Source organism: Phyllobates terribilis, unplaced genomic scaffold (assembly GCF_046119375.1).
Source record: "Phyllobates terribilis strain yellow unplaced genomic scaffold, ASM4611937v1 Scaffold_3__8_contigs__length_932513732, whole genome shotgun sequence".
NCBI lineage: Eukaryota > Metazoa > Chordata > Amphibia > Anura > Dendrobatidae > Phyllobates > Phyllobates terribilis.
The window spans coordinates 714,346,510-714,490,688 of NW_027362763.1; the positions used below are offsets into that span (position 1 = coordinate 714,346,510).

Genomic DNA, 144,179 nt, shown 5'->3' on the forward strand with positions numbered 1-144,179 from the left:
TCTGGCGTAGCACCCCATCACTCTCCTTCTTGGTCAAATAGCCCTTACTCAGCCATGAGGTGTGTTTGGGGTCATTGTCCTGTTGAAAAATAAATGATGGTCCAACTAAACGCAAACTGGATGGAATAGCATGTGGTAGCCATCCTGGTTCAGTATGCCTTCAATTTTGAATAAATCCCCAACAGTGTCACCAGCAAAGCACCCCCACACCATCACACCTCCTCCTCCAAGCTTCACGGTGGGAACCAGGCATGTAGAGTCCATCCGTTCACCTTTTCTGCGTCGCACAAAGACACGGTGGTTGGAACCAAAGATCTCAAATTTGGACTCATGAGACCAAAGCACAGATTTCCACTGGTCTAATGTCCATTCCTTGTGTTCTTTAGCCCAAACAAGTCTCTTCTGCTTGTTGCCTGTCCTTAGCAGTGGTTTCCTAGCAGCTATTTTACCATGAAGACCTGCTGCACAAAGTCTCCTCTTAACAGTTGTTGTAGAGATGTGTCTGCTGCTAGAACTCTGTGTGGCATTGACCTGGTCTCTAATCTGTCCTGCTGTTAACCTGCAATTTCTGAGGCTGGTGACTTGGATAAACTTATCCACAGAAGCAGAGGTGACTCTTGGTCTTCCTTTCCTGGGGCGGTCCTCATGTGAGCCAGTTTCTTTGTAGTGCTTGATGGTTTTTGCAACTGGACTTGGGGACACTTTCAAAGTTTTCCTAATTTTTCGGACTGACTGACCTTCATTTCTTAAAGTAATGATGGCCACTCGTTTTTCTTTACTTAGAATTTGTATTATGGCAAGAAAAAAGCAGCTAACAGTCTATTCAGTAGGACTATTAGCTGTGTATCCACCTGACTTCTGCACAATACAACTGATGGTCCCAACCCCATTTATAAGGCAAGAAATCCCACTTATTAAACCTGACAGGGCACACCTGTGAAGTGAAAACCATTTCTGGTGACTACCTTTTGAAGCTCATCAAGAGAATGCCAAGAGTGTGCAAAGCAGTCATCAAAGCAGAAGGTGGCTACTTTGAAGAACCTAGAATATAAGACATATTTTCAGTTGTTTCACACTTTTTTGTTAAGTGTATAATTCCACATGTGTTAATTCATAGTTTTGATCCCTTCAGTGTGAATGTACAATTTTCAAAGTCATGAAAATACAGAAAAATCATTAAATGAGAAGGTGTGTCCAAACTTTTGGTCTGTACTGTATATATATTATATATAATATATATATATTACTGGGATATGAAATATTGTGATGAATACTTGATACCGTCTTCTGGTGGGATTAGTCATATATCCTAAGTATTTGGTGGTTTCATGTGTTATTCTGATTGATTATATCCACTGTGTGAACAGGCTGTCGTCCACCTTATGTTAGACCTTGATTTGAAGGGGGAAGACATTGTAAACATTTTTTGAGTGATTTCTATAAACTTCTATGGGAGAGAAGAGGTAGCTATTTAGCTGATATATGATTTACCTCCCCCAACCAATCTGTTAGTGCACGAATGTTGCTTGTATATTCACCTTTTATTCCATTTTTAATATATGTATGTGTATGTGTATATTCATTTGTTGAAATAAAAATTTTCTCTACATTTTGGCATATTGCTCCAGTGTTTCTTGTAGGATTTATATGTTTTGGTGGAGTGCCTTTTGATTTCCCTTTATTTAGTTGCTAATGTACAGGTGGTATCTGCTCCATTTTAACTTTCTGGTATTAGATGTGAGACATTGGTTCTGTATACACAGATTGGTCAGGTTCTTTAAATCATGATTACTTGCATAGTTGATCTGTGTTTTTTTTACCAACATTAGAGCCATATAAATGCTTGCAAAGCAAACATAGCCCTTTATAAGATTATAAACTGGAATTCATTACCAAAAAAATCTAATTAATGTGCAATGCAAAGATGTACAATGATGATGCAAGCCTCTGCTTAAAAACTCTTCCGCAAAGTAGATCTCATTGCTGTTGGGGATGGAGGTTATGTAAGGTGAAAATGCCCCCCTATGCACTGGCCATACACAATAATGTTGGTCAAATTTGTTGAGTTTGGAGGTACCTACTGATCATCTAATATATATGGGGGCCTCATGACTCTCCTCCCAATTGCAAGATCTTGGGGAAAAGAATTGGGGAAAAGAATTATTAAAAAGGACTGCTCTTTATTTAGAGTTGGTGTCAATGACTGGCCTCCTGACCAAAATGAAAAGCCTCATATATGGTAGTTTAGGACAGGAGACCCGTGATCTCCGCCTATATGTGCACAGAGGCAGAGACCTGTCAATCGAGGGCAGTGGACTGGGATAAGCCCCCAGAGACCTGCCTGTCCCACTAATCTCCAGGGTGGCTCTGTCCCCGGTGGCTTTTAAAGTATGTTACAGCATTCCAAGGAGAAACATACCTGGCTGAGATCCTACAACCACTGTTTGATACTTGCTGCCCGTGGATTGGGTGGTATCAGCTGTCAGGTTCACTTTAAAGGGGTTGTCCACTACTTGGACAACCCCTTCTTGATCAAAATGTTTTGCCCCGATAAAATAATAAAGCTTATACTCACCTCCCATGCCGGCGCTGTTCCAGTGGTGTCAGCACTCGCGGTGCGGGGCTCCAATGCGGTTGTTGTGACACGTGACGTCAGCGCTCAATCAGCTCTGGGTCACTGTCTCCGCCTTTGGACAAATCGAACATGAAGAGGAAGTCCGGGCTGCAGCTGATCCCTGACTTCCTTTTCATGTTCAATTTGACAGGAGGCCGGGACAGTGATGCCAGCGCTGATTGGGCACCGGGGTCATGTGTCACAACAACAGCACTGGAGCCCCGGCGAGAGCAAGTGCCGACATCGCTGGAATGGCGCCAGCACAGGAGGTGAGTGTAAGCTTTATTATTTTATTGGGGGCCAAACATTGGGTATGAGAAGAAGTTGTCCAAGTAGTGGACAACTTCTTTGAGAGAAAAACTGTTAATTCATGTACCAAAAAGTCCAACTCTCTACCAGATAATGGGGTTGCTTCATTCAAGGCAACTGTGATGGCCTTAGTTATTCGACTGCCACAGAAAATTAAAAATACCTAAGTGATTTAATATTCTCCAAAATTAAAAAATTCAAATTGGTGCTTCAAAAAAAAATGATAGACAACTATGTGTCAGTATATGTACTGTATGCAAGAAATACGAGTTTGATGGAAGGGTTAGGGTCAGTATGACTGCACAAGGCTTGTTTGTAGTGTAGCACCCCGAGGGCTCAGTTGCTACAGAAGTATTGCATCTCACTCAGAGGTGCGATACCTCACTTCCAGGTAAGGATGGAGTGTGGATCAGGACCCCGACAGCTGCATGCACTACACCACATTTCCGGGGGACAGGGCGACCGATATGCTCCTGAGATGAGCACGACAGTCCCTGTCCCTGGCTGGAGTGGGAAAGAGGGAACACCCAGGAAGGGGGAACCCAGTAGTGCAGGGGCAGAGAGGAAGCAGTTCCTGGATGCACAAGAGAGAGCTATAAAAGGTGGAGGCCATCTTAGTGAGTGAGTTCTGTGAGAGGAGAAGTCAGGGAGCAGAGCTGCTGCATGGCTCTGCTCCCCAGGCAGGCCCTGTCAGGAGGCCTAAGCCTGGAGAAACAGAAAGAGAGGAAGGAGAGGGGAGCGGAAGAGGCTCCAGGAACACAGGAACGAAGGGATCCCAGGGGTGCAGACCGGCCAGTCGCCACTGCACGCCCGTATCTACCTGCGTAGAGGGGTCAGGCCAAGAGAGGGTACCGGATCCCTTACTAGTGGAGGCGCGAAACTACCCTCAGCTAGGAACAGGAGGCTGCGACATTTCAAGTGGCGCAGCCCCTCGCTACACCCGCTAGGAAGGCACCACATAGGGTCCAGGGAAACGGAACGCACGTTTGCCCGCCAAGGCCCGAGGCAGCTGGACAGAAGCGTGGTCACTGGTGGGGTATGACAGGCCAGAGGAAGGACACACAAAGGGGGTCCTGTGAAGCACTTCAGAGATACCTGGGAGTCGGTCGAGCCCCTCACCTGGTGAGCACAGTGCGACATGGGCAGCCGGTACCTGTAGAAGTGGTCAGGAGTATAAGATCTGTGAGTAAAGGCCCTGGACTGCATCACTGACTCTGTGTCGTCACTGCTACTCCTGCACCATCACCCCCATCCTCCCTACACACTGCCCTGAGGCTATACTCCTCCAGTGGGGAGTTATACCACACTCTGATGCACCCACAACACCAGCTTCAGCGGTCTGCCCTGCAGCGGCGGTTCGCCCTGACCGCAATCCACGGGTGGCGTAGTCGGACAATACCAGTAAATCCTCCACTGGTCTGACCACCCTGAGCCACGGGACCGGGTCATCGCCACGCAAGGACTACAACCTCCAGCATTCATCCTAAAAGGCCCGGTTCCGGGTTCCCCATGGCCCAGGGGGAGCGTCAGCTTTGGCGTAGTCGGCAGGATCGTGACCAACCCGCCGCCAACGGGTACTGCGTGCCTGGAAAAAGACTGTGTACTTACCTTGGCAAAGTTTCCCGCCATCCGCAGGCGTTTCCCGCCATCTGCGGCCATTTTCCCGCCATCGGGCGCCATCTTACGGACGCCGTGCGGGAAGAAGAGGGGCGTAACCGCCGAAAGCGCGCGAGAGCCGAAGCCCCGCCCTATGCACAGACGCTGCGCAAGGTCCTGAAAGGAGCCGAGCGGACGCTGACGTCACAAGGACGAGACGCAAGGTCCTCGACCCCGACGATCGCCTGCGGAGCCGCGGCCTACGGAAGAGGATCATCGGAAGGTAGGCAACGGTTAACCAGGGGGGAGGAAGATGTCAGATGCGGAGGGAACTGCCACCACCAGCGCGGCCGCTGCCGCAGTGGTGCCGTATGCCGTGCCTTGCACCCCGGGAGCGGCCTGTTTGCCCCAGTGCTCGGGGGAGTCGCATATCCTAAGCGACTTTAACGTGAAGCACACTCCAGCCTGCTACTATGACGACCCGGACGGGTCTGAAGATGAAGAGTACCAGCAGGAATCACAAGGGGGACACCGTTAGTAAAGAGCACAGCAGAACTGTAAATAGTTACCCATCAGGGTATGAAAAGTTTAAAGTTTTTGCCCCGGTTGGGACTGTTACCCGTTTGGGGTTGCCCTTAAGTTACCTGGCTGAGGACTGAGAGCAGCCATTCCCCTTTCCAACTTGGCTGAGGACTGAGAGTAGCCATTCCCCTTTCCAACCTGGCTGAGGACTGAGAGCAGCCATTCCCCTTTCCAACCTGGCTGAGGACTGGGAGCAGCCAACCCCTGTATATAGCTGCACTTCTTAAAGTGCCCCCCTATTGGTTTACCTCAACAGCTTGCACCTTGAAGGGTGATATGGACACCCGGTCACCGCAGAGACTGTGACCAGTTAAAGAGACTTCGCCGAATGAGTTGCTGCTGATGGTGTTTGCAGGTTTATATTTTTTTTTTTGAAAAGAGAGTTTTAAATTTGATTGCTGAAAATTGCCTCCCATAAAGGGATGAGTTACTGTGTTGATAATATTATATGTTGATGCATTCGAAAATTTGCATGTCTTTGAACAAAAATGCTTTTTACTTTATTCCAGCCCGCGGACGTGCTGTGATTTACCAGGGGGGAATGTAGCACCCCGAGGGCTCGGTTGCTACAGAGGTATTGCATCTCACTCAGAGGTGCGATACCTCAGTTCCAGGTAAGGATGGAGTGTGGATCAGGACCCCGACAGCTGCATGCATTACACCACATTTCCGGGGGACAGGGCGACTGATATGCTCCTGAGATGAGCACGACAGTCTCTGTGCCTGGCTGGAGTGGGAGGGAGGGAACACCCAGGAAGGGGGAACCCAGTAGTGCAGGGGCAGAGAGGAAGCAGTTCCTGGATGCACAAGAGAGAGATATAAAAGGTGGGGGCCATCTTAGTGAGTGAGTTCTGTGAGAGGAGAAGTCAGGGAGCAGAGCTGCTGCATGGCTCTGCTCCCCAGGCAGGCCCTGTCAGGAGGCCTAAGCCCGGAGAAAGAGAAAGAGAGGAAGGAGAGGGGAGCGGAGGAGGCTCCAGGAACAGAGGAAAGAAGGGATCCCAGGGGTGCAGACCGGCCAGTCGCCACTGCATACCCGTATCTACCTGCGTAGAGGGGTCAGGCCAAGAGAGGGTACCGGATCCCTTACTAGTGGAGGCGCGAAACTACCCTCAGCTAGGAACCGGAGGCTGCGACATTTCAAGTGGCGCAGCCCCTCGCTACACCCGCTAGGAAGGCACCACATAGGGTCCAAGGAAACGGAACGCACGTTTGCCCGCCAGTGGTCTGGAGTATAAGAACTGTGAGTAAAGGCCCTGGACTGCATCACTGACTCTGTGTCGTCACTGCTACTCCTGCACCATCACCCCCATCCTCCCTACACACTGCCCTGAGGCTATACTCCTCCTATTCCACACTCTGCTGCACCCACAACACCAGCCTCAGCGGTCTGCCTGCAGCGGCGGTTCGCCCTGACCACAATCCACGGGTGGCATAGTCGGACAATACCAGTAAATCCGCCACTGGTCTGACCACCCTGAGCCACGGGACCGGGTCATCGCCACGTAAGGACTACAACCCCCAGCATTCATCCTAAAAGGCCCGGCTCTGGGTTCTCCACGGCCCAGGGGGCGCGTCAGTAGTCTGTAGTGATAGAGACACATCTCCGAGAAGAAGCTGTAGACATAAAACAGTCGTAAAGTTTTTGACTATTTGCAAATTTGCTTCTTTTTATATATGCATAGGAGCAAAAATGAATAAGTAAGTGAACCCTGTCTGTAAAATGCAGTTTAGTTTGTAAACCTATTTTAGTTATTTTACTACTTTATGTCGTTTTTTTATATGATAAATAGGCATTGCAGAGTCATGGAATGAAAATCTGCGCTTTATTTCACAAGTTTGACTTTCATCCAAACAATGTAATAATTTGTGGCTGAGAGGAGCCTATTTCAGCCTATGAATCTTCTCATATATTTGGTAAAATTCCCATTTCTTTAGGGTGCAGTAAGAGGCACAGAACATATATCCTTATTGCAAATGAAATACATAGGAAGTCACTAAACAATGTTCTCCAGATAACAAAGTCATATTTTCCAAAGCCGGGAATGTCACAATGACAGATGTTTTACTTCACCAAAAGAGTAAGAGACGACTTCAGTATGAAGAAATTACTCCATATCTTAGTTAAAACAGCTATAGGAGAGGTAAGTGTCTTATTACCAGTCATAGAGGGAACAAAGCTATTCACTTTGTTTGCCAAGTTTTCCCATCTTAAAGGGAACCAGTCATGTTGATAATGATTAGAAAAATAGCCCAAGTACTACAAGTTGAGTGTGGGCAAGGGAACAGAATCCCCCCCGACACCCTCAAATACCGACTCCAAGGCAACATTTTTTTACTAAGAGAAAAACAGAGTCATCATGGTTTAAAAAAAGACACATATTTTATTAACAATCAATTAAGACAAGTGTTATAATCAAAAAATAAAAAGGGGAAATTAATAAAGAGCAAGTGAAAAGCAAGGTGGACAATGAAATATCCAAATAAGCCCAAACAGACCTGCCTCAATATTGGATGCTCGAAAAAATAGACACAACTCTTATATCTGGAAAAAAGGTTTTTCCATAAAAGTAGAAAAACCGCTGCACCTAAGATTCTCAACCAATACAGTAAAAATGGTATAAATAATAAGCCTATAATTTATCTCAATGGAATATCAAGATTGATGAGCTGTCGTTAAACTGAGCACCTAGTGGCGCACTATAGTATACTGAAAAAAGAGAACGAGCATCAAAGACGGGCCCATCAATTAAAGTGCAGCGTGCATGTTAATATAAAATATAGAGTTGGACAGATAGAAGAGCATCTCCACACATTCCCTCCCTTCCCCCCAATCTCCCACTCCTACAAAATAAAAGGAGGGGAAAGTGACCTCTTAAGCATGTTAAGATAAAGTGCCAGAAAGGGCATGTCACTCAAGATAGCAGTGAGGGAGATGTTGTTCTTACCAGGGATGGTGGTGGGCAGTCGGTGGGCTTACAGGCAAACCACGTGCGTCCCCGACGCGCGTTTCGCGGCGACTGAGGCCGCTTTCTCAAGGGGCGGTCACCTCCTTTTATTTTGTAGGAGTGGGAGATTGGGGGGAAGGGAGGGAATGTGTGGAGATGCTCTTCTATCTGTCCAACTCTATATTTTATATTAACATGGGCCCGTCTTTGCTCAGTTTAACGACAGCTCATCAATCTTGATATTCCATTGAGATAAATTATAGGCTTATTATTTATACAATTTTTACTGTATTGGTTGAGAATCTTAGGTGCAGCGGTTTTTCTACTTTTATGGAAAAACCTTTTTTCCAGATATAAGAGTTGTGTCTATTTTTTCGAGCATCCAATATTGAGGCAGGTCTGTTTGGGCTTATTTGGATATTTCATTGTCCACCTTGCTTTTCACTTGCTCTTTATTAATTTCCCCTTTTTATTTTTTGATTATAACACTTGTCTTAATTGATTGTTAATAAAATATGTGTCTTTTTTTAAACCATGATGACTCTGTTTTTCTCTTAGTAAAAAAATGTTGATAATGATATCTGATCTGCAGGCAGGATGTTATACAGCAGGAGACATTGATCAGATCAATGTATATTTTTTGGGGAAAAGTTTCAGTAATCCTAGCATTATATCAATTAAAATCCCTGGCATCAGTATGCATAGGAGTCCAGTGGGCGGTCCTACTACTAGGACTGCCCTCTGGACTCATCTACATAATAAACACCAGGGATTTCAATGAATAACATATAAGATATTCTGAATCTTTCCCAACAAGCCCATATATCATTCTGCTCAGCTTCCCCTTCCCTATTCATTGCTGTGCACAGATCAGACTGCTTGTATAATATGACAGGTCCCTTTAATTAAACTCCAGTCCACAAGCCAATGTGTAATATTCCACTCTCTAAGGACTTACATAGTCTATCTGTTTTACTTGGAGCATTCCTTTAAAGAGGAGATCATTAAGTCTGTGTTTTGGTTGGTCACCTAAAATAACTGAAAACTGCAGCCGGCTTGGCACAGGCTACACTGAGGTTTGCAGTATCAGGGATTTCCTGGTCTTTCTCCCACAAAGAAGGTTAGATTTCTCCATAGAAGAATCCACAGACCATGGTCCCCTAAATAATTGCTGACTGGTGGTGGATAAATTACTTAACAATGGGAGAGTCAGTGCAATCGCTAGAAGTGACCTACAAGTTCCCGAAAACAAGGATCCAAGGAATAGGATAAGGAGATGATGAAGTGCAAATCCAAGTGTGTTATCCAAAGGGTTAAGGCATTGTAAATTTAGGAGGCCAGGGGTACTGAACCAGGGGTAGGACTACAGCTACCAGGCAGGGGACAAGGCAGGTCAGGAACAGAGGCAAGGTGAAAAACCAAAATGTTTGCATTCAGTACATTTGTAGGTGGTGACTGCCTCCACAGTCGGCTGAGCTTTCCTCTCCCCTTTAGTCTCAGGCTGTTAAGAATTAGCATTGGATCCTACCTGCCTTTTACAATTTTAGGATATGGACCAGGAGATTTTGGGTCTCATCAAAGAATGATATTCCTTTTCAAAGGCATTCCATTTGGGTCTCATCAAAGAATTTGGGTCTCATCAAAAAATGGTATGCCTTTTCGAATCAAATGCATCCTCGAAAAATTTGTTTTGGAGGGTGAGGTGGAGGTAACACAGCACGCTCCAGGAACAGAAGACTTGGGGTCTGAATTAGTCAATGTGAACCACATCCTATTTGGTGTATCCACTGGTCATGTCTTTTGTTGTTCTTTATTTTTGCCTTGTGTGACCTGCATTTAATAAATACTTTAAGTGCTGTCCATTTGAGTGTTATTTTATATTGCACAAATCAATCATCATTCCGTATACCTGGACGTTCTCTGGCTTACTTTTGCAATGTACTTTTTATATTGATTTATCATGGTGTCTATTTATGATTAGTGATGAGCGAGCACTAAAATGCTCGGGTACTCGTTACTCAGGTTGAGCACATTGGAATACTCGGGTGCTCGGTCTGCAGAGGGCCTAAAAATTGCCCAAATCGATGGGAACAGTGCTTAAATGACATGGGAACAGCATGAGGAAGACCCCTGGAAGCATCTCTGACTCTCAGGTCACTGCTGTCAACAACGTTGTCAGAGTATTACGCCACTTTTACGGACTCACAATAAAACATGCAAAAATGAAACCAAAATGGATTTTCCTGGGAAATATATTAAGGAACATCCTTTCCAGGGTAATGACTTGTATATAAGGCAAAATAAATAACCAAAACCAAAAAAACTCCTCCACACATTGTGCTATGTTCACACATAGCGTTTTTGATCCATTTTTGCATTTTTGCATTGCTTTCAACCAAGACAATTGCATTCACCAGGAAATGTCATTTTAACATTTTACAACCTTATCTGGCCATGTGGTGTGTGACACATCATCAGACACATGCACACAGTGCTGAAAAGACATGGGAACAGCATGGGGAAGACCTCTGGAAGCATCTCTGACTCCCAGGTCACTGCTTAAAAGTGTGCCCATCATAAGTGATCCTTGGCGCATGCGAAGATGCCTCCCGCCATGCACCTGTCGTTGCTGACTTGCAACAATTACCGTCCACGTCCTTGTCCCAGTGCAGCATTCAGTTGTCCCTACCCCATTCCTTGTAATACAAGTGCAAGTATGCAGCCAGCCACCCACCAACCCACAGGCTGCAATACTATACTGCCAAATTTTTGACAACTGGAATGTACAGAGCCAATCCACAGCTTTTTTTGCTGAGTTGTATTTTACCACAGCCATATTCTTTAGCTTGGTGAAAGGACTTGGGAAACCGTATCTACCCAGCTGTCATTTCTCCCAGGAAGTCCTCTAAAGATGCTTTCACTTGAAATGTGGCCTTTTAGGTTCGTGGAGGCGGAAGCTTTTCATAACCTCATGCCGCCGGCGGCCGGGTGTCCATACTCGGTCCCCAGCCGCCACTGTTTCTCCCGGTGTCGTCTCCACCTTCCACAAGCACGGGTCGCACAACATTACCCGTGCCCTCCCCCATATCTACTCTGGGTGTCATTTCTCTCAGGAAGTCCTCTAAAGCAGCTTTTGCAGAAGCAATGGCAACCCGTCCAACATCAACTCGCACTTCTCGGTGGTGCTTTGACACACAAACATCTTTCTTTGCGCATTTAATTTCATGACTACAGAGTTGGGCAATTGCCTGATCTGCAATCCGGTTTGAGAAAAAACATGCTTAAGCACGTCCGATCCACATTAAAAAAACAGTCATAGAGTGTCCGGGAACCTTCCCCCACACTTTTCTTAGCCAGGGCTGCTTCTCCGCAGGGTTGGACGGACCCACAAGAAAACCGGAGACTCCTCCGGTGGGCCCTGGCTTCTCCTTCAGGAGAGTTCATAGTGCCGAGGTGAGGCTATGATGATGATACAGGCCACCATATGCTTAGTTTTCTGTTACTTGGAATGCAAGCGCAAGTATGCAGCCAGCCACCCACCCACAGGCTGCAATACTATACTGCCAGATTTCTGGGCAGCTGCTTGCACTTGAAATGGGGCCTTTTAGGCTCGTGGAGGCGGAAGCTTTTCACAGCCTCATGCCGGAGGCGGCCGGGTGTCAATACTCGGTCCCCAGCCACCACTATTCCTCCCGGTATCGTCTCTGCCTTCCACAAGCACGGGTCCCACAATATTACCCGTGCCCTCCCCAGTAAACTTACTGGGAAGGACCGCCTACCCACAAACACAGGTGGACAGATGAAAGTGGCCAGGGACGGTATGGAGCCAGTCCACAACTTTTTTTGCTGAGTTGTATTTCACCACAGCCATATTCTTTAGCTGGGTGAAAGGACTTGGGAAACCATATCTACTCCAGCTGTCATTTCTCCCAGGAAGTCCTCTAAAGCTGCTTTCACTTGAAATGTGGCCTTTTAGGCTCGTGGAGGCGGAAGCTTTTCACAACCTCATGCCTCGTGTCCATACTCGGTCCCCAGCCTCCATTATTTCTCCCGGTGTTGTCTCCACTTTCTACAAGTGCGGGTCCCTGAACATTACTGCTGGTACTTTTCTGTGGGAATCTGTTTGCCACCTACCAGCCTGGAATATTTCCAGTAAACTATGGTACGACGCCATGGTATTAGCACTGCCCCCAGTACCAGTAGTGAAGCCTTCCCCAATTTCCTTCTCAGGAATTTTATTTGGTAGACTAAGTGGCTTCCCAAATGCATTAGTTTATCACAAAGGAGCTGAAGATAGAGTGGCAGTAGGTGCAAGTTTCTCCAGCCTGTTAGATATTAGAGGGTGAACGGCAGCACATTGGATCAGTGGTTAGCACTGAAGCCTTGCAGCGCTGGGATCCTGGGTTCAAATCCCAGCAAGGACAACATCTGCAAGGATTTTGTATGTTCTCCCCATGTTTGCGTGGATTTCCACCTCAGTAAAAAAGCAACCATAGAGTGTACAGGAAACTTCCTACACACTTTTCTTAGCCAGGACTGCTTCTCGGCAGGGTTGGACGGTCCCACCAGAGAATCCTCTGGTGTGCCCTGGCTTCTACATCAGGAAAGTTCATGATAGCGCTAACTTTGCAGCTGCTATTGGGCTCTTGAGTGGGGGAGAAAGGTGAGCCCTCAGAATCAAATCCTTTGGTGGGCCCAATGTTTTTCAATCTGAAACAGCTTCTCAGTGGAAGTTGTATTTCACCTCAGCCATATTCTTTAACTCGGTGAAAAGACTGGCATAGAGGGAAACCGTAACTACTTCAGCTGTCATTTCTCCGTCAACAGGTTCCACCCATTGTCACACACGACCATGCCTGGCTGTATGTTCAGCGGTGAGAGCAACAGATCAAGCAGCTGTGTTACAGCTTTCAACAACTCTGCAACGCTGGGCTGTTTGTCAACTAAGCATTAAACATGTTATCTTCAGCACAGCCTGTTGCCGCTTGGCCAAGGCAGTGCTGCAGTGCTTTTAGCTTGTGACTGATGTGGTCATTTCAGAGATGGAGGAGGAGGTGCAGAAGCTGAACAATGTGATTACATTGAGGTTACATTGGTGACTCTGTTTTTATAGCAAAGAAAGATCCTACTGTTTTTTTTTTTTTTACATTCTTTTTTAAGGCAAATGCATTCACCGGGAAATGTCATTTTAACATTTTACAACCTTATCTGCCAATGTGGTATATGACACATCATCTGACACATCCTGTTTCATTGATGATGGAGGGACTCTGAAAAACACATAGAGCAGGGCCACAGTAACGAGTACGACATGTTCCCATTAGAAAGGAGAGAGTCTGCTATACAGTTATAGGGTATGCAGTGAGTCCAACGGCTGACCAAATTTAGGAAAAACCCCACTAAAAAATTAAAGACATATAGAGCAGGGCCACAGTAACGACAAATTCCCATTAGAAAGGAGAGAGTCTGCTATACAGTTATAGGGTATGCAGTGAGTCTAACGGCTGACCAAATTTAGGAAAAACCCAACTAACAAATTAAAGACACATAGAGCAGGGCCACTGTAACGACAAATTCCCATTAGAAAGGAGAGAGTCTGCTATACAGTTATAGGGTATGCAGTGAGTCTAACGGCTGACCAATTTTAGGAAAAACCCCACTAAGAATTTAAAGACACATAGAGCAGGGCCACACTAACAAGTACGACATGTTCACATTAGAAAGGAGAGGGTCTGCTATACAGTTATAGGGTATTGAGTGAGTCCAACGGCTGACCAAATTTAGGAAAAACCCCACTAAGAAATTAAAGACACATAGAGCAGGGCCACAGTAACGACAAATTCCTATTAGAAAGGAGAGAGTCTGCTATACAGTTATAGGGTATGCAGTGAGTCTAACGGCTCACCAAATTTAGGAAAAACCCCACGAAGAATTTAAAGACACAAAGAGCAGGGCCATAGTAACAAGTACGACATGTTCCCATTAGAAAGGAGAGGGTCTGCTATACAGTTATAGGGTATGCAGTGAGTCCAACGGCTGACCAAATTTAGGAAAAACCCCACTAAGAAATTAAAGACACATAGAGCAGGGCCACAGTAACAAGTACGACATGTTCCCATTAGAAAGGAGAGGGTCTGCTATACAGTTATAGGGTATGCAGTGAGTCCAACGGCTGACCAAATTTGGGAAAAACCCCATTAAGAAATTAAAGAGACATAGAGCAGGACAAGAGCAAATAGCCAAAATCAGGAAGCGTATACCCATGTGTGGGTGTGAAAAGGTGCATGGGAATACACCTCCCAAGAAAAGACACTGGATTTGAGTTTATGTTACGCTGCTATCATTCGCTGGTGTTGAGAAGTCTGGCCAAATCCAGCCCTTGTTCATTTTTATAAGAGTCAGCCTGTCAGCATTTTCAGTTGACAGGCGGATGCGCTTATCAGTTATAATTCCACCAGCGGCACTAAAAACCTGCTCGATAAAACGCTGGCGGCAGGGCAGGCCAGGACCTCCAAGGCATAGAGAGCCAGTTCATTCCACGTATCCAGCTTGGATACCCAATAATTATAAGGCACAGAGGAATCACGTAGGACGGTGGTACGGTCCGCAAGGTACTCCCTCAGCATCTTTCCAAACTTTGCACTCCTTGTGAGAGTACCCCGTGATCAGGGCCTGTGCGAAGGGAGGGGCTGAGAAACCTCTCCCAGAACTTTGACAGTGTTCCCCTGCCTCTGCTGGATTGAAGTTGTGTCTCTCTCGCCTGTGCTCCTTGGTTGTCCAACAAAGTGTGCCCTCTGCTTCCAGCATTTTCAGATGGGAATTTTTTTAATAGTTCCACAACAAGGGCCTTCTGGTACAGCCCCATTTTTGTAGAACTGTCTGCCTCAGGAATAAGAGATATAAAGTTCTCCTTTTAGCGTGGGTCTAGAACTGTCACCTCACCAATCAGTAATGACTGTCATCCAAAATTTCGAGAACGCGAGGGTCATGGCGTAACATAAACTCAGCCATGCGTGCTAGACTACTAACAGGCAAGACTTCCGTGTCCTCACCAAGAGAATGACTGACCATGCTCTCCTCCTCTCTGTCCTCTGGCCATCCACGCTGAACAGACGGTATGACAGCTGTGCAGATAGTACCGTCTATAGTGCATGAAACTAGCTCCTGTCCTTCCTCCTCCTCCTCTTCCTCATTGTCACCCAATCCACACTGGGATGAGATGAGGCTTGGCTGTGTGTAATCACCCTGTATGGTTCCTTGCTCCATCTCATCGTGCTCCGCCTGCAATGCATCCTCTTTGATTGTGAGCAGAGAGCATTTCAGAAGACAGAGAAGCGGGATGGTGACACTAATTATAGCGTCATCGCCGCTCACCATCTTGGTGGAGTCCTCAAAGTTTTGGAGGATGGTACATATGTCTGACATCCATGTCCACTCCTGACGTCTTATGTGTGGAGTCTGAACTGAATACCGACGGCCTTGTTGATGCTGGTAATCAACAACTGCCCTCTTCTGCTTACAAATCCTTCCCAACATCTGCAGTGTAGAGTTCCAACGGGTGGGGACATCACACACCAGTCTGTGAGCCGGAAGCTGCAAATGCTGCTGAAACACGGCATGGATAGCGGAAGCTGTAGCTTACTTTCTAAAATGGGCACACAGGCGGCGTACTTTAACAAGCAGATCCGGCAGCTCCGGGTAGGATTTGAGAAACTGCTGAACTAGGAGGTTAAGCACATGGGCCAGGCATGTGTGAACTCGCCTCGCCTCAGAGCCGCCACCAGGTTCCGGCCATTGTCACACACGACCATGCCAGGCTGTAGTTCAGCGGTGTGAGCCACAGATCTGCCAGCTCTTTCAGAGCTGTCCACAACTCTTCAGCATTGTGCGGTTTGTCACCTAAGCATGTTAGCTTCAGCACAGCCTGTTGCCGCTTGGCCGAGGCAGTGCTGCAGTGCTTCCAGCTTGTGACTGATGTGGTCATTTCGGAGATGGAGGCTGAAGAGGAGGAGGAGGCTGAGGAGGATTAGGTGCAGGAGCTGTTGACCATGGAGCAACCCTGATTGACCTAGGGCCCGCAATCCTTGGCGTCGGGAGGACTTGTTCTGTCCCAAGGTCCGACTGGGTCCTGGCTTCCACTATGTTAACCCAGTGTGCCATCAGCGAGATGTACCGTCCCTGCCCACAAGCACTTGTCCACGTGTCCGTGGTTAGGTGGACTTTCCCTGGTAACTGCGTTGTTGAGGGCACAGCTAATGTTTTGGGACACGTGCTTGTGTAATGCGGGGACGGCACACCGGGAGAAATAGTGGCGGCTGGGGACCGAGTACCGAGGAACGGCTGCCACCATCAGGTTGCAGAATGCTCCCGTCTCCACAAGCCTAAAAGGCAACATTTTGAGCTCAAGCAGTCGTGAAATGTGAGAATTTAGTAGTGTGGCCTGTGGGGCGTTGGCTGCATATTTGCGCTTGCGTTCCAAGGACTGGGGCATGGACAACTGAACGCTGTGCTGGGACAAGGACATGGACGTGCTTCCTGATGCTGCTACCTGAGAGTGCGCAACGCCAGGTGCAGGGTAGGAGGCATCTTCGCATGCACCATGGATAGGGGATTGGATTGCATGCACAACAGCGGAAGAAGCAATGGTGCCACCTGCAGACACTGTTTCTGGACCCTGGGGTTCGGCCCACAAAGTCGGGTGCTTTGCTGCCATGTGCCTGATCATGCTGGTGGTGGTCAGGCTGGTCGTTTTGCCACCCCTGCTGATGATGGCCTGGCAGGTGGTGCAAATGGCCTTTTTGGGGATATCGGCAGAGTCTTTAAAAAACAACCAGACTCGGGAAGACCTAACAGTTGTACTGGCAACTTCCTTCATGTTGGTGTTACGGGGAATGGTTGCCTGCCTTCTGTCTGAGGCCACCTCAGTGCTTCTTCCTGCCTGTTGTGGTGCTCTGCCTCCCTCCCCCCGTGTGCTGCTGTCCTCGCTCTGCATGTCCTCCTGCCAGGTTGGGTCTGTTACTATATCATCCACCACCTCGTCTTCCACTTCCGCACCCTGGTCCTCCTCCTGACTTTCTGGCAATTGTGTCTCATCATCGTCCACCTCTTGTGACACTTTCCCACCGTTGCCTTCGTGTGACCGTGGCTGCTCAAATATTTGGGCATCGCTACATGCGATCTCCTCTTGCCCCGCTTCAAGTGGACCGGGCGAGAGGCCCGAATCTATAAATGGAAAAGTGAACAGCTCTTCAGAGTGTCCAAGTGTGGGATCAGTTGTCTCTAGGCACTCGGCATGGTGGGAGGAAGGAGGATCAGGGTGAGGAATATGCAGTCCAGACTCACGGCTACTGAGACTTGACCGTGTGGAAGACAGGGTGGTGGTGGTGGCTAAGTGACTGGAAGCATTATCTGCTATCCAACCAACAACCTTTTGACACTGCTCTGGGTTCAATAGTGGTGTGCTGCGGTCCCCTAGAAATTGGGACAGGAAGGTCGGGCGAGAAGATGTGGGTGTTTGGTGTGGCACAATTTCAGCTTGCCCACGGCCTTGTCCTCGGCCTTAGCATGCACCATCACCATCACGACCAGTTCCCCGCCCCTTGCTACGTGCCTTGTCCATTTTTAATGGAGGACAGTATCTTCCACGCTCACTACAAATGACTGAGTTTGGAGCGAACTTATATGTGATCCGTGTGACGGAGAAAACAGTTTTAAATAGCTGGATTTTTAGCTCTGTAATATGGAAAGGACCTGGCTGTATTCTGCAGTGCCAACAAGCAAATGGCGCAGAAAAATGGTGTTTTCTGGATTGCTTTTTAAGCAAATCATGAGGATTAAGATCCAAAAAAAAGTATGCCTGGCCCCTGAGACCTGGGTCTTTGTATAGAAATATCTAACAGCAGCAGAAGACAGAACTGGAATGGAGCCTCTTGTGCTATATGCACTGCAGTCTGCTATATACCGTGCCTGCCTGCCTATATACACTGCCTGCCTGATATCTCTGCAGATGGATTAGTTAGTCCTCAAAATGACTGATTATTAAGATGGATATGTGTAATGTACAGTTTTTCTCCCTACACTACCTAATACGCAAGCAAATCTCTCCCTAACGCAGTAGCACCTCTCCCTACTCTGCCTAATTCCGGAGTAACTGTGACGAGCACAGCGGTGCCAGATCTGATATAGACCTGATGATGCTGTGCGGCCAGCCAATCACTGTAATGCCACAACCACCATGGCTGCAGCATTACAATGAGTGGCAGGCAAACCCTGAATGTTGATTGGCGCTCTAAAGAGCGCCAAACATGCAGGGAGGGGACTCGAGCTCCCGCCGAGCAACCCCAGAAATACTCGGCGAGCGCCGAGCATCTTGAGCAGTGAAGTGCTCGGGCGAGCACCGAGCAGTAGCGAGCATGCTTGCTCATCACTATTTATGATCCAATCATGGTTTCATTTGCATGTCCAGAAATTATGCTAAACATTGAATGTGCTGTGGGCCTCCACCTCCCATGGTTTGTAATGTCATTGTCATTCTATTTTTCATTTTTTATTTTGTCTGTGTCTGCCCATATTTGTGTTTCCATAAACATATACTTTTGTACTTTATACATAATTGCTCTCCACTGGCCTCTTTATATGACGTTTTCAGGTTTTCTTTCGTCCAGTGGGCCTTTTAGTATTAAAAATTATTGCTTGCAGTATATCCCTCTGATCCTAGTTGTTTTGAACAAACCCTTAGGGCTCGTGCACAGATGAATGAAAATGGGTCATTTCTGATCTGATTTCCCAAGCAACTGAACATTCTGATTGGTTGGCCGATTACCTTGAATTGAGTTTCCGTGCGACTTGACATTTACCTTAATGGCTGGCCGAGGAAGAGGAGAATACCAAGGAGAAAATGTTCTAGAAAGTAATCTAAAATTACAAATGACTTATCAGTATGTGGTGTAAAAATTCTGCCTTTGGTTTTCATAATACGATATCGGTGACATTCCGTTTTTGTAAGTTGACATCTCCAAGTGATAGTCAACGGTGTCCTGACTGCTATTTGATGCTGGGATGAATTCCTTTATGCCATTGTCAGTCCTTATACTGGGGGAGTGGACGCTAGGCTCCTCCTGGTGGAGGACTATGCATGGTCTCATGTGGCAGTTCCTTTATGACAATGACATTGATGTTATTGAAGCCGTCATAAAAATTTACGCAAATTGGCTCCACCTATGATTCCAGGTTTTTTCTTTCATTTTCGGGGTAATTTCCATCCATTGGTTGATGATTTTGATTCCTATTGACCATTGATACGTTTCTTCTCAACAACTTACACAATTTTTTATCAGTTAAGATTTTCAACTTGATTTTTTTATTCCTTGAGATCCGATGTGTTATGTGTTTCCTTAATTTTGGGCAGTGTATAATGATCGTTCAATTCCCAGCTAAAAAAAAATACTATAAATTTTAAGTTTGATTTTAGTAATGAAATATTATACAATTTATATTACAAATCCAAATTTTCAATATTCTTGTGATTTAGCTCAAACCAGATGCCCCCCTCCGAACCACCAATAACTACGACATGGTAAATTGTATCGATCATCTCTGCTTATGAACTATGAATCGTGGATCTTCACCTCCTGAGATGAAGAATAAGTAGAAACGATTCTTGGGAAATGTGATAAATAAAACACTTTTTGCTTTCCCCTCCAGGCAAAATACCGGAGAGTTCTGTGCTGGTAATTACACAGCACCATACTGGGATGTGTTATTAATCTGATGCTAGGGCGATCCTTGTGTATACGCAATTACTACTTCATCCATGATTTGTTGTATCGACTGCCTGAATTGCCTTAACGAGATTATAATGCCATGAAGTGCACTTAGATGTAACATGTATGATATTACACAATATACGCCAGCGCTGTAATAGAAAGGTCAGTGAGGGGCTCATGTCCTCTTAGTGGACGTAATACTGAAAAATGACCTTTTAGGAGAAGATCTCTAATATGGTTATCTGTGTCTATGACATAAAGGCTTATTATTTTAGGCCATATAAGTATTTTTCAGTCTTTGGGTGCCTTTCTACAGAGACTTTAATTGCGAAGAGTCTATTTTATTAATATGACATCTGCGTTTTCTAAACTCTTTTAAGGCCAAATAATTTTTCAGTAATGTCTTTATTTAATTTTTTACTTTTATTTTTCATTTTTGTTTTTGGCTTGTTTTTTCTTACTTTTTACTTCATTTTATATTTACATTAAATTTTTTACTATTCATAGGGATACCTATTCCATTGCAATATAGCCTTCTGCAACTGCACAAACTTTTACAGTCGCTCTTATTCATTCTCATCTGGACTACGGAAACTCTCTACTGGTCGGTCTCCCTCTTACCAAACTCGCCTCTCAAATCTGCCTTGAATGAGGCAGCCAGGATTGAATTTCTGTCCAGTCGCTACACTGATGCCTCCACCTTGTGCTAGTCATTGCACTGGTTATTAGTGTTGAACCACCCCTGTAGTGTTCGGGTTCGGTTCGGTTCGTCGAACACCGGGATGTTCGTGGAACTGTTCGTCGAACACCTTAGAACACCGTCGAACACCGTTAAAACAATGGCAGGCAAACAAAAACACATAGAAACACATAGAAAACACCTTCAAAAGTGTCTAAAAGCTGACAAACTGCTCAGAAGACACTCTCTTTAAAAAAAGCCTGCCGGCAATTCAGCAGCAGCATACACCGGTACCCGACAATTTAGACAAGAAGGAATAGAGCATCACACGTAGATTAGGTAGATAGAAACATGTCAGTCACATATATAAGAAGTACAGTGATAGTGTTGATTACTGTACTTGTCATTTGGTGTTAAAATAAAGGATTTATTAAAAAAAAAAATTGGCGTGGGGTTCCCCGTAATTTTAGTCTCTAGCGGAGGTTAAGCAGATGGCTGGGGCAGATGTTTGAAGCCTGGGAAGGGGGTAATACCCACGGAGCTTCCCAGGCTACTAATATCAGCCCCCATGCTGAATACCTAGCCTTTACTAGCTATTAAAATGGGGGACCCCAAAAAAAATGACGTGGGGTCCCCCCTATTTTAATAGCTAGCAAAGGCTAGGCAGACAGCTGGGGGCTGATATTAATAGCCCAGGAAGGGTGCCATGAATATTGGCCCCCTCCCAAGCTAGAAACACCAGCCGTCAGCCGCCCCAGAAATGGCACATCCATAGCCTCGCTCTTCTCACATGTAATTTGTTCATGTGGAATTTGGAGTAGAATCTGTTCTAAAATCCACATCAAAAGTCAATTCAACTATTCCCTATTGATTTCAATGGAAAAACCAAAGCAGGTTTTCTTTTTTTTTTTTGACAAGTCTATACCAAACATTCCGTTAAAGTAAAAAGACTGCAAAAAAAAAAAAAAAATCTTTAAAAATGTGTCACTGGCAAACTCATGTATTTCTGATGTGGATTTCTCTTTAAAAAAAAAACACTTTAGCATTTCCACCTGAAAAAGTGTTAGTATTTTAATGTGATGTGTTTTTGCATTTTTTTTTGTACATATCTAACTTTAGAGAAGAAGGAACCATTAATAATGAGTCCAAATACAGAATAAATCTATTATTTTATTAAAATCAGAAAACGTTAACATGTTCAACATCAACAAAAACATTTGATCGCAGATCCAGTATGACATAAAATCGAAGGCGAATATCTCACACCCTAAATTATTTTGATTTCAGCAGATGATTTCTGTTCTGTTCATGGAGCACATACTGTTACCCACATCTCTACACTGCTGGTTTTGCCCTTTCAACACAGGCTTGTGGAATGGGAAATTTGGTAATATGGCCTTTGAAAACATGTTATCTATATGTGGTACTGTCTCTTCATAGAAACAATTGTGAAATTATTGGAAATTCAGCAATAATTATGGCTTTATCTAGATGCTATCTACACCATACCATAATATCAAATCACTTACAAAATATCTTTGGCGCTGTTGGTGTACAACCAATGAAGGAATTAGAATCAAGCGAACGTATTGACAGTGAGGTTTATTCTCAATGTGTTTCGCAGTATTACAACTTCTTCAGGAGACCACAAAGATTCCAAGTGGAAGTCACCCAAAGAATGTACCTGCTGCTTCTCTTAACTCTCTTAAGCACTTCCCGGCTTTCGAAGCCTGAATTAGTTAAAAAAAGGGTGATGTGCAGTGTTAGTTTTCTGCCACACATAGCGTTTTGCATTCATCCCCAAAAGTTCTACTTTGGTCTCATCTAGCCAGAGTACCTTCTTCCACATGCCAAGTAGGGGACACAGCGAGCATGTAGAAGAAAGTGCTCTTGTGAGATGAGACCAATGTAAAACTTTTTGGGCTAAAAGCAAAACACTATGTGTGGCGGAAAACTAACATTGCACATCAACCTGAAAAAAACATCCCCACGGTCAAACATGGTGGTGGCAGCAAATATATATACACACATACACATAATTAAAAATACCCCAATAGTCTCCATCATTTGATATGCAGACAAATCATACTGGCTTCCCATCATTAGGTTTAGAGACTTAGGTCAGAGAGTTGGATGATGGGTTAACATGAATAAAGTTTTCAAATGTATAGAGAATTTCCATTTGCTTTACCAATCAATTGAAATGTGTTATTTTAATTTTTTTTTTAAATATATGCAGATGTGTTAAATTGCAGACTATGTATATTAGTATGATCTTCCTACCACTAACACCCTCACTGGAGATAATCTAAATGTAAGATAGTTCTGTTACGTCCAATACTTGTGATCAAGCAAAAAATGCAATGATTGCCAGAAAAGTATAATCTTATTATTAAAATAGTAAGATTATATGAAGATGGATGGAATAAAGGAAAGATAAATTATGAGTTTAATAGTCATAAATTTGGTTGGCTGTCTTATTGTGAAGACCATTCCTAATGGATAGAGTTTTCATTTTTGTGCATATTTTCTGAATGCTGTTGAATGACGTTCACATATTATTTATTATATTTGCTTTTTAAAAATGAATTTCTCAATAAATTTCATTAAAAAATCACAAATGATTATTATCTGTACATGTAAAACATCATCAGTTCAACCTGAGGATTATCAACAATACTAGTGCCAACTTGCCGAGGGTTCACGCGGCACATTCATTACACAGACTGCTAATTCGCTGTTAACGAGGCACTTTATCATAGAACTAATTACACTGCACACATTTTTACATTCACGTAAGTTAAAATGTGGATGAAATGTATGGATCAGCATGGTTCATTGGTTCATGGTGTGAACAAGGGTCATAACTTATCTGAATAAAATCTAGAAAGGTATTATATGTCAATTATTAAAGTCATTTGTGTGCACGAAATACATGTGGACACCATTGTAACCATGTACAGATCAGCCTGATTGGTCTGGGCCAATCCGGGTGCCAACCGGCTGAAGTTTAACCGGCAAATTTAGAGCAGAAATTTTAGGGTTATTCTGGGATTTCTGCAATAGATTTCCCTGCTAATTAAAGTTTTATACAGGGTAAATGTGTGAATGTACTCTTAAAGTGAACCTGACAGCTGATAAAGGCTGCCAGACCCACGGGCAGCATGTATCAGGCACTGGCTATGTGATCTCAGCCAGGTATGTTTGACTCTGAAATGTCGCGTGTTTCAGAGAAAACCATATCTGAAAAGCCAGTGGGGACCGATCCATGCTGAAACTAGTAGGACAGGCATGTCCCCAACAGCTTCTCCCAGCCCGCTACCCTTGAGTGACAGGTCTCTTCCTACATGCGCGTATGGGATCTGAATCTGAAGGGTTCCACTCATATTTTTCACATTGGGTTTCTTCCTTTTTTATGAAATTCTTGTTCATATGGGACAGAAACTCCACTTTTTCGATCCGAGAGACAACTCCAAATGTCTCAAGAGTTTTGAGGGTTCTTTAAGTGTAAAAAATACCTGTTTGACCGTACATACAAAAACATCTCCTTTGTCAAAATTTTCTTGAATTTTTTTCTTCACCTCAAGCAAGACAAGCTAAACAGAAGGGCTCCCATGGCTGACAGCACTCATTTTTATTGGGGGGAGGAACATTATCAGGTTATCATAGTAAAATAATCAACGAGCAACTGGTGGTCCTCCATTTCCAATAGACGGATGTTGATATTGGCTTTGGTTAACAGAGAAGGTCCTCAATGAGGGTTTATTAAAAAAAAGCATGAGCTATAGGCTTTTTATTTTATTTAAAAGTCAACTGTTTAAAGAAGCCCCCATATGAACTTTTTTTTTTTAATGTTCATGGGAGGCTTCTTAAAGGGGTTGTCCACTGCTTGGACAACCTCTTCTTGATCTAAATGTTTAGCCCTGATAAAATAAAAAAGTTTATACTCACCTCCCGTTCCGGCGTCGTTCCAGTGGTGTCAGCACTCGTGATCCCGAGGCTCTCGTGCGGTTGATGTGACACGTGACCCCGGCGTCCAATCAGCGCAGTCCCCGTCTTTAGACAAATCAAACATGCTGCTGTTGTGACACGTAACGTTGGCGCTCAATCAGTTCTGGGTCACTGTCCGCGCCTTCGGACAAATCGAACATGAAGAGGAAGTCCGGGCTGCATTTGATCCCTGACTTCCTCTTCATATTCAATTCGACAGGAGGCCAGTGCTGATTGGGCACTGGGGTCATGTGTCACAACAACAGCACTGGAGCCCCGACGGAGTGCGAGTGCTGACACCATGGGAACGGCGCCAGTACGGGAGGTGAGTATAAGCTTTATTATATTACTGGGGGTCAAACATAGGGTATGAGAAGGAATTGTCCAAATATTGGGCAACATCTTTAAGCTCATGGTCAGTATGACCAGTATTGGAATACACTTCATATTATTTCCCAGTTTTTAATGTTTCTAGGCACTAACCTAATAAATACCATAAATCCTACTTGCTTCACACCTTTAGTATACATTAACTTACAAAAATCTTTTCAAAATCTATAATTCTTCAGCAATTTGAGCAGAACTATAAATATATATATATATATATATACGGTATATATTAGCACAACTTTTTAGGAAAAGGTTTCTTTAGCAAAAATCTATGTATCGAAATAGTAAGAGATTTTTATTTCTAGGTACACCACAGTTGAAAACAGAATTATACAATAAACTCACTTTAATCCGTATCATTAGTCCAAGAAGTCTGCTAATCGTTTTATAACACTAGACAGAGTTACCTTATTTTGAGTCAAAGTGACTGTATCTTATCTAAGATTACATTTTGGGTGACTTAGAAATTTTTCGTCCATTACAACCACCGTTCAATAAGTCAGAATATTTGATCATCGGAAAATTTATAATTTCTAAAAAAATTTAACTGTTTTCTTTTTTTATTTTGCTTGTACAGTTAGCAAATCACAGCTTGAAAAAAAATAATCTGTACGTACAGAGCATCAAGTATAGTGAAATATGCTGTTAGTGAATTGTCTGAAAAATTAGAAAAATTGACTCTTTTTTTTTTTTTCTGGACAGCTTTTAAAAAAATCACGGACAGACAATATTTTTTACGGACACATTGGAAAACCAAAAAACCAAAATGAATCACTATGATTATAAGTAATACATGTCTACAACCCATAGTTCTGTATTCGTTGTAAACTGTAAAATGATGATAGTCAAAATAACTGATAGAAGTTTCTTCAGCTTCAAAAAAAAAATCACTGATGCCTTCAATTTTTTTTACAAATAGGGTAAAAAAGTGCCCTATTTTTATGGGCTGTCCTGGAATTTTTGGATGGTTGTCAACCCTGCTGATGATTTGTATATTAAAACCAAATTGAATGCATGCAACAAAAAAAAAATACCCGAAATTTGTAAAACTTTTCTTTTGTTTCACATTGTGCGTGCATGGAAATACTCTATGCTTACTGCATGTTAATCCAACTCTCTTTAGGTTCCCATAATGTCAGATTAAATTAATTTTCCTGTTTCCTTTGTTGACCCTTTTTCAAAATATTCACAGTGCAAAATACTTCCCACTTGATTGACATTGCTAAGAAGTTGGGGTGATCGATTGTACGTTGATCCAGGGAACTAATGTGAAGTTAGGAAGACATTTTTCCCTAAAATTGGCCAATTAGCATCTGCTTCGTGGGTTTGTTGCCTTCTTCTGGATCAACATGTTGGGGTATAGATTGAACTCAATGTACTTGTGTCTTTTTTCAACCACAAAACTATGAAACCCAAAAGTTTAGTATTCTTTTGAAGTTACGATCAACACATTAAAGTATACATTTTAGAATAAGTATTTCGGGGGATCTCTCTATAGTCAAGATTTAGGTGAACGCATCCTTTTAATATCAAAACATTTACTGCAGAGAAGAGTATGCACATAATCAGTAGATACGGAACACCTTGTGAGGACCCCTGAACAGAAAAAAAGAGTGGTGACCCAGACAAGTCACGCTGTGGTTTTATCCGGTGAAGACAAATCTACTTTGAAGAGATCCTGAATTTAATTGCTTTCCCGCAGTCACCTTGTGGACAGTGCAGAACCTATAATGAGGCATGCTGAGGACGCTGCTGCTTTAGGAAGCAGGAATTTTGGAAAACAAAATAAATGGAATTTACATAGAAATATACATTAATGTTGGCACAGGAAAAGTATTGTCAGGCTCTGACTTGTATACAAGCGTCCATCGGAGATTCATGGAGAACATTGGTGAAATTGGAGTCAAAATAGGATTTTAATATTTATAGAGTGAATTAAGAGGATTTTCCCTAAACCATATTTAGAGGAACTTATAATAGGACATAAGCGCTGACAGTACCAGTGACCTCAGAATCCTGCAAAGACGAGGAGGTGTAGAATTAGACATTTTCAGTAAGATTTCAATTGATAGGTGATAAGAGTTTGATCAGCAGACGGTTAGGATCTCCACCGATCAAGAGAACATGGGTCCCTAGTCCCTCGTTCTGTTGGAGCGGGAGATGTACATGCTCAGTGGAGCTCCATTCAAAGTCTATGGGACTGACAATGCAACCTGAGTACAGGGCTCATCTATCTCTATCAGATAGAACTGCAAGTGTGCTTGCTTGACTGCGACTCCCTTCAAACAGGAGACTTGGGACTCCAATTTACATGATCCATGGAGGTCCCAGCGTTCCGACCCAACATGATCACACATTCATCACCTATCCTGTGGATAGGTAATAAGTTGTTATATTGGTACAACCCCTATAAAGAGGTATTTCATCTCATAAAGTAATGGCTGCAATATGCCATGACTTTATGATGATGATTGTCCATCATTTGGGACCCCCAATTTTTTTTTGAGAGAAGGGTTTGCAATGCTTAGAATAATTGCATCCCTTTCTACTTTTTTTCCGGCGCATACCTGGCTGTACAGGGAGTTGCAGCCCGTCCTATTTACTTGAATTAGGCTGACTTGCAGTTCTCTGAATATACGGGTAGCAGAGTAGAAATAATAAATGTGACGCAACTTGACCCCTTCTCAGTATCGGAGGGAATTCCAATGGTCAAACTTTCACTGACTATAAAGTAATGGCATATCCTAGCTCCCATCAGAGCACTACAAGTGTTTCTGCTAATAGAGGTTTAGGATAAGTGTCCCAAAATGGCAAGTTATTCCCTATCAATAGGATAGGAGATAACTTGCTGATTACTGGTGGCCTGACCCTTGGAATCTCCAGCGATTCCAAAAAAAGGGCTTCAGAATCCTGAGAATGAGGATCTGCAGAGCTCCATCTTGAATGAAGCAATGATGTTCATGTTCGGCCTCTGATCTATTCATTATCTATGGGACTACGAGAGAAAGCCAAGTGCAGTACTCAGTTATTTCCACCAGTCCCATTGACAATTAATCCAGCAAAGGCCTAGCATTTTCACCTACGTTGAATTCAAGATATGGAGGTCCTCAGGGTTCTGGAGCCCTATTTTCAGGATTGATGGGCATCTCATAGGTAGGACCTCCTATAAATAGGGTACAACTTGTGATTTTAGAGAAAATCCTTTAATAAAGGGCTCAACTGCATTGTATAGAGCCCACTAAATATATTAACCCATTATGGCTTTTGATAGAGGTCCGCATATTACAATCCCCTTTAAAGTTGCAAGATAAAGGATGGGTGATGAGTGACGGGATTTAGTTAGCTACTGGCCAATTGATAGGATAGTGCCCTACATATACCAACTAAATCACAGGTCTAGTGCTTGGGAGAAAAATTAAAAAACTATTTAAAAGAGTAACCGTTGTTTTAATTTTTATTTCATTTTATTTTTTTTATGAAATAAAAACTAAAATGACATCTACTCTTTAAATTAAATCCCACCACCTTTGTGCTTCTTGGACCAAACATGAATATGTATCACTAGGAGAATGTGGTGCTTCTTTCTTGATATCCCATGGAAAGTATTGATGAAAGGGCCAGCCTCTATGTTAACGTAACTTTCTATTGGGCGCAGTACAAAAAAAAAGCAACAAAAATGAGTAATATATGAAACAAGACAGGTGCCATGTTGTGTATGCTTTAGGCGGCACAAAGGCATGGATTATCACGTTATATTCTTACACAATTTCATGTAGCCCTGGATACTATTAAATAACAAAATAAATATATATATATATCACAAAGCTCTGGTATGTTTTAGTTTAAGTACTCATTGGATAAGGTTCTGCTGTACCTGGCATTCTTAAACTTCAGTTCATGATAACACTGTACAAAACTGTGGTAAATGAATGTTATCGGCAATGCGAGGAGGACAATCCCGCTGACCACACACACCCCTCCAAGTATTCTGCCCGGAACGGATATAGGATACATGTCTCCGTAGCCTACGGTGGTCATAGAAATAATCACCCACCAGCAGGCTGCCGGTATGCTTGAGTAGTCCTCGTTTTTTGACTCAAGGTCCAAGCCATGCTCGAGCAGTTGTGCGAGTGCTCCAAAAATCGCCATTGCAACGCAAATAAACACCAGCAACATGACCATCTCCCGGTAGCAACGTTTCAAAGTAAGGCCGAGAGTCTGAAGGCCGATAAAGTGTCTTGCAAGTTTTATCACCCAAAATATTCTCATCATCCTCAAGACTCGAAGGGTCATCCCGGCTCTCTGCAACTGAGGGTTCTCACCCGTGAAGAGAGTCATGAGAACTGAGACGTAATACGGACTAATAGCCAGCAGGTCGATGATATTTAAGGGCCTTTTCACAAAATCGCACTTATTCTTGGAGACAATGAACCTGACGATGCACTCTGCCGTGAACCAGCCAATGCAGATAGCTTCAATTATCCTGTGGAAAGAAAACATGTTGAATAATTCATTGTCATAATGATATTTGAATGGGCGTCCTTCATCGCCATAAAGACGGCTCCGCTTTTAAACCCACAATGTAAGTAAATCAGAGGTCGCAATATGTAATTATACACCCCTCAACAATGAAAATGCAACACCAAGAAGGAAAGTTGTGTAATTATGGAAATCACAGGATGAATAGACATGTTGCTGATCTGCAAATGATGAAAAAATGGAAACAAGATTTTCAAAATATCTCGATTTATTCAGTATCGACTATAAGCACCAAATGCAGAAATCCCCACACTTACAGCCTCGTCTGCTATCAGTGAGATAATTCATGGTCGTCTGAGGAATATTCTTCCATGCTGAATGTACTTGGGCAAATCATCAAGATCCTCTACTGGCAGCTCCTTTTGCAATTGGCAAACAATCACATTCAGATCTGCTCTTCTGTGCAGGGCTACACACAAAAGTCACCATCTAGAGATCTGCTCTTAATAGCTGTTTGCTACACCTGATGCTAATGCACCAAGCTGGCAGACAGCCGTGAGCCACACATCACAGGCTCACGAGCCACATGTGGCTCTCGAGCTACAGGTTGGGGACCTCTGGTCTAAGGCATCAGTGTCAACACAAACCATCAGCAGGCAATTGCACGACATTGGACTACAAGGCAGATGTCCAACTACAGGTGCTCCATTGACCTCATGCCATCTCTCCCAAAGACTTTTATGGTGCAGAGCAAGACAGCAATGGAGGTTGGAGTGAAAGTCTGTCTTCAGTGATTTGTCCTGCTTTTGTATTGGGAGCAATGATGGTCAGAGTTTCATTTGGAGAACACATGGGCAATGTCATGAAGAGGCCTTCAAGAGGGAATTTAAAAATGTCCCAGGACCCATGGTCTCAGGACTCATGACAGCAGAAGGTCATATGTTGTTGGTGCTACTGTCAGCAGCCTATGTGCCACTAAAGTGCTACGATGGCTTGCAGTGTCTCCAGACTTGTCTCCCATAGAGCACATCTGGGACGTCACTGATTTGGAATTCCACAGAAGCTGCCAGCAGCGGCTCTTGATGATTTCCCCAAGTGCATTCAGCGCATCAGAACATTCCTCAGATGACCATTAATAACCTCACTGATAGCAGAAGGGACAGTAAGTGCGGGGACTTCTGCATGTGGTGCTCATACTATAGATTGAATAAATCAGGATGTTTTGAAAATGTTGTTTACATTTTTTCATCATTTGTAGATGTAGTTCATCCTGTGATTTCCATAACTCCACATCTCTTCCATCTTGGTCTTACAATTTCAATGTTGAGGAGTGTAGAAAAAAAGATACTTTACGTTTACAAGACAAAATGAAGACACATCTAAATGAAAGTAGAAGGTAAAAACTAAGAATCATTAAAGTGAGATGCCAATTATATACTCTGACATTACTGGAAATTTAAGTGGGCACTATGGTGTACCTATTTATTAGTAACCCTATAGCGTGGCAAATGTCTGTGCTGATATTTCATAGCATACGTCTATAACAGTCAGAGATAGTCTCGAATACCTTCAAACAGTCATAGAAAGAAGAAAGAGAATAAAGAAAAGAAAAAAATTAAAAATAAAATAGACGTGCGCTTCACACAAAAAAAACATGGTCTTGTTGTCCCGATCTCCTACAATATTAAAACTGCTTTTGGTGCAGATATCTGTCTAATATGAACTTACTCAATTATCATGCTTTTTGGCTTGCAATCCTTTCTTTTTGAGTGGACAGTTCCACTTCATCAACATTCTGCCAGGACTATTGGTGCTAGAATTTCCATTCTGTCACTAGCTTACATTGCTCCTGCTTTGTCCATTGACTCGTCTTCTCTGAACTGAAAGCACTCTTTTATGCCTGTATACAGTATGACAGAGAGGAGAGCAGGAGCGAAGAGACAGAAATTCCCATTACTACTTAGCACTCCTTGCAATTAGCCAGTATTATAGGTGTAGGAACTTCCTTTCCCTTATTATTATTATTTATTATTATTATAGCGCCATTTATTCCATGGCGCTTTACATGTGAGAAAGGGGTATACATAGCGAAAACAATTACAATAAACTTGAACAAAATGTAAAGGCGACTGGTACAGGAGGAGCGAGGACCCTGCCGACAAGGGCTCATAGTCTACAAGGGATGGGTGAGGTGAGGGTAGGGCTGGTCATGCAGCAGTATGGTGGAGCAGTGGCTATGCTTGTCGAAAGAGGTGGGTCTTCAGGTTCCTTTTGAAGGTTTCCACGGTAGGAGATAGTCTTATATGTTGGGGTAGAGCGTTCCAGAGTAGGCGGGATGCACGGGAGAAATCTTGTATGCGATTGTGGGAAGAGGAGATAAGAGGGGAGCAGAGAAGGAAATCTTGTGAGGATCGGAGGTTGCGTGCAGTTATGTACCGGGAGACTAGGTCACCGATGTATGGAGGAGACACGGGTTGTGGATGGCTTTGTATGCCGTGGTTAGGGTTTTGAACTGGAGTCTCTGGGTAATGGGGAGCCAGTGAAGGGATTGACAGAGAGGAGAGGCCGGGGAATAGCGGGGGGACAGGTGGATTAGTCGGGCGGCGGAGTTTAGTGTAGATTGGAGGGGTGCGAGAGTGTTAGAAGGGAGGCCGCAGAGCAGGAGGTTGCAGTAGTCAAGGCGGGAGATGATGAGGGCATGCACTAGTGTTTTTGCAGATTAATGGTTGAGGAATGTGCAGATCCGGGAGATATTTTTAAGTTGGAGTCGGCAGGAAGTAGAAAGGGCTTCGATATGTGGTTTGAAGGAGAGGTCAGAGTCCAGGGTTACCCCAAGGCAGCGAGCTTGCAGGACTAGGGAGAGTGGAAAGCCATTGACATTGATAGGTCAGCTGGGGAAGTTGAGTGAGATGGTGAAAAGATGATGAATTCTGTTTTGTCCATGTTAAGTTTTAGAAATCTAGCAGAGAAGAAGGATGAAATAGCGGACAGACATGGTGGGATTTTGGTTAGTAAGGAGGAGATATCGGATCCAGAGAGGTAGATCTGTGTGTCATCGGCATAGAGGTGATACTGAAAGCCATGAGACTCTATGTGCTGTCCCCGGCCTAAGGTGTGGATGGAGAAGAGCAGGGGTTCTAGAACTGAACCTTGGTGAACACTGACAGATAGGGGGCGAGATGAGGAGGTGCTGTGTGAGTGGGAGACACTGAATGTCCGGTCTGTTAGGTATGAGGAGATCCAGGATAGGGCCAAGTCTGTGATGCTGAGAGATGAGAGAGTCTGTAGTAAGAGGGAATGGTCCACTGTGTTGAAGGCAGATGACAGGTCCAGGAGGAGGAGGACAGAGTAGTGTCGCTTGGATTTGGCAGTTAGTAGGTCGCTGGTGACTTTTTAGTCAGCGCAGTTTCATTAAAATGGTGCGATCATAAACCAGATTGTAGGCCGTCGAAGAGGGAGCAGGAGGAGAGGTGGGAGGACAGTTCAGAATGGACGTGATGTTCCAGTAGTTTTGAGGCATAGGGAAGAAGAGATATGGGGCGATAGCTAGCCAGAGAGGATGGGTCAAGGGAGGGCTTTTTGAGGATGGGTGTGATTGAGGCATGTTTGAAGCATGAGGGGAAGATGCCAGTTGTTGGTGACAGATTGAAAAGGTGGGTTAGGGTTGGGATGAAGATAGTGGTAAGGTTTGGGATGAGGTGGGACGGGACTGGGTAAAGTTCACAGGTGGTGAGGTGTGATTTGGAGAGTAAAGAGGAAAGTTGATCTTCCGTAATGGTGGAGAAGGTGGTTTTGGAGGAGGAGGGTTGAGTGGATATGAGGAGGGGCTGTGGGGACTTTAGGCAAACACTTTGTCTGATGGTGTCAATCTTCTGTTTGAAGAATGAGGCAAAGTCTTCTTGGTATGATTTTTATTAACATGAAAAAAATCTGGCATTTTAACAGGGATGTGTAGACATTTCATATCCACTCTATATTCTAGCTGCTGCTTTATTTCAAATCTACCTCCCTTCCACACATTATGTATACTCTATCCACATTGACATCTCCTACCCTCTGCCATGGATAGCTCACAGCTCGTCTCTCATTCATAAAACATTGAACTCCATCTACTCCCTCTGTACAATGCAGGAGACTTTCTCAAACATCACTAAATCATCTTCTCACTCTTTGTATTATCCTTCACCTAGTCGCATGAAATATCTCCCATAAACCTGACTCTCGTAGTAGTAAATTTAACTCCTTTATCCCTCACACAGAAACCCTGCTAATCTCTTTAATATTCATTGCATGCCTTCTCCTGTCTCCTTTTACTGCGCCCTCTGGAACTCCTGGTTAGTGGGTAACAAATTCCCTTACATTCACAACTTCTTCCTTTCAAATTCTCTTAACCTTCTGTCTCTCACTGAAACCTGAAACCAGCAGTCGGACACCTCCTCTGCTATTGCTCTGATATGGTGGGCTACATTCTTTCCTCTATTCCCAGACTTGAGAATAGACAAGGTTGTCCAGCTTTCTTCATCAAAATGTGCTTTTCAGATTATCCCCCCCTGTACCCTCACTTATATTCCCTTCTTTTGAGGTCAACATTGTCAGATTTTTCTATCCCTTCTCCTTGAGAGTGGCAGTTGTGTACCTTCTAGCTAATCCCTTCAGTTCCTGGATCACTTTACAACCCCTTGCTTCTGCAAGTTTTATCCTGCCACATTCTCACTCTCATCATGGGAGACTTTAACCCCTTCACTCCTGGGCGATTTTCCATTTTTTCAGTTTTGTTTTTCCTCCCCTTCTTTCAAGAGCCATGACTTTTTTATTTTTCCATCCGCATAGCCATATGAAGGCTTGTTTTTTGCAGGACAAGTTGTACTTTTGAATGACATCATTAATTTTATCATTTGATGCACTGAAAAGCGGGAAAAAATTCCAAGTGAGTTGAAATTGCAAAAAAAGTGCAATTTCCCATTTTTTTTGGGGGGGGGGAGGGATGGTTTATTTACCATATTTACTATATGGTAAAACTGACTTGGCAATATTCCCCAGGTCAGTACAAGTACGCAGATACCAAATCATGTATAGTTTATTTTAAGTGGTGAAAAAGAATTCAGGGATTTGTAAAAAAAAAAAACCCTTTGCTTGTGTCGCTATCTTCCAAGACCCGTAATGCTTTAAATTTTCATGATATAGTGCTCTGTGATGGCTTATTTTTTGCACCCTGAGCTGATGTTTTTACTGAAACCATTTTGATCACCTGTTATTGCATTTTATTGAAATGTTGCGGCTGCCAAAAAAAAGTAATTCTGGAGTTTTGATTTTTTTTCTTGTTACGCAGTTTACCTATCAGATTCATTTATTTTATATTTTGATAGATCGGACTTTTACGAACGCAGCGATACCAAACATGTGTATTTTTTATTTTTTGTTAATTGTTTTATTTTTAATGAGGAAAAAGGGGGCTGTCATAGCAACCCATCGGCGCACCACAATAAGGCCGCGGGCGTGTGAAATGATTTGCCCCCACTGCCGGTGCGTGTTAAATGCCACTGTCAGAGATTGACAATGGCATTTAACAGGTTAGCAGCGCACCACCCACAACTGTTAAAGGCACATGATGGCTGATTAAAGTAACCATCTTCTGCTGGGAAAGATGCGGGCTCGGCGTGTGAGCCGTATCAAAATCAGGGACACGACACATGATGTAAAAACACGTTATATGTCATAAAAAAGCTAACATTCCCATTGATATCCACTCCCCCAATCTGCCACTTATTTTCTATCTCTAACTTCTTGTTTAGGCCTTTTACAGTTTACTAACTCTCGTACGCATGAAGACTGGAATACACTGGACTTACTAACTCCCGTCTCCTGCTCTTTGACCACAACCTTCTTTCTTTTTATGCCGAAATTTGCCGCCCCACTCAGGGCATCCCTATATACCACCCACTCAAAAATTTACGTGCTGTCAATACCCAACAACTTATAAAGAATTTGCAGTCATCATTGGCCCCAATCTCCTCCCTTGCATGATTTTACTTTATAATAAGATGCTGGAAAGTGCCATGGATGATGCAGCACATAAAGAACGAACCGGCACAGACAAAGACATCCCTGGCACACGCTGCAAACGCGTTTTCTCCGGCAGTGCCTGTGGAGAAAATGACTTTGGGTAGAAGACTTCATCCATTATAAGTTTATGCTTATAACATTTAACGATGCCCTTCACTTTGCAACAAAAGTCTACTTCACTGCCCTCATCACCTCACTATCCAACAATTCTAAATGACTCTTTGACACCAACCTCAGCGTTGACGATCTTGGCACTCATTTCTAATGGTCATTAATCCATTTTGATTTGCCTGGATCTTTCTGCACATTTGACACCATGGTCACTTCAAAAACATCTCCAGAATCCAACTCTTTCATAACTTTGAAACTGCAAAAACTTTTACTGTTGTTCTGATTCATTCTCGTCTGAAGTATTGCAACTCTCTACTAATCGATCTCCCTTTTACTACACTTTCTCCTCTCTGAGCTATCCAGAATATGGCAGCCAGGGACATATTTCTTTGTAATCACTACACTGATGCCTCCAAACTGTGCCATCAATTGCACTGGTTGCCCACCTGCTACAGAATACAATATAAATATTACTCTAAGCCACAAAGCTCTCCACAGTTCTGTGCCTCACAACATCTCCTCTCCGATCTGTCTACCACCGTATCCATGCTCTCCATTCTGCTAATAAGCTAAGACTAAAATTCTCCATAATCCGACCCTCAAACTCCCATCTCCAAGGCTTCTCCCATGCTGCCCCAATTCTCTGGAATGCACTACCCCAAAAAATCTCCCCTATAATCTATTATAAAAAGAAAAATTGTTTAAAGAGTAAGTATTTAAAGAGCAATGGGCGCAGCCAGATGGCCGTATTAATCAGACCGAGATCAGAAAGCAGTGCACGGACTGGCCGGTGGCTTTCCCGACCCCAGTGTGACAGCTTCATAGAAATAGATGTAGCTGTAACGATTGGAAATGTCGCCGGCCAGTCCATGCATTGCGGTACAAACTCTATCCCGATTTATACAGCTGTCTGACTGCACCTATAAAATAAACACAACTTTAAACTCTGAAATATATTACTTGCAAATGATTTTAAAGTGTTCTGCAACCAAAGATAACCTAAAAGTTTCATGTCAATAATATGATTTAAAGGGTTTGCTATGGTTTTTATGGAAATTATCTTCTGTCCACAGGAAAAGGACGACTTTTCCATTATTCGAGGTCCGACCGCAAGGACCACCACAAATCCCCAGAACAAGGTCCTCCAGGGCCCCATCTCTATATACTGGAGGTCGTGCATGAACATCTCAGCTCAATGCATTCTCTATGGTACCGCTGGAAATAGCTGAGCAATGTAATCAGATATCTTCGAGCGTCTTGTAGAGATTGAATGAAGTGGAGATGCGCATGCTTGATCTTTGCTCCATTCTTGGGCTCCAAGTGCTTGGACCACCAGGGATTACAAAGTTATACCAACAAACCCTATATAACTAGATTTTTCCATTTACTATATTATTTGAGACCTGTCATCCGTAATGTGATATTTCCATAAAAATGCCAAACTCTCTAAGTAATTCTGTAACAAACCTATGAAAAGGTTAAAGGCCTTCAAGTCAAAGTCTTAATGAAGTCTTTTGGAAAAGGGCAAAAGCGATCTGCCAGTTCTCCCATCTTAAGGTTTTTCATCATAGGTCAAAGGAATGTCACTTCTATAAACACAAGCTTTGGTTAATATGGGGGCTGTTAGATATTGTTTTCTAGCCTTTCTTACCTTCTGGGCTGAAGCTTTGGGCTGTTGTATGGTAGCTAGCTGCTATCGCTAATGGCAGTTTTAGATTTAGTAAAGATGAAGTGAACTATGACATTTTAGATATATTATTGTATGAACAGTCGTTTTTTTTTGTTTATTTCAGTTGCAGGTTATTGCAGGTTTAAGATCTTGGCCCTAGGACACCATGACTTATAAAACAGAATCACCAAATGCTATAAAATTAAGAAGAATTTTGTGGTCACACAGATAGAAGTCACGCTGAGCCTATATAATGGTAGAAATATTGATATATAAACTAATTTCTGTTTTGATTGACTGCAAATATGGGTCATTTAAAGCACTTTTCCTCCAGGCATCATGGTGCCAAGTGTAAACATAACATTTTCAAAACCATAATTTCCCATGTTAAATTTCACTGGAAATTATGATTGCTGATTAGTGTTGGGCGAGCGTGCTCGTTTAACCCTTTAAACGAGCATGCTCGGGTGCTTGCCGAGTATTTGCAGCGTGCTCGGCATCTAGGTTTGATATGCCACGACTGCATGTGTTGCCCGCAGCTGTTACACAGCTACGACACATGCAGGGATTGTCTGTTTGTTAGGCAATCCCTGCATGTGTCGCAATTGTCTAACAGCCGCGACACATGCAGCCACAGCGGATCAAACCTAGATGCCGAGCACGCCGAAAATACTCGGTGAGCACCTGAGTGTGCTCGTTTAAAGGGTTAAACGAGCACTATTGCTGATATTACTGCTGTAAATGTGCCATAGTAACAATCCAAGAAAGCACTTTCAGCTGCAGATTTGTACATTCTTCTGTGTACTTGTTAGGTGGGTCTGTCAGTGGTCACCCGGAGGCTCTAAAAAGGCCTGCCACGGACAAGCTTTGCTTTGACTACTCCGAATATCAGGTCCCAGGTAAGCCCTGACCTTCACCTCCACAAGGATGTGGAATTACATAGGGGCTCTTGGGAGAGTCCTTGGAGTAGCTGCTGGATGGTGGTGCAACTGGCAGGGATGGTCAGGTCGCCAGGTCAGAACCAGGAGAGCATATAAGGTATAAAACTGAATGACAGAAGAATGACCAGAAATTTGGCCGAGGTCAGGACTGGAATAACACAGGAAGATCAAGGGCTAAACAAACTACATTTAACAAAAGTACTGTAGTATTCACTATAACTGGTGCTAGAAACTGACTCTCAGGAGTTTAAATAGAGAACTTGCTAAAAATTAACTCCCAAGTTTCTCGCTGGGTAGAACCACTAGTTAGAAGAGTAAAGCACAGATACCATATTGGTGCCCTTTGTCGCCCGCCGACCGAAGCAGACACAAAGGGGACAGGCACCGGCATGGATGCCCCAATACTGCTATTGTAATTGAGTCTTCTCCACTCTGCTTCCTGCAATGTAAGACTACTGTGGTGGGCCACTGGGGAGGCGCCAGATGTTGCAGAAGGGCCAGCTGGGGTGTGTAGTCTCAAAGGCAGCAGATAATGACGTCACAGTAGCTGAAGTGGGTCGCTGGACCCCTCAACGCTTCCCTCGTGTCCACAACAATTTCAAAAGCAGGAGGTGGCACTTGTGGATGGTATAGGACCCCCCAGGGGCACTCCTGTAGCGGTGGTGTCTGGGTGCAGGTTTTGGAGTGCCCATGATGTTGGTGCCATCTCAAGCAGCCAGACACGTAGGTGAACTTGTAAACATAACAATTTTACTGAATGAGGTAACGGGGTACAGTCTCTCTTACAGGAAAGTTCACAGTATATTGTGCATATGAAAACAATGGTTTTCTCCTCATGAGACAGGCATTGTTATTGTCCAGGGCGGCTGGAGCAGAGTTCTCTTCACTTACTAGTACAGGAAATGCTATGCACAGTCCAGGAAATATTAAACTGATGCAGGGACCTTCACAGATTGGCTCTCTGTGGAAGCACACTAGAGTGTGGACATACAGTTTTTATCCCACCGTTCCCTCTTGCAGGGGGTAGATTTAAGCAAACTTGGATCTGGTCCTGGCTAGAAGAGATCAGGATAACCAGAGAGCAGGAGAGTCCATGTAAAGATTCTCTCTCCTGACTAGAAGACACTTCACTCTTTTTGTGAAGGAGATTATGTGAGGAAAAATGTCCCCTCAGTGTAGACTGGCATTGAAAACACTTCTCTGAGAGAATAATGTCTCTCCTCAATCTCCCTGAGGCCGCAGGAACCGCCCACAACTGGTTGGTACCAGCATTCTAGTCAGAGTGAGAGCCCTGAGCTGGGAGGCTCCTCCCAGCCGTTGCTATGGCCACCACTTCCTGTGAGGACAATAATCAAACCAACACTATTGTATGGACTTTTTGCTTTATGTTTTACTTTGTGCCGGACAAGGGCTGTATTTGAGATTCCTTTGATGTGGTTTATAGGACTGAAATAAACCAGTCGGACTTTTAAATAGAAAAGGTTCCTGTGATACCTCAGATCGCTGCCAAGTGAGTCGCATTGCTACATTATTTACAGCAGTTGTGTGTCACTGATATTTGCAGTATAATGTGAAAATGTATAAAATACCTATGTACATTATAGTGTATGACACTTAAAGAGTAACTAAACAGTTTAATAATTAAGCGTCCTCTATGCATTGCAAAGTTATAAGGGTTTTCCGGGCATAGATTAAAAATCTGCAGTTAATCCATGTGACTGCGATGTGCACACCATCACGATTCCTTCGTATTCCCCGTGTGAGTCGGCAGTCATGTGACCGCATGTATGCAATTTGCAAGCTCGCAGTCACATGGCGTCTAGACTCTCCTAAGCTTCTCAATGTTCTAGCGGAGAAGTCACACAATGTCACTATTCGGCAGTCTGCAGTCACATAGAATGAGCACAGACTTTTCTTTTCAATGCAGAAAACCCCTTTAAGGAATTTTTGTAACACAGTTCAATGCCTCATTTTGATTCCTTCATTCCCAAACACTATGCTACAATGTTTCAATGCCCAGTTCATGCTTCTTCAGAAGCTCCTGCTGCCCAGCAAAAATTTGTACACTATACTCAAACAATCAAACAGTCTGGGTACGGGATTTTCTCTGTTTTAGTCTCCCTGCTTGACATGTACTCAGACAGTGAATTTTCCTAATACAGTGTAAGGATCTTTGCTGAGCAGCAGTTGAAAGCAACCTCTAAAGGAGCATGAACTGAGCAGTGAAACAGCACTGCAGCATAATGTTTGGGAGAGAAGGAAGCAAAATACTTTGCAATGCTTGAAAGACAATTAAATTTTAAAAAAAGTTTAGTTACTCATACGCATACAAAGTGACGGTGCACGTTGTGACATCATGATCTTTTGTGTACTTGCGCAGAACCCTCCAAGGCCTCATCAGAACCACAAATCCCGACTCATTGGGGGATTTCAGCACGAGGGATCAGAACAAGGGACAATGAGCTGGTGACAGTGAGGAGCGGAGGAGTCATAGAGGTAAGTGGTAAGGTGAGTATAACAATTTTTAAAATTTTGTACATATTATGTATATTTTGCTCTGAGTTCCAAGAACATAATAAAGGACACCAAATTCACGGAGAATAACTTTTCCGCAAATTGAATTTCCTGGGGAAAAAAAACGTGCAAACGGGAGTATTAAATGTGCCTGATCCGCTCATCTCTACTGTAAGGCAGCGCTAGTCATCATACTGGGGGATACTCGCTGCACCGGGTCAATTAAAGCACACATGCAATGTCTTTCCGGTATTTCACAATGCAGCCGTTTATTATTTATCATAAACCGCTTATCACACATATAATGTCCACGAGCCTTTCCAGTGGCAGCTATGCTCACTTGGCTCCAGTTACAGCCTTTAGCAAGGTAACTATAACAATGTCCATATAACGTACCGCTTTTACCTTTTGCCAGGTCTTAACGGTTTCGTTCTTATTCGGCCACCACTGTGGCTTTTAGGCTTCCCAGGTGGGGGTCTCCAGCCCTCGTACCATCCAAGGCTACTGGTATGCTTACACTGCCAACATCCAGCCTCTGCCTTTCAGGCTCTTGCCTTCCAAGTCTCTGGCCCTCCAAGGCTACTGGGATCGCTTACACTGCTAAGGATCCAGCCTCCGCCTTTCAGGCTTCAATAGGCCTCACTAGGCCTCACACTCTAGCGGTGTCCCACAAAGGAACAGGCCTCACGCCTTACACACACACCACTGTGTCAAGACTACCAGAGTTTATATATCCTGTAGTACACACCCACAGGACCTGTGCTGATGTCACAGTCATGTGATCAGACATTCTGTGTATACAGGACCTGTGCTATGTCACCTGAGGGGGAAGGTACATGGTCAGCCCAAAACACATCCTGGACCATTACCGTAATGCCAAGCAAGCCGCTGCATTACACTACTTATTAGATTTATTATTCCTAGTGCACCTTTCTATGAAAATTTAGAACAATAATCCTTTCAGATACCTCTCCTTCATAGGCTGTGGTACCTATAAAAAAGCAAACCAAGTATAATTTACCCTACCCAGGTATAGTGCTGAGTCTGTGCAGCATCTACTTGGGCAGAGGAGCTGAGTTCACGGACTGGCTGCAGTGCTGTTGATGTGATGTCAGCACTGCAGCCAAACAAAAAAGATCGGGGCAGCGGCAGAGAGCAAGGGAGGGTAAGTATTATTATAAAACAGAGCTAGCAAAGTGCGGCCCATGGACCACATTCAGCCCTCTCACGGACAGCCGATGACAGCCGATGTGTAGAAAATAGTGGCCCATGAGCTGCACCATTCCCTCGCCCGCCGAACGTCCTCCACTTCTGGATGTCACTGCCATCCGCATTCTCAGGATGCAGACAATGATGAACACATGATTGTTGGAGGACGGGGCCGCCGGCTCCTTCTTCTACCAATGAGCGTGTGAGACAGCAGATGCGATGATGTCATTAAATCTGCTGTACGTAGAAACAGTGCACCGGAGACAGGAGCAGAGCAATGGGGGAACGGGAGCGAGGTATGTGTTTTTTTTTTTCATGTGTATGGGATGTTTACATGTATAAGAGGCTATGTGGGGGCTCATACTGTACATAGGGGCTATATGGGGGCTCATACTGTATATAAGAGGCTATGTGTGGGCTCATACTATATATAGGAGGCTATATGGGGCTAATATGGGGCTAATACTGTATATATGAGGCAATGTGGGGGCTCATAAGGTATACAGGGGGCTATGTGAGGGCTCATACTGTATATAGAAGACTATATAGGGCTTATACTGTATACAGGAGGCTGTGTGAGGGCTCATATTGTATATAGAGAAACTATGTGGGGGCTCTCACTGTATATAGAGGGGTTATGTGAAGGCTCATAATGTATGTAGGGGGCTGTCTGGGGGTTCATACTGTATATAGAGGTCAGTATACTTAATTCTTCTCAATATTAAGTGATAATATTAATATAAAATAATAATTATAATTGTAATTAATATGTTAATATTAATATTGAGCAGTATTAATTTCAGGCTATTGGTTCAACCCTCAACAACAATCACGGTCTCTCATGTGGCCCCTCGGGAAAAGTAATTGCCCACTCCTGCTATAAAAGAAAGTTTTCTGAAATTGGACAATCAATACTAGACACATGTTATGGACAGGAGAGGAGCCAGTTCTGAAAAAATTAAAACTTAGACAACCTCATTAATTATCCATAACGTTAGTGCCATATAGCAGTGCAATAGGTTGCAGGTCTGAACAGATCACCATACAGGAGCCTGCATAGCTAGAATTTCTATGACAAAAACTGTTTTAGAAGTGGCAGTCGAGGGGATGATGAGAGTCAGGAGCTGCTAACACATTTCCAAGTGACATTTTTTATTTCCACGAAGGGTCTTAGCGGCCCCTCGCTCCCTCCCTGTCACTACTCATGACCACGCGGCACATCACTCTGGCCGGTGACATCACCGCTCTTCGCTGTAGGGACCTGCTGTGCTGGTTTTATAGTCTGTAGTGTGTATGGAGGTAATGAATATTCTCAAAGAAGTGAACCGTGGTGTGGAGACGGCTCCATCTAAGTGCTTAACGAGCAGGACTGGTATGTAAAGCTTCAAGGAGGCAAATGGGCTTCAGCAATGTATACAAACCTGGCATTCCCCAGTGCAAACACTGAGAAGACACAGTCAGAGGTGATACCACCGCAGCCTGGACCGCAGGGACGAAAAATCTATTTATAGTGTTTAAGAACTTAAAGGAGCGTTCAGGTTCCATCAAATAAAGGCCATTATTGTAGATGAAGCAAAGCATATAGTCGTGGCCAAAAGTTTTGAGACTGGCACCTTTGTTTAGTTTTCACAAAGTTTGCTGCTACAGTGTTTTGCGATCGTTTTGTCCAATCTTTCTACGATTGCTATAGAACAATTTATTGACAAATACAAATATTTAATGACAAATGACAAATACAAATATTGACAAAGTTTTTGCACAGACTCAATATTTAGTGTTGAGCGAGTATGTTCGGTTAACCGGCGAGTATGCTCGGGCGAGTACCGAGTATCTTCAGCGTGCTCGGTGTTATGTTTGAATCAATACATGTGTTAAGAAACAAGCATTCCTCACATGTATTAAAGCTGTCAAACAGTCGCAAATCATGCACACGGGAGTGATTCAAACATATCACCGAGCACGCTGTAACTACTCGGGGCTCGCCCGAGCATACTTGCCGAAAGGGTTAACCGAACATACTCGCTCATCACTAGTGTTGACCCTTATTTTTCACAGGAGGTGAGTATAGGTTTTTTTTATTTTATTGGGGCCAAACATTTAGTTCAAGAAGGGGTTGTCCTAGTAGTGGACAACCCCTTTCAGTATCCAGAGAAACATGAGTGAGTATTTGATCACATATACAGTGTTTATCATCATTTTGGGACCACTTGCAATTGTAGATGTTAGAGGGGGTGTCCAGGACTTATATATTTATAACCTGCCTTTAGGATAAGTCATAAATATCAGATCTCTATGGCCCCTCACCGATCACCTGATATCAGCCCCCGTAATGGCCAGATGTCCAGATTGTACAGAGCTGGAACACTACAGCTCTGAATATTACACAGAGGCCATTCTCAGGTACGACAGCTCTTCTCCTATTAAAGGGAATCAGTCACCAGGTTTTTGCTACCCTATCTGAGAGCATTAGGATGTAAGGGTAGAGAAGCTGATTCCAAAGATGTATTACTTACTTTTTATATTCTTACTTTTCATAAAATCCCTGTTTTCTGTGCTGCAGATCTAGCAGTTCTCTGAATGTTGAGCCCTGTATAACCCCACCCACAACACTGATTGGCAGCTTTCTGTGTACACTGTGCATAGGCAGGAAACTACCAATCAGTGGTAAGGGCAGGGTTGGACTACATGGCAGCAGGTTTACTAGTTCTCTTGTGATAATCTACTGCAGATAAAACTGTAATTTCATCAAAACTACAGCTAGCAGCCCAGTAAGTGACACATTACTGGAATCAGGGTCTTTGCCCCTACATTGTGCTGCTCTCAGATGAGGTGGCAATACCTGGTGACAGATTCTCTTTGAGTGAAAAAACATCCTTTTCTATTACAAATATAGTTGAAAAAAAACCCATTCATTAATCTCCAGTAATCTTGTAGCTCATCTATGGGGGTAATGTTTCACCTTGTGGAGACCACCAGCAGTTATAGGGAGTCTTATAGATCAGGTAATACTCCCAGGTGAAAAAAAAGTCATGTAAATTAGAAGAAAGCAAAAACTCTCTCTGGTGCCACCTATTGATCCAACACTTTATTGCATTTTGCTACATGGCTAAGAATATAAACTAAACCAGAATCTCTTCCAAAAATGAAAGCGACACCCTTAAAGGGAATCTGTCACCAGATTTTTGCTACTTTATCTGACAGCAGAATAATGTAAGGAAAGAGACCCTGATTCAAGCAATGAATCACTTAGTTTACTGGGTGCAGCTGCTGTGACACAATCAGAGATTTTAGATGTAGGAGAGCTCAGAAAGCTGACCTTGCCCACACCACAGCTTTCTATGTACAATGTCTATTGACAGTGAGCTGTTTATCAGAGGAGGAGACGTGGTCGGACTAGGTCTCATGTCAGCTGTAGTACAGACAGTGATAATCTCCTGGTGATAAAACATTCATTGTATTGAAACAACAGCACATAGCCTGCTAAGTGACACATCCCAGAAATCTGTGTCTCAGCCCCTACCTCATTATGTCCTCAGTTTACATAGCAAAAACCTGCTGATGGATTCCCTTTAAATACACGGCTGTTTTAGGGGTTTTGTTTCTCATCTGTGAAGAGCAGAGTACTGACTCGTTGGGTGTGTAGCCAGTTGTTCCCGGGGTCTGTAGACGGATGTCTCTTTCTTTTGGAGGAAGCTTTGATTTTGCTTAAATCCTTAGTCAGATTTAAAGGGACAGCATTAATTTATAGGGTAGATAGTACTAACTCCAGTAGGAGGCACTAAAGAAATAGCGTTCTTTCCTCTAGTGAAGAGCTAATTTACATAGTTTTTTACATGTTTTTTTTACTAGCTGGCAGAAACGGTTGGCCTTAAGACCCATATCAAAGCACTCTTACCCTGCTTTGCACTGATGAAGGGCAAAAGCCCTGAAACAGCTGTCTGCAGATGGCCGGAGACTCGGGTTAGTTTGCAAGGCATGCCAACAGGTTGGTAGCTGGCTGCAGTAGGTGACATTAGAGTGGAGGAGAGTTAGATGTTATTTCTTGAAGTTGAGAAGGTATTTCCCCCCAAATACAGACTTCGAGTGATGCCTCATGATTTGCCTTCCTCTGTGCAAACACTTCAGGAGACTGAACTACGAGGACTCGTCTATCCTTGCTAAGTTACTATGGACTCTATGTACTTGCAGGTTTCTATCTTTGTTTCTGACACATTAGCCCTGTTGTAAGCCATATGCTTTGGATCAATGCAGCTCAGCGTACTGATAGTTAATACAGATCTCTTATGGGAAAATCAATACTGCTGATCTGCCCTGGGCATATAATGTTCCAACAAGACCTGATGATGTGCGCTCATAAACAGTCATTCTGCGCTCACGGACACATCTGCAATCAACGGTCAATGGAAGATTTATATAACTCTCCATTAAATTAAAAAAATTCTGTCACAATGTTCCGGAGTTGTAGTTTATCTTGTTGCTGAAGCAGTAATTATCCTTGAATATGAAAGTGCAGTACACTGTGTACGACAGAGCGCGAGCGGCACTCACCACAAACTTTACACTCCTGCCCTAAATCTGTCTGGTGAGAGCTCCTAGGCAGAGTAATTACATTTCTCAGGGTCAGTCCATATAAGCACTTTTCTCTTATTTTCTTCACTTTTTTTCAGGCATTTTTAACAGCATTAACTATGCCACTGTGGTTCCATGTACTTTTATAGTTTCCATTTTCCCTTTACTATGCTTATTATAACTGTGCTCACTATTCTGCTGGTGCAGTCACTGTGTATATACATTGCATTACTTATCCTGTACTGATCCTGAGTTACATCCTGTATTATACCCCAGAGCTGCACTCACTATTCTGCTGGTGGAGTCACTGTGTACATACAATACATTACTGATACTATACTGACCCTGAGTTACCTCCTGTATTATACTCCAGAGCTGCACTCACTATTCTGCTGGTAGAGTCACTGTGTACATACAATACATTACTGATACTGTACTGACCCTAAGTTACATCCTGTATTATACTCCACAGCTGCACTCACTATTCTGCTGGTGTAGTCACTGTGTACATACATTACATTACGTATACTGTACTGATCCTGAGTTACATCCAATATTATACTCCAGAGCTGCACTCACTATTCTGCTGGTGCAGTCACTGTATACATACATTACATTACTGATCCTGTACTGATTCTGAGTTACATTCTATATTATACTCCAAAGCTGCACTCACTATTCTGCTGGTGCAGTCACTGTGTACATACATTACATTACTGATCCTGTACTGATCCTGAGTTACATCCTGTATTGTACTCCAGAGCTGCACTCACTATTCTGCTGGTGCAGTCACTGTGTACATACATTACATTACTGATCCTGCACTGATCCTGAGTTACATCCTGTATTATACTCCAGAGCTGCACTCACTATTCTGCTGGTGCAGTCACTGTGTACATACATTACATTACTGATCCTGTACTGATCCTGAGTTATATCCTGTATTATATTCCAGAGCTGCACTCACTATTCTGCTGGTGTAGTCACTGTGTACATACATTACATTACGTATACTGTACTGATCCTGAGTTACATCCTGTATTATACTCCAGAGCTGCACTCACTATTCTGCTGGTGCAGTCACTGTATACATACATTACATTACTGATCCTGTACTGATTCTGAGTTACATTCTATATTATACTCCAGAGCTGCACTCACTATTCTGCTGGTGCAGTCACTGTGTACATACATTACATTACTGATCCTGAGTTACATCCTGTATTATACTCCACAGCTGCACTCACTATTCTGCTGGTGCAGTCACTGTATACATACATTACATCAGGGTTCCCCAACTCCAGTCCTCAAGGCCCACCAGCAGGTCATGTTTTCAGGATTTCCTTAGTATTGCACAGGTGATGTAACTATTGCCTGTGCTGATGCTGGAATTATCACCTGTGCAATACTAAGGAAATCCTGAAAACATGACCTGTTGGTGGGCCTTGAGGACTGGAGCTGGGGAACCCTGCATTACATTACTGATCCTGTACTGATTCTGAGTTACATTCTGTATTATACTTCAGAGCTGCACTCACTATTCTGCTGGTGCAGTCACTGTGTACAGTACAGACCAAAAGTTTGGACACACCTTCTCATTTAAAGATTTTTCTGTATTTTCATGACTTTGAAAATTGCACATTCACACTGAAGGCATCAAAACTATAAATTAACACATGTGGAATTATATACTTAACAAAAAAGTGTGAAACAACTGAAAATATGTCTTATATTCTAGGTTCTTCAAAGTAGCCACCTTTTGCTTTGATGACTGCTTTGCACACTCTTGGCATCCTCTTGATGAGCTTCAAGAGGTAGTCACCAGAAATGGCTTTCACTTCACAGATGTGCCCTGTCAGGTTTAATAAGTGGGATTTCTTGCCTTATAAATGGGGTTGGGACCATCAGTTGTGTTGTGCAGAAGTCAGGTGTATACACAGCTGATAGTCCTACTGATTAGACTGTTAGAATTTGTATTATGGCAAGAAAAAAGCAGCTAAGTAAAGAAAAACGAGTGGCCATCATTACTTTAAGAAATGAAGGTCAGTCAGTGTGAAAAATTGGGCAAACTTTGAAAATGTCCCCAAGTGCAGTTGCAAAAACCATCAAGCGCTACAAAGAGACTGGCTCACATGAGGACCGCCCCCGGAAAGGAAGACCAAGAGTCACCTCTGCTTCTGAGGATAAGTTTATCCGAGTCACCAGCCTCAGAAATCGCAGGTTAACAGCAGCTCAGATTAGAGACCAGGTCAATGCCACACAGAGTTCTAGCAGCAGACACATCTCTACAACAACTGTTAAGAGGAGACTTTGTGCAGCAGGCCTTCATGGTAAAATAGCTGCTAGGAAACCACTGCAAAGGACAGGCAACAAGCAGAAGAGACTTGTTTGGGCTAAAGAACACAAGGAATGGACATTAGACCAGTGGAAATCTGTGCTTTGGTCTGATTAGTCCAAATTTGAGATCTTTGGTTCCAACCACCATGTCTTTGTGCGACGCAGAAAAGGTGAACGGATGGACTCTACATGCCTAGTTCCCACTGTGAAGCATGGAGGAGGAGGTGTGATGGTGTGGGGGTGCTTTTCTGGTGACACTGTTTGGGATTTATTCAAAATTGAAGGCATACTCAACCAGCATGGCTACCACAGCATCTTGCAGCGGCATGCTATTCCATCCGGTTTGCGTTTAGTTGGACCATCATTTATTTTTCAACAGGACAATGACCCCAAGCACACATCCAGACTGTGTAAGGGCTATTCGACCAAGGAGAAGAGTGATGGGGTGCTACGCCAGATGACCTGGCCTCCACAGTCACCAGACCTGAACCCAATCGAGATGGTTTGGGGTGAGCTGGACCGCAGAGTGAAGGCAAAAGGGCCAACAAGTGCTAAGCATCTCTGGGAACTCCTTCAAGATTGTTGGAAGACCATTTCCGGTGACTACCTCTTGAAGCTCATCAAGCGAATGCCAAGAGTGTGCAAAGCAGTCATCAAAGCAAAAAGTCGCTATTTTGAAGAACCTAGAATATAAGACATATTTTCAGTTCAGTTCAGAAAAATCTTTAAATGAGAAGGTGTGTCCAAACTTTTGGTCTGTACTGTACATACATTACATTACTGATCCTGTACTGATCCTGAGTTACATCTTGTATTATACTCCAGAGCTGCACTCACTATTCTGCTGGTGGAGTCACTGTGAACATACATTACATTACTGATCCTGTACTGATCCTGAGTTACATCCTGTAGATTGTTTTATTATAAAAATGAAAAACATAACAATAATAATAACAGAAGCATAACAAAATTAATAACCACAAAATAAACAATGTAATGAAACTGGTCCAGCCTCTCCCTCTCTCCTCACACACATATTATACATATATACAGAATAACAACTACTTACACTATGACATCTGGTCCGTTTACCAAACAAAATAATAACAATATAATAAGTAAAATAAACAATAGCCAACAAAAATATATGCAAACTAATATATGCATTTTTTTTAATATATATATATATATATATATATTTTAAATAATATAAAATAAATACTAACTATACAAATATATACAAGACTAAACTAAGCACCCCACACTCAAGCCCACCAGTCGCAACCCCGGCACTGACCTGAGAGCTGGTCTTGCGTCTCATGCCTCAGTCCATGTCCAACGTCCATAGGCCAGATCAGGCAGTGCAAGTTTTTCACCCAAATAATCAGTGTCCCACAAGATGAACCCACCTCCCCCCTTTTCCCACCACCCAACCTAACACCTACACCCAAATCCATATCCTTATATGCAATATATACAGAAACAAACAATACAATAACAAACAATACAATAACCACAACTGACAAAGCCCAAGTTTGGTGCCTGCAGCTCTACATCACTGTCTACTGATCAAAACAAAACAAAAATCTACGTGTCAGCAGCAGCCCACCACCAGGAGAGGAGATGACCAGACTAGGGCACACTAAAAGAAAAGCCCCTCCAAAGAAGAGCGGCCCTTCGTGTACCCAGTCTCTCATACTCCAGAGAACGCACCTTCACCAGGTCACCGAGTATGGTCCTAAACACATCGTCCACTGGGAGGATTTTCCGTTGCGTCGATACCAAGCACCGTGCGTTCCACGTGTGATACCTAACCACTGCGCTAACTAGAAATAAGGTGCAGTGGTCCCGATCATCCAGGTCTCCGAATGCTCCATAGGCCCATTCCGCATAAGAGAGACCGGCCAGCCGGGGCCAGCCAATGGAGGCGCCCACCCTGTTGTATACCTCTGTGTTAAAGGGACAACGAAGCAGGAAGTGATCCATGCTTTCCAGCATGGTCCCACAATGCTCCCGAGGACAGTTCCTGTCCTCAGAGCTCCTACACTTCAGAATGTCCCTCACACACAATTTCCCATAGAAGCAGCGCCAAGTCAAGTCCCAAAACTTCGAGGTGATCCTGATACAATTCAAAAGATGCAGACCCACCCCAAGATCCCAACTTGGGAAATCCCTGAGCGCCAGAGGCCTCTGAAAATGGGTCAACAGAACCCTTTGGTCAAGGAGCTTCCTCGGTAGAGTCCTGACCTCCCACATTCCCAGACCCCACTGGCGAATTACCTTCAGAACCAGGGTAGCATAAGCCGGGAGATGTCCATGCGATGTGCGTAGATCCTTCACTTGCCCTCCTGTCTCCCATTCCTGGAAGAAAGGCTGACACCATCCCCTACAGTAGAATACCCACGGAGAAGTCCTCTCTTTCCAGAGGTTTGAAATATTGATGTTAATGAAGGTATTCACAAGGAATACCACAGGGCTGACCATACACAACCCTCCTAGTCTCCTCGTACGGTAAGTAACCTCCCTCTTGACCAGGTTCAGTCTATTCCCCCATAACAGTTGGAAGAACAAACTGTAGACCCGAGTCCAGAGAGGCTCCGGCAAGATGCACACACTGCCCAGATAGATCAGCAAAGGGAGCAGGTAAGTTTTGATCAGGTTTACCCATTCCCTTAGGGTCAAGGACCAACCCTTCCATTGCTTCACCTTCTGAGTGGCGATCTCTAGCCTGCTGTCCCAATTTTGTTTATGGTAATCCCCCTGGCCAAATTCAATGCCAAGAACTTTTGCAGAGACTTTGGGTCCTGGAAGGGTGTCCAGGAGATCAAAACCAGGATCTCCTCCTCCCAGCCAGAGACTTTCACACTTATCCCGGTTGATCTTAGACCCGGATGCCTCCGAGTAGCGATTTACCTCTGACATCAGCCACTCTGCCTCCCCGTCAGAGGAAACAAAAACGGTGATGTCATCGGCGTACGCCACCACTCTCAGAGTGGCTTCCGGTGCTGCCCGGTCCATCCTGATCCCAGCCAACGGTCCACGCTCCACCCTCCTAAGAAGCGGGTCAACAGCAAACACGTACAGCAGCGGGCTCAAGGGACAACCCCGGCGAACACCACACCTAACCTCAAAAGAGCTGCCAATCCAACCGTTTACAAGTGGGAAACTCTCTTCCCCAGCGTACAAGGTCTTAAGCCAATCAACAAACCTCCCCGGCAGGCCATACCTCAGAAGGACAGACCAGAGGTACTCATGATTAACCAGATCAAACGCTTTTGCCTGGTCCAATGACAGCATGTACCCCTTCCAGTGGCCAGCCCTACCCTGCTCCACCGCCTCTCGGACACAGAGTACAGCACTAATCGTACTGCGGCCCGGAACAGAGCAATGCTGGGCCCCCGAAAGGAGCCGGGGCGCAAATTTCACCAGCCGATTAAACAGCACCTTTGCCAAAACCTTCCTGTCTGCATTGAGAAGCGCTATGGGACGGCAATTCTCAATGCAAGATGAGTCCTTACCCTTTGACAAGATGATCAGGGCAGACCTCCTCATTGACTTTGGCAGAATGCCTGAGGAAAGGCACTCATTGAATACCTCAGTCAAGAGGGGAACCAAGGCATCCTTAAAGGTCTTATAGAATTCAGATGTTAAGCCATCTGGATCGGGAGATTTCTTTAGGGCAAGCCCTTCAATCGCCAACTTAACTTCCTCTTCCTGATCGTCTCTGTCAAAACACCAAGAGAGGGGTCTACCCCTGGTTCGGGGACGGCTTAGGCCAGAAAAGCCGACATCTCATCCCAATCCAGATCCCTCTTCCCCAAGAGGTGCGAGTAGAAGGATCTGACGACCTCCAGGATCCCTGATCTGGATTTTTTTAGGGAACCCGCAGTATCAACCAGTCCTGCAACAACTTTACTATTCACTGACATCTTGCAGTTTCTGTAAGGGTCGGGCGAGCGGTACTTCCCGTAACCCTCTCAAAAACCAAAGATGCGTGTCTATCATACTGACACCTCATTAGCAAAGATTTCATTCTGGAGATCTCCTCGCCGCTACCTCCAGTTGAGACAAGATGCTCGAGTTTCCTCCTCAGGCCCTGATACAGGCGATACCTGTCCAGGCTCCTGAGGCTCGAGAGCTGGCGGAAGAATCTCGCCACCCTTTTCTTGAACATCTCCCACCACTCTGACTTACTACTACAAAGATCCAGTAAGGGTACCTGACTCTGAAGAAAATCCTCAAAGGACTGTCTTATCTCTCCTTCTTCCAAGAGAGAAGAATTGAGCCTCCAAAAGCCTCTTCCCGTCCGGGGGGTCTCTGTAACATTCAGAGAAAACAAAAGCAAACAGTGATCGGAGAACTCCATCTCGACAACAGATACTGCTGAAGAGACGGCTTCCTCCTTTAAATAAAACCTGTTTATTCTGGACCTAAAGTTACCTCTATGATAGGTGAACCCCTCGTGGCTTGGGGTGTGTAAGATGTGGACATCCACCAGGTGAGCCTCACTAGCTATACTATTAAGGGCGACGCTATCATAAGTCAGCTTGTCTCTGGAACCTCCTCTATCCCAGGGCCTCGTGACAGTGTTGAAGTCCCCTCCAAAGACGACCTGCCGACTCGTAAAAAGGTAGGGCTTGATCCTCATAAAGAGACACTTCTTGTCCCACTTAGATTGGGGACCATAGATGTTAATAAGCTGAAGCTCCTGTCCCTTCATGAGGACATCTAATATCAGGCACCTAGCCATTTCTAACTCAATAACCCGTCGGCATTCTACCGGTGCGGTAAAAAGGACCACCACTCCGCTATACGGCTCGACCGCAAGAGACCAATAGGAGGGCCCGAGTCTCCACTCCCTCTTTGCTTTAAACACCTCTGCCATGTTTGGAAGCCTGGTCTCTTGCAAAAAGAAAATGTCAGCTTCAACCCGGCTGAGAAAATCAAAGGCCCCAAATCTAGCCATATTTGACTTAATGCTGGCGACATTAATGGACGCCAGTGTCAACGGAGTGGGTACCGCCATCATTGGTGATCGAGTTGGGTGGCTTTTTTCTTCCCACTTCCCCTATCCTCTGCCTCAGACGAGGAATCCTTCCCCCTCTTTAATGACACAGAGGTGTCCATTCCCACATTTTTCCTTCTTTTCCTTTTTTTCCTGGATCAACGCTGCGGAATAGCTGCAGTGCACAAGAAATAGGCTGAACTGGATGGACGCTTGTCTTTTTTCGGCCTTATAAACTATGTAAACTATGTACTATGTAACTATGTAACTATGTAACTTTTTTCGTCCTCGTCTCTGGACTCTGGGCCAGTCCCTCCCCCCAAGGACCTTGCATCCCCAGGAGAAAGAGACTCGGCGCCCCCTGTAAGCTCCGCCGAAGTCGGAACCTCACCCTCAGCCTCCTCTTCAGAGGAAGAGATGTTATCAAGGGTTTGGAACCGGTTAGAAAGACCAACTAGAGGGGAGTCAGTTTTACCTTCCTTAGGTACCTTGGTCAGAGCGGGAGAAGATGTTTTATTTCCCTTCTTTCTCTTCTTTTTGGTGCCGAGCTTACGCTTGTCCTCTAGCCACCACTTATTATCCTCATCCATACTTTCATAATGGAAGGATTCTGAGGCAGAGGCGGTTTCCTCCCTGTGGATCCACCTGACCTCCTCATCCAACTCATCATCCCTCGGGGCCTCAGCAGCAACACCGGCATCCAGGACAGGGGCCGGCCCAGTAGGCCGGGGCTCACCCCGCTCCCTCTCCTGTCTGCACTTGTCTAGACGCCTCAGCTGGGCAGGCGTCTTTTTATTGCTTTTTTTCCCTCGCCCCTCAGCTCCCCAACCCCTGCTAGTCCCCTTCCCAGCAGAATCGGCCTCACGACTTTCTCCCACCGGGGTCTTGACTACATTAGCGAAGGAGCAAGGACAATGGCTGACCTAACTCACCACACAGGTGGCACCTAATCTCCACACAAGAGGCAGCAAGATGGCCGACACCCCCACGCAACGCACAGTTCTGCACAGTGCAGTTTGCACTGAAGTGTGTGGGGTCGCCGCACCTGTGACAGAGCTTCGGTTGCCCCTGGTAGAAGACCAGGATACGATCCCTACCCAGGAAGGCAGATGATGGAATGTGGGCAACCGTATCACCTGAACGCTTAAGTTTTACCATAAACGTCCAGGCCCCTGACCAGATACCAAACTCGTCGTGGTTTTTCTTTGGCATCTCCACCTCTCCATACTGACCAAGCCACGTCATGATGTCATAACTAGAAAGCGACTCGTTACGAGTCATCACAGTCACTTTCTTGATTTGGTTTTGTCGAGACACTGCCTGAATGGCAAAGTCTCGCCAGCCGGGCTCATTTTTTGCCAACTCATAATTCATCCAGAAGAGCTCAAGCCCCTCCGGCCAAACAAAGCTGACATCAAACTCAGGCGTGAAAGAGGGATGTATCAAGGCCTAGATGTCAATTGCCTTGAAGCCCATCCTCAGCAGGAGCTCCACAACTTTAGACCTTGGAGGACATGCATCACCGCCCCTCCACCGAAGGCGGACTACATTCCTACACGCACTGCCTGGCCCGGCTGTTGGGAGGGACCACACTGTATCCCCCTCTTTTTGCTCTTGGAAGGCCCCGAGGCCATGCCTCTCTATCCAGAAGGATAGATCAACCTCTCGACCCTCTACCATTAGTGATCTCTCCCCCTTCTTTAGAGCCTCCAGAAGGTGCCATTGCAACATGATGTCCCCAAAGCCCGGAGACGAGGAGGAGGAGGATGCCCTATTTGCCCCGGAGGTGACACTGGCATAACTCTGGACAGGCGTTGCCACCACTGTGGGGGCAACCAGACCAATGACTACATCAGCCCCAAAAGCATCACCATTACCCATCTCCATCTCCCCCTCTACCAAACCAGCAACCACACCACCAGACAATGAATTGGCCTCATTCACACCCATGACCACATTCATTCTTGCTGGACCAGTAACAATGGTGGATGACATTTTGACCTCAGCATCATCAGGCACAAGAGGCTCAGTCACCTCCATAGAACTGGTCTTATGTGTGCCCTCCACATCAGTCGGTAATTTCTGTTTGACATTAGGTATAATGCGCAGCTGATCTTTAGCTGCTGTGAGGTGCCGCTGATCTCTAGCATCAGGATCCTCCGGACCAGCAACACCAACACAAAATAGCACTTTCGTGGTAGGACTGTGACTCTCAGCCTCAGCAGCCCCCTCACACTGCCGCCACTTCTCAACTAAGTGATAAGCGGCAACAGCATTCGGAGGCGCCGAGGCTACGGGAGCAGCCCCCGACACCGGGCTGCTCCCCCCTCCCACTGAGGAGCGCACCACAGCATCGTGGCCTGACCGAATGCCCGAATGCTGGGCCGCCCTCACTGTCCAGCCTCTCAGCTGATGCACCTCCTGCTGCGTCCCCGCTACTACAAGCAGAGGCGGAGCTCTGCGCATCACTACCACGCTCTGTAATCTCCCCGCGCCTTTGCACCAGATCCACAGCAGAACCCTGGCTGGGCTGGACAACGGGGCTTATACAGCGAGCTGAGCCTGCCACCGACTCAGGGAGTACAGGGAGGGGGGCATATACGTATCTTACTACTTCCTGCAGCTTTGGCTTGGTCTTCTTAGCCTTTTTGTGGCCCACAGGTGCCTCTTCTGGTAGATCATCACCAATATAGAAGATTTGGAGGCACACTGGGGACTCCAGGAGCTTTATTTCCACCATTAGCGCCCCTCACTGGCCGCTGCTGTCACTGTCCTCCCCAGAGCCGGCAGAACTGCGACCGGATGTCATTGTCGCCTGTCCTGCAGGTAGCTCGCTGCACGTGGCCTGTGGGTGACTTTGCAGGCTGCCAGGTGGGGCTCTCTGCTGGTCATCATCACTCTCATCATCCACCTGGCTCTCAGGCTGCAGCCCCATCTGCCTTTGCTCTTTGTTATCAGCCATTTCTCTGAATCGATCTTCATTAATTATTTTTTCCTTGAATGGACCACTCTGCTCCCTGATGACAGCTTTCCTTAGTTCCAACACATTAATCTCACTGGTGAGCCTCTTTACCTCCGCCTGGAGTTTAGTCCTCCTCGATTTGGAGGCACCTGCAGCTTTGGCGCTTGTGCAGCGCAGCTCCTCCCGAAGCCTCCTGACGAGCTTACTCGCATCTTCATACTCACGGAGGTGGCTCATGACCCGGGAGGCATAAGTGGACACAGACTCCCGGGGTCTCTGTAGCACCCAACCTTCATCAGTGAGGACGCCCTCACCTCTGTGAGCACTCAGCTTTCCTCTGGAAGGAGCGCCATCATGCACGCTGTCAGGCTTACCCTACATGCTGGAAGCCTTGCGGCTTCTAGGAGTCTCCACAGTCCCGAGGAGAGTAGGAGCTACATTGCTGCGACTCCTGGTGGAGCATCTCACCCCCCGAGTCCTCCAATGTGCACGCCGATTGCTGGTTTCTCCTGCCCCCCGTCGGCCTGGTTTGGGAAGCAGAAGCCTGGGACTTTGCTCCATCACTCATCCCAGGAAACCCACTCCCTCCCTGGGTAGGAGAGAGAGAGCAGATCCCCAGGTGGAGAGGTGTTGGTTCTCAGAGCTCTGGAGCACACAGCAGTATCTGCAGTCACCACACCCACAATCACTACAGTGAGCAACAGCTGATCAGAGCTGCACTCACTATTCTGCTGGTGGAGTCACTGTGTCGATACATTACATTACTGATCCTGTACTGATACTGAGTTACATCCTGTATTATACCCTAGAGCTGCACTCACTATTCTGCTAGTGCAATCACTGTGTACGTACATTACATTATTGATCCTGAGTTACATCCTGTATTATACTCCAGAGCTGCACTCACTATTCTGCTCGTGCAGTCACTGTATACATACATTACATCACTTATCCTGCACTGATCCTGAGTTACTTCCTGTATTATACTCCAGAGCTGCACTTACTTTTCCGCTAGTGTAGTCACTGTGTACATACATTACATTACTTATCCTGTACTGATCCTCAGTTACATCCTGTATTAACCTCCAGAGCTGCACTCGCTATTCTGCTGGTGTAGTCACTGTGTATATACATTACATTACTTATCCTGTACTGATCCTGAGTTATATCTTCTATTATATTCCAGAGCTGCACTCACTATTCTGCTGGTGCAGTCACTGTGTACATACATTACATTACTGATCCTGAGTTACATCCTGCATTATACTCCAGAGCTGCACTCACAACAGCCCTGTTACTATTACTTCACTCAGTGAGCGATTGTTTTGCTGTCCTATGGAAACTTGGTCATGCCAAGTTGTCAGTGTTTTGATTGACAGCTTGGTTGTCCAATCCGTTGATGGGTGTGCAGAGTTGTCGGTGATTTGATGAACAGCTTGGCTGTCCAATCTGGGACTGAGAGGTGTGGGACTTTCTCCAGGTGTTCTCTGTTCCGGAAATTGCCTAAGCTATTAACCTGAGCTGTTTGCCTCTGATCTCTACCAGACGTAGTTTATGCTTCCTGGTGAGGGTTTGCCTGATTCTGTTGTTCTGAGTTCTGATCTTCCGCTGCCTGACCCTTAGCTCGTGTTCTGACTATCCTATTGTCTTGTCTTTTTGCTTTGATCAGCTATCTCCTGGTATTTTGACCCTGGACCGTGACCTGACTTACACCTTTGTCTTTTCCTTTGGTTTTCTATGCGCTCTCTTGGTACTGACTCTGGACCATCTGACTTCTCTGTCTCAAGGTCTGTCCAAGAGTAGTGACTAGCATCAAATTACGACTGTCCGGGGTCTTCTATGGCAGGTTTCCTGGGAAAACTTGGGGTCCAGTGGCCCCCCCAGAAGACGGGGTACTGTCACAATTCTTCCACTCAGTGAGTGATTGTTTTGCTGTCCTATGGAAACTGAGTCATGCTGAGTTGTTAGGGTTTTGATTGACAGCTCGGCTGTGCAAGTTTGTGATGGGTATGCTTGGCTGTTGGTGCTTTGATTGACAGCTTGGCTGTCCAATCTGGAACTGGGAGGTGTGGGGCTTTCTCCAGGTGTTCTCTGTTCTGGAGATTGCCTATGTTATTTACCTGAGCTGTTTGCCTCTGATCTGTATCAGATGTACAGTAGTTTGTGCTTCCTGGTGAGAGTTTGCATTGGACCGTGTTCAGTCTATCACTTCATCTTGTCCTTTTGCTTTGATCTGCTATCTTCTGGTATTTTGACCTCAGACCATGACCTGACTTACACCTGTGTTTTTTCCCTTGGTTTTCTACATGCTCTCTTGGTACTGACCCCAGAAGGCTGACTTCTTTGCCTCACAGTCTGTCTGTGAGTAGTGACTAGCGTCACAAGCCCCCAATACAGTATGATCACCACAGACCCCAGTATAATGTCCACTACAACCCCCTATATAGTATTGGCGCCACCATAAAATATGATGTCCCCACAGCCCCCAGTATAAAGTCCCCCACAGCCCCTAAACAGTATGATGTCCCCATAGCCTTCTATACAGTATGATGTCACCAAAGCCCCTGTATAATATTCCCCAGAGCCACCTATAAAATATGATGTCCCCATAGACCCCAGAATAACGTCTCGCACAATCCATATACTGTATAATATCACCACAGCCTTCAGTACAATGACCACATAGCCCCCAGTATAATGTCCCTCACAACCCCCCATATAATAAGATGTCCCCACAGCCCAGGTATGATGTACACCACATCTCCCTATACATTATAATGTCACCATAGCACCCCATTATAAAAAAAAAAATAATAATAAAAATAGCTTACACTCTCCTAATCTAGGCTCCCCATTCATCACAGCTGGCATCTCCTCTTCTACCTGGTATAGCATTGGGAGCTGGATGGCGCAATGCAGTTATGTCATCGCTCCGCCTGATGTCACCTGTGGCGTCATCCTCCAACAGAGCACTGGCCGGAATTTGCCTGCATCTTGCTGGAGTAACCGGCGGTGCAGGGAGCTTATTAGGTCTCCTCTGCTCCTGCACTGGTGCTCACATAAATTGTATTTGCATCTTAAAGAACTTGACGATTCGTGGCTGAAAGAAGTTGTCATGTCGGTCTGGGCTGGGTTGGATGGAAAAGACGGGAAAAGTGAACGACTCCATCAGAAAGAAAGTCACCTGTATATCACCTAAAATAACTGCACTATAATAACATATATGTTCTGCAGGACTGATATCTACCCCTATATGGTTACCATATGGCTGTAATATTGGTCTCGTTTTTGTATATTGATTTTTTTTTTTCAGTACTAGCATGGTCATCTGCTAAGGTTTCCCTTTACCCATTATGATGTTGATGCATCACCATAGTTGCAAACTTTAGGGGCCCACTCAGATGTGGTTTGCCACCCCTTTCCTGTACCCCATAGGTGCGCCTTTGAGCAGCTGCATACAGTAATCTTTAGCTGTGTAACCTGTGTCACACCTAAAGTCACCGTGCAGCCCCAGCCTAAACATGGCACTGTTTAAATACACCATGGCGGCATGCTGACTGTAGCACAAAGCCATACAGAGGGTGAAATAAGTATTGAACAAGTCACCAATTTTCTGAGTAAATATATTTCTAAAGGTGCTATTGACATGAAATTCTCACCAGATGTCGGTAACAACCCATCCAATCCACACAGGCAAATAAATCAAACCATAGATGTCCATAAATTAAGGTATGTGTAAAAATGAAAAATGACACAGGGAACAAGTACTGCACACATGAAGAAAAAAAAGGTGCAAAAAGCCATGGAACGTCATGACACCAGCTGAAATCTATCAGTAATTGGAAAGCAATCCTGCTTTCCAATTACTGGTTCAACTGATGGCCTATAAAAAGGTGTCTCATTACCAAGGTGCCACACAAGAAACATCTCATGATGGGTAAAACCAATGAGCTGTCTCAAGACCTTTGCAACCTTATTGTTGCAAAACATACTGATGGCATTGGTTACAGAAGAATTTCTAAACTACTGAAGGTTCCAGTGAGGACTTTTGGGGCCATAATCCGGAAGTGGAAAGAACATCATTTCACCATGAGGAGGGGTGAAAATAATTATCATAAGAGTTGCCCAAGAGCCAAGAACCACCTGTGGAGAGTTACACAAAAACCTGGAATCAGGAGGTACAATTGTTTCAAAGAAAACAATAAGTAATGCACTCAACCTCCATGGCCTGCATGCACGCTCACCACGCAAGACTCCATTGCTGAACTATAAGCATGTTCAAGCGCGTTTAAAGTTTGCTCAACAACATTTACACAAGCCTATGAAATACTAGGAGAATATAGGCTGGTCAGATGAGATCAAAATTGAGCTTGTTGGATGCCATAATACACACCATGTTAAAACACTATACCAACAGTGAAGTTTTGAGGTGGGAACATCATGGTGTGGGGCTGTTTTTCAGTACAGGCAAACTTCATATAATTGAAGGAAGGATGAATGGAAAAATGTACTGAGATAGTCTTGATAAAAATTTGCTGCCATCAACAGGATGATGAAGATGAAATGAGCGTAGACATTTCAGCAAGACACTAATCTCAAACACACAGCCAAGCAAACTCTCTTTTGGTTTCAGAGAAAGAAAATAAAGCTGCTAGAATGGCACAGCAATCACTGGACCTGAATCCAACAAAAATTTATGGAAGGAAATAAAGCTCAGAGCTCATAGAAGGAGCCCAGGGAACCTTCAGGATGTGAAGAGTGTGTGGAAGAATGGGTCAAAATCACACCTGCGTCTAATTTCTCAATAGAGGAGGAGTCTTGAAGCTGTCATCACTAACAAAAGCTTTTGCACAAAGTATTAAATAATTTTCAGTAAATGTGTTCAATACTTTTTCCTTGTGTCATTTCCCATTACTACACATAACTTAATTTATGGACATCTATGGTGTGATTTATTTGCCTGTTTGGATTGGATGGGTTGTTACTGACATCTGGTGAGAATTTAATGTCAATAGCGCCTTTAGAAATAGATTTACTTGGATAATTAGTGACGTGTTCAATACTTATTTCACCAGCTGTAAGTACTTCATGCACCATCATAAAGGGTCCTTGTACACCGCTCTGGCATATGCATGAACCCATATATAGAGAGATGCCACAAACAGAACCATTGCTTTCCTGCGTAATCTTAGCACCATCACTTCAATCCTCGGCTGGTGCTGAGCAGTATAATTTGCTAATGATTTTTCTTGTAATTGTGTTAGACTTAAAGGTAATTCTGGTAGTCCAGTGACCGAAGCCCCCTCCTAGAGTCCCCCGCAGCCGCCCATCACACACACTCATGCCACACAGCCACCGCAGGGCTTGGAAGATAGCGTCCATCAACATGTATTCCCCCATCCCATCCCTGTGGCATCCAGCCTGCTCAAGGAGTGGGTAGCCTCAGCCACAAGGAGGGATTCCTCTGTTGGCTATATTTAACTCATTAGTGTACTGAATGTGTTTACTGTACAGGTGTAGCAGAGCTGAACTTGTCATGTACCACAATGGATATTAGAATGTACCCACTATGTGTGGTGATAATGTATATATGGATACAGCACTGCTATATCTTTCCTTTTCTCCATTGTTACATAAATCCTATAGTTTTGCAGACATTGTGGAGCTAAAACTCCCCCCAACCTAAGAATTACCAAATAAGATATAAAAATGAAATGTTGCAGAAAGGAAATGATAGATAGAAAGCTCATTAGAGAAGGTGCTATAAAGGCCAGGGCATCACGGCGAACAAAAAACCAACTGCTGTATATCACCAAGCTAGATTTTGGCATATATATTTTCCCCATTGGGTTTTAACTTTTAATTGAATGGAAAATGATGTAATCACGATTTTACTTGACATTGCAAAGTGACTTTTATTTACCTTTAAAAAGAACGCTCCTTAAAGGGGTTGTCCACCATTGGGAATTTTTTTTTTTTACTTAAATTCATGTGTTTGTGGCTTAAAATAACATCCACATTTGGGTTTAAATAAAAATATTGCACTATTTGCCTTCTAAAGCCTCTATATAGCACTGTCTATAGAATTAGTTAACTAAGAATACGTCGGTGAGCCCCGCAGTGATGGTCTGACGGGGAGTTTGTAATTCTTTTATCTGGCTTTTTCTACGCTGCTGATTTATGACCACGGATTACACTAAAGTTAAAAGTACACAAAAAAAGCAAAACGTGCAAAATGTTTAATAAAACCCAATTGAAAAAATTATTTTTAGCCCCAAAGATATGCATTTAAGTAACAATGGTCCTCAAAGTGGAAAACCCCTTTAAATCTAATTTCACAGAAATGTATTACATGGTCCTTGTACTGATCGTGGGTCTCCTGTCTTAAACTAACAGTCTCAGGTATGTCTAGGAGGGCGCTTGTTTGGCTCAGGAACCCTACAGTAAGTCTGGGCATTGCAGTCCATACATGTGCCATGTAATATGCTTGTTAAAAAGTAGCCTTGGGTTATATTTTCATGTGCAAAATGTTGCAGCCAATGACTGCACAGAAAAATTTAGAGAATTACCACCATTTTTCTACACTGGTGGAACAAGAAGCCACCTGAATGGTTGGGTCACTTTTATCAGACGCTTGGAGGCGTTAAAAGAAGTTATAAAGGACAGAACGTGTGCACAACAAGTTGTTTTCACATTGCTCTGAATATGTTCAATATTTTTGACGATTATTGAGTTTTTTCGAGTGGGTTCCAGACATAAGACACTTGCAAATGACGCCGTGTGCCCAAACCCTAATGGCTGCCTTGTACTCTACACGCTATATACAGGAGTGAACGTCACCCAATGGAATATGCACACAGGGTGCTACACAGTGTTTCAGTGGAGATTTTCTAGGCAGAAAATCCACTTGCAGTACCAAGATTGTGCATGAATTTTTAGGAAATTTCATCCACACGCTAAGGACAAAAGCCGCATCGAAAACTGTCTGATCCTGTGGACTGCGCTTTTGCGATGCACAGGGTGAAAGGTGCAGCAAATCTGTAGAATTTCTGCTACAAAATCTACAGTGTTTTTTGTTGCTGGAGATTTTTCATTGCAGAAATTCCCATATAAAAGTACTCTAAATCTCTGAGATGTCTATGCTAATTGTGTTAGAGCATAAAATAATAATGTACTCAATTGCATGTGATTTTGACACGTGATCCCGTCCAAGATCATATTGCAAGACATTGTGAAGGATCAGTCGCCCTGGTCGCAGGGGTTATCTCGCATTCATCAATGTCATATGTTACTTGTGAGTGCAATAAGTAGCACTGTGTAGTACTGGTGTCATATATAGGAATAAAGAAATGGTTACTAATGTAAATATTACACAATAGAAATAATAGTAATAATGTATCATGGCGTCAGGCACCATCTATAACAATTTACCTTTGCTTTTTTCTATTTTCAGCAATGTATATCAACACCCATGTATCAAAGCGTGTGTTAGTGACTGGCATGCAAAAGGTTAAAATGCTGTGTCTCCCTCCTTAGTAAACACTCTGGCAGGTTTGGAGGAAGCAGGCAGATAATGAGGTCTATCAGGATTACTTTACAAGTTTTTATATAGGTTCTAATCCCTCAACTCTGCAAAACTCAAGTAACTTCTGGTGTAGCAGGAGATTCCTATCTGGGTAATGTAAAGTGCTGGGGTCTTTCTAGTTACTACTAAGTCAGAGTTGTGGTCCCCATCCTGTGGTGCTCCAACTGTTGCGAATCTACAACAGCATGTTGGGTGCCGTAGTTTTACAACAACTGGAAATTTAGGTAAGAGCTTCAGGCCACTTTCATCGCACAACCTTGAAGTTACGGCTAAATTGTGCAAAAAAAAAAAAAATTGTGCAACTATTCTAGAGATGCAGTTTAGCTAAAATAGCAATTGGATGTGATTTATATCATATAGGATGACAAATTAGGTGCAACCTGGGACCACAAATTCATCAGATTTGGATTTTTTGCACCAGTCATGTTATGTCGCATTGGCAATCATCGGTCCCAATGTTGAAATGCGTATTTCCAGTCTTCATGTTGCACAACCAAAGTCGCCTTCTAGACCTTCTCTTTCAAGTAGGGAAGTGAGAGGGCAACAAAGCCAAATTATAGGGTACCAAATGTAGCATGAGTGAGTAAGTAAGAGGGCACCAAGAGTAACATGACTATGTTAGAGGTGGCAACAAGCGTGACATAACTACATTAGAAGGATCCTAGGGTAAGATGACTACATTAGAAAGCACCAAGGATAACAGGACTATGTGAGAGGGTTCGAAGAGTAAGATGACTACGTTAAAGGGTTAAAAGCGTAACATTAGTACGTTAGTGGGTACAAGGGTAACATGACCAAATTTGAGGTTACAAAGGGTAAAATTATGTTAGAGGGCAACAAAGGTAAGATGACTACGTTAGAAGGCACCAAGTGTAACATGGCTACATTAGCAAGGGTAAGATGATTAAGTTAGAGTGTGGCAACAGTAGCATGAGAACCATCTGTAACATGACTATGTTAGAGGGTGTTAAGGGTAAAATGACTACGTTAGAGGATACCATGGGTAAGATGACTATGTTAGAGGACACCAAGTGTAACATGACTATGTTAGCAAAAGTAAAATGACTACGTTAGAGAGTGCCAAGGGTGAGATGACTAGGTTAGAGGGTAATAGGCGTAACATAACTGCGTTAGAGAGAATGAAGGGTAACAGGACTACGTTAGAGAGTGCCAACGGTAACATGACTATATTGGAGGGTGCCAAGGGTAACATGAATACGTTAGCGAGTAAAAGGCGTAACATGACTACGATAGGGAGTGCGAAGGGTAACATAACTGTGTTAGAAGGTACCAAGGGTAACATGACTGTGCAATTAAACCCACCAAGACAGACGGACACTGATAGTATTGATAATGACTGTTCGTACCCCGAAGGTTCCCATAGACTTGCTGTATACCTGTGCTCCTCCACGCTCCTATTCTCTGCTGTCTTCCAGTCAGGTAAGGTGCTAGCACATAAGACCACCATGGAGACAATGACAAAAAGAATAGATATCACAGCCAAGATTTGGGCTGCCAAGGATGAGGTGGGCTCCTCAAAAGTCCTCCTCATACGCTCCAACCACTTCTTTTCCCCAGGTGCCTGGAGGTCCTCCTGGACTGCAGTCTCATCAGGCTTAGTCTCATCAGACATGTAGGTGTAGGTGTCTGACATGCGGTCATCCAGTCTTCTTTGACAACAATATTCTAGTTGGGAACACTCCAGCCCCCAGTAGATCATCTCATTGTAGAAGGAAAGCTCGCACATTTGGGGTACGAACCTTAGTTTGCCATACTTAACATACATCATGATAAAACCAAATGCCTCCGAATGCCTGTCAAAGAAATACTCATTCCTTTCCTGGTCATAATCATCACAAACCTCTAAGACATCTTTCTCCGAGGAACATCCATGGAGCCTGCTCACCCTCCTCAGCGGAAAATCCTTAATCACATCCTGGGAAAAGGAATATCTGTCACCCCCAACATTAAGGATAAAGGGGTCCCTTGAAAAGTTCATTGCTGAGGCCAAACAGTTGGGTGCTGTCCTTCAGTACCACCCAGGAGCAGGTGAAGGACAAGCTAGAGTTGTGATTCTCACCTTAAAGTTTTAGCTCTGCTTGAACCTCCAGATTGCTTCCAGCCTGTCTCCCCTGGAGGATCCAAACAGATCGCTGGTACATTACACAACATGGTTAACAAGAGGAGTAGAAGATCTCAAGGCACCAAGGAAAAGTTCAGAAGAAATTCTTGACCCAGGAGGTCTTCTGAGTACCCCCCTTCACAAAGTCTTCTTGTTCTTCCCACACAGACATTAGATCACACAATGTATCAAGAAGTAACTATTCAGTGATTGTATGGAAGAGCAGGAAATCTACCAGGAAGGGAGGGAGAAGTGCTGAGAGCCACCAGCTCTGCTGCCTCCTGATCTTCAGTGTCTGCTGAACTTTACTCAATGTGAGAAGCACTCAGAGGGAGGAGGACAAGGAGGAGGAGGAGGGATGGAGGTGGGAGCAGGCTTGTGTCTACAGAAACCTCCCTGGTGCTGTTCTGTTTGTGTCACATGAATGTAATGTATGTTGTCTACTGTACATGATCAGCAGATCTGCAGAGCTCCCTGCACTGAGGGCTGCACAGCACAGCTCTCCAGTGCATATGTCCCTGCTGCTCATAACATCTCTGAGATACAAAGCCTACAAAACGCAGCCATGCGCCCTCTCACCCTCATAAGCTATGATGCCAACCGTTCAGAAATTCCAGGACCATCCATAAAAATAAGGCACTCTGTCCGTAAACAAATGTAAGGCGTCCGTGATTTTTTTTGAAGCTGAAGAAATTTATACAGATTATTTTGTAATTATCATTATTTTACAGCTTACAGTGAATGTAACTGATGTCTTCATATCAGAATTATGGGCTGTAGACACGGATCACTGATAATCAGAATGATTTATTCTGGTTTTCCAATGTGTCCATAAAAAATATTATGTCTGTGATTTTTTGATAAGCTGTCCAGAAAAAATAAAAAGTCAAATTGGCAACCCTGCCTATAAGGAATCTCTGCTTCTTTCTTTCTCTCTATTTCTCCTCTTTTTTTCTGTCATTTAATATCTATCTATCTCATATCTATCTATCCATTTATCTATCTATCTATCTATCTATCTATCTATCCATCTATCTATCCATTTATCTATCTATCCTTGTTACTATCCATGCATTCCCCCATTTCTATAAGGGACCTTTGTTTCTTTCTCTTCTTTCTTTATCATTTAATATCTATCTATCTATCTATCTATCTATCCCTGTTACTATCTATGTTTTCCTCCATTTCTGTAAGGGATCTTTCTTTCTTTCTTTCTTTCTTTCTTTCTTTCTTTCTTTCTTCCCTTTCCTTTTCTTTCTTTCTTTCTGTTTTTAGAGTTCCTCACCTTAGGGGCTCCTAGGAAATTGGCGTTTTAGTTCATTCTCTATCTACTGCCATGGGGCAGGGAAAAATGCAGAATGAGCCCGTTCATTCCAGCAATTGTGGGGGTCCCACAATCTAATTCCATCCTGTAGCATATATTCAATAAGATTATTCACATATCATTGCCGTCTTTCCAGTCTGTCATGTACCGTTCAGTGATATAAATTGTTTGTACTTCGGAGGGAATTTATAAAAGACCTAATACACAAGTTTTATGACACAAAAAGTCACAATTTTTGGAGCAGAACATTTGCCCATTTTTACGTTAGAATTGGACTGGCATGGTAAACACTGGTTTTGATCAATCACCCTTCATATTTTAAAGGGAAGTTGAAACATTAAACATGGTGTCCGATCGCCAGGCAGCATGTTATAGAGCAGGAGGAACTGGGCAGATTGATATAAAATTTTGTTGGTAAAGATTAAGGCTTCAGTAAGGCTTGATTTATTCATTTAATTTCCTGATCATTCTAGGCTTAAAAGTCCAGTGGGCGGTTCTAATCAGTGACAGCCTTCCTTGTGTTATTGTGTGCGTACATCGATCGTAGAACCGCCCACTGGACTCCTAAGGCCACAAAGTGCAGAGATTTAAATAAAAAAAATATAAGTTATAATGAGTGTTTTCTAGTGATGAGCGAGCATACTCGCAAGTACTCAGTACTCGCCCGAGCATCTCAGTACTCGAGATGCTCGGAGCTCGCCGAGTACTTGCGAGATGCTCGGGCGGATGCTCGGGTAACCTCCCTGCATGTTTGGCGCGCCTTAGAGCACCAATCAACATGCAGGGATTGCCTGTCACTCTTTGTAATGCCGAAGCCATGGTGGTTGTGGCATTACAGTGATTGGCTGGCCGCACAGCGTCATCAGGTCTATATCAGACCTGGCGCCGCTGTGCTCGTCACAGTCACTCCGGAATCAGACAGTGTAGGGAGAGCTGCTGCTGAGCTAGGGAGAGATTTGGTTGTGTATTAGGTAGTGTAGGGAGAAAACAAGTACATTACACATATCCATCTCAACAAACAGTCCTTCTGAGGACTAATCCATCTGCAGAGATATCAGGCAGGCAGTGTATATAGGCAGGCAGGGTATATAGCAGACTGCAGTGCATATAGCATAAGCGGCTCCATTCCAGTTCTGCCTTCTGCTGCTGTTAGATATTTCTAGACAAAGGCCCAGGTCTCAGGGGACAGGAATAATTTTTTTTTGGATCTTAATCCTCATTATTTGCTTAAAAAGCAATCCAGAGAACACCGTTTTTCTGCGCCATTTGCTTGTTGGCACTGCAGAATACAGCCAGGTCCTTTCCATATTACAGCGCTAAAAATCCAGCTATTTAAAACTGTGGTTTGTCCGTGACACGGATCACATATAATTGCGCTGAAAATGCTGCCATTTTTGGCCTCCATTCAAATTTTTTTTCAGTGTGTCAGCAAAGTTTTTGACACCGGTTTGCTGTTCAAAATAGTTACCTACAGGCCAGGTATTTAAAACTGTGGTTTCTCCATCACACGGATTACATATAACTTTGCTCCAAATTCAAGCATTTGTAGTGAGCGTGGAAGATATTATCCTCCATTTAAAATGGCAAGGCGCGTGGCAAGGGACGGGGAACTGGACGTGACGGTGATGGTGCATGCAGAGGCTGAGGCCGAGGCCGTGGGCAAGCTGAAATTGTGCCACAACAAACACCCACATCTTCTCGCCTGACCTCCCTGTCCCAATTCCTAGGGGACCGTATGCACACCACTATTGAACCCAGAGCAGTGTCAAAAGGTTGTTGGTTGGATAGCGGATAATGCTTCATGTCACTTAGCCACCACCACCACCACCCTGCCTTCCACATGGTCAAGTGTCAGTAGCCGTTCGTCTGGACCGCATATTCCTCACCCTGATCCTCCTTCCTCCCACCATGCCGAGTGCCCGGAGACGACTGATCCCACACTTGGACACTCCGACGAAGAGCTGTTCACTTTTCCATTTATAGATTCGGGCCTCTCGCCTGGTCCACTTGAAGCGGGGCAAGAAGAGATTGAATGTAGCGATGTCCAAATATTTGAGCAGCCACGGTCACACGAAGGCGACGGTGGGAAAATGTCACAAGAGGTGGACGATGATGAGACACAATTGCCAGAAAGTCAGGAGGAGGACCAGGGTACGTAAGTGGAAGACGAGGTGGTGGATGATATAGTAACTGACCCAACCTGGCAGAAGGACATGCAGAGCGAGGACCGCAGCAAACAGGGGGAGGGAGGCAGAGCACAACAACAGGCAAGAAGAAGCAGTGTGGTGGCCGCAGACAGAAAGCAGGCAACCATTCCCCGTAACACCAACACGAAGGAAGTTGCCAGTACAACTGTTAGGTCTTCCAGAGTCTGGTTGTTTTTTAAAGACTCTGCCGATAACCCCAAAAAGGCCATTTGCACCACCTGCCAGGCCAGCATCAGCAGGGGTGGCAAAACGACCAGCCTGACCACCACCAGCATGATCCGGCACATGGCAGGAAAGCACCCGACTTTGTGGGCCCAACCCCAGGGTCCAGGAACAGAGTCTGCGGGTGGCACCATTGCTTCTTCTGCTGTTGTGCATGCAAGCCAATCCCCTGTCCATGGTGCATGCGAAGATGCCTCCTGCCCTGCACCTGTCGTTGCACACTCTCAAGTAGCAGCATCAGGAAGCACGTCCACGTACTTGTCCCAGCGCAGCGTTCAGTTGTCCATACCCCAGCCCTTGGAACGCAAGCGCAAATACGCAGCCAACACCTCACAGGCCGCACTACTAAATTCCCACATTTCACGACTGCTTGCGCTCAAATTTGTTGCTTTTTAGGCTCATGGAGACGGAAGCATTCCGCAACCTGATGGCGGCGGCCGTCCCTCGGTACTCGGTCTCCAGCCGCCACTATTTCTCCCAGTGTGCCGTCCCCACATTACACAAGCACGTGTCCCAAAACATTAGCCGTGCCCTCAACAACGCAGTTACCGGGAAAGTCTACATAACCACGGACATGTGGACAAGTGCTTGTTGGCAGGGACAGTACATCTCGCTGACGGCACACTGGGTTAACACAGTGGAAGCCCGGACCCAGTCAGACTTTGGGACGGAACACGTCCTCCTGACGCCAAGGACTGCGGGCCCTAGGTCAATCAGGGTTGCCCCCACAGTCTACAGCTCCTGCGCCTCATCCTCCTCTTCCTCTTCAGGCTGCATGTCCAAAATGACTACATCAGTCACAAGCTGGAAGCACTGCAGCAGTGCCTCGGCCAAGTGGCAACAGGTTGTGCTGAAGCTAATATGCTTAGGTGACAAACCGCACAATGCTGAAGAGTTGTGGACAGCTCTGAAAGAGCAAGCAGATCTGTGGCTCACACCGCTAAACCAACAGCCAGGCATGGTCGTGTGTGACAATGGCCGGAACCTGGTGGCGGCTCTGAGGCGAGGCGAGCTCACACCCGTACCATGCCTGGCCCATGTGCTTAACCTCGTGGTTCAGCGGTTTCTCAAATCCTACCCGGAGCTGCCGGATCTGCTTGTTAAAGTACGCCGCCTGTGTGCCCATTTTAGAAAGGCACCTACAGCTTCCGCCGTCCTTGCGGTGTTTCAGCTGCATTTGCAGCTTCCGGCTCACAGACTGGTGTGTGATGTCATCACACGTTGGAGCTCTACACTGCAGATGTTGGGAAGGATTTGTGAGCAGAAGAGGGCAGTTGTTGAGTACCAGCATCAACAAGGCCGTCGGTATTCAGTTCAGACTCCACACATAAGACCTCAGGAGTGGACATGGATGTCAGACATATGTACCATCCTTCAAAACTTTGAGGACTCCACCAAGATGGTGAGCAGCGTTGATGCCATAATTAGCATCACCATCCCGCTTCTCTGTCTTCTGAAATGCTCTCTGCTCACAATCAATAAGGATGCATTGCAGGCGGAGCACGATGAGATGGAGCAAGGAACCATACAGGGTGATTACACACAGCCAAGCCTCATCTCATCCCAACGTGGATTGGGTGACAATGAGGAAGAGGAGGAGGAAGAACAGGAGCTAGTTTCATGCGCTATAGACGGTACTACCTGCACAGCGGTCATATCTTCTGTTCAGCGTGGATGGCCAGAGGACAGAGAGGAGGAGTTGGAGGAGAGCATGGTCAGTCATTCTCTTGGTGAGGACACGGAAATCTCGCCTGTTAGCAGTCAAGCACGCATGGCTGCGTTTATGTTACGCTGCCTTTCCCATGACCCTCGCGTTCTCAAAATTTTGGGTGACAGTCATTACTGGTTGGTGACACTTCTAGACCCACGCTACAAGGAGAACTTTATATCTCTTATTCCTGAGGCGGACAGGTCTACAAAAATGGGACTGTACAAGAAGCCCTTTGTTGCGGAACTATTAAAAAAATTCCCATCTGAAAACGCTGGCGGCAGAGGTCACAATTCGTTGGACAACCAAGCAGTACAGGCGAGAGAGACGCAAACTTCAATCCAGAAGAGGCAGGGGAACACTGTCACAGTTCTGGGAGAATTTTCTCAGCCCCTCCCATCGCACAAGCCCTGAGGCATGGGATACTCTCTGTTATGTTCTGCTACCAGAGCTAAGGAAAGAGAGGAGATCTGTCCCTACGATAGAACTCAGCTGAATCCCTACGATGTAACAGGGAACCTGATCCTGCGATCAGACCTGCTAAAGTCCTAAGCTAGTCTGTACGGAGACCTATAGATGTGGGGAAGGAATCCCTACAAGTACTAAGGACTGGGAGGAAAATGGGACACCTCCTAACAGAAATAGTAGCAGACAGACGAACAAACAAAATATATAGAACATAGAGGTCCGTAGACCAAGCAAACTAACAGAGTTAGATACAGAGCACAGGCTAGCTAGAAAGTAGTTATACAATGAAGTCCAGCAAAGCCAGAAGGGCGGAGCAGGATTAAATAGGCCAACAAGGTCATGTGACCAGCAAAGGAAAAAACCTAAGAGCAAGGTTCTAACAGTACCCCCCCTTCTAAGAGGATCCTCTGGATCCCCTAGGACCAGGCTTATCAGGAAATCTCCTGTGAAACGCTCTGATAAGTCTGGACGCGGAAACATCATCTGACCTCACCCAAGAGTTATTCTCGGGTCCGAAACCTTTCCAGGCCACAAGATACTGCAAACTACCTCTATACCGTCTAGAGTTAAGGATGCGAGAAATTTCATATTCCCCGTCCTCCACCACCGAAGGAACAGAGGCAGAGGCGTCACCATCCGACACAACAGCTTTTTTTTAACAGAGAGACATGAAATACCGGATTAATTCTCCAGGAGGTAGGAACCTCCAACCTAACAGCAGATTGGTTGACAACCTGAAGCACCTTAAAGGGCCCTACAAACTTGGGACCCAATTTCTTAGAAGGAATCCTCAACCGCAGATTCCTAGAGGACAACCAAACCATGTCACCAACAGCGAACAAAACCTCCTGTCGTTTCCTATCAAAGTAGTCTTTAGATTTTCTGTTGGCCTCCTGAAGATTACCACGCACATCCGTCCAAACTCTCTCCAAATCACCGGAAAAATTCTCCTCCTCAGGCACGGCAGATCCCAACTTGGAGAACGACCCAAACGACGGATGTCTCCCAGAACAACAAAAAAAAGGCGAACAACCAGCAGAAGAAGATGTATGATTGTTCAGAGCAAATTCAGCAAGTGGCAGAAACTCAGACAACCCCTCTTGATTGTCTGCCACAAAACAACGCAAGAACTGCTCAACATCCTGTTTTTTCCTTTCTGTCTGGCCATTAGATTCAGGATGATATCCGGACGAGAACGACAAATGAACTCCCAACCTGTCACAAAAGGCACGCCAAAAACGAGCCACGAACTGAGGACCCCTATCAGAAACAATGTCAGTAGGAACGCCATGAAGTCTGACAATTTCCTTGACAAAGGCCTTAGCGAGAGTTTTAGCGCAGGGCAGTTTGACGAAGGGAACCAAGTGACACATCTTGCTAAAACGGTCCACGACCACCCAGATGACAGTAAAACCCTCAGAGGGGGGAAGGTCAGTTATAAAGTCCATAGCCAAATGTGTCCAAGGAGCACTGGGAACCTCCAAAGGACAAAGCAACCCCGCAGCAGGAGTATGTGAGGACTTAGATCTAGCACATATAGTACATTGACGCACCCACTTAATGACCTCCTTCTGCCATCCAGGCCACCAAAAACTGCGACCCACCAGTATCTTGGTCTCAGAGATTCCGGGATGACCTGCCAACCGAGACTCGTGACACTCAACAAACAAATCTCTCCTAAAGGTCCCAGGCACAAACAACCTCCCATGAGGAGTGTTAGATGGGGCATTCTCCTGTGCTTTAAGAATCTCATCTTCCAAAACGGAGTCCAAAGCAGCTATCACAACACCTTCTTGTAAAATGTTCTCCTCTTTCTCAGCACCGACTATGGGAGAAAAACTGCGAGACAAGGCATCCGCCTTAACATTCTTAGTACCAGGGATGTAAGTAACGGAGAAATTAAACCGCGAGAAAAACAGTGCCCACCTAGCCTGACGGGCATTCAGGCGCTTGGCAGCATCAAGATATATCAGATTTTTATGATCCGTAAGAACCTGAACTGGAAATTCCGCACCTTCCAAGAAGTGGCGCCAGTGTTCAAATGCGAGTTTAATAGCCAATAATTCCCGATTACCAATATCGTAATTCAGTTCAGTCTCCGAAAATTTTTTTGAAAAAAAGGCACAGGGATGTAATCCATCCCCGTTATCCTGAGACAATACTGCGCCAACCCCCACAGAGAAAGCATCAACCTCAACCAAAAACGGCTTAGTCACATCAGGCTGCATAAGGATGGGAGCAGAGGTGAACCTCTCCTTGAGATACACAAAAGCTTCAATGGCCTCAGAAGACCACTGAACCGCATCAGCACCTTTCCTGGTGAGATCGGTCAGAGGTTTGACAATACTAGAAAAATTTTTTATGAATTTTCTGTAATAATTGGCGAAACCTAAAAACCTCTGTATCGATTTCAAACCAATAGGCCTAGGCCATTCCTGTACAGCTTGAACTTTAACCGGGTCCATCTCAAAACCATCGCTGGAGATAATGTAACCCAAAAAACTAATTCTCTGTACAGCGAACTCACATTTCTCCAGCTTAGCAAAAAGCGAATTGTCCATTAATAACTGTAATACCTCACGTACGCTCCGCCAATGAGACTCCAGATCCGGCGAATAAATCAAAATGTCATCCAAATACACAACCACATTTTTGCCGATCAAAGGTCTAAGGATGTCATTAATAAGATTCTGAAAAAATGCAGGAGCATTAGTAAGACCAAAAGGCATAACCAGATTCTCAAAATGACCCACAGGAGTGTTAAAAGCAGTCTTCCATTCGTCACCCTCCTTCATGCGCAACAGATTGTATGCCCCCTTAAGGTCAATTTTAGAGAACCACTTGGCCCCCATTAACTGGTTAAACAGATCAGGAATCAATGGCAGTTGGTAAGGATTGCATACAGTAATTTTGTTAATCTCACGAAAATCCAGACAAGGACGTAAACCGCCGTCCTTTTTTTTTACAAAAAAAAATCCAACCGCCACAGGAGACTTAGAGGGCCTAATGTGACCGGCGGCCAAACTTGTCTGTATGTATTCCTCCAAAGCCTTCCTCTCAGGAATAGTAAGGTTAAATAAACGACTTTTAGGAAGAGTCGCTCCAGGGACAAATTCAATAGAACAATCATAGTCTCTATGGGGAGGCAAAACCTGCGATTCCTTCTCAGAAAAAACTCTCCAAAAATCCTGAATAGGAACAGGCAATTCTCCCCTATCCAAAGCTGCAATACGCCCATTACAACACTTGTCATAACATTTATGGCTCCAGGATTTAATTTCACTGGTAGACCAATCCAGTACAGGATTGTGAAATTTTAACCAGGGCAATCCCAATATTACTGGAGAAGGCAAGTTATTCAAAACTACCAAATCCAATTTCTCATGGTGAACACCATTAATAGTGAGAGGAAATTCACAGACCTTGAGAGTAATATTCTTCAAAGGGGAACCATCCACAGAAACCACAGCAATGGGGGATGATAAAGGTTCGGGTTTTAAATTGAGTCTTTCCAAGAATCCCCCATCAATTACATTCAGAGTAGACCCACAATCAACAAACACCCGAAATTCCATTAATTTTTCCTGAGCAATCGTGGAAGCAGCTAAAAATACACCCTTGGAATTTAAACAGGCAATACGGGCATGACTGACCATTTTTTTTTCTTTCTTCATACGAAGCTCACAGCCTTTAATCAAATGACCAGATTTTCCCCAATAGAAACACAAGCCTTCAAAAAATCTACGGTCTTTTTCTTGAGAGCGAGGTGCCACCGATCCAATCTCCATCGGTTCACCACTGTTAGTACACACATTCTCATAACCAGAAACTGACATAGCAGAGGATTTGCTCTCATTAACCCTTGCACGCAGTCTCCTATCCACCCGTATAGCTAATTGCATAGCCTGTTGCAAATCTTCAGGTGTAGGATAAGCAATTAGCAGGTCTTTAACCCTTTCATTGAGCCCAGCAAGAAATAGACTTTTCAGAGCAGAATCGTTCCACCCTGTTTGAGTAGACCAACGACGGAAATGAGTACAATATTTTTCCACATTACCTGATCCCTGTTTCAAACGTCTCAACTCAGTCTCAGCTGATGCGACACGGTCAGGATCATCATATAATAGTCCCAAAGCAGAAAAAAAAACTATCCACTGATCTGAAGCATGTATCTCTAGGTTGCAAAGAAAAGGCCCACTCCTGAGGCTCTTTGCGCAAAAGTGACATTATGAACCCTATGCGCTGGGATTCATCCCCAGAGGACTTGGGTCTCAAACGAAAATACAATAAGCAAGCATTTTTAAATGAAAAAAATTCTCGGTGTTCACCAAAAAATAAATCCGGCAAACATACCTTAGGCTCCAAGAAATGTGCTCCAGGACAGTTACTCACGTGCTGACGGAGCTCGGCCACCTCCAGAGAGAGTCCCTGCAGGTGATGATCCAAATCCTGAACCGACACCATGATGGAACAGAAAAATCTTTCCTTAGAGAATTTGTAGGCTGGACTTACTGTTATGTTCTGCTACCAGAGCTAAGGAAAGAGAGGAGATCTGTCCCTACGATAGAACTCAGCTGAATCCCTATGATGTAACAGGGAACCTGATCCTGCGATCAAACCTGCTAAAGTCCTAAGCTAGTCTGTACGGAGACCTATAGATGTGGGGAAGGAATCCCTACAAGTACTAAGGACTGGGAGGAAAATGGGACACCTCCTAACAGAAATAGTAGCAGACAGACGAACAAACAAAATATATAGAACATAGAGGTCCGTAGACCAAGCAAACTAACAAAGTTAGATACAGAGCACAGGCTAGCTAGAAAGTAGTTATACAATGAAGTCCAGCAAAGCCAGAAGGGCGGAGCAGGATTAAATAGGCCAACAAGGTCATGTGACCAGCAAAGGAAAAAACCTAAGAGCAAGGTTCTAACACTCTCACAAGGAGTGCAAAGTTTGGGAAGATGCTGAGGGAGTACCTTGCCGACTGTACCAACGTCCTCCGTGATTCCTCTGTGCCTTATAATTATTGGGTATCCAAGCTGGATACGTGGAATGAACTGGCTCTCTATGCCTGGGAGGTCCTGGCCTGCCCAGCCACCAGCGTTTTATCAGAGCGTGTTTTTAGTGCCGCTGGTGGAATTATAACTGATAAGTGCATCCGCCTGTCAACTGAAAATGCTGACAGGCTGACTCTTATAAAAATGAACAAGGGCTGGATTGGGCCAGACTTCTCAACACTACCGAATGATAGCAACGTAACATAAACTCAAATCCAGTGTCTTTTTTTTCCCATACACCTCTTCACACCCACACATGGGTATAAGCTTCCTGATTTTGGCTATTAGCTCTTGTCCTCCTCCTTCTCCTCCACCACCATATCACCAGGGTGACCGTGGTCCATAACGCAACACCCACATAATTTTTTTAAAGGGTGTTTTTGATGGCCGTAAAAAAATTTTTTTATACAGTATGTTCATGTATACCCCCCAGGGGTAAATGTTTGTCAGCCCATACACTTAGTGCTTGGGCATTACAAGTATAGGAGACCCACTCCTTTCTAATGGGAACATTTTCTTATGAGGCCCTCCTCCACGTCTCTTCCAAGGGGCATTGGAGTGCCTCCCAATTTTTGGCAGCCCTTACATTCACTGCATAGGCAAACATAATGGGAGAACCACTTCCTAATAATGGGTACATTGTTTTAAGGAGACCCTCTGACCTCCAAGTCTCTTCCAAGGGGTATTGGAGTGCCTCCCAATTTTTGGCAACCCTTGCATTCACTGTATAGGCAAACACATTGGGAGACCCACTTCCTAATAATGGGAACATTGTTTTAAGGAGGCCCTCTGACCTCCACGTCTCTTCCAAGTGGTATTGGGGTGCGTCCAAATTTTCAAAGTGGTATTGGGGTGCGTCCAAATTTTGGGCAGCTCAGCCACTCACTGCATACGCAATAACAGTATAGGAGACCCACTCTTTAGTAATGGGAACAATAAAACATAGCCGGCTGATGGCTCTCTAAGAATAGTGAGGGCCAACTGCTGGCCCTTTAAGAATAGTAAAGGCCGCCTGTTGGCCCTATAAAAATAGGCTTTGTGACTTTCAGAGTCCCTCCTTCATAAATGAAACACGATGTGTCTGATGATATCTCACACACCACATGGCCGGATAAGGTTGTAAAATGTTAAAATGACATTTCCTGGTGAATGCATTTGTCACGGTAGAAAGCAATGCAAAAGTGAACAAACGCATCAAAAACGCTACGTGTGAACATAGACCAAGGTTTGGAGGAGCATTTTTGTTTTTGGTTATTTATTTTGCCTTATATACAAGTCATTACCCTGGAAAGGATGTTCCTTAACATATTTCCCAGGAAAATCCATTTTGGTTACTTTTTTGTATGTTTTATTGTGCGTCCGTAAAAGTGGCGTAATACTCTGACAACGTTGTTGACAGCAGTGACCTGGGAGTCAGAAATGCTTCCAGGGGTCTTCCCCATGCTGTTCCCATGTCATTTGAGCACTGTTCCCATCGATTTGGGCAATTTTAGGCCCTCTGCAGACCACCGGGGGGGAGCCATCGGAAAAATGCTCGAGTTTCCCATAGACTTACATTGGGCTCGTTGCTCGGGTCGAGCACCCGAGTATTCCAATGTGCTCGACCCGAGCATCGAGCACCCGAGCATTTTAGTGCTCGCCCATCGCTAGTGTTTTCCCATAAAACTATATATTTATGTGTTCAGCTCCTCCTGTTCTATAAGATCATGTCTGCATATAGTAATACACTGTCAATGTGCCAAGTTCCCTTTAAGGGCATTATTGAGTTCATCATGTACTGTAACCATAACCTCAAGGCAGTGTCATTTATACAGCGAGTGGTATCACGATGTTACTTAGTGGGCAGCTTGGTCAGTTCAGACAAAGATCTAAACTGACGTCTGATAACTTCCTTCACCTGATCTGTCAGGACTTTTCCCGTCATGTGTAATCTTCACAGTAAATATTCTTCCTAGTCCTCATATTCAGACAATTTCTTAGCTCCTTGGTTTGCACGAGGACTATATCTTCTACTTGAGTTCATATTTAATTTAATGTTGTCAATGTGACATTGTATCATATTTCATTATATATATACAGTACAGACCAAAAGTTTGGACACACCTTCTCATTTAAAGATTTTTCTGTATTTTCATGACTTTGAAAATTGTACATTCACACTGAAGGCATCAAAACTATGAATTAACACATGTGGAATTATATACTTAACAAAAAAGTGTGAAACAACTGAAAATATGTCTTATATTCTAGGTTCTTCAAAGTAGCCACCTTTTGCTTTGATGACTGCTTTGCACACTCTTGGCATTCTCTTGATGAGCTTCAAGAGGTAGTCACCAGAAATGGTTTTCACTTCACAGGTGTGCCCTGTCAGTTTTAATAAGTGTGATTTCTTGCCTTATAAACGGGGTTGGGACCATCAGTTGTGTTGTGCAAAAGTCAGGTGGATACACAGCTGATAGTCCTACTGAATAGACTGTTAGAATTTGTATTATGGCAAGAAAAAAGGAGCTAAGTAAAGAAAAATGAGTGGCCATCATTACTTTAAGAAATGAAGGTCAGTCAGTCCGAAAAATTGGGAAAACTTTGAAAGTGTCCCCAAGTGCAGTTGCAAAAACCATCAAGCGCTACAAAGAAACTGGCTCACATGAGGACCGCCCCAGGAAAGGAAGACCAAGAGTCACCTCTGCTTCTGAGGATAAGTTTACCCGAGTCACCAGCATCATAAATCGCAGGTTAACAGCAGCTCAGATTAGAGACCAGGTCAATGCCACACAGAGTTCTAGCAGCAGACACATCTCTTCAACAACTGTTAAGAGGAGACTTTGTGCAGCAGGCCTTCATGGTAAAATAGCTGCTAGGAAACCACTGCTAAGGACAGGCAACAAGCAGAACAGACTTGTTTGGGCTAAAGAACACAAGAAATGGACATTAGACCAGTGGAAATCTGTGCTTTGGTCTGATGAGTCCAAATTTGAGATCTTTGGTTCCAACCACCGTGTCTTTGTGCGACGCAGAAAAGGTGAACGGATGGACTCTGCATGCCTGGTTCCCACCGTGAAGCATGGAGGAGGAGGTGTGATGGTGTGGGGGTGCTTTGCTGGTGACACTGTTGGAGATTTATTCAAAATTGAAGGCATACTGAATCAGCATGGCTACCACAGCATCTTGCAGCAGCATGCCATTCCTTCCGGTTTGCGTTTAGTTGGACCATCATTTATTTTTCAACAGGACAATGATCTCAAACACACCTCCAGGCTGTGTAAGGGCTATTTGACCAAGAAGGAGAGTGATGGGGTGCTACGCCAGAAGACTTGGCCTCCACAGTCACCAGACCTGAACCCAATCGAGATGGTTTGGGGTGAGCTGGACCGCAGAGTGAAGGCAAAAGGGCCAACAAGTGCTAAGCATCTCTGGGAACTCAAGATTGTTGGAAGACCATTTCTGGGGACTACCTCTTGAAACTCATCAAGAGAATGCCAAGAGTGTGTAAAGCAGTTATCAAAGCAAAAGGTGGCTACTTTGAAGAACCTAGAATATAAGACATATTTTCAGTTGTTTCACACTTTTTTGTTAAGTATATAATTCCACATGTGTTAATTCATAGTTTTGATGCCTTCAGCGTGAATGTACAATTTTCAAAGTCATGAAAATACAGAAAAATCTTTAAATGAGAAGGTGTGTCCAAACTTTTGGTCTGTACTGTATATACAGTCATATGAAAAAGTTTGGGCACCCCTATTAATCTTAAGCTTAATGTTTTATAAAAATTGGTGTTTTTGCAACAGCTATTTCAGTTTGATATATGTAATAACTGTTGGATACAGTAATGTTTCTGCCTTGAAATGAGGTTTATTGTACTAACAGAAAATGTGCAATCTGCATTCAAACAAAATTTGACAGGTGCATAAGTATGGGCACCTCACCAGAAAAGTGACATTAATATTTAGTAGATCCTCCTTTTGCAAAAATAACAGCCTCTAGTCGCTTCCTGTAGCTTTTAATGAGTTCCTGGATCCTGGATGAAGGTATTTTTGACCATTCCTCTTTACAAAACAATTCCAGTTCAGTTAAGTTTGATGGTCGCCGAGCATGGACAGCCTCTTCAAATGATCCCACAGATGTTCAATGATATTCAGGTCTGGGGACTGGGATGGCCATTCCAGAACATTGTAATTGTTCCTCTGCATGAATGCCTGAGTAGATTTGGAGCGGTGTTTTGGATCATTGTCTTGCTGAAAGATCCATCCACTGCGTAACTTCAACTTTATCACTGATTCTTGAACACTATTGCCAAGAATCTGCTGATACTGAGTGGAATCCATGCGTCCCTCAACTTTAACAAGATTCCCAGTGCCGGCATTGACCACACAGCCCCAAAGCATGATGGAACCTCCACCAAATTTTACTGTGGGTAGCAAGTGTTTTTCTTGGAATGCTGTGTTTTTTTGCCACCATGCATAACGCCTTTTTGTATGACCAAACAACTCAATCTTGGTTTCATCAGTCCACAGGACCTTCTTCCAAAAAGAAATAGGCTTCTTCAAATGTGCTTTTGCATACCTCAGCCGACTCTGTTTGTGCGTACTTGCAGAAACGGCTTCTTTCGCATCACTCTCCCATACAGCTTCTCCTTGTGCAAAGTGCGTTGTATAGTTGACCGATGCACAGTGACACCATCTGCAGCAAGTTGATGCTGCAGCTCTCTGGAAGTGGTCTGAGGATTGTCCTTGACTGATCTCACCATTCTTCTTCTCTGCCTTTCTGATGTTTTTCTTGTCCTGACACTTCTGGCCTTAACAAGAACTGTCCCTATGTTCTTACATTTCCTTACTATGTTCCTCACAGTGGAAACTGACAGGTTAAATCTCTGAGACAGCTTTTTGTATCCTTCCCCTGAACAACTATGTTGAATAATCTTTGTTTTCAGATCATTTGACAGTTGTTTTGAGGAGCCCATGATGCCACTCTTCAGAGGAGATTCAAACAGGAGAACAACTTGCAAGTGGCCACTTTAAGTAGCTTTTCTCATGATTGCATACACCTGGCTATAAAGTTCAAAGCTCAATGAGGTTACAAAACCAAAAAAAGTGCTTTAGTAAGTCAGTAAAAAGTAGGCAGGAGTATTTAAAACAAGAAAATGATAAGGGTGCCCATACTTATGCACCGGTCAAATTTTGTTTGAATGCAGATTGCACATTTTCTGTTAGCACAATAAACCTCATTTCAAGGCAGAAACATTACTGTGTCCAACAGTTATTACATATATCAAACTGAAATAGATGTTGCAAAAACACCAATTTTTATAAAACATTAAGCTTAAGATTAATAGGGGTGCCCAAACTTTTTCATATGACTGTATATATATATATATATATATATATATATATATATATATATATATATATATATTCAACACTGTTCAAAAGTTTTAGACAGGTGTGGAAAAAATGCTGCAAACTAAGATTGCTTTTAAAAGTAGAAGAATTAATATTTTATTATTATTATTAATTCTTAAATGTATTGCTTATTTTTATGAATGGTCAAAATGCAAATTGAATGCACAAGAGAGAAATCTAAATCATGTCAAGATTTGCTGTGATTGCCTTTGCCTTCATCAGTATTTCTCTGTACTTGTCACTTGCACACAGTTTTGAAGGAACTTGGCAGGAGGTTTTTCCAAACATCTTTGAGAACTAACCCCAGATCTTCTGTGGATGTCCTTTGTACAAATCCTTCTGTCTCTTCCTGTAAATCCCAGACAGACTGGATGATGATGAGAGCAGGGCTCTGTGGGGTCCGTATCATCACTTCTAGGACGCCTTGTTTTGATTTAGGCATCGATTTTTGCATACAAGTGTTATCTGTGTTTTTGACAGATGTTGTACCTGTGATAATCTAAGGGACTATTTACACGTCCGATTTTTTCTCAGACTGAGAGGTCCTTGGAAAATATCAGAGATGCCAAATTTTGATCTGAGGGTCTGATCAAAATCTGCCGTGAAAGTCAATGGGTCTGTGAAAAACATTGCACCAGACATGGATGACATCAGAGTACAATCCGATTTTCACGGCCTGTCTGAATGAAGACGGTGGAGAATTTTTTTTTTATTTCTTCACATACAAGAAAATCAGATCACACTCATTGCACACTCTGATCAGAGTCTGATAAGAATAATCGGTCCGATTTTCTCCTACATGAAAAAATCGGACATCTGAATGAGGTCTGACCCTGAAGACCCTTCTTAATGACATTGGCTGGATGTTTGGGGTCTTTGTTCTGCTGCACAATAAATTTGGAGCCAATCTGACGCCTCCATGATGGTTTTGCATGATGGATGAGTAGCTGCTTGTAAACCATTAACACTACCATTTTTAAAACATTCTTACATTGCAGCATTTTTGCAGAGCACTGGGTGTGTGCATATCTATAATATAACCGGGGATGTGTCCTTCTGTCCGAAGCCTCTATAGACTGAGCATGCTCAGAATGGCGCCACCACGACAATAAGTCCAGGATGAGAGAGAAAGAAAGAGAAAGACAAATTCAGTACACCCCAATAATATTAGTACACTATATATACAGTGGTGGCCAAAAGTATTGGCACCCCTGCAATTCTGTCAGATAATACTCAGTTTCTTCCTGAAAATGACTGCAATCACAAATTCTTTGGTATTATTATCTTCATTTAATTTGTCTTCAATGAAAAAACACAAAAAGAATTGTCCTAAAGCCAAACCTAAAAAAGGGGGTGGACAAAAGTATTGGCACTGTTTGAAAAATCATGTGATGCTTCTCTAATTGGTGTAATTAACAGCACCTGTAACTTACCTGTTGCACCTAACAGGTGTTGGCAATAACTAAATCACACTTGCAGCCAGTTAACATGGATTAAAGTTGACTCAACCTCTGTCCTGTGTCCTTGTGTGTACCACATTGAGCATGGAGAAAAGAAAGAAGACCAAAGAACTGTCTGAGGACTTGAGAAACCAAATTGTGAGGAAGCATGAGCAATCTCAAGGCTACAAGTCCATCTCCAAAGACCTGAATGTTCCTGTGTCTTCCGTGCGCAGTGTCATCAAGAAGTTTAAAGACCATGGCACTGTGGCTAACCTCCCTAGATGTGGACGGAAAAGAAAAATTGACGAGAGATTTCAACGCAAGATTGTGCGGATGGTGGATAAAGAACCTCGACTAACATCCAAACAAGTTCAAGCTGCCTCGCAATCCGAGGGTACAACAGTGTCAACCCGTACTATCCGTCAGCGTCTGAATGAAAAGGGACTGTATGGTAGGATACCAAGGAAGACCCCACTTCTTACCCCGAGACATAAAAAAGCCAGGCTGGAGTTTGCCAAAACTTACCTGAGAAAGACTAAAACGTTTTGGAAGAATGTTCTCTGGTCAGATGAGACAAAAGTAGAGCTTTTTGGGAAAAAGCATCAACATAGAGTGTACAGGAAAAAAAAGAGGCATTCAAAGAAAAGAACACGGTCCCTACAGTCAAACATGGCGGAGGTTCCCTGATGTTTTGGGGTTGCTTTGCTGCCTCTGGCACTGGACTGCTTGACCGTGTGCATGGCATTATGAAGTCTGAAGACTACCAATAAATTTTAATGTAGGGCCCAGTGTGAGAAAGCTGGGTCTCCCTCAGAGGTCATGGGTCTTCCAGCAGGACAATGACCCAAAACACACTTCCAAAAGCACTATAAAATGGTTTGAGAGAAAGCACTGGAGACTTCTAAGATGGCCAGCAATGAGTCCAGACCTGAATCCCATAGAACACCTGTGGAGAGATCTCAAAATGGCAGTTTGGAGAAGGCACCCTTCAAATATCAGGGACCTGGAGCAGTTTGCCAAAGAAGAATGGTCTACAATTCCAGCAGAGCATTGTAAGAAACTCATTGATGGTTACCGGAAGCGATTATTCGCAGTTATTTTGGCTAAAGGTTGTGCAACCAAGTATTAGGCTGAGGGTGCCAATACTTTTGTCTGGCCCATTTTTGGAGTTTTGTGTGAAATGATCAATGATTTTATTTTTGCTTCATTCTCTTTTGTGTTTTTTCCTTGCAAGCAAATTAAATGAAGATAATAAGACCAAAGAATTTGTGATTGCAATCATTTTCAGGAAGAAACTGAGTATTATCTGACAGAATTGCAGGGGTGCCAATACTTTTGGCCACCACTGTACAGCGCTCAACGTAAGTGAGTACACCCCCTGTATTCTCAGTACGTTATACATACAGCACTCAGCGTAAGTGAGTACACCCCCTGTATTCTCAGTACATTATACATACAGCGCTCAGCGTGAGTACACCCCCCTGTATTCTCAGTACGTTATACATACAGCGCTCAGCGTAAGTGAGTACACCCCCTGTATTCTCAGTACGTTATACATACAGCACTCAGCGTAAGTGAGTACACCCCCTGTATTCTCAGTACATTATACATACAGCGCTCAGCGTGAGTACACCCCCCTGTATTCTCAGTACGTTATACATACAGCGCTCAGCGTAAGTGAGTACACCCCCCGTATTCTCAGTATGCTATACATACAGCGCTCAGCGTAAGTGAGTACACCCCCTGTACTCTCACTATGTTACACATACAGCGCAAGTGAGTACACCCCCCTGTATTCTTGGCACGTTATACATACAGCGCTCAGCATAAGTGAGTACACCCCCTGTATTCTCAGTATGTTATACATACAGCGCTCAGCGTGAGTACGCCCCCTGTATTCTTAGTACGTTATACATACAGCGCTCAGCATAAGTGAGTACACCCCCCTGTATTCTCAGTACGTTATACATGCAGTGCTCAGCGTGTGTACACCCCCCGTATTCTCAGTATGTTATACATACAGCGCTCAGTGTGAGTACACCCCCTGCATTTTCACTACGTTACACATACAGCGCTCAGTGTAAGTGAGTACACCCCCCTGTATTCTCAGTATGTTATACATACAGCGCTCAGTATGAGTACACCCCTCTGTATTCTCAGTACATTATACATGCAGCGCTCAGCATAAGTGAGTACACCCCCCTGTATTCTTGGCACTTTATACATACAGTGCTCAGCATGAGTACACCTCCTGTATTCTTAGTACGTTATACATACAGCGCTCAGCATAAGTGAGTACACCCCATATATTCTTAGTACGTTATACGTACAGCGCTCAGCATAAGTGAGTACACCCCCCTGTATTCTCAGTACGTTAAACATACAGCACTCAGCGTAAGTGAGTACACCCCCACATATTCTCAGTACATTATATATACAGCGATTAGCGTGAGTACACCCCCCTGTATTCTCAGTACGTTATATATACAGCGTTCAGCGTAAATGAGTACACCCCCTGTATTCTCAGTATGTTATACATACAGCGCTCAGCGTAAGTGAGTACACCCCTCTGTATTCTTGGCACGTTATACATACAGCGCTCAGCGTAAGTGAGTACACCCCTCTGTATTCTTGGCACGTTATACATACAGCGCTCAGCGTGAGTACACCCCCTGTATTCTTAGTACGTTATACATACAGCGCTCAGCGTGAGTACACCCCCTGTATTCTTAGTACGTTATACGTACAGCGCTCAGCATAAGTGAGTACACCCCTTGTATTCTCAGTACGTTATATAGACATCACTCAGCGCAAGTGAGTGCACCCCCTGTATTCTGAGTACGTTAAACATACAGCACTCAGCGTAAGTGAGTACACCCCCTGTATTCTCAGTACATTATATATACAGCAATCAGCGTGAGTGCACCCCCTGTATTCTCAGTACGTTATATGTACAGCGTTCAGCGTAAATGAGTACACCCCCTTTATTCTCAGTATGTTATATATACAGCGATCAGCGTGAGTACACCCCCTGTATTCTCAATACGTTATACGTACAGCGCTCAGCGTAAATGAGTACACCCCCTGTATTCTCAGTACGTTATACGTACAGCGCTCAGCGTAAATGAGTACACCCCCTTTATTCTCAGCACGTCATACATACAGCGTTCAGCGTAAATGAGTACACTCCTGTATTCTCTGCACATTATACACACAACCCTCAGCGTAAGTGAGTACACCCCTTGTATTCTCAGCACGTTATATATACAGCGCTCAGCGTAAGTGAGTACACCCTCCTGTATTCTCAGCACAATATACATAAAGCGCTAATTGTATGTGAGTACACCCACCTAGTATTTTCAGTACGTTATATATACATCGCTCAGCGTAAGTGAGTACACCCCTCTGTATTCTCAGTACAATATACATACAACGCTCAGCATAAGTGAGTACACCTCCCTATATTCTCAGTACATCCTATATATGCTAGACGCTTCCTTCTGTCCCAAGCCGGGATGGGTGGTGCCTGCGCAGTGAGGCGCCGGAGTCAGCATATGTGCAAACCGCACTACAGCGCCATTTTATTGAAGACACTGTATATGCAGACAGTGTCTTTAAAAAATGGCGCAGGATAGCGCTGTATGCACACGTGCTGACTTCGGCGCCATTAATAAAATGAAAAATGTACCAATAAAAATACTCGCCACCCAGGCGTAGAACGGGTTCAGTAGCTAGTACATATATATATATATATATATATACCGTATTTTGCCGACTATAAGACACACCAGACCATAAGATGCACCCCAAATTTTGGGGTGGAAAATAGTAAAAACATTTTTTAAATAAAATGGAGGTGCGTCTTATAGTCCGTTTTAACGGTAGCATATCGGGGGGGGCAGCGTTGGTGGAGTGGGGTCACAGGAGGCCGGCGGCAGCAGGAGTGGGGCGATGCTGCGAGCGCTGGGCTCTCATAAGATGTCGGTGCTGGTGAGCGGAGTCCCCTTTCCCAATGTTTACCCTGCTTGGCGGACTTCAGGAAAATAGCCTCCGGAGGCGAAGCATGTGCAGATTGAGATCTCGGGAAACACAAAGTGACAGTTCAGTGACAGCGGCTGTCACCAACAGCTGAGTGGCGCGGGGTCAGGTGTGGGGACCCATGCCAATCTGACTAACTGATCACAGCATGATCGAGTAGTAGGTGCTGAAATATCATCACCTCCCGCTCGATTACAGCAGGAGCTCAGCGCTCCTAGTGGCCGGGCTCCTGCACTAACAGATAGGGATGGTGCCAGCACCACCCCTGGCTGTTTAACCCACCTAAATGCTGCAATCGAGAGCAATCGCAACATTTAGGGGTCAGGCAGAGGGAGGGGGCTCCCTCTCCCTTTTGATTGGTGCCCCTCATGGGGGCCCAATTGTTGCCATTGAAAAAAATATTCTAAAAAATAAAATAAGTAATATTACACCAATAAATACACATTTTTATGTAAAAAAATAAATGAACAAAATAGTACACATATTTGGTATCGCCGCACCTGGAATGACCCGATCTATAAAACTGTCACACTAGTTTACCCCTTCAGTGAATGCCGTAAAAAAAAAAAAAGTGGTAAACTATGTTTTTTCATCATACTGCTGGAAAAAAAGTGAAAGAAAGCATGCTCAAAATGATGAATGTGAATAAAAATGGTATAGCTGAAAATGTTATCTTGTCCTGCAAAAAAACAAGTCGCCATACAGCTTCATCAAAGGAAAAATGAAAAAGTTATAGCTCTCAGAATACAGCGATGCTGCTATAAACGTTTTTGTAGTGTAATAACGCCAAAACATAAAAAAATTATATAAATGTGGTATCGCTGTAATTGTATTGGCTTGAGAAATAAAGCTGCCTTATTACTTTTACCACATGCAAAACGGCAAAAAAAATCCACAACAACAATTCCTGAATTGCTGGTTTTGTTCATTCTGCAAAAAACAAGCCCTCACAAGACTCTGTCAGCAAACATATAGGAAAATTATAGCTCTCAAAATATAGCGATGCAAAAACTAGTTTTTGCAAAAAAAGCGTCTTTTAGTGTGTGACAACAGCCAAACATAAAAACCCGATATAAATTTGGTTTCTCTGTAATCACATCGACCCAAAGTTGTCTAATCACTTATTTTATAAAAAATAAATGAAACCAATTCTTCACCTGGTGTTGATTTGTTCATTCTTCCTCCCAAAGATCGCAGTAAGGCTCGGCTCACATTTATCCTGTGCTCTACGCTGAGCGCTTACATCTCTTACATCTTACAAATCTCTGAAATACATGATTCAGATGGAACCCCCGGTGGAAGATTCCCTATAATGGGTCAGATGGAGGCATTGTGGACACCGTCTGGCCTTGTGATCCCGCGGTGTCCGTTTTTTTTAGGTGTTCATAAAAGCACGGTCGACCACAGTTTTGTGCACTTCTCAAAAGAAAGACACTGCTGAACAGAGACCAGATGGAGTCAAAAGTAACTCTACTGCCTCATTATAGTGAATGGATCCCTCGGGAGTTTCATCTGAATCACGTCAGTGGGAGATTTAGATGGAAACCCAGATGTAAGTGCTCAGCACAGAGGACAGGATAAATGTGATCCCAAACATGATCAATCCACAAAAAAAGCAAGTCTCCAGTCAGGTCCATCATCTGTTAATGGAAATATAGGGGACTTCCTATATTAAATATAGGGGACTGTGGTAGTACAAAGGCTGTGGAAAAGCGAAATGGTTCATTGCCCCCTAAAAGAATTTCAGCAAATTCTGTGCTCCCAAATCCAAATGCTGCCCTCCCTTCTGAGCCACACAGTGTGTCTAAACCACATTTAGCATTCACATGTTCGTCAGGGGTATCATTTCCAAAATGTGGTTACTTGAGGGGGGATTCTGCTCTTCTAGCACTTAGGGGCTCTATATAATGGAGTCCGTAAACTATTCTAGGAAAATCTGTGCTCCAGGAGGCAAATAGCAATTCTTCCTTCAAGAGTCTCACCATGTGGCTAAGCAGTACTATACAGTCACATGTGGGGTATTGCCACATTCAGGAGAAATTGTATGACAAATTTTTGTGCCATTATTACCCATTTCCTATGTGAGAATGTAAAATCTGGGGCGAAAACAAAATTTTTGTGGTTAAAATGTAATTATTTTTTCTTTACTGCCCAATGGTATAAAATTCTGTGACACACCTGTGATGTCAATATGATCACTGAACCCTTAGATGATTTCATTGAAAGGTGTAATTTGTAAAATTGGGTCACTTCTAGGGGGATTCTGCTGTCCTTGCACCTCAGAGGCTCTTCCAGTGGGTCATGGCACCCCCAAACCATAACAGTAAAATCTGCACTATAATATGGCGCTCCTTCCCTTCTGAGCTTTGCACTGTACCTCAAAAGTATTTCATGTAGGGTATTGGCGCACTCAGGAGAAATTGTACAACACATTTTGAGGTCCATTTTTTCTTATTAGACCTTATAAAAATTAAAAATTTTGGGCTAATACAACATATTAGCTGTAAAAATGTAATTATTCTTTCTTCACCACCCAATGGAATAAAATTCAGTGAAGCACATGTGGTGTCAACATGCTCACTGTACCCCTAGATGAATTCATTGAGAGGTGTAGTTTGTAAAATTATGTCACTTATGGTGGGTTTCTGCTGTTCTAGCACCTCAGGGGCTCTGCCAACGTGATATGGCACTGTCAAACCATTCCAGAAAAATCTGAACTCCAATATGGCGCTTCTTGCCTTCTGCACTTTGCACTGTGCCTCAAAAGTAGTTTTCGACCACATGGGGTATCAGCATACTAAAGAGAAATTGCACAACAAATTTTGGGGTCAATTTTCTCCTGCTATACTTGTGAAATTAAAAAATTTGGGGCTAAAAGAACATTTTTGTGGGGAAATTGTATTTTTTTATTTTCGAGACTCCCCGTTTTTCCACAAAAATGTCCTTTTAGCCCCAAATGTTTTATGTTCAAGGCTCTACATTATAAACTTCTGTGATGCATCTGAGGGTTCAAGGTGCTCACCACATATCTAGATACATTTCTTGAGGGCTTTAGTTTCCAAAATGGGGTCACTTGTGGGGTTTTTTCACTGTTTAGGCACTTCAGGGGCTCTCCAAACACGACATGGCGAGTGCTTTCGATTCCAGACATTTTTGCGATCAAAAATTCAAATGGTGCTCCTTCTCTTCCAAGCCATGCTGTGCAGCCAAACAGTAGTTTTCCCCCATATATGGGGTATCGGCGTACGCAGGAGAAATTGTCCAACAAATTTTGAAGTTCTTTTTTTCCTGTTACCCTTAAAAAAATTGCTAAAGTAAAATTCTTGTGAAAAAAAGTAAAATGTTCATTTTTTTCTTCTATATTACATTAATTCCTGTGAAGCACATGAAGGGTTAATAAACTTCATGAATGTGGTTTTGGGGAAATTGAGGAGTGCAGTTTTTAGAATGGTATCACTTTTGGGTATTTTCTGTCATATAGGCCACCCAAAGTCACTTCAAATGTGATATGGTCTCTATAAAAAATGGTTTTGTAAATTTTGGTGGAATAATGAGAAATTGTTGATCAAATTTTAACCCTTCTAACTTCCTAATAAAAAAAAATATGTTTCAAAAATTGTTCTGATGTAAAGTAGATATGTGGTAAATTTTATTTATTCAATATTTTGGATGACATAACCCTCTGGTTTAATGGCATAAGTATTTTTGCCAAATTTCGGATATTTTCACAAATAAATGCAAGCTTTTCAAACAAATTTTATGACTATCATGAAGTACAATGTGTCACGAGAAAACAATCTCAGAAATCACTGGAACTGTTCAAGCCTTCCAGAGTTATTACCTCATAAAGTGACGCTGGTCAGAATTAAAAAATGAAGCCCGGTCATTAACGTACAAAGTGGCTTGGTCCAAAAGTGGTGAAAAAAAAAATTGATATTTGTAAGAAAAAAAAATTGCTTATGTCCCATTTTCCGAGACCCCTAGCGTCTCTATTTTTCATCATCTGAGGCTGGGTCATGGTTTATTTTTTGCATGCTGAGCTGATGTTTTTATTGATACCATTTTGGGGTACATACAATGTTTTGATCGCCTCTTATTGCTTTTTATTGCAATGTTGCTACTGACAAAAAACGTAACTCTGGCATTTTGATTTTTTTTCTCGTTATGCCATTTACCGATCGGATTAATTTACTTGATATTTTGATAAATAGGACATTTCTGAACGCAGCGATAATAAAACATGTTTTTATTTATTTTCAATGGGGAAAAAGGGGGGTGATTTGAACTTCTGTTTTTTTTATTTTTTTACACTTTTTTTTTACTTTTTATTGGCTTTAACCGTCCCTTTCGGAGACATGAAGCTGTGATTCAAAGTGGACTTCATAGGAGATGACCAAGGAGAACACCATTGTTGAAAAAAAATCATAAAAAAGCCAGACTGAAATTTGCCAAACTACATGTTGACAAGCCACAAAGCTTCTGGGAGAATGTCCTATGGACACATGAGACAAAAATGGAAGTTTTTGGCAAGGCACATCAGCTCTATGTTCACAGACGGAAAAATGAAGCATATCAAGAAAAGAACACTGTCCCTACTGTGAAACATGGAGGAGGCTCGGTTATGTTCTGGGGCTGCTTTGCTGCATCTGGCACAGGGTGTCTTGAATCTGTGCAGGGTACAATAAAATCTCAAGGGATTCTAGAGAGAAATGTGCTGCCCAGTGTCAGAAAGCTTGGTCTCAGTCGCAGGTCATGGGTCTTGCAACAGGATTATGACCCAAAACACACAGCTAAAAACACCCAAGAATGGCTAAGAGGAAAACATTGGACTATTCTGAAGTGGCATCTATGAGCCCTGACCTAAATCCTATAGAGCATCTTTGGAAAGAGCGGAAACATGCCGTCTGGAAAAGGCAACCTTCAAACACGAGACAACTGGAGCAGTTTGCTCATGAGGAGTGGGCCGAAATACCTGTCGAGAGGTGCAGAAGTCTCATTGACAGTTAAAGGAATCGTTTGATTGCAGTGATTGCCTCAAAAGGTTGTTCAACAAAATATTAAGTTAAGGGTGCCATCATTTCTGTCCAGGCCTATTTCATGAGTTTAATGACTGATTGGTGGGGGTACGACACCCAGCTTCCCCGCCAATCAGCTGTTCCCGATGTCGGCCGGAACTGCCCAATTATGGAGCTGCACAGCTCCGTCAACGGAATAGTGGCCGCGGCCGGGTAAAGTACCCCTTATTGATTTGAATAGGTGGTGGATGTGCTGTAAGTGACAGCGGTCACTATTCCATCTACGGAGCTGTGCAAATCCATAACTGAGCAGTTCCACGAGCCACCGACATTAGAAAAGCTGATCAGTGGGGGTGCTAGATGTCACACCCCCATGATCAGACATTGATGTCCTATCCTAAGGATAGGGCATTATTGTTAAAGTACTGGTCAACCCATTTAACAAAGTGGACTGGGTGGTCCAATCCTTATCAAGTAAAACTACATTTCCGAGCAGCTGTCACAGGTGTGTCAGATGTGACAGACAGTCTCCCTGCAGTTGGTTGCAGAATATCTCTTCGTTTGGCATTACTGACGCCTTCTTAGATCTGTATCACTCTAGGACCCAGCGGCTACCTCCCTCCTGCTAATTGACACCCAGGTCTGAGTGTTTAATTTTTTTTTCAATTCTGTGGAAGCAGAGTTGAAAAGTAATGTCTGATTTTCATTTGTTCATTTTCATAGATTTTTAATTTATTATTACTTTTGTCGATATAAGTTATTTCTGTGACCATTGTGGGTTTTTCTTTCATTAAACGAGGGGTTCCAACAATTTTGACCACGTGTGTACATCTTGTCCCGCATAAAACTGGTTTGTCGACAAAGGCATAAAAAAGTTATGGCTTCTAAGAAGAAAGAAAGGGGGAAAAAAGTGTAAAAATTAAAATTTACTCAGTCAGGAATGAGTTAATGTGGGTCCAGAATTACACTATGTCGTGACCATAGGGATAAAATAAATGACAAATAGTTGGAACCCATTAGAACTGCCCAGAGATTTCCATCTTTCAGAATATCTGAATATTTAAATATTTGTCTAAATTAAAACTCAGCTTTAATTTTTTTAAACAGCTTTTGAAAAATGAAAAGTACGGTGGGATTGGTTGTTATGGACAACAAAGACACTTTTGATAAATCTGCCAAACTGATGTCTTTTCTACCCTTTAAATACATGAATGTAATTTTTGTATTTTATTCAGTTATTTTAAATGTTGCTTTATTCATCTACCAAAATATCAGAATATGAGAATATTTGACATCATTCAGCGTCCAGAATTTAAAAAATGACAGGAAAATACAGTACAGACCAAAAGTTTGGACACACCTTCTCATTTAAAGATTTTTCTGTATTTTCATGACTATGAAAATTGTACATTCACACTGAAGGCATCAAAACTATGAATTAACACATGTGGAATTATATACTTAACAAAAAAGTGTGAAACAACTGAAAATATGTCTTATATTCTAGGTTCTTCAAAGTAGCCACCTTTTGCTTTGATGACTGCTTTACACACTCTTGGCATTCTCTTGATCAGCTTCAAGAGGTAGTCACCGGAAATGGTTTTCACTTCACAGGTGTGCCCTGTCAGGTTTAATAAGTGGGATTTCTTGCCTTATAAATGGTGTTGGGACCATCAGTTGTGTTGTGCAGAAGTCTGGTGGATACACAGCTGATAGTCCTACTGAACAGACTGTTAGAATTTGTATTATAGCAAGAAAAAAGCAGCTAAGTAAAGAAAAACGAGTGGCCATCATTACTTTAAGAAATGAAGGTCAGTCAATCAGAAAAATTGGGAAAACTTTGAAAGTGTCCCCAAGTGCAGTTGCAAAAACCATCAAGTGCTACAAAGAAACTGGCTCACATGAGGACCGCCCCAGGAAAGGAAGACCAAGAGTCACCTCTCCTTCTGAGGATAAGTTTATCCGAGTCACCAGCCTCAGAAATCGCAGGTTAACAGCAGCTCAGATTAGAGACCAGGTTAATGCCACACAGAGTTCTAGCAGCAGACACATCTCTTCAACAACTGTTAAGAGGAGACTTTGTGCAGCAGGCCTTCATGGTAAAATAGCTGCTAGGAAACCACTGCTAAGGACAGGCAACAAGCAGAAGAGATAAGTTTGAGCTAAAGAACACAAGGAATGGACATTAGACCAGTGGAAATCTGTGCTTTGGTCTGATGAGTCCAAATTTGAGATCTTTGGTTCCAACCACCGTGTCTTTGTGCGACGCAGAAAAGGTGAACGGATGGACTCTACATGCCTGGTTCCCACCGTGAAGCATGGAGGAGGAGGTGTGATGGTGTGGGGGTGCTTTGCTGGTGACACTGTAGGGGATTTATTCAAAATTGAAGGCATACTGAACCAGCATGGCTACCACAGCATCTTGCAGCGGCATGCTATTCCATCCGGTTTGCGTTTAGTTGGACCATCATTTATTTTTCAACAGGACAATGACCCCAAACACACCTCCAGGCTGTGTAAGGGCTATTTGACCAAGATGGAGAGTGATGGGGTGGTACGCCAGATGTCCTGGCCTCCACAGTCACCAGACCTGAACCCAATCCAGATGGTTTGGGGTGAGCTGGACCACAGAGTGAAGGCAAAAGGGCCAACAAGTGCTAAGCATCTCTGGGAACTCCTTCAAGATTGTTGGAAGACCATTTCCGGTGACTATTTCTTGAAGCTCATCAAGAAAATGCCAAGAGTGTGCAAAGCAGTCATCAAAGCAAAAGGTGGCTACTTTGAAGAACCTAGAACATAAGACATATTTTCAGTTGTTTCACACTTTTTTGTTAAGTATATAATTCCACATGTGTTAATTCATAGTTTTGATGCCTTCAGTGTGAATGTGCAATTTTCATAGTCATGAAAATACAGAAAAATCTTTAAATGAGAAGGTGTGTCCAAACTTTTGGTCTGTACTGTATATGCTAGCGCCTATCCGGAGGCTTAGTTACAGAACTACAGATTTTTTTTTCTATTGCAGTCAGCGCATTGTGCGACGTCTCCAACTATTGATTTTAATTACCAATTTTCTGAAAACGCCTGATACAGAAAATAGATCAGGTTTAGTCCCAAAACGAATCCAAATCCTATTAAGAACTTGCCTGTGTGGATTAGTACATGAACGTATAGAAGGGAGGCATTGATGTATTAAACCCCATAATAGAGCATCACACCTATGAATGACTGCGATTATACCTAACAGCATATGACCACCATTATCTGACCCCAGAAAATAACAGTCATCCAGAAAATAGCCCGTCACTATCAGACATAGCGAGCAGTGATAATTAGACGTCAGATATTAGAGAGAAATCCTTTCTACGAGGCAACAACTCGACAACGTATCTCTGAAACAGCTGGTCTTATGTTGCCAGAATGGTCCAAGGGTTGTTCCAAAAATGACAATTTTTTTTTTTTTATAAAGCACAGTGTATACATGACAATTCTTAATATATAGTACAAGCCCAATATAAAATTTCTTACTTGTATCTTTGTTTCTTTCTTTAATCTTCTTTCACCCTTTTGTGCATCCAGCTTAAAAGGATTGTCCGGGACTTTAACATGGATGGCCTATCCTTAGGATAGGTCATCAATGTCTGATTGGTGGGGATACGACACCCAGCTTCCCCGCCGATCAGCTGTTCCCGATGTCGGCCGGAACTGCCCAGTTATGGAGCAGCACAGCTCCGTTGACGGAATAGTGGCTGCAGCCGGGTAATGTACATCCACCCCTTACTGATTTGAATAGGTGGCGGATGTGCAGTAAGTTGATGTCCTATCCTAAGGATAGGGCATTATTGTTAAAGTACTGGTCAACCCATTTAACAAAGTGGACTGGGTGGTCCAATCCTTATCAAGTAAAACTACATTTCCCAGCAGCTGTCACGGGTGTGTCAGATGTGACGGACAGTCTCCCTGCAGTTGGTTGCAGAATATCTCTTCGCTTGGCATTATAGACGCCTTCTTAGATCTGTATCACTCTAGGACCCAGCGGTTACCTCCCTCCTGCTAATTGACACCCAGGTCTGAGTGTTTACATTTTTTAAAAAATTTCTGTTTGCTACAGGGAGGAGTCAGTGATATTAACATGTTCCCTTGTGAAGGCTTGGAGCTACTACAGTCTGTTTACTTCCTCTCTGGAGCTTGGAGGACATGCAGTGTAATCTTTCTGAAGTCCGCTCAAGCTAAGTTACTTTCCTTCTTTTTTGTCTCCCTTGTTGTCTTTAGTTGTTAGTGGGGACTGACTAGTGCTCATCTCCCCCCTTCCCTATCCAGGGACTAGCGCTAGGGAAATACAGGGTTTAGGTTCCTGTGCGGCGATTGGTGAGGAACCAATATAGGGATGTTAGGGGAGACAGGGTGATATCAGATCAGCCTAGGAGGTCTCCACTCCCCCTTTCCCTAGTGTCTGGGCTCCCTGCCCCTCTTCCCTTCATGTTGCACTTTCCCACACCTTGAGTGACAGCAGCACACTGCTTCTCCTCAGTGCTGCAGGCCCCTACCTTTGCTCTTCCATGTGCTACCTGTTAAAGATACATACAGTAGATCTCAACGTTGGCAATTTACTATTTTTATAGAAGAAATGACCATTGATAGTTTTTAATGTAGTGACCAATACTGACCATATTCTTTAATGTGAAGCCAAAATCACTTATCTGAAAAAAAATTAATAATGCCAGGACAGAGGCCTGGCAATGTCAACAGTGACTCCATTGGCTTCATTCAAGAGAATGGCTTTGTTGGGGTTACTGTTGAAATACAGTTTTTCGGGGTTTCTAACCAAAACCCCAATGTAGTCCTCTCCGGAGAGCGATGTATTGTTCTGAACCTAGCCTAAGACTTACCAAAAGTGACCCAAAGAAGGACAACTGGTGAACTAAGTCAAAGGGTTTTGGGTTCAATGCTGAATGAAGCACGGAAAGTGTGAAGGCTAGCTCACCCAGTCTGATCCCTACAGAAGGCCTACTGAAGCACAAAACCTGACTGGAGTATAAGTCAGTAAGATGGAGTAAGATATGCGTGATGTGGGACAGAGGAAGGCTATTGAATTTTACATAGTATTTTGTTGTTAATACTCTACCCATCTCCCTAGTCTCATAAATCCAATTTGAAGAAAAATTCTTTTACACCAGAAGTAAACCTCAACGCACTGCAAATATGCAAGCAAAATCTATATCCTCTTGTAGAAAATTAGAACGTAATTTCATTAAAATCAATAACCCTTTTCCAAGGCAGCCAATCAATGATTGATACTACGGGAAGTTGCCACCTCTAGGTAAATTTAATTATTAGACTTCTTGTAAAGAGTAATAAAGGGGAAATTAGTTTTGATAATTGCACTTAGTAGTTTTTGTGCAAAATTGTGTAATGCCTAATTCTTCTTGTAGTTGTGCTACAGGTTATTCCAACAAATTACTGCTAATTCTTGGAGGCTCCAGCAGGAGGACACCCCATGACCAGCTCTACAGGTAGATCCTTCTAAGGCTTCATTCACATGACCATATTTTCAGATGACCATTGTTTCACAATGCCTGGGTGAAAAAAAATCACAGCAGGCCCTATTTTCTTCTGTATTTCAGATGAGACTTGCTGATTAAAGTCTATGGGTGGGCAAAAAAAAAAATCCCATCCATTTAGCATCCAATTTTTCCGGATATATTCTGTAACACCATAAAGTTTAATAACTGCTGATATATAAAAAAGGGATGCCATACAGATGAAAATCATCTGTTCTTTTGGATGAAGATCGGACAATTTTTTTATATGCTTGTGTGAACTTATCCTAACATGCAAGGATTGTCCAAATTAGACAAAATGTTTAGAACTGTCTTATCTTTTATTTAATGTCTTAAAATGGGTTTCCATTTGGTAGCTGCTATGCCTGGTATTGCAGTTCATTCCAATTCCACTGAAAAATACTGAGCTGTAGAAGGCTGCAGTACCAGGCACACAGGCACATCCACTACAAAATGTATGTCACTGTGCCTGGCCTGTGGGTCCTTCAGTCAGATGATGGGTGAGGGTGCCGTGATCACCCAATCTGAGGGTTCTAAGGATCGGTCATAAATTTGGTCCTATGTATGTGGGAAACAGGAGAGATAATAACTGTTGGCCAAATGATAGTTCAGCCGACAGTTGTCTAATATGTATGGCCAGTTTATGGGATAAAATGGCAGGGAACAGAGTTAAGCTCCAATTCCGGGTGTGACAGAAAGATATCAGCTTATATTACAGCCAATCCGCTGGGGTCACCGCTATGTCTTGCTCTAGTTACAACACCGCAATAAGGATGCAGCAGTATGTTCATTTGTGGAAGGGGTTAAAAAGAAAATGCAAACTTGGGATTAGCAATGGTACAATACATTGAGAAATCCTCTAGACGGCTTCTATCATAAATTCGTTGATACATGAGTATAATTGTTTGAGCATGTGTCTGTTTTATATTTAGTACTCTCCATTACAATTGACATACTCTAAGCAATGAGAATACTCTTTTCATCAGAGAATGCACGTTCTCTATGCACAACAGTGTGTTATTTATGGAAATTCTTTACACGAGGATTCCTAATATCACATTTGCATAGAGAAGCAATTATCTTATAGATTTTTTTATTAATGTTTTGTTTTTGGTTACTTCCAGTTGTTACCGTCAACCAGCTTTCCATAAAGGATTTAAGCACCATGTAATACTCAATTTCTCCTGTGGCGGCACTGTAGGAAAATGGAATGCTTGTTTCCCACCATCTTAGAGCTGATTGCTGGTGATCCCGGCTGTTGGACACCTTGTGATCAGCTCATCATCAGGAGACATTTGTTTATCTTATTTTGAACTTTAATGTCTCTTCGTATGCTGATTATTCCCTACATTATCTGTATTTTTTCTATATACCTCGGCATTGGATTACATTCACTTCCTGGATTTTCTTTTTTTTATGGCGTAGCTGAATTAGCACCTTTTTAGTTCTCTTGAAAACCTAGCAATGTTCAGAATGTATTTAGAGATTAAATTTTGCAAGGATGACTGAACAAAAATAGCAGTGTATTTACCACCGGGTTCATGTAATAATTAGAATGATACATTATTTTCACACATTTTGTAAACACATGATTTACTTTAAAGAGATTATATGGTTTAGAAATCCCATTTCAAACATTAATAGGAAATTCAGGGTAACGTTATTAAATAGGTGGGTTCTGACCTAAACTATTGATCGCTTTGAATGGGTCAATGTAACAAACAATAAAAACGCCAGTATAAGAATGATAAACACAGTGATGTCACAGTATAAGAATGAAAAACACAGTGATGTCACAGTATAAGATAATAAACACAGTGATGTCACAGTATAAGAATAATAAACACAGTGATGTCACAGTATAAGAATGATAAACAGTGATGTCACAGTATAAGAATAATAAACACAGTGATGTCACAGTAGAGGATTTATAAACACAGTGATGTCACAGTATAAGAATGAGAAACACAGTGATGTCACAGTATAAGAATAATAAACACGGTGATGTCACAGTATAAGAAAGATGAACACAATGATGTCACAGTATAAGAATAACAAACACAGTGATGTCACAGTATAAGAATAATAAACACAGTGATGTCACAGTATAAGAATAATAAACAGTGATGTCACAGTATAAGAATAACAAGCACAGTGATGTCACAGTACAGAGATAATAAACACAGTGATATCACAGTATAAGAATAATAAAGAGTGATGTCACAGTATAAGAATAATAAAAAGTGATGTCATCGTATAAGAATAATAAACAGTGATGTCACAGTATAAGAATGATAAACACAGTGTTGTCACCATATAAGAATGATAAACACACTGATGTCACAGCATAATTATAATAAACACAGTGATGTCACAGTATAATTATAATAAACATAGTGATGTCACAGTATAAGAAGTATAAACACAGTGATGTCACAGTATAAGAATGATAAACAGTTATGTCACAGTATAAGAATGATAAACACAGTGATGTCACAGTATAAGAATGATAAACAGTGATGTCACAGTTTAAGAATAATAAACACAGTGATGTCACAGTGTAAGAATAATAAACACAGTGATGTCACAGTATAAGAATTAATAAACACAGTGAAGTCACAGTGTAAGAATAATAAACACAGTGATGTCACGGTATAAGAAAAATAAACACAGTGATGTCACGGTATAAGAAAAATAAACACAGTGATGTCACAGAAAAAGAATAATAAACTCAGTGATGTCACAGTATAAGAATAATAAACACAGTGATGTCACAGTATAATTATAATAAACACAGTGATGTCACAGTATAAGAATGAAAAACACAGTGATGTCACAGTATAAGATTAATAAACACAGTGATGTTACAGTATAAGAATGAAAAACACAGTGATGTCACAGTATAAGATAATAAACACAGTGATGTCACAGTATAAGAATAATAAACACAGTGATGTCACAGTATAAGAATGATAAACAGTGATGTCACAGTATAAGAATAATAAACACAGTGATGTCACAGTAGAGGATTAATAAACACAGTGATGTCACAGTATAAGAATAATAAACACGGTGATGTCACAGTATAAGAAAGATGAACACAATGATGTCACAGTATAAGAATAACAAACACAGTGATGTCACAGTATAAGAATAATAAACACAGTGATGTCACAGTATAAAAAAGAAACACAGTGATGTCACAGTATAAGAATAATAAACAGTGATGTCACAGTATAAGAATAACAAGCACAGTGATGTCACAGTACAGAGATAATAAACACAGTGATATCACAGTATAAGAATAATAAAGAGTGATGTCACAGTATAAGAATAATAAAAAGTGATGTCATCGTATAAGAATAATAAACAGTGATGTCACATTATAAGAATAATAAACACAGTGATGTCACAGTATAAGAATTAAGAAACACAGTGATGTCACAGTATAGGAATGATAAACACAGTGATGTCACCGTATAATTATAATAAGCACAGTGATGTCACCGTATAAGAATGATAAACAGTGATGTAACAGTATAAGAATGATAAACAGTGATGTCACAGTATAAGAATGATAAACACAGAGATGTAAGAGTATAATAATGATAAACAGTGATGTCACTGTATAAGAATGATAAGCAGTGATGTCACAGTATAAGAATGATAAACACAGTGATGTCATAGTATAAGAATAATAAACACAGTGATGTCACAGTATAATTATAATAAACACAGTGATGTAACAGTATAAGATAATAAACACAGTGAGGTCACAGTATAAGAATAATAAACACAGTGATGTCACAGTATAAGAATAATAAGCACAGTGATGTCACAGTATAAGAATGATAAACAGTGATGTCAGAGTATAAGAATAATAAACAAAGTGATGTCACAGTATAATTATAATAAACACAGTGATGTCACAGTATAAGAACACAGTGATGTCACAGTATAAGAATAATAAACACAGTGATGTCACAGTGTAAGAATAATAAACACAGTGATGTCACAGTATAAGAATAATAAACAGTGATGTCACCGTATAACAATAATAAACACAGTGATGTCACCGTATAAGAATGATAAACACAGTGATGTCACGGTATAAGAAAGATAAACACAGCCATGTCACAGAAAAAGAATAATAAACACAGTGATGTCACAGTATAAGAATAATAAACACAGTGATGTCACAGTATGAGAAAGATAAACACAGTGATGGCATAGAAAAAGAATAATAAACGCAGTGATTTCACAGTATATGAATGATAAACACAGTGATGTCATAGTATAAGAATGATAAACAGTGATGTCAGAGTATAAGAAAAATAAACAAAGTGATGTCACAGTATAATTATAATAAACACAGTGATGTCACAGTATAAGAACACAGTGATGTCACAGTATAAGAATAATAAACACAGTGACGTCACAGTGTAAGAATAATAAACACAGTGATGTCACAGTATAAGAAAGATAAACACACTGATGTCACAGTATAAGAATGATAAACACAGTGACGTCACAGTATAAGAAAAATAAACAGTGATGTCACAGTATAAGAATAATAAACAGTGATGTCACCGTATAAGAATAATAAACACATTGATGTCACCGTATAAGAATGATAAACACAGTGATGTCACAATATAAGAATGACAAACAGTGATGTCACAGTAAAAGAATAATAAACACATTGATGTCACAGTATAAGAATAATAAACACAGTGATGTTACAGTATAAGAATGATAAACAGTGATGTCAGAGTATAAGAATAATAAACACAGTGATGTCACAGTAAAAGATAGATAAACTGTGATGTCACAGTATAAGAATGATAAACACAGTGATGTCACAATATAGTTATAATAAACACAGTGATGTCACAGTATAATTATAATAAACACAGTGATGTCACAGTATAAGAATAATAAACACAGTGATGTCACAGTATAAGAATGATAAACACAGTGATGTCACAGTATAATTATAATAAACACAGTGATGTCACGGTAAAGGAATAATAAACGCAGTGATGTCACAGTATAAGAATTAATAAACACAGTGATGTCACAGTATAGGAATGATAAACACAGTGATGTCACAGTATAAGAATAATAAACAGTGATGTCATAGTATAAGAATAATAAACAGTGATGTCACTGTATAAGAATAATAAACACAGTGATGTCACGGTATAAGAAAGATGAACAGTGATGTCACAGAAAAAGAATAATAAACTCAGTGATGTCACAGTTTAAGAATAATAAACACAGTGATGTCACAGTATAAGAATAATAAACACAGTGATGTCACAGTATAAGAATAATAAACAGTGATTTAACAGTATAAGATAATAAACCCAGTGATGTCACAGTATAAGAGTAATAAACACAGTGATGTCACAGTATAATTATAATAAACACAGTGATGTTACAGTATAAGAATGATAAACACAGTGATGTCACAGTATAAGAATAATAAACACAGTGATGTCACGGTATAAGAAAGATGAACAGTGATGTCACAGAAAAAGAATAATAAACTCAGTGATGTCACAGTTTAAGAATAATAAACACAGTGATGTCACAGTATAAGAATAATAAACACAGTGATGTCACAGTATAAGAATAATAAACAGTGATTTAACAGTATAAGATAATAAACACAGTGATGTCACAGTATAAAAGTAATAAACACAGTGATGTCACAGTATAATTATAATAAACACAGTGATGTTACAGTATAAGAATGATAAACAGTGATGTCAGAGTATAAGAATAATAAACACAGTGATGTCACAGTATAATTATAATAAACACAGTGATGTCACAGTATAAGAAAGATAAACACAGTGATGTCACAGTATAAGAATGATAAACACAGTGATGTCACAGTATAATTTTCTCTATCGCTTCATTGGGGGACACAGGAAACCATGGGGTGTATGCTGCTGCACTAGGAGGCTGACACTAGGCAGAAAAAAAGGCTAACTCCTTCCCAGCAGGCTATACCCACACTGGGAGTGAACTAACCAGTTTTTGCTTAGTGTCCAAGGAGGCAAGACATGGGTCTGCGTTCAGACCCGTCTCTACCATCTTGTTGTGTTTTATTAATGTTTTTCCATTCTTTTTCAGATACAGCTTGTGACTTCGGGCAACAGGGTGTAACAGCTCACCCTGATTTCCCACCTTTTGGGACAGAGAGAACAATGTGGTGTCGCCCACATCGTCCACTCTCTTGTCTAACAGGCAGGACCCCTTTTTTTCCCCTAACTCTTCCAAACCGTTTTGGGGTGACTCGTGGCGGATGGTCCTGCCTTTCCCCACCCCAGCCCCCTCCTCGGAGCGGGCCGGGAGAAAGACGGTGATCACTAGTCAGTGGTCCTCCCCTCATGCAGGGTCGACACCGTCTTTAGCACCGCTGGGGACTGCGGTGGTGCGGGAAGGAAGACGTTCCTATTCCAGGAACCCCCCCCTTAACCGGGGGTCTCCTGATGCCATCTTCAGGACTGTGAAGGAGTCGGGGCCTCTCCAGAAAACAGGTACCCTCCTTGCTACAGTCCTTTCTTCAGGTGGCGGGAGCTACACAGGACAGCCAGCACAGCGGTTAGTGCACTGGTTTCCGAACACAGTATTGTGGGGCAGGTCCCATCAGAGAACACAGCCTCTTTCATAATTTAGGCCCTGGCTTCGGCCTAGTTCCCCTCACCGCTCAGCGCTGGGTCTCTGCGCGCCCCTTTTTCAGCTCCGCCCCCTCCTTCTCCCACCGGCGCCATTAATAGCGCGGCCTGCGGCCTCCATCTGGCGCCTGCCGCAGCCGGGTTCTCAGCTACTGACGCTGCCCGCGCCACACCTACGGCTTACGTCACCGCGACCTACATCTTAGCGCCTACCCCGGCCCGTCACAGCGCTAGCCCTGCCGTGTTTCCTCGTCAGCTGTGGCCTCACTTCCAATGTTAGCTGCGGCCAACATTATCGCGTTAGCCGCGTTCCCCTCAGCTACTGCCGCAGTCCCCTCTCCGCGTCACCAGCAGCCGCCAGCGCCAGCAGCCGCTTCTGTCGCAGCGCCTGCTGCGGCCTCCGTCGCAGCGCCTGCTGCAGCCTCCATCGCAGCGCATGCAGCGACCTCCGTCGCAGCGCCTGCCGCGGCCTCCGTCGCAGCGCCAGCCGCGGCCTCCGTCGCAGCGCCAGACGCGGCCTCCGCCGCAGCGCCAGTCGTGGCCTCCCCCACGGTGCCATTCGTGACCTCCGTCGCAGTGCCAGCCGCTGTCTCTGGCACAGCTACAGCCATGCCCTCCATCTTCCAGCCGCGGCCTCTGTCACATACCGCTCCCAGCACTGCTTCAACTGTTAGCCCACGGAAAATAAACACCGGGGTCCCCCACATAGGACCAGGTAGGCCTTCGGCCCCTCGGGCCCAGTCCACATTTTTTTCCTAAACTTCAAAGTAGTTTATGGGACTTTCAATCCACATTAGTTCTAGTACATTTCATTCCAAAAACCATAGAGTTTGTGGGACGATTTCATTCCAAAACCATAAAGTTTGTGGGACAATTTCATTCCAAAACCTTAGAGTTTGTGGGACGTTTTCATTCCAAAACCATAGAGTTTCTGGGACAATTTCATTCTAAAACCATAGTTTGTGGGACAATTTCATTCCCAAACCATAGTTTGTGGGACGATTTCATTCCCAAACCATAGAGTTTGTGGGACGATTTCATTCAAAAACCATAGAGTTGTGGTACGTTTTCAATCAAAAACATAGCGTTTGTAGCACGATTCCATTCCAAAACCATAGCGTTTGTGGGACATTTCATGGGACATCCCAAAACTGTACAGATTGTGGGACAGACCATGCTAAGACTTATGGTATATGGGTACCAATATCCATAGGTCAGCAGGAATCTCCGCGCATCCACCGCAATACAAGCACACAGTTCTCTCCGGAGCTCCCCGCCACCAGGATCGAAAGCGGTATTCCGATGGTTGCCGCCTTATTGTATCCGGTACCGACCTCACCAACCTTTGGTAGAGGTCCCTTCGCGACTGGTAACAGCCATCCGCCTCAGCTGCTCTGATTATTCTCAAGATGTATCAGCAGATCGCGCAGAGTTCCAGGGAGCGGGTGCCTTCCAGCCTTACGTCTGGACTCCCCTTGTTCCTACATAATCTAGGACTACTCCCATGTCTCGCTTCCCTTTCCCAGAGAGAGTTTTAGAGTTGGACCTCTCCACCCTGCTACCCGAGTCGATTTCCGATCTTGACTCCAACCGATCCCTCCAGGTCACAAGACATGATGAACAGCCCGGTATCAGCGGTCAAGCAGGCCTGAGTCAAGGACGACGATCCTCTTCCACAAGGACCAATGTCTTCTCGAGAGTGTCTCTCACCTCCAATCACGAAGAGATCTGATTGAGTGCACCCTGCGAATGAGGTATACTCAGGCAATGGTGTTCAGAGCAGTTATCGTTCTGAATTCTTCTGCAACCTACGGTTTCTGGTCAGTTACCATTCTGGTACCTGCAGGGTGCCTTGCCTATGCAGGTTACCTTGTTTATGGTACACACAGGAGCTGTTTTATGCCCTTCCCCACGGACAGGCCCTCAATTCCCCTAGATTATCCCTCACTCTGTTCCTACTAGCCTTAGTAGGTCAGAACCGAAGTGTCTCTAGAGTTATTACTTTTATAACTTAGTTGTTGCCCATACCTATGGCACGTCTACCTAGGCAAACCACTGCCAACTCCTGCCCACTTCCTAATGATATCAGATCTATGTGGTTGCCTATCCTGCCAACAGTCCTTCGGACTAAGGCGGACCAGTAACAGAGTGTTACCTTGCCACTGCTATTTAAGAACGTACATGCAACAACCTCCAATATCTCCTTTTCTGAGGTTCCTTATGCATCAACTGTCGGGTACTCTCTGCAGTTGGACTGACACACTAACATCTATGGACACAGCTATACAGCTGTCTCTTTTCAATGGCATAATTCCATGTAGTGCTCCAGGCACTTATCTATATCTGGGCTCTCCGTCCATTATCCCTAGCAGTTCAGACCTGCTAACCCCCCTTTATTAGCAGCTACAGTTTGTTTATCCGTTCGCCGCTAACTCTGTAGTATTCGAGTCAGTTTGTCGACACTCACATTTTTGTTTCCTCAGAAGCAGACCTCTTCAAGTCTTCAAGTTACAGACATGGTATTACAGACCAGATGCTGTTACAGGCTCTGTTCATACCAGGGAGCAGGTCTTAGTTCGTCACGAAAACAGATTCTTCTCGTCCTGCTCTTCCTACCACCCCGGTTCGCCCAGGCTCCTTGGGACCTACCGGTCTGATGCCTATACACGAGTTGTGGTCGAGTTGTTCTTCCTGTTTGTTTCTCTTTTCCCTACAGTTGTCGTCAACGCCTTTTATCAGTTGGATAATCGGCTGTTTGTGGCGCTCCTCTAAGGAGACTATTCCATATACAGGTACTCGCCTTTTCTTCCGTCATTTTCGAGGACCGAAACAGATCTAGAGTCTCTAGACGCCTTGAGACGAAGCACCTGATTACCTCCTACCACTCAGGTACCTCGGTAATGTTGTGTCTCTTGCTTAATTTCTCTTTAGACAAGAGAACTTCCGACTTTCAGGACATGAAAGCCTTTCCTCAAGCCGGCACTATGCGGCTTAACATGTGTTCAGTCAGAGGTTTCCACTTCCAGAGACAGTCATTGGCAGCTCCACTTCCAGACACAGTCGTTGGCAGTACCTAACATTTGGAGGATGAACAGTTGGTAACGGAGCTCATCTCGGAAGACTCATCTTTGGATTCAGGATTCCACATGCAGGTACTCTTCTTTTCTTCCTTCCTTTCGGGATTGCCACTTGTCTAGGATCAAGATGGACTATCGGTCTCCAGGCGCTTCATGATGAAACCCCCTGATTCCACAACCTGAATCAGTCTGCCGTCTACCTGACTAGTACCTCATTAATGCCATGTCTCTTGCCGTATCATCTATTTCGACGGAGAGATCTTCCGCCTAGCAGGACATGATGGCCCTTATGCAAACCGGTCCTGTCCAGCGTAACACGAACCAGTGGGTCGTTTTCAGAGACAGGTAAGGTTTTTCATCAGAGCATTCCCTTCAGATGGGCGATCGTTACTTCAGCAAGACATGTGTCATCATGTTTAATCCTACCGTGGGTGGAATCCTCCCTCTGTTGGCGCCATAATCTTCACTTTCACGGTAAGAGTTCTCGATCCTTCCTTGGAGAGTTGGACTCTTTTGGTGTCCATCTTCCTGTTCCCTTTTTTTTTCGCCTTCTTCTCTCATCTCCACATAAGCATGTTGAGTAAATTTGGGAGACAGTGTAACACATGGAACAGGGTGGCCCTTCCCCAGATCGGTCCTTAATTCTTCCCCCCTGAGCGAAGTTTTCCCTGTATGGGAGGGGCTATCCTCCCGTCTAGCCTAGGCCTTGCGCCTGTCGGAAGTTGAGGGGTTCTCGGACACTTGTTCCCTGGCCGGGGAACTGCCTTCTAATGCCCCCCTTTCAGGGTCGCAGGAAGTCCGGGACCTTTTTCTTTTTTCCGACAGGCTCAGGTTTAAAGCCCGTCTCATCTTTTTAGCCGTACTTACATAAACGGTGGAGCGCTAGATTAGACAGTCTGGTGCTTCGATCAGTACTCATTGCTCTGTTTTTTCCTCCACAGTTTCTCCCCTGAATGGAGGACACTGCCAGTTTATCCAGAATGTTCCACAGTTTCTCCCCGGAAAAGATGACACTGCCAGTTTATCCAGAATGTTCCTATCGCTCCATGGACTGTTCGTCCTTCCTGGTGTTCGGTCCACACATTCTCCTTGTACTACACGGTATCTCCACTCGGCATCAGCAATGCAAATCGGTATTGGAAGGTCCCTCAGGCAGTAGTGGACCGACCTTACCTTTGGAGTACTTGTCTCTTCCCACCCTAGAGACGGACTGCTCTTGGACGTCCCATGGTTTCCTGTGTCCCCCAATGAAGCGATAGAGAAAAGAAGATTTTTGGTACTCACCATAAAATCCTTTTCTTGGAGCCTTCATTGGGGGACACAGCACTCACCCTTGTTTGTGCCTTTTTTGGTTCATATTAGGGTAATCCTTTATACCTCCTTAGCTACTGCTTTCTCACAAACTGGTTAGTTCACTCCCAGTGTGGGTGTAGCCTACTGGGGAGGAGTTATCCTTTTTTTCTGCCTAGTGTCAGCCTCCTAGTGGCAGCAGCATACACCCCATGGTTTCCTGTGTCCCCCAATGAAGGCTCCAAGAAAAGGATTTTACGGTGAGTACCAAAAATCTTCTTATAATAAACACAGTGATGTGAGAGTATAATTATAATAAACACAGTGATGTGAGAGTATAATTATAATAAACACAGTGATGTCACAGTATAAGAATGATAAACACAGTGATGTCACAGTATAAGAATGATAGTGATGTCACAGTCTAAGAATAATAAACACAGTGATGTCACAGTGTAAGAATAATAAACACATTGATGTCATAGCATAAGAATTAATAAACACAGTGATGTCACAGTATAGGAATGATAAACACAGTGATTTCACAGTATAAGAATAAACACAGTGATGTCACAATATAAGAATAATAAACACAGCGATGTCTCAGTATAAGAATAATAAACACAGTGATGTCACAATATAAGAATAATAAACAGAGTGATGTCACCTTATAAGAATAATAAACACAGTGATGTCACCGTATAAGAATGATAAACACAGTGATGTAACAGTATAAGAATGACAAACAGTGATGTCATAGTATAAGAATAATAAACACAGTGATGTAACAGTATAAGAAAGATAAACACAGTGATGTCACAGAAAAAGTATAATAAAATCAGTGATGTCTCAGTATAAGAATGATAAACACAGTGATGTCACAGTATAAGAATGACAAACAGTGATGTCACAGTATAATTATAATAAACACAGTGATGTCACAGTATAATTATAATAAACAGTGATGTAACAGTAAAAAATAATAAACACAGTGATGTCACAGTATAAGAATAAAAGCAGTGATGTCACAGTATAAGAATGATAAACACAGTGATGTCACGGTATAAGAATAATAAACCCAGTGATGTCACCATATAAGAATGATAAACACAGTGATGTCACGGTATAAGAATAAGAAACACAGTGATGTCACGGTATAAGAAAGATAAACACAGTGATGTCACAGAAAAAGAATAATAAACTCAGTGATGTCACACTATAAGAATAATAAGCACAGAGATGTCACAATATAATAATAAACACAGTGATGTCACAGTATAAGAATGACAAACAGTGATGTCACAGTATAAGAATAATAAACACAGTGATGTCACAGTATAATTATAATAAACACAGTGATGTAACAGTATAAGAAAGATAAACTGTGATGTCACAGTATAAGAATGATAAACACAGTGATGTCACAGTATAATTATAATAAACACAGTGATGTCACAGTATAATTATAATAAACACAGTGATGTCACAGTATAAGAATAATAATCACAGTGAAATCACAGTATAAGAATGATAAACACAGTGATGTCACAGTATAAGAATGATAAACACAGTGATGTCACAGTATAATTATAATAAACACAGTGATGTCACGGTATAATTATAATAAACACAGTGATGTCACAGTATAAGAATAATAAACACAGTGATGTCACAGTATAAGAATAATAAACAGTGATGTCACTGTATAAGAATAATAAACACAGTGATGTCACCGTATAAGAATGATAAACACAGTGATGTCACGGTATAAGAATAAGAAACACAGTGATGTCACGGTATAAGAAAGATAAACACAGTGATGTCACAGAAAAAGAATAATAAACTCAGTGATGTCACACTATAAGAATAATAAGCACAGAGATGTCACAATATAATAATAAACACAGTGATGTCACAGTATAAGAATGACAAACAGTGATGTCACAGTATAAGAATAATAAACACAGTGATGTCACAGTATAATTATAATAAACACAGTGATGTAACAGTATAAGAAAGATAAACTGTGATGTCACAGTATAAGAATGATAAACACAGTGATGTCACAGTATAATTATAATAAACACAGTGATGTCACAGTATAATTATAATAAACACAGTGATGTCACAGTATAAGAATAATAATCACAGTGAAATCACAGTATAAGAATGATAAACACAGTGATGTCACAGTATAAGAATGATAAACACAGTGATGTCACAGTATAATTATAATAAACACAGTGATGTCACGGTATAATTATAATAAACACAGTGATGTCACAGTATAAGAATAATAAACACAGTGATGTCACAGTATAAGAATAATAAACAGTGATGTCACTGTATAAGAATAATAAACACAGTGATGTCAATGTATAAGAATGATAAAGACAGTGATGTCACAGAAAAAGAATAATAAACTCAGTGATGTCACAGTATAAGAATAATAAACACAGTGATGTCACAGTATAAGAATAATAAACATAGTGATATAACAGTATAATTGTAATAAACACAGTGATATAACAGTATAAGACAATAAACACAGTGATGTCACAGTATAAGAATGATAAACAGTGATGTTAGAATATAAGAATAATAAACACAGTGATGTCACAGTATAATTATAATAAACACAGTGATGTCACAGAATAAGAAAGATAAACACAGTGATGTCACAGTATAAGAATGATAAACACAGTGATGTCACAGTATAATTATAATAAACACAGTGATGTCACAGTGTAAGAATAATAAACACAGTTATGTCACAGTATAAGAATGATAAACACAGTGATGTCACAGTATAAGAATGATAAACAGTGAAGTCACAGTCTAAAAATAATAGACACAGTGATGTCACAGTGTAAGAATAATAAACACAGTGATGTCATAGTATAAGAATTAATAAACACAGTGATGTCACAGTATAGGAATGATAAACACAGTGATGTCACAGTATAAGAATAATAAACAGTGATGTCACAATATAAGAATAATAAACACAGTGATGTCACAGTATAAGTATAATAAACACAGTGATGTCACTGTATAAGAATAATAAACACAGTGATGTCACCGTATAAGAATGATAAACACACTGATGTCACATTATAAGAATGACAAACAGTGATGTCATAGTATAAGAATAATAAACACAGTGATGTAACAGTATAAGAAAGATAAACACAGTGATGTCACAGAAAAAGTATAATAAGCTCAGTGATGTCACAGTATAAGAATGATAAACACAATGATGTCACAGTATGAGAATAACAAACAGTGATGTAACAGTATAAGATAATAAACACAGTGATGTCACAGCATAAGAATAATAAACACGGTGATGTCACAGTATAAGAATGATAAACAGTGATGTCACAGTATAATTATAATTAACACAGTGATGTCACAGTATAAGAATAATAAACAGTGATGTCACAGTATAATAATAAGCACAGTGATGTCACAGTACAAAGATAATAAACAGTGTGACGTCACAGTATAAGAACAATAAACAGTGATGTCACAGTATAAGAATAATAAACACGGTGATGTCACAGTATAATTATAATAAACACAGTGATGTAACAGTATAAAATAATAAACACAGTGCTGTCACAGTATAATTATAATAAACACAGTGATGTAACAGTATAAGATAATAAACACAGTGCTGTCACAGTTAGTGTTGAGCCACCCCCGTAGTGTTCGAGTTCGGTTCGGTTCGTCGAACACCCGTATGTTCGTCGAACTGTTCGTCGAACACCTTCGAACACCGTTAAAACCAATGGCAGGCAAACAAAAACACATAGAAACACATAGAAAACACCTTCAAAGGTGTCCAAAAGCTGACAAACTGCTCAGAATGTCTTCACATGGAAAAGTGACAAGTACATATAGTCATGCGAAAAGAAAAGAGGTGGAGGAGTAAAAGGAGGGGGAGACACAGATATAGGCATGTCATGCCCTTCTAAAACCAAAAAAGTGCGAAGCCGACACGGCCAGTCCATTCCTGCCCGTGCGACCTCCGTGTCGCCGGGTATGTGCCAAAGCCGCGGTGGACCCTGACAGCAAGCCCCCCTCTCCCAATACTGGTGCCTGTCCGCTGGTGGGTCGAGCGAGCCCCCCTGCGGTGGAGGCAGGTCTAATCTTTTTAATTTAAATTGTCTCTCTAATTTGAATGAGTACACTTTAAATCCTTTTACAAGGATCTATTGGAGGGCAAGTCTCATGCCAGCAGCCGTGTAATTCCAGCTCCAGTAGCGTCCACTAAAGCTGCTGCAGTTAAAAAGCTTTTATAAGGATCGAGCTTGGCGGTCCACCGCAAGGCGTCCTACCGCCAGTCCCAGCCCCTGTGCCTTGGGGTGCCTCCCCGATGCTCTTCACTGAGTGTCTCGGGGGCCCGAACCATTTCCTTTGAAAAAATTAAGTGTCCAAACTACAGGTGGTGTAGCTTGCTTAACAGCTGGGATAATCCGCTGACTAGCAGACACTGCTACTAGCCACAAAGTATTCCCTGGGCTAGATGCAGTTAAAAATTTGTAATTAGATACTCTCGTTGGATGCTGAGAAAGCATTCCATAGAGTTTCCTGGCACGCCATATATTATTCTCTTAAAAAGCTTGGGGTAGGGGTCTAGAGGACCCTTTTATAGCCAAAATCATGGCCCTGTATCGCAATACGTCACCTAGGCTGAAGATAAATGGAACATTTTCATCACCTTTCATAATCACCAATGGGACAAGGCAGGGATGTCCTCTGTCCCCTCTCTTATACATCCTAGTGACGGAGCACCTGCTCTCATCAATTCGCCATAACCCCAATATTAGGTGGATTGAGGTGGGAGGCACCGAGTACAAGTGCTCTGCATTTGCTGATGATGTCCTAGTATATATCACTCAATCACATATATCCATCACTGCTGTTATGGCTGAAATAGATCACTTTGTTACATGGTCAAATTTTAAAATCAATGCAGCGAAGTCTGAGGCCCTCGATGTCTCCCTCCCCAAATCCATACAGGATTCCATCCAGTCCAACTTTCCCTTTGCCTGGCCCTCACAGGGTATCAGATACTTAGGAATTTGTATTCATAGAGAACTCTCCCATCTATGTTATCTTAATTTTGGGCCCTTTATTAAACAACTCCATACAGACCACGGTTGGCAAGTTAGAACTGTAAGATTCACTACGTGAACCACTGGTGTTTTGTGGAAAAGCACATGTACACTGTGTTCCAAATTATTATGCAAAAAGTGTTTAGGAGTGATAAGGGAAGAATTTGTTTGTTTGTCAGTTAAACTCATTGATGGTGATGTGTGTCAGGGCTCTTTATATCACTGTAAGCAATTGCAGATACCTGTGCTAATTAGTTTGGCAGGTGTGTCCAATGAAAGCCAAGACTACTTAAGAAGGCTGTCCCACATTATTAAGCAGCCTACATTTTCTGCCAAAATGGGAAAGAAAAAGGATGTGTCGGCTGCTGAGAAGCAACAAATTGTGGAGTGTTTAGGTCAAGGCATGACTACAATCAACATTGCCAAGACACTTCATCCTGATCATCGCACAATCAAGAAGTATGTAGCTGATTCACAGTACACACGTGTGCGTGCTGATAAGGGAAAATTGAGGACTCTTTCCTCCTGGCAATTACGTCAGGTTAAAAGAGCAGCGGCAAAAAAGCCTTGTCATAGCAGCAGACAAGTTTTTGAAGCTGCTGGTGCCTCCAACGTCCCCCGAACAACAAGATGCAGAGTCCTTCAGAGGTTTGCAGCTGTGCGTAAGCCATCCTGTCGACCTCCTCTATCCACTGCACACAAGCAGAAACGGCTCCAGTGGGCCAAACAATACATGAAGACTGACTTCAAAACTGTTTTGTTCACCGATGAGTGCCGTGCAATGCTCGATGGTCCAGATGGATGGAGTGGAGGATGGCTGGTTGATGGACACCCCATGCAAACACGGCTACGGCGCCAACAAGGAGGAGGTGGAGTAATGTTTTGGGCTGGAATCATGGGGGAGAGATTGTCGGCCCCTTTAGGATCCCTGAAGGGGTACAGATGAACTCCATAATGTATGTGGAGTTTCTCAAACAGCACTTCCTTCCATGGTTCAAGAAGAAGAACCGTGTATTCCGCAGCAAGATCATTTTCATGCATGATAATGCACCGTCTCATGCTGCACATAACACATCTGCATCCCTGGCTGATATGGGCATAAAAGGGGACAAACTTATGGTGTGACCCCCATGCTCCCCTGACCTCAACCCCATTCAGAACCTCTGGAGCATCATCAAAAGGAGTGTCTATGATGGCGGGAGGCAGTTCACATCTAAGCAACAGCTCTGGGAGGGTATTCTGTCTTCATGCAAAACAATTGAAGCAGAAACCATCCAAAACCTGACAAATTCAATGGACGAGAGAGTTCAGAAGCTCCTTTCGAACAAGGGGTCCTATGTGCAAATGTAACATCACATTTGATTTTGAGTTGAAAACTGTTTGATTTCAGTTTGTAATAACCTGCTAATGCTTATAATTTCAAAAATGACCATTTTTTTGTTCTTTATTAAAATGAAAAGGTTGATCGAAGAGTGTGGGGGATCTAAGAGTGTGGCAACCCAGTAGTCATGATTACTTCGAATTCTGACAATATGAGGGTCATGCTGCAGGTAGTGCAGCAAGAAGGCACTCATGTGTCTTGCGCATCTAGGAGCCCCAAAATTATTTTCTGGGCTAGATGCAGCTAAAAATTATTATTAATTTGAAAGCTGGTGGAGCTTAGTATAGATGGCCTAATATAATCAGTACTGCAAACTGCTACAAGGCCCAAATTATTTTCCAGCCAAGATACAGATAAACATGATTAGTAATTTTAAATCTGGTGGAGTTTAGTATAGATGGCCTAATAGAATCAGTACTGCACACTGCTACAAGGCCCAAATTATTTTACAGCCAAGATACAGATAAATATGATTAGTAATTTGAAAGCTTAAAATGGTTGGTGAGGTGATTTTAACAAATCATCAAGCTTTTACTCTCCCCAGGATGACACGGGTAGAAAAGTCGTTTCGGATCCATGATTTGTTCATCTTTATGAACGTGAGTCTGTCTACATTATCAGTGGAGAGCCGCGTGCGCTTATCTGTCAGCACACCACCAGCAGCGCTGAACACATGTTCAGACAGAACGCTGGCTGCGGGGCATGACAAGATCTCCAAGGCGTAAGTGGCGAGCTCCGGCCATTTATCCAGATTGGAAGCCCAAAAAGAGCAAGGGTCCAGTGACACAGTCATGGCTTCAATGTTTACTTGGAGATCCATCGTCTCTAGGCGTTGACTATGTGTCACACTTCTTGTCTCCTGTGGCCTTGCAAAGGATGGGCTAAAAAAGTGGTGAAATGATTCCGCAAAATTGATGTTACCAGCAGATACTGTGTTTCTGTTACGTTTTGAGTGCTGAACACTCGACGGTCCCACGGTTGGCAAATTGGAACTGTGAGATTCACTACGTGCACCACTAGTGTTTTGGGGAAAAGCACATGTAAGATTCTGCAACAGTCTCTGCTGATACTCCTGCATGCGAGCATCTCTTTGTATGGCAGGAATAATTTCTGCAAATTTACTTTTGTACCGGGGATCTAACAGTGTGGCAACCCAGTAGTCAGGATTATTTCTAATTCTGACAATTCGTGGGTCATGTTGCAGGTAGTGCAGCAAGAAGGCACTCATGTGTCTTGCGCATCCAGGAGCACCAAGTCCCTGTTGTGTTGGTGGCGGGGTAACAATCATACTTCCTTCCTCTGCCCTCTCCCCCCAACCTCGCACAACAGAAATGTGATCAAGGTCTCCCTCATCTGATGAGTCTTCCATCAGTTCATCCTCCACTTCTTCCTGGGCTCCTGCACCTTCCTCACTAGTTTGGCTGCTACCATGCGCCCTGGTAAAACCATCTCCCCCACCCTCACATGCCTGCCGCCTTGGTGCTGCCGACCGTCTGGACCTTGCAGATGTTAGCCCTTCCGCATACAACTCCTCCTCCTCTACTTCCTTCACCTCCTCTTGTGCCACCACCTGACTCCGAATTCTGTTTAACATGTGCTCCAGCATGTAAATCACCGGAATAGTCATGCTGATAATGGCATCGTCAGCACTAAACATCTTCGTCGCCATTTCAAAACTGTGCAGAAGGGTGCATAGGTCCTTGATCTGAGACCACTCCTCCAGCGTGATCTGCCCCACCTCTGCATCTCGTTGGCCCAGGCTATACATCACACCGTATTGCACCAGGGCTTGTCGGTGCTGCCACAGTCGCTGCAACATGTGCAGAGTTGAATTCCACCGGGAAGGCACATCGCATTTTAGCCGGTGAAGTGGCAGGCCCAACGACTTCTGTAGAGATGTAAGTCACTGAGCTGCGGGATGCGAACGGCGGAAGTGAGCACACAGTGACCGTGCCCTCTGCAGAAGGCCATCTAGTCCGGGATAGTGGGCTAAAAATTGCTGGACAACCATGTTCAACACGTGAGCCATACAAGGCACGTGTGTGACATTGCCCCGGCCAAGGGCCGCACCCAGGTTTGCAGCATTGTCGCACACGGCCTTCCCTGGTTTCAGGTCCAGTGGAGACAACCATTCATGAAACTGGTTCTTCAGAGCTGACCACAACTCCTCAGCTGTGTGATTCACATTTCCCAGACATTTCAAAGTAAAACCTGCCTGATGACGTTGAGCCCTGCTGCCAGCATAGTAAGGAGGTGTGCAGGATCCCTTCTGCGCAGTTAGAAAGCTTGTGGCATGACCAGACAGGCTTTGGGTGCAGGTAGAGGACCGAGAGGAGGTTGAGGAGGCAGAAGCAGTGGAGGAACTTCGAGATAAAGAGGATTGACGCACAACTTGTGGGGACGGCAAGACTTGGACAGCATAGTTACCCAGTGCCCAGTCAGCGACATGTAACGCCCCTGTCCATGCCTACTCGTCCAAGTGTCTGTGGTGAAATGCACCCTGTCACACACAGAGTTTCTCAAAGAAGCGGTGATGTTGTGTGCGACATGCTGGTGGAGCGCAGGCACACCTTTCTTTGAGAAGTAGTGCCGACTGGGCATCTGGTACTGGGGGGACTGCGACGGACATAAGGTCTCGAAAATCCTCTGTGTCCACCAGGCGGAAAGGCAGCATTTCTGTAGCCAAGAGCTTGCAGATGGTGAAATTCAACCTCTTAGCTTTCTCATGGCTAGGAGGAAATGGTCTTTTACTTGTCCACATCTGTTGTGCTTAGACAGGGTTGAGAAGGGTGTCCCCGGCAAACTGCCGGTCTGTGAGGAAGATGCAGGCGGACATGTTAGGTTGCCTTGATCCAAAGGTGGTGCTATCGATGTCGGACAGCGCTGAACACCAGCTGGTGTTTCCACCTCCAAAGAAAATGATGACCTGCCAATCACGCTGGCTGTTGCGGGTAAAGAGGTGGCAGGTCTGCGTCCCAAAACAGGTGTGACTGCTGTCCCCCCAGTCACAGAGGATGAAGAGGCCGCGGATGCACAAGATATGGCAGACGGTGGTTGGCCTGGCCGGCTAGGCCGCATTGTAGCACAGTGAGCTTCCCACTGCTACTTATGCTTCATATCCATGTGCCGGTTCATGCATGAAGTACTCAAACTATGTATTTTTTGGCCTCTACTTAGTTTTTGCTGACAAATGTTACAGATACACGAGTTGGGTCATCTTTATCGATCTGAAAAAATGCCCAGGCTATGCAAGGCTTAGCACCCATGCGACCTGAAGAGCCACCACGACTTGTGGTCAGAGGCAGAGTTGTGTTTGAGGATGCAGTTGTTGACGTGCTTCCAGTACTACGTCTCTGTCCAGGAAGGCGCAACCTGACCTCGTCATCACTAGCATTCTCCTCCTCCTCCTCTGCTGACCTCATCTCTTGGCTGACTGTGGGTTGACAGTAAGTGGGATCTCCAACCTCATCATCATCACCCTGTGTGTTATCACACCGGTCGTCCTCAGAGCCAACCTGTTCCTGCCCTGACAAAAAACTAAAGTTGTCGCTCCAATCAGGTATTTGAGTCTCATCATCGTCTTCCTGATTGTCTCCACCAACAGGAGTTACAGTTTGGGAACGAGGGTCTACATTATGGTCAGAACCTTCTGCGTCTGGTACTGGATCCGACTCATAAAGATTCTCGGCATCAGTGCAGATCATTTCCTCGTCTGGATTCACAGAAGCTCTGGAGCCGACCTCTGATTCCAAGGCTATAGTATGAGTAAACAGCTCTGCAGACTCAACCATCTGTTCTACCCCATACTCAGACGGGCAGCTGGAGACTTGGGAGCTGTGAGGAAGCAAGTGCGATTGGGGTGACACCTCTGAGGACTGGAGTATTTGTGATGTTGAAGTTGAGGTGGAGGAGAGCCCACTTAAATGAGCACTTGATATCCGATGAAGCACCTGCTGTTTTTGTGCCTCATCTGGAATTTGTAGCGATTGGCTTGGCCGTAAGAAAGGGATCTTATCACATTGTCCGCTAAAAGAAGTAGACATCTTAGTTTTGCTGGAAGATGGTCTTTCTTCTGCAGATGTTACTGTTGCTTTAACACCTACCCCACGGACACAACCTTTTTTTCCCTTCCCAACATGCCTATTCCCCTTTCCACCAGCAGCAGGCATTTTTCCACTCATTTTGGTGGTTAACTAATTGACAACTCTGGAGTTGTTTGCACAAAAAACGATGGATGGGAACCGAGCAGAGCTGAGTGGCCAAATTGTGGTATTAGCCCAAAAATATTGGCTGGGTTAGATGCAGAATAAAATTAGATTGAATTTGCAACCTGGTGGAAGTTAGTATAGATGGACTAATAGAACAAGTCCCACACACTGCTACAAGCTGAAATATTTTTTCAGAGCTAGATGCAGAAAAAAATTAGATTGAATTTGCAACCTGGTGGAGGTTAGTATAGATGGACTAATAGAACAAGTCCCACACACTGCTACAAGCCGAAATATTTTTCAGAGCTAGATGCAGAAAAAAATTAGATTGAATTTGCAACCTGGTGGAGGTTAGTATAGATGGACTAATAGAACAAGTCCCACACACTGCTATAAGCTGAAATATTTTTTCAGAGCTAGATGCAGAAAAAAATTAGATTGAATTTGCAACCTGGTGGAGGTTAGTATAGATGGACTAATAGAACAAGTCCCACACACTGCTACAAGCCGAAATATTTTTCAGAGCTAGATGCAGAAAAAAATTAGATTGAATTTGCAACCTGGTGGAGGTTAGTATAGATGGACTAATAGAACAAGTCCCACACACTGCTACAAGCCGAAATATTTTTTCAGAGCTAGATGCAGAAAAAAATTAGATTGAATTTGCAACCTGGTGGAGGTTAGTATAGATGGACTAATAGAACAAGTCCCACACACTGCTACAAGCCAAAATATTTTTTCAGAGCTAGATGCAGAAAAAAATTAGATTGAATTTGCAACCTGGTGGAGGTTAGTATAGATGGACTAATAGAACAAGTCCCACACACTGTTACAAGTCGAAATATTTTTTCAGAGCTAGTTGCAGAAAAAAATTAGATTGAATTTGAAACCTGGTGGAGGTTAGTATAGATGGACTAATAGAACAAGTCCCACACACTGCTTGAAGCCGAAATATTTTTTCAGAGCTAGGTGCAGAAAAAAATTAGATTGAATTTGCAACCTGGTGGAGGTTAGTATAGATGGACTAATAGAACAAGTCCCACACACTGCTACAAGACGAAATATTTTTTCAGAGCTAGATGCAGAAAAAAATTAGATTGAATTTGCAACCTGGTGGAGGTTAGTATAGATGGACTAATAGAACAAGTCCCACACACTGCTACAAGCCGAAATATTTTTTCAGAGCTAGGTGCAGAAAAAAATTAGATTGAATTTGCAACCTGGTGGAGGTTAGTATAGATGGACTAATAGAACAAGTCCCACACACTGCTACAAGCTGAAATATTTTTTCAGAGCTAGGTGCAGAAAAAAATTAGATTGAATTTGCAACCTGGTGGAGGTTAGTATAGATGGACTAATAGAACAAGTCCCACACACTGCTACAAGCCGAAATATTTTTTCAGAGCTAGATGCAGAAAAAAATTAGATCGAATTTGCAACCTGGTGGAGGTTAGTATAGATGGACTAATAGAACAAGTCCCACACACTGCTACAAGCCGAAATATTTTTTCAGAGCTAGATGCAGAACAAAATTAGATGGAATTTGCAACCTGGTGGAGGTTAGTATAGATGAACTAATAGAATGATGCTATGCCCAAAAGGTTTTACTTCACTAGGTACAGTAAAAAGAATTGTATTCTATACACAGGTGGTGTAGCTTGCAACACAGATAGGCTACTCCACTGACTAACACACGCTGCAATAGGCCAAAAAGGATTTGCTTTGCTAGATTTAGCCAAATGCTGTGAAAAAAACTTGAACAGAACTGGCACAGACCTGCCTGGCAAAAAGTGATAGGAACTGATGTAACTTAGTCCTGAAAAGGACTGCAATTACAATTAGTCTTTACTCCCAACCTATCTATTTAAGAGCACAGACCTGCCTGATAAAAGTCATAGGAAATGATGTAACCTAGTCCTTAAAAGGACTGCAATCACAACTATTCACTACTCCCAAGCTATCTGTAGATTTGTGCGAAAATTGGCTTGAAATGAACAAAGTATAGCGCACACAGCAACAGCGGTGCCGTCTAACACGCAGCTGCAGCAGTGAGAAAATGGTGGCGACGGGGAAAATGGCTGGGTCTTATAGGGCAAGGACATGTGACATACATTGCCAATGACACATGCCCTTGCTTATGTGAAAAAAAGCATTTCGCTCCGTGTGTGCGCTGCTGATAGGCTGACAGATTGCACCTCCCCACTGTAAATGCGGGAAAGAGAAAAAAAAATGGAGCTCTTCATTATTTCTGCAGAGATCAACCCCTGCCCCTACCCCCGTCCGCTGTACACTCAAACTGCGTATTAACATTAATTTTCAGCATTACTGAGAAAAAATCCAGTTATGATTTTGGTGCACGAACAGTTATCGAACATAACCTCGAACAGCCGAATTTTTTTCAAATCGTTTGGGTTTGCCGAACGGCTCGAACACCGCCCAAAAACAGCTCGAATTTGAGATTGGCGAACAGTTCGAGTCTAACACCGCTCATCTCTAGTCACAGTATAAGAATAATAAACACAGTGATGTCACAGTATAAGAAAGATAAACTGTGATGTCACAGTATAATTATAATAAACAGTGATGTCACATTATAAGAATAATAAACACAGTGAAGTCACAGTATAAGAATGATAAACACAGTGATGTCACAGTATAATTATAATAAACACAGTGATGTCACAGTATAAGAATAATAAACAGTGATGTCACAGTACAAGAATAATAAATAGTGATGTCACTGTATAAGAATAATAAACGCAGTGATGTCAATGTATAAGAATGATCAACACAGTGATGTCACAGAAAAAGAATAATAAACTCAGTGATGTCACAGTATAAGAATAATAAACAGTGAAATCAAAGTATAATTATAATAAACCCAGTGATGTAACAGTATAAGATAATAAACACAGTGATGTCACAGTATAAGAATAATAAACACAGTGATGTCACAGTATAATTATAATAAACACAGTGATGTCACAGTATAAGAATAATAAACACAGTGATGTCACAGTATAAGAATGAGAAACAGTGATGTCACAGTGTTAGAATAATAAACACTGTGATGTCACAGTATAATTATAATAAACACAGTGATGTCACAGTATAAGAATAATAAATACAGTGATGTCACAGACTAAGAATGACAAACAGTGAAGTCACAGTGTAAGAATAATAAACACAGTGATGTCACAGTATAAGAATAATAAACACAGTGATGTCACAGTATAATTATAATAAACACAGTGATGTTACAGTATAAGAATGATAAACAGTGATGTCAGAGTATAAGAAAAATAAACACAGTGATGTCACAGTATAATTATAATAAACACAGTGATGTCACAGTGTAAGAATAATAAACACAGTGATGTCACAGTATAAGAAAGTTAAACACAGTGATGTCACAGTATAATAATGATAAACACAGTGATGTCACAGTATAATTATAATAAACACAGTGATATCACAGTATAATTATAATAAACACACTGATGTCACAGTGTAAGAATAATAAACACAGTGATGTCACATTATAGGAATGATAAACAGTGATTTCACAGTATAAGAATAATAAACACAGTGATGTCACAATATAAGAATAATAAACACAGTGATGTCACAGTATAAGTATAATAAACACAGTGATGTCACTGTATAAAAATAATGAACACAGTGATGTCACCGTATAAGAATGATAAACACAGTGATGTCACAGTATAAGAATAATAAACACAATGATGTAACAGTATAAGAAAGATAAACACAGTGATGTCACAGAAAAAGTATAATAAACTCAGTGATGTCACAGTATAAGAATGATAAACACAAAGTTGTCACAGTATAAGAATGACAAACAGTAATGTCACAGTATAAGAATAATAAACACAGTGATGTCACAGTATAATTATAATAAACACAGTGATGTCACAGTATAAGAATAAGCACAGTGATGTCAAAGTATAAGAATGATAAACAGTGATGTCAGAGTATAAGAATAATAAACACAGTGATGTCACAGTATAATTGTAATAAACACAGTGATGTCACAGTATAAGAAAGATAAACACAGTGATGTCACAGCATAAGAATGATAAACACAGTGATGTCACAGTATAATTGTAAAAACAGTGATGTCACAGTATAATTATAATAAACATAGTGATGTCACAGGATAAGAATGATAAACAGTGATGTCACAGTATAAGAATAATAAACACAGTGATGTCACAGTATAAGAATATTAAACACAGTGATGTCACAGTATAAAAATGATAAACACAGTGTTGTCACAGTGTTAGAATAATAAACACAGTGATGTCACAGTATAAGAATTATAAAGAGTGTTGTCACAGTATAATTATAGTAAACACAGAGATGTCACAGTATAATTATACTGTGACATCACTGTTTCTTATTCTTATACTGTGATATCACTGTGTTTATTATAATTATACTGTGACATCACTGTGTTTATCATTCTTATACTGTGACATCACTGTTTATTATTCTTATACTGTGATATCACTGTGTTTATTATGAGAATGATAAACACAGTGACTTCACAGTATAAGAATAATAAACAGTGATGTCACAGTATCAGAATAATAAACAGCGATGTCACGGTATAAGAATAATAAACACAGTGATGTCACCGTATAACAATGATAAACACAGTGATTTCACGTTATAAGAATAATAAACACCGTGATGTCACGGTATAAGAAAGATAAACACAGTGATGTCACAGAAATAGAACAATAAACAGTGATGTCACAGTATAGGAATAATAAACAGAGCGATGTCACACTATAAGAATAATAAACACAGTGATGTCACAGTATAAGAATGAGAAACAGTGATGTCACAGTATAAGAATGATAAACATTGATGTCACAGTATAATAATGATAAACACAGTGATGTCACAGTATAATTATAATAAACACAGTGATATCACAGTATAATTATAATAAAAACAGTGATGTCACAGTGTAAGAATAATAAACACAGTGATGTCACAGTATAGGATGATAAACACAGTGATTTCACAGTATAAGAATAATAAACACAGTGATGTCACAATATAAGAATAATAAACACAGTGATGTCACAGTATAAGCATAATAAACACAGTGATGTCACTGTATAAGAATAATAAACACAGTGATGTCACCGTATAAGAATGATAAACACAGTGATGTCACATTATAAGAATGACAAACAATGATGTCATAGTATAAGAATAATAAACACAGTGATGTAACAGTATAAGAAAGATAAACACAGTGATGTCACAGAAAAAGTATAATAAACTCAGTGATGTCACAGTATATGAATGATAAACACAGTGATGTCACATTATAAGAATGACAAACAATGATGTCATAGTATAAGAATAATAAACACAGTGATGTAACAGTATAAGAAAGATAAACACAGTGATGTCACAGAAAAAGTATAATAAACTCAGTGATGTCACAGTATAAGAATGATAAACACAAAGTTGTCACAGTATAAGAATGACAAACAGTGATGTAACAGTATAAGATAATATACACAGTGATGTAACAGTATAAGATAATAAACACAGTAATGTCACAGTATAAGAATAATAAACACAGTGATGTCACAGTATAAGAATAATAAACACAGTGATATCACAGTATAAGAATAATAAACAGTGATGTCACAGTATATGAATAATAAGCACAGTGATGTCACCGTATAAGAATAATAAACACAGTGATGTCACCGTATTAGAATGATAAACATAGTGATGTCACAGTATGAGAATAATAAACACAGTGATGTCACAGTATAAGAATAATAAACACAGTGATGTCACGGTATAAGAAAGATAAACACAGTGATGTCACAGAAAAAGAATAATAAACTCAGTGATCTCACAGTATAAGAATGATAAACAAAGTGATGTCACAGCATAAGAATGACAAACAGTGATGTAACAGTATAAGAATAATAAACACAGTCATGTCACAGTATAAGAATAATAAACACAGTGATGTCACGGTATAAGAAAGATAAACACAGTCATGTCACAGTATAATTATAATAAAAAGAGTGATGTAACAGTATAAGATAATAAACACAGTGATGTCACAGTATAAGAATAATAAACAGTGATGTCACCGTATAAGAATAATAAACACAGTGATGTCACAGTATAAGAATGATAAACAGAGTGATGTCACGGTATAAGAATAATAAACACAGTGATGTCATGGTATAAGAAAGAAAAACACAGTGATGTCACAGAAAAAGAATAATAAACTCAGTTTTGTCACAGTATAAGAATAATTAACACAGTGATGTCACGGTATAAGAATGATAAACACAGTGATGACTAGTGTTGAGCCACCCCCGTAGTGTTCGAGTTCGGTTCGGTTCGTCGAACACCCGTGTGTTCGCCGAACTGTTCGTCGAACTGTTCGTCGAACACCTTCGAACACCGTTAAAAACAATGGCAGGCAAACAAAAACACATAGAAACACATAGAAAACACCTTCAAAGGTGTCCAAAAGCTGACAAACTGCTCAGAAGACATAACTAACACATGGAAAAGTGACAAGTACATATAGTCATGCGAAAATAAAAGAGGTGGAGGAGTAAAAGGAGGGGGAGACACAGATATAGGCATGTCATGCCCTTCTAAAATCCAAAAAGTGAGAAGCCGACACGGCCAGTCCGCTCCTGCCCGTGCCACCTCCGTGTCGCCGGGTTTGTGCCAGAGCCGCGGTGAACCCTGACGGCCAGCCCCCCTCTCCCAATACTGGTGCCTGTCCGCTGGTGGGTCGAGCGAGCCCCCCTGTGGTGGAGGCAGCTCTAAGCTTTTTAATTTAAATTGTCTCTCTAATTTGAATGAATACACTTTAAATCCATTTACAAGGATCTATTGGAGGGCAAGTCTCATGCCAGCAGCCGCGTAATTCCAGCTCCAGTAGCGTCCATTAAAGCTGCTGCAGTTAAAAAGCTTTTATAAGGATCGAGCTCGGCTGTCCACCGCAAGGCATCCTAATGCCAGTCCCAGCCCCTATGCCTTGGGGTGCCTCCTGATGCTCTTCACTAAGTATCCCATGGTCCCGAATCATTTCCTTTGAAAAAATTAAGTGTCTAAACTACAGGTGCTGTAGCTTGCTTAACAGCCGGGATAATCCGCTGACTAGCAGACACTGCTACTAGGCACAAAGTATTTCCTGGGCTAGATGCAGTTAAAAATTTGTAATTAGATACTCTCGTTGGATGCTGAGAAAGCATTCCATAGAGTCTCCTGGCACGCCATATATGATTCTCTTAAAAAGCTTGGGGTAGGGGTCTAGGGGACCCTTTTATAGCCAAAATCACGGCCCTGTATCGCAATACATCACCTAGGCTGAAGATAAATGGAACTGTAGCACCCTGAGGGCTCGGTTGCTACAGACGTATTGCACCTCACCCAGAGGTGTGATATCTCACTCTCAGGTAAGGATGGAGTGTGGATCAGGACCCGACACCTGCATGCATTACACCACATTGCCGTGGGGCAGGGTGACCAATATGCCCCTGAGATGGGCACGACAGTCCCTGTCCCTGGCTGGAGTGGGGGGAGGGAACACTGAGGAAGGGGAACCCTGTAGTGCAGGAGCAGGGAGGAAGCAGTTCCTGGGTGCATTGAGAAGGGAGTATAAAAGGTGGGCACCATCTTAGTTCAGTGCAGAGAAGTCTGAGCAGAAGTGGCAGGGAGCAGGGGCTCTGCATGAGCTCTGCTCCGGAGGCGGGCCTAGTAACAGAGGCCCAGGCCTGGAAGAGGGAGAAGGAAGGAAGAGGAGCGGAGAAGGCTCCAGGAACGAGGAATGAAGGGATCCCAGGGGTGCGGACGGGCGAGTCGCCACCGCACGCCCGAATCCACCTGCGTGGAGGGGTCAGGCCAAAGGGGGAGACAGGTCCCCGAACTAGTGGAGGCAGGAAACGACCCTCAGCTAGAAACCGGAGGCTCTGACATTTTATGTGGCGCAGCCCCTCGCTACACCCGCTAGGAAGGCACCACATAGGGTCAGGGAAACTGGCGCCAAGTTTACCAAGAGGAGGCCCGAGGCAGCCGGACAGAAGTGTTGGTAAGAAAGGCCAGACAAAGGACACACAAAGGGGGTCCTGTGAAGTGCTCCAAAGTTATCTAGGAGTTGTCTGAGCCCCTCACCTGGTGAGCACAGTACGACGTGGGCAGCCGTTACCTGCAGACGTGGTCTGGATAATAAGAACTGTGAGTAAAGGCCCTGGACTGCATCACTGACTCCGTGTCGTTACTGCTGCTGCCCTGCACCATCACCCCCATCCTCCGCATACACTGCCCTGAGGCTATACTCCTCCCGTGGGGAGTTATGCTACGCTCTGCTGCACCCACAACATCAGCCTCCGCGGTCTGCCCTGGAGCGGCGGTTCACTCTGACCGCAATCCACGGGTGGCGTAGTCGGACATTTAAACATCAAAACCACATAAATAGTTCCGCCACTGGTTTGACCGCCCTGAGCCACGGAACCGGGTTGCCGCCACGGAGACTACAACCACCAGCATCCACCAAAAAGGGTCCGGCTCCGGGTGTCCCAAGGCCCAGGGGGCGCGTCAGAACATTTTCATCACCTTTCACAATCACCAATGGGACAAGGCAGGGATATTCTCTGTCCCCTCTCTTATACATCCTAGTGACGGAGCACCTGCTCTCATCAATTCGCCATAACCCCAATATTAGGTGGATTGAGGTGGGAGGCACCGAGTACAAGTGCTCTCTATTTGCTGATGATGTCCTAGTATATATCACTCAATCACATATATCCATCCCTGCTGTTATGGCTGAAATAGATCACTTTGTTATATGGTCAAATTTTAAAATCAATGCAGCGAAGTCTGAGGCCCTCGATGTCTCCCTCCCCAAATCCATATAGGATTCCATCCAGTCCAACTTTCCCTTTGCCTGTCCCTCACAGGGTATCAAATACTTAGGAATTCCTATTCATAGAGACCTCTCCCATCTATGTTATCTTAATTTTGGGCCCTTTATTGAACAACTCCATACAGACCATGGTTGGCAAGTTAGAACTGTAAGATTCACTACGTTAACCGCTGGTGTTTTGTGGAAAAGCACATGTACACTGCGTTCCAAATTATTATGCAAAAAGTGTTTAGGAGTGATAAGGGAAGAATTTGTTTGTTTGTCAGTTAAACTCATTGATGGTGATGTGTGTCAGGGCTCTTTATATCACTGTAAGCAATTGCAGACACCTGTGCTAATTAGTTTGGCAGGTGTGTCCAATGAAAGGCAAGACTACTTAAGAAGGCTCTCTCACATTATTAAGCAGCCTACATTTTCTGCCAAAATGGGAAAGAAAAAGGATGTGTCGGCTGCTGAGAAGCAACAATTTGTGGAGTGTTTAGGTCAAGGCATGACTACAATCAACATTGTGCGATGATCAGGATGAAGTGTCTTGGCAATCAAGAAGTATGTAGCTGATTCACAGTACACACGTGTGCGTGCTGATAAGGGCAAATTGAGGACTCTTTCCTACAGGCAATTACGTCAGGTTGAAAGAGCAGCGGCCAAAAAGCCTTGTCATAGCAGCAGACAAGTTTTTGAAGCTGCTTGTGCCTCCAACGTCCCCCGAACAACAAGATGCAGGGTCCTTCAGAGGTTTGCAGCTGTGCATACGCCATCCTGTCGACCTCCTCTATCCACTTCACACAAGCAGAAACTGTTATGTTCTGCTACCAAAGCTAAGGAAAGAGAGGAGATCTGTCCCTACTATAAGACTCAGCTGAATCCCTACGATGTAACAGGGAACCTGATCCTGCGATCAGACCTGCTAAAGTCCTAATCTAGTCTGTACGGAGACCTATAGATTTGGGGAGGGAATCCCTACAAGTACTAAGGACTGGGAGGAATATGGGACACCTCCTAACAGAAATAGCAGCAGACAGACGAACAAACAAAATAGATAGAACCTAGAGGTCCGTAGACCAAGCAAACTAACAGAGTTAGATACAGAGCACAGGCTAGCTAGAAAGTAGATATACAATGAAGTCCAGCAAAGCCAGAAGGGCGGAGCAGGATTAAATAGGCCAACAAGGTCATGTGACCAGCAAAGGAAAAAAAACCTAACAGCAAGGTTCTAACAGTACCCCCCCTTCTAAGAGGATCCTCCGGATCCCCTAGGACCAGGCTTATCAGGAAATCTCCTGTGAAACGCTCTGATAAGTCTGGACGCGGAAACATCATCTGACCTCACCCAAGAGTTATCCTCGGGTCCGAAACCTTTCCAGGCCACAAGATACTGCAAACTACCTCTATACCGTCTAGAGTCAAGGATGCGAGAAATTTCATATTCCCCGTCCTCCACCACCGGAGGAACAGAGGCAGAGGCGTCACCATCCGACACAACAGCTTTTTTTAACAGAGAGACATGAAAGACCGGATTAATTCTCCAGGAGGTAGGAACCTCCAACCTAACAGCAGATTGGTTGACAACCTGAAGCACCTTAAAGGGCCCTACAAACTTGGGACCCAATTTCTTAGAAGGAATCCTCAACCGCAGATTCCTAGAGGACAACCAAACCATGTCACCAACAGCGAACAAAACCTCCTGTCGTTTCCTATCAAAGTAGTCTTTAGATTTTCTGTTGGCCTCCTGAAGATTACCACGCACATCCGTCCAAACTCTTTCCAAATCACCGGAAAAATTCTCCTCCTCAGGCACGGCAGATCCCAACTTGGAGAACGACCCAAACGACGGATGTCTCCCAGAACAACAAAAAAAAGGCGAACAACCAGCAGAAGAAGATGTATGATTGTTCAGAGCAAATTCGGCAAGTGGCAGAAACTCAGACCACCCCTCTTGATTGTCTGCCACAAAACAACGCAAGAACTGCTCAACATCCTGGTTTTTCCTTTCTGTCTGGCCATTAGATTCAGGATGATATCCGGACGAAAACGACAAATGAATTCCCAACCTGTCACAAAAGGCACGCCAAAAACGAGCCACGAACTGAGGACCCCTATCAGAAACAATGTCAGTAGGAACGCCATGAAGTCTGACAATTTCCTTGACAAAGGCCTTAGCGAGAGTTTTAGCGCAGGGCAGTTTGACGAAGGGAACCAAGTGACACATCTTGCTAAAACGGTCCACGACCACCCAGATGACAGTAAAACCCTCAGAGGGGGGAAGGTCAGTTATAAAGTCCATAGCCAAATGTGTCCAAGTAGCACTGGGGACCTCCAAAGGACAAAGCAACCCCGCAGCAGGAGTATGTGAGGACTTAGATCTAGCACATATAGTACATTGGCGCACCCACTTAATGACTTCCTTCTGCCATCCAGGCCACCAAAAACTGCGACCCACCAGTCTCTTGGTCTCAGAGATTCCGGGATGACCTGCCAACCGAGATTCGTGACACTCAACAAACAAATCTCTCCTAAAGGTCCCAGGCACAAACAACCTCCCATGAGGAGTGTTAGATGGGGCATTCTCCTGAGCTTTAAGAATCTCATCTTCCAAAACGGAGTCTAAAGCAGCTATCACAACACCTTCTTGTAAAATGTTTTCCTCTTTCTCAGCACCGACTATGGGAGAAAAACTGCGAGACAAGGCATCCGCCTTAACATTCTTAGTACCAGGGATGTAAGTAACGGAGAAATTAAACCGCGAGAAAAACAGTGCCCACCTAGCCTGACGGGCATTCAGGCGCTTGGCAGCGTCAAGATATATCAGATTTTTATGATCCGTAAGAACCTGAACGGGAAATTCCGCACCTTCCAAGAAGTGGCGCCAGTGTTCAAATGCGAGTTTAATAGCCAATAATTCCCGATTACCAATATCGTAATTCAATTCAGTCTCCGAAAATTTTTTTGAAAAAAATGCACAGGGATGTAATCCATCCCCGTTATCCTGAGACAATACTGCGCCAACCCCCACAGAGGAAGCATCAACCTCAACCAAAAACGGCCTAGTAACATCAGGCTGCATAAGGATGGGAGCAGAGGTGAACCTCTCCTTGAGATACACAAAAGCTTCAATGGCCTCAGAAGACCACTGAACCGCATCAGCACCTTTCCTGGTGAGATCAGTCAGAGGTTTGACAATACTAGAAAAATTTTTTATGAATTTTCTATAGTAATTGGCGAAACCCAAAAACCTCTGTATTGATTTCAAACCAATAGGCCTAGGCCATTCCTGCACAGCCTGAACCTTAACCGGATCCATCTCAAAACCTTTGCTGGAGATAATGTAGCCCAAAAAACTAATTCTCTGTACAGCGAACTCACATTTCTCCAGCTTAGCAAAAAGCGAATTGTCCATTAATAACTGTAATACCTCACGCACGCTCCGCCAATGAGACTCCAGATCTGGCGAATAAATCAAAATGTCATCCAAATACACAACCACATTTTTACCGATCAAAGGTCTAAGGATGTCATTAATCAGATTCTGAAAAAATGCAGGAGCATTAGTAAGACCAAAAGGCATAACCAGATTCTCAAAATGACCCACAGGAGTGTTAAAAGCAGTCTTCCATTCATCACCCTCCTTCATGCGCAACAGATTGTATGCCCCCTTAAGGTCAATTTTAGAGAACCACTTGGCCCCCAATAACTGGTTAAACAGATCAGGAATCAATGGCAGTGGGTAAGGATTGCGTACCGTAATTTTGTTAATCTCACGAAAATCCAGACAAGGACGTAAACCGCCGTCCTTTTTTTTTACAAAAAAAAATCCAACCGCCACAGGAGACTTAGAGGGCCTAATGTGACCGGCGGCCAAACTTGTCTGTATGTATTCCTCCAAAGCCTTCCTCTCAGGAATAGTAAGGTTAAATAAACGACTTTTAGGAAGAGTCGCTCCAGGGACAAATTCAATAGAACAATCATAGTCTCTATGGGGAGGCAAAACCTGCGATTCTTTCTCAGAAAAAACTCTCCAAAAATCCTGAATAGGAACAGGCAATTCTCCCCTATCCAAAGCTGCAATACGCCCGTTACAACACTTGTCATAACATTTATGGCTCCAGGATTTAATTTCACTGGTAGACCAATCCAGTACAGGATTGTGAAATTTTAACCAGGGCAAACCCAATATTACTGGAGAAGGCAAGTTATTCAACACTACCAAATCCAATTTCTCATGGTGAACACCATTAATAGTGAGAGGAAATTCACTGACCTTGAGAGTAATATTCTTCAAAGGGGAGCCATCCACAGAAACCACAGCAATGGGGGATGATAAAGGTTCAGGTTTTAAATTGAGTTTTTCCACGAATCCCCCATCAATAACATTCAGTGTAGACCCGCAATCAACAAACACCCGAAATTCCATTAATTTTTCCTGAGCAATCGTGGAAGCAGCTAAAAATATACCCTTGGAATTTAAACAGGCAATACGGGCGTGACTGACCATTTTTTTTTCTTTCTTCATACGAAGCTCACAGCCTTTAATCAAATGACCAGATTTTCCACAATAGAAACACAAGCCTTCTGAAAAACGACGGTGTTTTTCTTGAGAGCGAGGTGCCACCGATCCAATCTCCATCGGTTCACCACTGTTAGTACACACATTATCATAACCAGAAACTGACATAGCAGAGGATTTGCTCTCATTAACCCTAGCACGCAGTCTTCTGTCCACCCGTATAGCTAATTGCATAGCCTGTTGCAAATCCTCAGGTGTAGGATAAGCAATTAGCAGGTCTTTAACCTTTTCACTGAGCCCAGCAAGAAATAGACTTTTCAGAGCAGAATCGTTCCACCCTGTTTGAGTGGACCAACGACGAAAATGTGTACAATATTTTTCCATATTACCTGATCCTTGTTTTAAACGTCTCAACTCAGTCTCAGCTGATGCCACACGGTCAGGATCATCATATAATAGTCCTAAAGCAGAAAAAAAAACTATCCACTGATCTGAAGCATGTATTACTAGGTTGCAAAGAAAAGGCCCACTCCTGAGGCTCTTTGCGCAAAAGTGACATTATGAACCCTACGCGCTGGGATTCATCCCCAGAGGACTTGGGTCTCAAACGAAAATACAATAAGCAAGCATTTTTAAATGAAAAAAATTCTCGATGTTCACCAAAAAATAAATCCGGCAAACATACCTTAGGCTCCAAGAAATATGCTCCAGAACAGTTACTCACGTGCTGACGGAGCTCGGCCACTTCCAGAGAGAGTCCCTGCAGGTGTTTAGCCAAATCCTGAACCGACACCATGATGGAACAAAAAAAAATCTTTCCTTAGAGAATTTACAGGCTGGACTTACTGTTATGTTCTGCTACCAAAGCTAAGGAAAGAGAGGAGATCTGTCCCTACTATAAGACTCAGCTGAATCCCTACGATGTAACAGGGAACCTGATCCTGCGATCAGACCTGCTAAAGTCCTAATCTAGTCTGTACGGAGACCTATAGATTTGGGGAGGGAATCCCTACAAGTACTAAGGACTGGGAGGAATATGGGACACCTCCTAACAGAAATAGCAGCAGACAGACGAACAAACAAAATAGATAGAACCTAGAGGTCCGTAGACCAAGCAAACTAACAGAGTTAGATACAGAGCACAGGCTAGCTAGAAAGTAGATATACAATGAAGTCCAGCAAAGCCAGAAGGGCGGAGCAGGATTAAATAGGCCAACAAGGTCATGTGACCAGCAAAGGAAAAAAAACCTAACAGCAAGGTTCTAACAGAAACGGCTCCAGTGGGCCAAACATTACATGAAGACTGATTTCAAAACAGTTTTGTTCACGGATGAGTGCCGTGCAGCGCTCGATGGTCCAGATGGATGGAGTGGAGGATGGCTGGTTGATGGACACCCCACGCAAACACGGCTACAGCGCCAACAAGGAGGAGGTGGAGTAATGTTTTGGGCTGGAATCATGGGGAGAGAGATTGTCGGCCCCTTTAGGATCCCTGAAGGCGCTAAAGATGAACTCCATAATGTATGTGGATTTTCTCAAACAGCACTTCCTGCCATGGTTCAAGAAGAAGAACCGTGTATTTCACAGCAAGATCATTTTTCTGCATGATAATGCACCATCTCATGCTGCACATAAAACATCTGCATCTCTGGCTGATATGGGCATAAAAGGGGACAAACTTATGGTGTGACCCCCATGCTCCCCTGACCTCTACCCCATTCAGAACCTTTGGAGCATCATTAAAAGGAGTGTCTATGATGGCGGGAGGCAGTTCACATCTAAGCAACAGCTCTGGGAGGGTATTCTGTCCTCATGCAAAACAATTGAAGCAGAAACCATCCAAAACCTGACAAATTCAATGGACGAGAGAGTTCAGAAGCTCCTTTCGAACAAGGGGTCCTATGTGAAAATGTAACATCACCTAGAATAAAGTTTTGAGTTGAAAACTGTTTGATTTCAGTTTCTAACAACCTGCTAATGCTTATAATTTCAAAAATGACCATTTTTTTGGTCTTTATTAAAATGAAAAGGTTGATCGAAAAGTTTGGGGGATCTAAGAGTGTGGCAACCCAGTAGTCATGATTACTTCGAATTCTGACAATATGAGGGTCATGCTGCAGGTAGTGCAGCAAGAAGGCACTTATGTATCTTGCGCATCTCGGAGCCCCAAAATTATTTTCCGGGCTAGATGCAGCTAAAAATTATTTTAAATTTTAAATCTGGTGAAGCTTTAGTATAGATGGCCTAATAGGATCAGTGCTGCACACTGCTACAAAGCCCAAATTATTTTCCAGCCAAGATACAGATAAACATGATTAGTAATTTGAAAGCTTAAAACGGTTGGTAGGGTGATTTTAACCAATCATCAAGCTTTTACTCTCCCCAGGATGACACAGGGGTAGAAAAGTCGTTTCGGATCCATGATTTGTTCATCTTTATGAACGTGAGTCTGTCTACATTATCAGTGGAGAGCCACGTGCGCTTATCTGTCAGCACACCACCAGCAGCGCTGAACACACGTTCAGACAGAACGCTGGCTGCGGGGCATGACAAGATCTCCAAGGCGGAAGTGGCTAGCTCCGGCCATTTATCCAGATTGGAAGCCCAAAAAGAGCAAGGGTCCAGTGACACAGTCGTGGCTTCAATGTTTACTTGGAGATACTCCTGTACCATCGTCTCTAGGCGTTGACTATGTGTCAGACTTCTTGTCTCCTGTGGCCTTGCAAAGGATGGGCTAAAAAAGTGGTGAAATGATTCCGCAAAATTGATGTTACCAGCAGATACTGTGGTTCTGTTACGGTTTGAGTGCTGAACACTTGACGGTCCCACGGTTGGCAAGTTGGAACTGTGAGATTCACTACGTGCACCACTGGTATTTTGTGGAAAAGCACATGTAAGATTCTGCAACAGTCTCTGCTGATACTCCTGCATGCGTGCATCCCTTTCTATGGCAGGAATAATTTCTGCAAATTTACTTTTGTACCGGGGATCTAACAGTGTGGCAACCCAGTAGTCAGGATTATTTCTAATTCTCACAATTCGAGGGTCATGTTGCAGGTAGTGCAGCAAGAAGGCACTCATGTGTGTTGCGCATCCAGGAGCACCAAGTCCCTGTTGTGTTGGTGGCGAGGTAACAATCATGCTTCCTTCCTCTGTCCTCTCCCCCCAACCTCGCACAACAGAAATGTGATCAAGGTCTCCCTCATCTGATGAGTCTTCCATCAGTTCGTCCTCCACTTCTTCCTGGGCTCCTGCACCTTCCTCACTAGTTTGGCTGCTACCATGCGCCCTGGTAAAACCATCTCCTCCACCCTCACATGCCTGCCGCCTTGGTGCTGCCGACCGTCTGGACCTTGCAGATGTTAGCCCTCCCGCATACAACTCCTCCTCCTCTACTTCCTCCACCTCCTCTTGTGCCACCACCTGACTCCGAATTCTGTTTAACATGTGCTCCAGCATGTAAATCACCGGAATAGTCATGCTGATAATGGCATCGTCAGCACTAAACATCTTCGTCGCCATTTCAAAACTGTGCAGAAGGGTGCATAGGTCCCTGATCTGAGACCACTCCTCCAGCGTGATTTGCCCCACCTCTGAATCTCGTTGGCCCAGGCTATACGTCAGAACGTATTGCACCAGGGCTTGTCGGTGCTGCCACAGTCGCTGCAACATGTGCAGAGTTGAATTCCACCGGGTAGGCACATCGCATTTTAGCCGGTGAAGTGGCAGGCCCAACGACTTCTGTAGAGATGTAAGTCGCTGAGCTGCGGGATGCGAACGGCGGAAGTGAGCACACAGCGACCGTGCCCTCTGCAGAAGGCCATCTAGTCTGGGATAGTGGGCTAAAAATTGCTGGACAACCAGGTTCAACACGTGAGCCATACAAGGCACGTGTGTGACATTGCCCCGGCGAAGGGCCGCACCCAGGTTTGCAGCATTGTCGCACACGGCCTTCCCTGGTTTCAGGTCCAGTGGAGACAACCATTCATGAAATTGGTTCTCCAGAGCTGACCACAACTCCTCAGCTGTGTGACTCACATTTCCCAGACATTTCAATGTAAAAACCGCCTGATGACGTTGAGCCCTACTGCCAGCATAGTAAGGAGGTGTGCAGGATCCCTTCTGCGCAGTTAGAAAGCTTGTGGCATGACCAGACAGGCTTTGGGTGCAGGTGGAAGACCGAGAGGAGTTTGAGGAGGCAGAAGCAGTGGAGGAACTTTGACATAAAGAGGATTGACGCACAACTCGTGGGGACGGCAAGACTTGGACAGCAGCCCCTTGTCCTGCTGTCACCATAGTTACCCAGTGCCCAGTCAGCGACATGTAACGCCCCTGTCCATGCCTACTCGTCCAAGTGTCTGTGGTGAAATGCAACCTGTCACACACAGAGTTTCTCAAAGAAGCGGTGATGTTGTGTGCGACATGCTGGTGGAGCGCAGGCACACCTTTCTTTGAGAAGTAGTGCCGATTGGGCATCTGGTACTGGGGCACTGCGACGGACATAAGGTCTCGAAAATCCTCTGTGTCCACCAGGCGGAAAGGCAGCATTTCTGTAGCCAAGAGCTTGCAGATGGTGAAATTCAACCTCTTAGCTTTCTCATGGCTAGGAGGAAATGGTCTTTTACTTGTCCACATCTGAGGGACCGAGGGCTGGCTATTGTGCTTAGACGGGGTTGATAAGGGTGTCCCCGGCAAACTGCCGGTCTGTGAGGAAGATGCAGGCGGACATGTTAGGTTGCCTTGATCCAAAGGTGGTGCTATCGATGTCGGACAGCGCTCAACACCAGCTGGTGTTCCCACCTCCAAAGAAAATGATGACCTGCCAATCACGCTGGCTGTTGCGGGTAAAGAGGTGGCAGGTCTGCGCCCCAAAACAGGTGTGACTGCTGTCCCCCCAGTCACAGAGGATGAAGAGGCCGCAGATGCACAAGATATGGCAGACGGTGGTTGGCCCGGCCGGCTAGGCCGCATTGTAGCACACTGAGCTTCCCACTGCAACTTATGCTTCATGTCCATGTGCCGGTTCATGCATGAAGTACTCAAACTATGTATTTTTTGGCCTCTACTTAGCTTTTGCTGACAAATGTTACAGATAACACGAGTTGGGTCATCTTTATCGATCTGAAAAAATGCCCAGGCTATGCAAGGCTTAGCACCCATGCGACCTGAAGAGCCACCACGACTTGTGGTGAGAGGCAGAGTTGTGTTTGAGGATGCAGTTGTTGACGTGCTTCCAGTACTACGTCTCTGTCCAGGAAGGCGCAACCTGACCTCGTCGTCACTAGCATCTTCCTCCACCTCCTCTGCTGACCTCATCTATTGGCTGACTGTGGGTTGACAGTAAGTGGGATCTCCAACCTCATCATCATCACCCTGTGTGTTATCACACCCGTCGTCCTCAGAGCCAACCTGTTCCTGCCCTGACAAAAAACTAAAGTTGTCGCTCCAATCAGGTATTTGAGTCTTATCATCGTCTTCCTCATTGTCTCCACCAACAGGAGTTACAGTTTGGGAATGAGGGTCTACATTATGGTCAGAACCTTCTGCGTCTGGTCCTGGATCCGACTCATAAAGATTCTGGGCATCAGTGCAGATCATTTCCTCGTCTGGATTCACAGAAGCGCTGGAGTTGACCTCTGATTCCCAGGCTATAGTATGAGTAAACAGCTCTGCAGACTCAACCATCTGTTCTACCTCATACTCAGACGGGCAGCTGGAGATTTGGGAGCTGTGAGGAAGCAAGTGCGATTTGGGTGACACCTTTGAGGACTGGAGTATTTGTGATGTTGAAGTTGATGTGGAGGAGAGCCCACTTAAAGGAGCACTTGATATCCGTTGAAGCACCTGCTGTTTTTGTGCCTCATCTGGAATTTGTAGCGATTGGCGTGGCCATAAGAAAGGGATCTTATCACATTGTCCGCTAAAAGAAGTAGACATTTTAGTTTGGCTGGAAGATGGTCTTTCTTCTGCAGATGTTACTGTTGCTTTAACACCTACCCCACGGACACAACCTTTTTTCCCCTTCCCAACACGCCTATTCCCCTTTCCACCAGCAGCAGGCCTTTTTCCACTCATTTTGGTGGTTAACTAATTCACAACTCTGGAGTTGTTTGCACAAAAAAACAATGGATGGTAACTGAGCAGAGCTGAGTGGCCAAACTGTGGTATTAGGCCAAAACTATTGGCTGGGTTAGATGCAGAAAAAAATTATATTCAATTTGCAACCTGATGGAGGTCAGTATAGATGGACTAATACAACAAGTCCCACACACAGCTAGAAGCCCAATATTTTTTCAGAGGTAGATGCAGAAAAAAATATATTCAGTTTGCAACCTGATGGAGGTCAGTATAGATGGACTAATACAACAAGTCCCACACACAGCTAGAAGCCCAATATTTTTTCAGAGGTAGATGCAGAAAAAAATATATTCAGTTTGCAACCTGATGGAGGTCAGTATAGATGGACTAATACAACAAGTCCCACACACAGTTAGAAGCCCAATATTTTTTCAGAGGTAGATGCAGAAAAAAATATATTCAGTTTGCAACCTGATGGAGGTCAGTATAGGTGGACTAATAGAACAAGTCCCACACACTGTTAGAAGGCCAAATATTTTTTCAGAGCTAGATGCAAAAAAAATTTTTATTCAGTTTGCAACCTGATGGAGGTCAGTATAGATGGATTAATAGAACAAGACCCACACACAGCTAGAAGCCCAATATTTTTTCAGAGCTAGATGCAGAAAAAAATTAGATTCAGTTTGCAACCTGATGGAGGTCAGTATAGATGGATTAATAGAACAAGACCCACACACAGCTAGAAGCCCAATATTTTTTCAGAGCTAGATGCAGAAAAAAATTATATTCAGTTTGCAACCTGATGGAGGTCAGTATAGATGGATTAATAGAACAAGACCCACACACAGCTAGAAGCCCAATATTTTTTCAGAGCTAGATGCAGAAAAAAATTATATTCAGTTTGCAACCTGATGGAGGTCAGTATAGATGGATTAATAGAACAAGACCCACACACAGCTAGAAGCCCAATATTTTTTCAGAGCTAGATGCAGAAAAAAATTAGATTCAGTTTGCAACCTGATGGAGGTCAGTATAGATGGATTAATAGAACAAGACCCACACACAGCTAGAAGCCCAATATTTTTTCAGAGCTAGATGCAGAAAAAAATTAGATTCAGTTTGCAACCTGATGGAGGTAAGTATAGATGGACTAATAGAATGATGCTATGCCCAAAAGATTTTACTTCACTAGGTGCAGTAAAAAAATTGGTATTCTATACACAGGTGGTATATCTTGCAACACAGATAGGCTACTCCACTGACTAACACACTCTGCAATAGGCCAAAAAGGATTAGCTTTGCTAGATTCAGCCAAATGCTGTGAAAAAAACTTGCACAGCACTGGCACAGACCTGCCTGGCAAAAACTGATAGGAACTGATGTAACCTAGTCCTGAAAAGGACTCCAATTACAATTAGTCTTTACTCCCACAACCTATCTATTTAAGAGCACAGACCTGCCTGACAAAAGTCGTAGGAAATGCTGTAACCTAGTCCTTAAAAGGACTGCAATCACAACTATTCCCTACTCCCAAGCTATCTGTATATTTGTGCGAAAATTGGCTTGAAATTAACAAGGTATAGCACACACAGCAACAGCGGTGCCGTCTAACACGCAGCTGCAGCAGTGAGAAAATGGTGGCGACGGGGAAAATGGCTGGGTCTTATAGGGCAAGGACATGTGACATACACTGCCAATGACACATGCCCTTGCTTGTGTGAAAAAAAGCACTTCGCTCCGTGTGTGCGCTGCTGATAGGCTGACAGATTGCACCTCCCCACTGTAAATGCGGGAAAGAGAAAAAAAAATGGAGATCTTCATTGTTCCTGCAGAGATCCATCCCCTGCCCCTCCCCCCACCCCGCTGTACACTCAAACTGCGTATTAACATTAATTTTCATCATTACTGAGAAAAAATCCAGTTATGATTTTGGTGCACGAACAGTTATCGAACATAACCTCGAACAGCCGAATTTTTCTCAAATTGTTCGTGTTCGCTGAACGGCTCGAACACCGCCCAAAACAGCTCGAATTTGAGATTGGCGAACAGTTCGAGTAGAACAACGCTCATCTCTAGTGATGACATGGTATAAGAAAGATAAACACAGTGATGTCACAGTGTAAGAATAATAAACAGATTGATGTCATGGTATAAGAATAATAAACACAGTGATGTCACGGTATAAGAAAGAAAAACACAGTGATGTCACAGAAAAAGAATAATAAACTCAGTTTTGTCACAGTATAAGAATAATTAACACAGTGATGTCACAGTATAATTATAATAAACACAGTGATGTCAGAGTATAAGAATAATAAACAGTGATGTCACCGTATAAGAATAATAAACACAGTGATGTCACGGTATAAGAATAATAAACACAGTGATGTCACAGTATAAGAATAATAAGCACAGTGATGTCACAGTGTAAGAATGACAAACAGTGATGTCATAGTATAAGAATAATAAACACAGTAATGTCACAGTATAAGAATAATAAACACAGTGATGTCACAGTATAAGTATGATAAACAGTGATGTCACAGTATAATTATAATAAACACAGTGATGTCACAGTATAAGAATAATAAACAGTGATGTCACAGTGTAAGAATAATAAACAGTGATATCACAGTATAAGAATAATAAACACAGTGATGTCACAGTATAAGAATAATAAACACAGTGTTGTCACGGTATAAGAATGATAAACACCGTGATGTCACGGTATAAGAATGATAAACAGTGATGTCACAGTACAAATATAATAAAGAGAGTGACGTCACAGTATAAGAATGATAAACAGTGATGTCACAGTACAAATATAATAAAGAGAGTGACGTCACAGTATAAGAATAATAAACAGTGATGTCACAGTATAAGAATAATAAACAGTGATGTCACCGTATAAGAATAATAAACACAGTGTTGTCACCGTATAAGAATGATAAACACCTTGATGTCACGGTATAAGAATGATAAACACAGTGATGTCAAAATATAAGAATGACAAACAGTGATGTCACAGTATAAGAATAATAAACACAGAGATGTCACAGTATAATTATAATAAAAACAGTGATGTCACAGTATAATTATAATAAACATAGTGATGTCACAGGACAAGAAAGATAAACAGTGATGTCACAGTATAAAAATGATAAACATAGTGTTGTCACAGTGTTAGAATAATAAACACAGTGATGTCACAGTATAAGAATAATAAACAGTAATGTCACCGTATAAGAATAATAAACACAGTGTTGTCACCGTATAAGAATGATAAACACCTTGATGTCACGGTATAAGAATGATAAACACAGTGATGTCACAGTATAAGAATAAGCATAGTGATGTCAAAGTATAAGAATGATAAACAGTGATGTCTCAGTATAAGAATAATAAACACAGTGATGTCACAGTATAAGAATAAGCATAGTGATGTCAAAGTATAAGAATGATAAACAGTGATGTCAGAGTATAAGAATAATAAACACAGTGATGTCACAGTATAATTGTAATAAAAACAGTGATGTCACAGTATAAGAATGATAAACACAGTGATGTCACCGTATAAGAATGATAAACACCGCAATGTCACGGTATAAGAATGATAAACATAGTGATGTCAAAATATAAGAATGATAAACACAGTGATGTCACAGTACAAATATAATAAAGAGAGTGACGTCACAGTATAAGAATAATAAACAGTGATGTCACAGTATAAGAATAATAAACAGTGATGTCACCGTATAAGAATAATAAACAGTGTTGTCACCGAATAAGAATGATAAACACAGTGATGTCAAAATATAAGAATGACAAACAGTGATGTCACAGTATAAGAATAATAAACACAGTGATGTCACAGTATAAGAATAAGCATAGTGATGTCAAAGTATAAGAATGATAAACAGTGATGTCAGAGTATAAGAATAATAAACACAGTGATGTCACAGTATGATTGTAATAAAAACAGTGATGTCATAGTATAAGAAA

General features: G+C 43.1%; 1 protein-coding gene across 2 annotated transcripts; it reads right to left on the bottom strand.

Annotated features, from left to right (window-relative positions):
* Positions 1 to 26,511: 26,511 nt before the first annotated feature.
* Positions 26,512 to 66,780, bottom strand: KCNG3 (potassium voltage-gated channel modifier subfamily G member 3). 2 transcript variants are annotated; one of them, XM_073672033.1, is made up of 2 exons: positions 65,712 to 66,780; positions 26,512 to 29,353 (listed from the first exon to the last, which is right to left on the bottom strand). In XM_073672033.1, exons 1-2 carry the CDS (start codon positions 66,311 to 66,313, stop codon positions 28,708 to 28,710), a joined length of 1,248 nt encoding a protein of 415 aa, XP_073528134.1. In that variant the 5' UTR covers positions 66,314 to 66,780; the 3' UTR covers positions 26,512 to 28,707. The 2 variants fall into 2 exon arrangements, with proteins under 2 accessions (XP_073528134.1, XP_073528133.1); XM_073672032.1 differs by having other exon boundaries at positions 65,682 to 66,780.
* Between the last annotated feature and the right edge of the window lie 77,399 nt (positions 66,781 to 144,179).

What these genes read in the sequence shown, in the direction of transcription:
- KCNG3 (XM_073672032.1), bottom strand. Translation starts at nt 66,313, where the DNA reads ATGAACTTTTCAAGGGACCCCTTTATCCTTAATGTTGGGGGTGACAGA. An exon ending in AGTCTATGGGAACCTTCGGG is followed by an intron (nt 29,354 to 65,681) that starts GTACGAACAGTC and finishes TTCTTTCCACAG; the next exon opens with GATAATTGAAGCTATCTGCA.